This window comes from Musa acuminata, chromosome BXJ2-9 (genome assembly GCF_036884655.1).
Source record: "Musa acuminata AAA Group cultivar baxijiao chromosome BXJ2-9, Cavendish_Baxijiao_AAA, whole genome shotgun sequence".
In the NCBI taxonomy this organism is placed as follows: domain Eukaryota; kingdom Viridiplantae; phylum Streptophyta; class Magnoliopsida; order Zingiberales; family Musaceae; genus Musa; species Musa acuminata.
The window spans coordinates 8,281,424-8,391,451 of record NC_088346.1 but is presented as its reverse complement, the minus strand read 5'-3'; the positions used below and the strand labels follow the sequence as shown (position 1 = coordinate 8,391,451).

At 40.8% G+C, this 110,028-nt stretch overlaps 16 protein-coding genes across 20 annotated transcripts; 7 read left to right on the top strand and 9 right to left on the bottom strand.

The window, feature by feature from the left end:
- Positions 1-4,829: 4,829 nt before the first annotated feature.
- LOC103997719 (polygalacturonase inhibitor) lies at positions 4,830-5,974 on the bottom strand. Its single transcript, XM_009419024.3, has one exon. It carries the CDS (start codon positions 5,945-5,947, stop codon positions 4,961-4,963), a length of 987 nt encoding a protein of 328 aa, XP_009417299.2. The 5' UTR covers positions 5,948-5,974; the 3' UTR covers positions 4,830-4,960.
- A 1,388-nt stretch (positions 5,975-7,362) lies between these two features.
- On the top strand, positions 7,363-10,057 carry LOC135622972 (transcription termination factor MTEF18, mitochondrial-like). The gene has a single exon (XM_065125368.1). It carries the CDS (start codon positions 7,682-7,684, stop codon positions 9,632-9,634), a length of 1,953 nt encoding a protein of 650 aa, XP_064981440.1. The 5' UTR covers positions 7,363-7,681; the 3' UTR covers positions 9,635-10,057.
- An 830-nt stretch (positions 10,058-10,887) lies between these two features.
- On the bottom strand, positions 10,888-16,320 carry LOC135622971 (UBP1-associated protein 2C-like). The gene is made up of 6 exons (XM_065125367.1): positions 16,114-16,320; positions 13,756-13,876; positions 13,430-13,573; positions 11,697-11,893; positions 11,543-11,618; positions 10,888-11,407 (listed from the first exon to the last, which is right to left on the bottom strand). Exons 1-6 carry the CDS (start codon positions 16,248-16,250, stop codon positions 11,075-11,077), a joined length of 1,008 nt encoding a protein of 335 aa, XP_064981439.1. The 5' UTR covers positions 16,251-16,320; the 3' UTR covers positions 10,888-11,074.
- A 713-nt stretch (positions 16,321-17,033) lies between these two features.
- Positions 17,034-20,213, bottom strand: LOC135621892 (uncharacterized). Its single transcript, XM_065123517.1, has 4 exons — positions 20,088-20,213; positions 19,501-19,870; positions 17,652-17,881; positions 17,034-17,344 (listed from the first exon to the last, which is right to left on the bottom strand). Exons 2-4 carry the CDS (start codon positions 19,853-19,855, stop codon positions 17,066-17,068), a joined length of 864 nt encoding a protein of 287 aa, XP_064979589.1. The 5' UTR covers positions 19,856-19,870; positions 20,088-20,213; the 3' UTR covers positions 17,034-17,065.
- Positions 20,214-20,609: 396 nt separating this feature from the next.
- Positions 20,610-23,872, bottom strand: LOC135622969 (uncharacterized). Its single transcript, XM_065125365.1, has 3 exons — positions 23,393-23,872; positions 22,633-23,245; positions 20,610-21,858 (listed from the first exon to the last, which is right to left on the bottom strand). Exons 1-3 carry the CDS (start codon positions 23,734-23,736, stop codon positions 20,806-20,808), a joined length of 2,010 nt encoding a protein of 669 aa, XP_064981437.1. The 5' UTR covers positions 23,737-23,872; the 3' UTR covers positions 20,610-20,805.
- Positions 23,873-25,364: 1,492 nt separating this feature from the next.
- LOC135622970 (uncharacterized) lies at positions 25,365-26,745 on the bottom strand. Its single transcript, XM_065125366.1, has one exon. It carries the CDS (start codon positions 26,605-26,607, stop codon positions 25,540-25,542), a length of 1,068 nt encoding a protein of 355 aa, XP_064981438.1. The 5' UTR covers positions 26,608-26,745; the 3' UTR covers positions 25,365-25,539.
- Positions 26,746-31,357: 4,612 nt separating this feature from the next.
- On the top strand, positions 31,358-33,371 carry LOC135583191 (delta(12)-fatty-acid desaturase FAD2-like). 2 transcript variants are annotated; one of them, XM_065126050.1, is made up of 2 exons: positions 31,358-31,505; positions 31,993-33,371. In XM_065126050.1, exons 1-2 carry the CDS (start codon positions 31,415-31,417, stop codon positions 33,180-33,182), a joined length of 1,281 nt encoding a protein of 426 aa, XP_064982122.1. In that variant the 5' UTR covers positions 31,358-31,414; the 3' UTR covers positions 33,183-33,371. The 2 variants fall into 2 exon arrangements, with proteins under 2 accessions (XP_064982122.1, XP_064982123.1); XM_065126051.1 differs by having other exon boundaries at positions 31,384-31,525.
- Positions 33,372-34,087: 716 nt separating this feature from the next.
- Positions 34,088-46,889, bottom strand: LOC103997711 (damage-control phosphatase At2g17340). Its single transcript, XM_009419017.3, has 12 exons — positions 46,488-46,889; positions 39,283-39,348; positions 38,496-38,562; positions 38,319-38,387; positions 38,091-38,231; positions 37,097-37,225; positions 36,264-36,350; positions 35,061-35,135; positions 34,906-34,983; positions 34,724-34,801; positions 34,583-34,645; positions 34,088-34,457 (listed from the first exon to the last, which is right to left on the bottom strand). The coding sequence occupies exons 1-12, from the start codon at positions 46,655-46,657 to the stop codon at positions 34,374-34,376; spliced, it is 1,107 nt and encodes a 368-aa protein (XP_009417292.2). The 5' UTR covers positions 46,658-46,889; the 3' UTR covers positions 34,088-34,373.
- Positions 46,890-47,421: 532 nt separating this feature from the next.
- Positions 47,422-53,616, bottom strand: LOC135622967 (AT-hook motif nuclear-localized protein 10-like). Of its 2 annotated transcripts, none has more exons than XM_065125362.1 (7): positions 53,460-53,616; positions 52,962-53,110; positions 52,275-52,850; positions 51,463-51,515; positions 50,101-50,232; positions 49,116-49,277; positions 47,422-47,926 (listed from the first exon to the last, which is right to left on the bottom strand). In XM_065125362.1, exons 3-7 carry the CDS (start codon positions 52,777-52,779, stop codon positions 47,690-47,692), a joined length of 1,089 nt encoding a protein of 362 aa, XP_064981434.1. In that variant the 5' UTR covers positions 52,780-52,850; positions 52,962-53,110; positions 53,460-53,616; the 3' UTR covers positions 47,422-47,689. The 2 variants fall into 2 exon arrangements, with proteins under 2 accessions (XP_064981434.1, XP_064981435.1); XM_065125363.1 differs by having other exon boundaries at positions 52,275-52,827.
- A 2,892-nt stretch (positions 53,617-56,508) lies between these two features.
- Positions 56,509-61,998, top strand: LOC135623315 (cyclin-dependent kinase B2-1-like). The gene is made up of 8 exons (XM_065126133.1): positions 56,509-57,000; positions 57,424-57,565; positions 60,622-60,683; positions 60,764-60,875; positions 60,953-61,046; positions 61,151-61,220; positions 61,301-61,439; positions 61,710-61,998. Exons 1-8 carry the CDS (start codon positions 56,744-56,746, stop codon positions 61,800-61,802), a joined length of 969 nt encoding a protein of 322 aa, XP_064982205.1. The 5' UTR covers positions 56,509-56,743; the 3' UTR covers positions 61,803-61,998.
- An 861-nt stretch (positions 61,999-62,859) lies between these two features.
- Positions 62,860-64,723, top strand: LOC103997708 (splicing factor U2af small subunit B). Of its 3 annotated transcripts, none has more exons than XM_018818503.2 (3): positions 62,860-63,015; positions 63,274-63,363; positions 63,624-64,723. In XM_018818503.2, the coding sequence occupies exon 3, from the start codon at positions 63,665-63,667 to the stop codon at positions 64,502-64,504; it is 840 nt and encodes a 279-aa protein (XP_018674048.1). In that variant the 5' UTR covers positions 62,860-63,015; positions 63,274-63,363; positions 63,624-63,664; the 3' UTR covers positions 64,505-64,723. The 3 variants fall into 3 exon arrangements, with proteins under 3 accessions (XP_018674048.1, XP_018674049.1, XP_009417288.2); XM_018818504.2 differs by having other exon boundaries at positions 63,274-63,370; XM_009419013.3 differs by lacking the exon at positions 63,274-63,363.
- Positions 64,724-68,860: 4,137 nt separating this feature from the next.
- LOC135621916 (pyrophosphate--fructose 6-phosphate 1-phosphotransferase subunit alpha-like) lies at positions 68,861-75,966 on the top strand. Its single transcript, XM_065123542.1, has 19 exons — positions 68,861-69,124; positions 69,957-70,129; positions 70,795-70,907; positions 72,061-72,135; positions 72,480-72,593; positions 72,669-72,736; positions 72,903-72,986; positions 73,144-73,197; positions 73,566-73,646; positions 73,768-73,861; positions 73,946-74,019; positions 74,165-74,275; positions 74,402-74,446; positions 74,537-74,593; positions 74,694-74,798; positions 74,885-75,001; positions 75,106-75,206; positions 75,366-75,531; positions 75,671-75,966. The coding sequence occupies exons 1-19, from the start codon at positions 69,035-69,037 to the stop codon at positions 75,797-75,799; spliced, it is 1,851 nt and encodes a 616-aa protein (XP_064979614.1). The 5' UTR covers positions 68,861-69,034; the 3' UTR covers positions 75,800-75,966.
- Positions 75,967-76,206: 240 nt separating this feature from the next.
- LOC135624029 (uncharacterized) lies at positions 76,207-77,193 on the bottom strand. The gene has a single exon (XM_065127503.1). The coding sequence runs from the start codon at positions 77,191-77,193 to the stop codon at positions 76,207-76,209; it is 987 nt and encodes a 328-aa protein (XP_064983575.1).
- A 5,506-nt stretch (positions 77,194-82,699) lies between these two features.
- Positions 82,700-83,907, top strand: LOC103997816 (AT-hook motif nuclear-localized protein 25-like). Its single transcript, XM_009419141.3, has one exon. It carries the CDS (start codon positions 82,870-82,872, stop codon positions 83,713-83,715), a length of 846 nt encoding a protein of 281 aa, XP_009417416.2. The 5' UTR covers positions 82,700-82,869; the 3' UTR covers positions 83,716-83,907.
- A 4,153-nt stretch (positions 83,908-88,060) lies between these two features.
- LOC103997706 (uncharacterized) lies at positions 88,061-88,990 on the bottom strand. Its single transcript, XM_009419011.3, has one exon. It carries the CDS (start codon positions 88,841-88,843, stop codon positions 88,466-88,468), a length of 378 nt encoding a protein of 125 aa, XP_009417286.1. The 5' UTR covers positions 88,844-88,990; the 3' UTR covers positions 88,061-88,465.
- A 3,193-nt stretch (positions 88,991-92,183) lies between these two features.
- Positions 92,184-95,161, top strand: LOC103997704 (probable L-type lectin-domain containing receptor kinase S.5). Its single transcript, XM_009419010.3, has 2 exons — positions 92,184-93,514; positions 93,894-95,161. Exons 1-2 carry the CDS (start codon positions 92,230-92,232, stop codon positions 94,748-94,750), a joined length of 2,142 nt encoding a protein of 713 aa, XP_009417285.2. The 5' UTR covers positions 92,184-92,229; the 3' UTR covers positions 94,751-95,161.
- The last annotated feature ends 14,867 nt before the right edge of the window (positions 95,162-110,028 follow it).

The window sequence follows — 110,028 nt, the reverse complement described above, 5'->3', positions numbered from 1 at the left end:
GTTTTCACAAATTCTCCTCTTGCTTGAGAAAAAAAATGATATTGGTTGGGTTCTCTTCTCCCAAAAATGCCTCATTCATAGGGCATTAAATTAAAGCTTAATATAAATCGATCAAATTCAAGTCGTGCTTGAATTTAGCTAAAGGAAGCGACTTCATCACGATGTCAGTCCAGTTATGAGTTATATCAATTTTGTGAAGTTGAACTTTCTTTTTAATGATAACTTGATAATATATTTGGTTCACATAATACATTTGGTTATTCGGAAAAAAGAAGAAGATATCATTATGCATAATGACATCTTTTTTTAATTTATAATTTATAAAAAAAAATATAATCGAATTACTTCCTTGCTTTAGTTATTGTTGTGTCTTTTGCGTGGTTGAAAGGACAATAGTAGATGTGGAAGGTAATGAATCTCCGTTTGTGAAGATCCCTATCATAATTATATAAAACCAACCATCCTTTAAGGCTAAATAGTAAGTAGAAGATGTGACTGTCTCCCATTCGTCTCTCATAAATGAAGACTTTACAAAGTTGTGCCACGTGAGGCTACATAATAGAGAAATGCATGATGATAAATAAGCAAGGTTTATTGGATGATAAAAAAATCTCAAAATTGGAAAAGTGTAAGCATTGTATTTTTCCTACTCGAAGGAAATCCTTGATTGCATCCATTCAGATTATTTATCTCGCTGGTAATATCTAAAGAAAGAGCTCTGCTCATCTTTATTATTGACAACTTCTCGAACGAAGGTATAAGTATATTTTGTTAAACACAAGAGAGATATGATGGAGAAATAAATTGGGAGGCATGTTTAGATGAAATTTTACAATAATAAATTCAATAGTTCTTGTGTAAAGGAAGGAATCATTCACCACTATATAATTAATCTCACACAGAAAATGAATTATACCATCTTGAAAATGGTATCATGCATAATCTTAAAAGCCTAACTTCGGTCGAGACGACATCGATCGTTTGCTATCTGATAAACAAATCATCATCATTTGTATTTGAGTTCAAGATATTAGAAGAAAAGTGGAGTGGGTCCGTTGTTTCTTGTTTATGTTTAATATTTTGTTGATTAGAACCTAGGTTAAAATATTATATTTTCTTTGGTTGTCTGATTAGGAGTAAAAGGCTTTAAAGTTTGGTTCCTAAAGATTTATAAATTCAAAATACATAGAGATATTATTTTTGATGAGCATGTGCTATCGAGGAAGGACAAGGAGGCTACAAAAGATGTAAAACTAGTTACATAACGAGTTTTGATTTTAAAATTATCGAGCGTATCATCACGTATACATCTCTGGAAGATAAATATGAGGAGGAAAATAATTGATCGAGGAGGAGCACCCTTGTCACGTCGCGAACCATATCCAAACCTAAAGTATACGAATGTCATCACCTATACACTAAGAACTTGTAGAGTACACAATAGTCAACTTCATACAATGAGGTTCTTGATAGTCTATGCTCAAAGAAGTGACATTAGACAATATGATAATAGAGGAGTTACAATCATTATTGAAGAACCATACTTGGGAATTGGTAAAACCTACACCCAACAAGAAATTGGTTGGGTGCAAGTGGATTTTAAGGTAAGGAAGAGAGCAGATATAAGAATCGTTTGATGGCTAAGAAATATAGTCGTATATTAAATATCAATTGCAAAGATATTTTTTCTTTAATTGTTAAACATATTTTTATTCAAGTCTTACTTAGTCTTAGTAGCAACATTCAGTATAAAATTAAAGTAACTAAATGTGATGATGATATTTTTTTTATGAAAACTTAGAAGAAGAGATCCCTATTGAGTAGTTAGAAGGGTTTGAGAAAAAAAAAATGAATGAGAACCATGTTTATTTACTAAGAAGTCCAATTACCATCTCAAACAATCCTCCAAGATATAGATGACTCGGTATTTATGCCTAATTTTAGATATAATAGATTTTTTTATGATAATTATATATATATATATATATATATAATAAATAAATAATTTTATAATATATTTATATTATATGTTGATGATATATTTATTACTAAAAAAATAAATCTAAAAATAAATAGACTTAAAAATATGCTTTACAATCACTTTGACGCATTTGACTGCATCCAACACATGTCGATAATAATAAGTTCTATTATTATCGTAGTTACATCCATCTTATAACTCTCCACGTGGCACTTTGGGGGTCGTTACTTCTTATCCAATATCACCTTCTTCTGCCTCTTTGTCATCGGTAACGGTGGCATCAACACAGGAGCAGGAGCTTGAGATAGCCAACGGAGACAAGAAAAGCCCCGGAGAATCCAAGAGAGTCGAGGGAACCCATCTTCATCACTGAGATGTTGTTGTGAGGGATTTACTAGAAGATGAGGGCTTAGGAGTCATAATAGTAGTTTGGTAGTGTTGTTGTGGGGTTTCAGAGTCCAGTACTATAATTTATGAACAAAAGTTCCACTTTATGTTTTTTAACATGAAAATGTTATATTTTTCAAAATTTACTAAGATTATCTATCTTAAGTTTGAAATATTTTAACTATTGAAATATTTGTGGATAAACTATTAGTATTATTCATCTTTATATCCTTATTATATGAAATAATCTTCATTCATCTAATAATTTCCTGTTCGAATAAGATATAAGCTAATCTAGTTGATAGTTATCATAATATCATGAGCTCGAATCTCACCATTTATATTTTATATAAAATAATAATAACAATAACTATAATAATAATTATTATTATTATAATCAAATATGGTTCTTAGGACTAGACTCACTCAAATCTGATTCAATTTTAAGATAGTTCCCATAAATTCTAGTCATAAAAAAATTGATGTGGGTTCAACTCTAAAAACTTCCATCTTCTCTTCTTTCAAAAATACCCCATAGGGCATTAAACTAAAGCTTGACGTAGATTGACCAAATTCAAATAGTCCGTCGAGTTGCGAGCTATATCGATCATGTGAAGTTCAAATTTCCTTTTAGTGATAACTTCATAAATAAAATGATATTTGACGTCGATATATTTGGTCCTTCGAAAATATGCACGATGACATCTTCTTTTTAATTTGTAAAATTAACTAATTTTTTTTTTTTATTACTTTAGTTATCACCTTGGTGGTTGAAAGCACAATAGTAGATTGGAACCCACGTTCCAACTCATTCACCTATAGTGAAGATATAGACGGTAATGGATCTCCATTTGCCAAGATCCTTAGTATAATTATAATAGAATGGAATAGCAAAGAGAATGACTTGTACTATCTTGGAAAGGGTATTGTACATAATCTTAAAAGCTGAGCTTCCAAATCATTCTGGGTCAAGACAAATCGATCGTATGCAACTTTGATAAACAAATTGCTATCATCAGCAATTGAGTTCAAGATATTAGAAGAAAAGTGGAGCAGATCCCCTGCTTCTTATTTACTTTTAAGAATTTATGGTTATAAAGTATATATAAGGGTGAATAATGGTAAACTAGAAGAACCTAAGTCAAAATATTATATTTGTTTTAGTTATCTCTTAGGGGTAAAAAGCTTTGAAGTCGGGTTCAACAAAGAGTTTTGATTCCAAAATCATCCTTCGCACATGGAATACCTATTGTCACTCATACATCTTCAGAAGATTAAAAAAAATTAGACGAACTATAATTAACCAAGGATGAGCAACCCTATAGCATTGCCCTCTATCGATCATCTAAAGGACACGAATGACATCACGTAAGCAATTGTTGTTGTTGAGAAGTTACGGAGTGCAAAATAATCAACTTCATACAACGAGGCTTTTGGTAGTTCATACTCAAAGAAATCACATCAAGCAAGATGATAATAGAGGAGTTACAATTGTACATAGAAATAGGTGAAACCTCAACCCAACAAGAAGCTAGTTAGGTGAAAATGGATCTTTAAGATGAAAAAAGGAGGCAACTATAAAACTTGTTTGGTCGCTAAGAAATATAGCTAGATATTAGGTATCAATTATAAAAAATACATATAATTTTAGTTGTTAAACATACTTCTATTTGAGTTTTGCTGGCCTTAGCAACAACATTCCATCTGAAATTAGAGTAGCTGAAAGTGAAAATGATAATTCTTCGAAAAACCTGGAAAAAGAGAACTATATTAAATAATAATAAGAAGGGTTTAAGGAAAAAGAGAAAGAGAACTATATTTAGTAAGAACTCCCCCTACAACATCAAACTGTTTTCGTAATGGTATAAATTATTTAATCAATTTATGCTTAATTCTAGATATAATAGATTATTTTATGATAATTATGTATATCTAAAAAGTGTAAATAATTTTATAATATATTTATGTTGAATGTTGATGGTATACTTATTGCTATGGAAAAATAAGTTTAAAATAGATAGACTTAAAAATATGTTTTCTAATAACTCTCGGAGGCCTTTGAGTGCATCCCACACGTCGATAATAATGTGTCATCACAGTTACATCCGTCCTATAACCCTCCATCTGATATCAGGATTTGGGGGTCGTTACTTCTCATCCTGTAGTACCTGCTTCTACCTCTTTGTCGGTGGTAATACTGGCACCGACCGACACAGGAACTCCTACTATCACCATCATCCTCGGGATGTTGTGAGGTTTTGGAGTCTAGTGTTACAATTTATGAACAAAAGTTTCATTTTTATGTTTTTTTTTCATGGAAATGTTCTATTTTTTTAATTTGACTAAAGTTATCTATCTTAAGTTTGAAATATTTTAACTATTGAAATATTTATGGATGAATTATTAGTATTATTCATATTTATATCCTTATTATATGAAATAATCTTCATTCATCTAATAATTTCCTGTTCGAATAAGATATTCGTTGATATTATAATTATAATTATAATCAAATACGGTTGTTGCCGAATATTCATTTCGCCTTCCGCTTTGCATCGTCATGCTATAGCCACAACCCTCATCGGCAATTCATCACTTGCAAGCCGGGAGCGGCGGCCCGCAGAGGCACTTGTTGTGGAAGAAGGCGTATCGATCGAACCTTTGGATCCCCTCCCCGCTGGGTATCGGACCGCAGAGCCGGTTGTAGCTCACGTTCAACAGCTGCCACTCCACCTTCCCCATCTCCGGCGGCAGCCTCCCGTAGACCCGGTTGTGGTTTAAGTCCAACGCCGTCATTTCCTCCGGGATCTCCAACTGGGTTATGTTGAACTCGATTGCGTGGTTCCTCGACAGGTCCAGAACCTGCAATGGCTTGGACTTTCCGAACAGGTGCGCCGCGTCGCCGCTAAGTTGGTTGCGAGACAGGTCGATCCTCTCGAAGGTGTTGGACGCGAAGGACGGGGGAATTGAGCCCGTGAGGTTGTTGTTGCTGAGATAAAGGTAGGTGGCGGGCGACTGGGCCAGCGACTCGGGGATGGGACCAGTGAGCCGGTTGTGGTCGATGGCGAGGTAGCTGAGGGGGAGCGTCGCGAGGGACGCGGGAATGGCGCCGGAGAACTGGTTGAAGGCGAGGTTGAGGTAATCAAGGCGGGTGAGACTTGCGAGGAAGTCCGGGACGGGGCCGGAGAGGCTGTTCCAGTCGAGGCGCAGGAAGGTGAGGTCGGTAATGGTGCCGATGGCAGGGGGAATGGGGCCGGTGAGGCCGGGGTTCTTGTGGAAAGTGAGGGAGGTGAGGAAGGGGAGGTGGGCGACGGCGGACGGGATGGCGAAGGAGGTGTTGGTGCCGTCGATGTCGAGGGAGGTGACCCGGCTGGTGGTCTCGTTGCAACGGACGCCGGCCCAGTCGCAGCAGGCATACTGGGAGGTCCATGCGATGAGGACGTAGGGGTCGCCGAGAGCCTTCTTGATGGCGAGCAGGGCCTTCTTGTCATCCTTGTTGCATTTGCCCGAGGAGACCGGCGAGGAGGAAAGGAGAAGCACTAAGAAGAGAAGACAAAGGAAGTCCAGAACAGAAGCCATTATCGAAGGAGATGGAGACGAAAGGTAAGGTTGGCAATGGTTTGTATAGAGGCTTCGCCACTACCGGGGGACAGCGCGAGTGCAGTTGGGACTCGAATCATTAGTGTCACCGTCGGTCACGGAGATGACACGACCACGTGGCCTCCTGTGTCGATTAGCCACACACAAGACATGTGTCCGGTGACACGCATGATCTTTGCAGGATCCAAATCGGTGTGGCTTTTTTGTCACGCATGACGTGTCCGTATCCTGTCCGGGTGTAGCAACAATTGCCACCGGTACGAAATTAAAATCCTATTAAATGGACGTCTTGTAGCACTTCAGCCATTATTGTGAGATCCTGTCAACAATAATTGCACTTAGGATGCGGAAAGCAATACCACGTGTTTCACATGCTCATAATTCTCCCAGGGACCATAATATGTATCTTGGGGTCCGGTCCTTCCACACACAAAATTCTCACGTACAATGCCAAGGCTTGTCGGTATGAGCTATATGTGGTCACTACGGGTCGACAAAAGCCAGTGGAGATGGCTGTACTGTTGACTGTCATTTAGAATGAGTTGAATCGGATTGGGGATTACAACTTCTATCTATTGCTCCTTCCTCATGAGGTTTCTACTATTGCCTCAGTCGATAGAAGAGAGTTGGCATGAACAGAAGGTATTTAAAGCTAACCTAGCTCAAATCGACCTATCAGTCGATCAATTGACTATAATATAGAAATGAATACTGTTATCAACTTTCTTGATCACTATATAATATTATAATATAAAAATGAGTATTGTTATCACTTTCTTAATAATAATAATATATATTCATCTTACGTATTAAAGTTAATAATAATATATTCATCAGATTTAATTTTAGTTTTATTTATTTTAATATGGGACTAATATGAAGTGTTATAAAGAATAAGAAAAATAATAAATAGGACTATGAAAAGGTAGCTGTAGAGGGCGTGTAAGATTAGGGAGTCGTACAGATATGGCTAATTACACTTCGTAAATCGAAATACGTAAAAATGACTACCACATAGAGCTTTCATAATACTGCACACTCAGTTACTTCATAAAATATGTTAAAAGAATAAAAATCATTATGTAACTCCGAGTTCTAAACTTGTAATAAGTAACTCTATAAATCATTCAGCCTGCCAGAATGGCAATTAACCACTGCGTCGAGTTAATCTAACCATATAGTTTCACGTGAAAATTTTGACTCGTTCAGAATTGACTGTTTAGGTTCAGATTTATGATATGATGAGATCAAAGTAGTATGATGTAATACGTTCTCACTAAAAAGAGAAAGCGGCATGATCTCATCCCAGAAGGTTATGATTCCTTCACACAAAAGGGCCTCTCTTATAGACCCCATCACTGGAACCGTCCGATACGCGGATCATCGTAAAATTAACGGCGATGATGCAATCCCCTGTTCTTTAATGGATCATCGCTTATCCCCCTGACGACCTCCGGAAAGTTAGGGTTTTAACCCAAAATCCGCCGGTCTCGATTCCTCTCTAATGGCGGTGCTCGACCGTGCCACTCCCAACAAGAGCAAAGTCCTTTTCTCCCAGGCGAAGCCATTGTGATACGGAACCCTACGATTCGAGGTGAGGATCCAATTCCTGGGACTCTGCAAGAGAGAGCAATTTGAGCGCTTGTTCGCCGCGGGGAGGTGTGTCCTTGAGCATCCCGACATTTCGCGTTCTGGAGCTTGGCGAAACTAGTCATGATAAGGCGCCGATTGAGTCGAAGCATTGGTTCCTCCAAGATGCCTTGCCAGTTGAGTTCCCTCTCGATTCTGCCGGCTGTTTCTCCGGGCATTCTTGCTTCTTTCAAAAAGACGCCTTTTAGATTTGGGAAAGGTAGACATAGTCTTTGTCGTATTTTTCTTCTTCCAACCTCGTCCGCTGTTCAGAAATACCAACCGACAGATCGAAGGGATGTTAAGTTGAGTAGCACTCTGTCATATGATCTTGGAAGAACTCGGCTTGGTATTGGTGTGTCACTGTATGCTTCGGTTCCCAAGAATTGGCAAAACCAGCTGCCGCATCGTTCCTTCTCTGCCAACCCGGCCCTGGTGGATGCATATGATGGTTCTGCTGGATCACGAATCTCTCGTGTTACCCGGGCCAATGCGCAAAAAGCTCTCTTTGAGTACCTTCATGAGACTAGAAGCCTGCAGTTCGCTGATGCCGATCATATCAGCAAGAACTCTCCTGTGTTCCTACAGAATCTCCTTGCGAAGGTTGATAATGAGCATAATGTTGGCAGATCCATCACCAGGTTCCTTCGCTACCATCCCATAAATGAGTTTGAGCCATTCTTTGAGAGTTTGGGTCTGAAGCCATCAGAGTTGAATCCCCTTCTTCCCCGTGATATCATGTTTCTTAGTGATGATGAGGTCTTGTTTGAGAATTACCATGTTCTTTGCAATTATGGAGTTCCTCGAAGTAAGATTGGGAGGATGTACAAAGAAGGAACTGACATGTTTAGATATGGTCATGGTGTCTTATACACGAAGCTCCAAGCTTATGAAAAGCTTGGACTTGGCATACCTACTGTTATTAAGTTGGTTCAATGCTGTCCTACAATTTTGGTTGGTGATGTAGATGATGAATTTCTTCAGCTTCTTGAGAAGTTGAGAAGCATAGGGGTTGAGCTGGATGGTATCAGAGGATGTTTATCGGACAAACGTTCATATAGTTGGAGCCGGATACTTAAAATGCTGAGCTTTCTTGATGGAATGCATTGTAGCAAGGACGAATTGGCTGCTTTTATTAAAAGTAATCCAAGGTTTATTTTTGATGATTCTGGAAAGAAATTATACATTTTAGTTGCAATCCTATTGAAGCTGGGTATTAAAATGAACAACATTTTAGTTTTGTTCGTGCAGTACCCTCAACTCCTTGTTGGGAATTTCCCAAAGAACTTGTCGGAATCTGTGCAATTCTTAGCAGAAATTGGGATGGCACCGGATGATATTGCGAGAATTTTGTCTTCCCATGTCAAAGTTTTGGGTTCTTGTTCTTATAAGAAACCCGATGTTGTTTTGTCACGCTTGAACTTATCTGCCAAAAGATTGTGTGAAATTATAAAGGAGGCTCCTGAACAGTTTACTAACTTGGCTTCAAGGACAAAGGCTAGTGCTTTAGCTAAAGAAGTTGGAATTTTTCTTAAAGAAAAGACCAACTTCTTGTTGAAGCTAGGATTTGTTGAGAACTCGGACGATATGGTGAAAGCACTTTCCAAGTTCCGGGGCAGAGGTGACCAACTGCAGGAGAGATTTGATTGCCTATTAAATGCTGGATTAGAATGGGGCACTGCCTCGGAGATGATAAAGTTGGTTCCTGCTATACTTAATCAATCAACAGAAGTAATCGAGAAGAAGATCGACTATCTTTTGAATAATTTGGGCTACCCTCTGGAATCGCTTGTGGCTTATCCAGCATTTTTGTGCTACAGTATAGATAAGATAAAGCTCAGGTTTTCAATGTATTTTTGGTTTAAGGAGCAAGGATTACCAACAGATGCTAAAAGAAGGAAAACATACCACTCCACCATACCCTTGGGCACAATTCTTTCATCCTCGGAGGAAAGATTCACAAAATATTTTGTCAACTGCCATCCTGGAGGGCCAGATGAATGGAAGAAGTTGAAAAGATCAGTATCGTTGAGATAAAATGTTATATCCCAATCAAAGGAGCATTTTCCACTATTTACTGTTTTTCTTACCAACAAGTATTCATTGAAACTTTGGCACGAGGAGACATCGCAATGTGCTGCAGTGTTGGACAAGTGACCGAGATGCATCAGTTAGTCTTTCTTCGACTCTTCTTTGATGACATTATGATCAGGGCTTTATGCATCAGGTTCCTAATGGTCCTCCAAATTTGTCTATATTTTTTTTCGGATCATAAACCGTCGCACTGCTGATAGAGCTTGTTCAGACTAGAACTGTCTCTAAGTTGATTTCAGTTTGGAGGCACGCCAACAAATACTAGTTTTTTATGCTGTTAGTGCCATACTGAATTTCCTGATAGCTAAGTTCATTAATGATATGCCCTTTTTTTATAGCAATAAGATTATTCCGTGTCACTTGTTACTTTGTTTTTTTCGATTTGCTTATTGAGCGATTGCATTATCAAATGTAATAAACACCAGATAGTTTCCTCATGGTATGCCTTAAGCTTTCTGATCCAAAGCCACAATAGTGAAACTTGACCTATAAGCAATGCTATAGAATGCAACTTGAACAATTTAAACATTGAAAATCTGCAAATAGAGAGCGGTGAAACCCCCGGGTTCTATAAAACCCGTGCACCGAGGGTTGAGGTCATTCAAATCTTTGTTATGGTAAAGGGGAATAGTTACATGATGATGGCGTTTGGAGGACAGCACAATTGTTGGTTTACTCGTAGAGTTTTTTTCTTCTTTTTCGCCGGTTGCTATTATCCTACTTGCGATATTCTTACTATTTCTCTTGCAACATCAGACTTGGCGGCGTAGATAGTGTTACACCTTCAGGACCTTTTTTCGCGTATCGAACCGACGGTGTCTACATATACAGGCTTTTTAATGGCCGAAAAAATGGTAGACACTGTATTATAGTCTCAGATAGCTCCTGGAAAGAAAATTTTGTTATACTGGACTCTCTCATCATAAAGCTATCGTTAAAAGGAGGCGCAAGAAATAAACTGATAAGATGCAAATGGCATATTCGTCTGGGAAGTGATCGAAGTATTCTCTCGATCGTACTCTGCAGTCTTGAGAGATCAGTGAAGACACGAATAAATTGGTAGTAGGAAATACCATCAAAGATATACCATCTACGCTAATAAATTGGTAGCAGGAAATACCATCAAAGATATACCATATTGCATGGTGTGCATTAAACACACACCAGGCATCATGGAAATTATAAATAACCAGCAATCAAACAACCCACATAACATTCAATTTCCGATAAAAATGGTTATGAATTCCAGACTATTTCATTTAGACACGGCACAACGACTAGAAACTACCTGATGTGTAATGCTTCCGACCTAGACACTGGGGAGTGTTTGTGGCAGATGATATAGGAGTTACCATGGACCCTAAAATAGTTTATAGGTGACCATCATGGTTTAGTAACATAATATGGGAACCCAGTAATTCCAGTAGATGCTACTGCAGGCAATCCAACCGATTCTCTTTTTGCAGTCTGTGGGTATGAAACTTGCGGTGCGGTTGGGTACTGAATTTGAGCATTTGGATAAGCAGTGGGATATGCTGCCAGTGCTGGTGGGTAAGAAGCATAGCCAACAGTCGCTGAGCTACCGATCTGCACCTTTCCAGTCTGTGCATATCCCACTGGAACTGGTATAGTTATTGGGACCATTGCAGCTGGAACTTGTGATTGCATGATTTTGCTCTTGGGTGAGTCTGCGAGCTTCACAGTAATGTTCCTTCCCTGTAGATATAAACAGTTCTTTCTGTCAAAAACAAGGACTGGAAGAAGGGTTGAGGTATTGAGAACCAAAGAAATATTACGGCTCTTTGCCTGCTACCATAAAGAAAAAAATGAAAATGAAGTTGTCCTGCTCACCCCAAGTGTCTTGTTTGGGTCATCTATGGCCTTCTTTGCTGCCTCAACTGTCCTGAATGTGACAAAACCAAACCCTCTGTCCAGAAAAAGCAAAAAACATTTATCTCTAGTTGATCCAACCCAAAATGCGATGAGTTATACTGAAATACCACACCTTGATTTGTTAGTCTCTTTATCATAGGCAACTGAACCTTCTTCGATCTCTCCATGCCTGCTAAAGAAACTAAGCAAGTTCTCACTGGATATATCCGGAGAAAGGCCTCCTATATATATCTTCCTAAGTGCTAAATCACTGGTTACAGAAGTGCTGCTTAGGCCTTCACACGCAAGGTTGCAGACAGCCAAACGGCCCTGAGATTTTTGTTAAATGAAAAGGAATGTTAAAGCCAAATCAGAGATAAATAGCACAGGAGAAAAATTACTGGTTTTAGATGCACGAATTCCCATCTTTAATGATAGCACCATAGATATGCAGCATGATGGTGAATGCAACAGAACACCAGATAAATCCAACAAAAAAGGCCTTTCACTATCAAGTAACATTTAATTCTACCTGTTGGATTAGCAGATTCCTTTAATTTCTAGTATGCAACTTAGTTCTAGAAAGGAGGTTTACACTGCTTGCAGGCAGACGGTAAATAGTACATAGGGAATCATAGTTAAGTCTAGTTGTTGCCTTTTTTTTTCCATGTATTAGCATAGGCACAACAAAACCATAAGTCAAATAATGCCCAAGGAAAATAAGGAAATAACAAAATAGAGACAAGTGTAGAGGGCATTATAATGACTAAAAAAATGATTTGATTCTCTACTGTTCGTGTAATGATTTCTACATCATTAGCTGTTATCACCATATTGAAAAAAATATGTCAAGAAATCGACTTTTGGCAAACAAAGATGCTGGCACATTAATTGGTTTTTGCATATAGTAAGTATAAGGAATAAATAGAGACTCAATCTGACTGTTCACCAAATTCAACAGAGACTTTCAGTAGTCGATGCAATGTTTTTCAGTACTTAAACGAACTCACATGCACCAAATTTTGATTCACTTTGAAGTCTCATTTAACTTCAATATCAGCTCATGCTCAAGAATGGTTGCACTTCAAGTCATCAAGGTAGTCACAACAAACCCATGTTCGACTTCATACCATAAAATAATGAACAAGCTTGAATCAGTTGCAAAATGCCAAGGTTGATATTAGATTTTTAAGTTTGAATTTCATTTTACTTACAAGTTTATCATATCCAACTAATGATCAGATTTGACAAATTCCACATGTGACCAAGAAGTACTTGTGAATATATTGCCTATAAAATTTATACTTGCAATGACTATGTTTACTACTGCATATGAATATGGATAGATGTGTATAAATACACTGTTAGTCTTGGACTCTTTTAAGTAGGTTTAGAGTAACTTGGTTCAGAATCCTAGCAAAGACAATTCCTTTGACCATTTAACTTGGTTCAGAATTCGTAGCTAGAGTAACTATCGTCAAGAGTGTGATTACCATGGCACCTAAATGATTAGTCTGTAGATAAGAAGATCTATCATCTCATTAGTAAGTTCATGAAACTGAAGAAACATTCGATGAAATTCAACTAAACATGATAACAAATTTGAAAATAAGGGGATTGTTACAAATCTTATCCAATTGTAAGCGCACATGAGTCCTTGATGTTCTTGGATTTCAAAAGGTGCATCTTCACAAGGTTTATAATGTTCTACTTGGATTACATGGAACTTTTGAGGGCTACAAAATGAGTCCAGTAGCAATAATCAGCTCTTTGCCAATGTCAAAGTGGTGATCAAACTATCTATGGCAAAAACAACTGAAAACAAGCAGAAAAAAATGCCGTAGATGTTTGAAACAAATTTCTTACATCAATCAACTTGCTGGGTTCTTGCAATGCCTTTTGAGTGGATTCCATATGCTTGTAGGTAATGAAGCCATAACCACGGGATTTCCCAGTTGCCTTGTCAACAATAACGGCTCCCTCCTCAATTTCTCCGTGAACACTGAAAACCTAAATTAACAGATAACTTCTAGTTTATAACATGAATACTGCAAATAAAAATATTTTCAGGCTTTAAAATTAGTCCATGGTTAGCTGTATTATAACAACAAAGACATTGTTGGTTAGGGTCATGTCATCCAAGATGCATCAGGCATTCACAACAAGCAACAAGCAGGCAGCAAAGCACTCACAGCACACAGAGTTTCTGAAGTAGTCTCCCAAGACAAGCCACGAACAAAAAGCTTGCGATGAACAGGATCTTCACTGGCAAGACCTTTAATTTCTTCTGCAACTGAAGGATACTGGTTACCTCTGCAACATCATGCAGTGCACACAGGCAAACATTTGCACCCGCAATTCATACAAAAACAAACAATAGCAGCAGTCATACACCCACTTATATTGAAGAATGACAATAAACTCGAATAAAAATGGATTCAAGGAAAGACGATAAACCTACAATGATTCTCGTGAAAACAAACAAGCTGGCCATTCTGGAGATTACAGCATGAACCATGAGGTACATAGAATTTAAATAATGAAAAGACACAGTCGAACCAATTTTTTTGACTCATCCAAACATTCTGTAACATTGGCAAGCACATAGTAAGCACTGATAACTAATTTAGAGATCAAAGGGGTGTGCTTCTAAGCAGATGTGAAAGGGGCAGGTTACACACATGTGCAAGTGCATAGGGGAAAAAGAGAAAAGAGTGTGTGCATGTGTATGTGTGAGACAGAGGGAGAGGGGAAAAGAGGAAGAGGAAGAGGAAGAGGAGGAGGATATTACAAGTGATACTAATAAAAACCATCAGTTAAATGAACTTTGATAACAAACCGAAATCATAATAAAGCATAACGAGTAACTTAGCTTGGTTCTGACTTTGCCATAACACAAGACCAATGTGCAATTTCTTATGAACAAAGCAGTCTGAGAAAAGGTGAAACACATCAGACATGCATGCTGTTTTTCAGAAGCAACTGTAAGCTAAAAATTACTGCAACCATGGCCTAGCTAACATCTTAACAGCATAAGAATAGTGTATCCATAACCCAAACAACTAGTTGCTGCAGCAAATAGCATAGTAAAATGTGGGTGAAGTGAGGACTTTGTGCTATATCAAGTTCATACCTAAAGAGAAATTCAATCAACTTAAAGGAAAACTTAAATACACTAAGCTCAGAAGTCATTTTTTTATATGACAAAAAGAAAATTAATCTGAACCAGAAGCCCATAGTACACGTTGCATTCCATCATAACCATTATGATCGAATACAATTTTTAAAGGGTGCCATTTTATCGTCCTCACTTTCATGCCTTGAGAAAACATCCATTTTGTTAATTTAGGACAATAATCAAGACATACAAGTTAACATTCTTCTATTTTACTTTGCATTGTATTCTAACTTTTATGCCCAAATGGAAAATACTATCACGGGCTTCTACTTTGTGAGACATCATTTTGGATGCCAAGAAAAATCATGATACTTCTTTTTTCATCTTCTATCCTGGTGCTTCACTTGTATGGAATCCTAATGAAATTCATGGTATCATTTCTACTTTGCTGGTGTGGTGCACCTGATCGACAAATCATAATCATGATTTAAACAATTTTCATAAAAAACACAATTATAAGGTTCACAGGTCCAATGGTTGACTATTAATGCTAATGTCAAAAGAGTTTAGTGATAATTAAAATGATCAGACTTTTCACCTGCAATTTCTTAATTAACCATGCAGCAAAATCTGAGAATCCTGTAGTAACTGTGTTGTTGGATATATCTGATGCCAGTCTTTCCTATCAAAAGGCAAAGCCTTGAGACATAATTTTTGTTCCAACCATTTTTAAAGTATCTAATAACAAATGATGTCAAACATAAACATATGTTGGTCATTCTTATCTCAGACAATCTAAGCCCCCCTGTGTCTTCTAGCAATTCACCTCTTACTTTGGGTGTTGATAACATGCTGATCTAGTCAAATTCAGGACACACATCCCTCTGGTTATCTCATGTAAATTGGTCTCTCCCTTCTACGCCAACTTTTTCATTCAGATAATATACCCTCCACGATATCAGACAAGTACCTTTCATGGCCAAGGATCATGAACGCCAAAGAAATACCTCGGTAATAGACAATACACATTATGAACAAAAGAAATTTTACATGATAAACGAATGCTGTAGCCAACAGACAAAAAATGAAGATGAAAAACAGTACGCAGAATTCATGCCACAGCATTGACAACTAGAAAAGAGATCCTCAAGAATAGCATAAAGACATGGGAAAAAAAGAGGGTGAAGAGAATTCAGAACTACGAAATAAAAAAGCAAGATTGTTCACAGACAGAGCAGCACTAATGGGACCCAAAAAATTTGCCCCAAATCATCAATGGGAAGACCTAATAGGCATCAAAGGACTCGCCACTCTCTTCCTTTCCCGGTAAATCAAGGACGAGCGGGCATGTGAAGCGTGCTAAAGTAATTAAGAAATCGAACCACCTCCGATGCTCATCGAATCGGGGGGTTTTAGGAGGAGGAGCGCTTACAATTTGACGAGGAGATCGACGAGCTGATCCTTTCTGAGAGGGTCGAGAAGGAAGCGCAGCTGCTTGGAGAATTCCATAGCGAAGGCGCCTCCACTGCCGCCTTCCTCCTCCAGCTTTCGCTTCTTCGAGTCTTCCATCGTCGCTCGTCTCTTCTCTTCTCTCCGCTATCTGTTGTAGGAGCAGGGGGCGGTGTGATGGGTGGTGCCTTTCGGGGTTATCATCATTTTATTATTCGTTTGGGTGAACCCTTTAGGGGCCGCACGGAGATTTCCTACGCGGACAACTCACGTGACTACGAGATAAGTTAAAAGAAAGTCCACGTGGGCCGGGCCCACCGCGTCCAGATTCGTCCCCGAAACCGCACCAGCAATAGTTTACAGCTCTAAAAATACTTATTTTAACATTACTTGTTTTCATGCATTACGTTAAGGCTAAGGGCAGATTAATCCACCTATAAACGGATAAAAAAAAAAAGGGAAAATAGGAATCTCATCACAGCCGACTTTAATTTAATTCTCTTTTTACTCAAATTAATTATTAGCGTTTAGCTTCCTTCTACTTTGGATTTCTGTTTTTGTTTTAATAAATAAACCTTCAGAATTACATGACACACGTTCGACAAATATTATATATATATATATATATATATATATATATATATATATATATATAAGAGGGAAAAAGAGACTTAGAAATTTTGTAATTTTTTAGAAGAAAAAGGTTTGTAATTATTAAATCTTTATTAACATGATGCAGCAATTATATTTCATATGATCATTATGCCGCATAGGCGATTAATGGGTCACACCAAAGATGAACTACAAACTTTTTCTCAGTGACAAGATTAACCATATGAACCTTTTTAAAGCAGAAAACGATCTTTGAACTCATGGAGTTCCAAGAAAAGGAAAAAAAAATCCTGGAATCAAGAAAGCATCAACAAGAATTAGTATCAGAGGGAAGAGAAAAGGGGGATCCCCGGCAGAGTGACACCTGCGTCGACAACGAAAATGTTGCCGGAAACATATGCCGAGGAGTCATGCATCAGGAAACGAACAATTGATGTCAATGCTGGATCTAATGTGCCATATGTTCTTAGTGGAACTGTTCTTTCAGCCACCTTGTTCAGCCATTCTCTCTTCATCAGGCCATCAGTTATCTCGGACTTGAACAGTCCAGGCGCTATGGAGTTCACACGAATGTTAAAAGCACCCAGCTCCAATGCCATCACCTGTTTGCCAAAGACAACTTTGTCAGCTACCATTAAGACACCAACAGCAGCACAAAAGAAGGCTTTTTCAACAACACAGAAGTGTCATAATTGAAACAAAGGATTACATGAGTCAATGAAAACCACACAAATTAGATCTGAAGAAGAAAATATGTGTAATATAATGTTTGGATCTCGAAATGACAAGTGACACTAACACATGGAGTCCATATCCATATTAATAGTCTGCTTTTTTAGCTGCCATGGTACAGAGCATATGCAATGCAAGACAAACATGGGAAATTTAGGGTTGTAGCAGTCGAATTACCTTAGTAACTGCGTTAACACCTGTCTTTGATGCAACATAAGCAAGCCCTCCAGGTAACTGGCCACGTTCAATGCCACCAATAGATGATATATTGATCACGGATCCTTTCTGTTTTGCATCACGCATGTGTTTGCAGACATGTTTGGAAACCAGCCACAATCCAGTCAAATTTGTTCTGATATTGCTACTCCACTCCTCCTCGGACCAATCTAATGGTGAGTGCACATCACCTGAGAAAGAGACAGCATTTCAGCGATGTAGAATCGAGCAGGCAAACAACCAATCAAATTAAGGTATAAGATTAAATTCAGATATGTATCATCATGTAAAAGAAGAAGATTAAATTCGCAAACTCTTGTACTTGGTGAAATTATTGAAGAAACTTACTAACAAGTATCTAGAAATCTGAACCATCAAGGAAATCTATAAATCCCCCCTTCCTCAGATGCAAAACAATTTGCAATCCCAAACAATTTAATGTGATACCGATACCGTAAGATTACGATATGCAAATTGGAAATATGGCTAGTTAGAAACTTGTATACTTTTTCCAACATCTTGTTTATTGCTCTGAGAATATCATACCCAATTTTAACATCATTTTCCGCAAGTAGGTACCAAAAGGAGAATAGAAGGAATGATTAACTGAATGTTTTGCAGCATCTAATCTTAACAAAATAATCCTTGAAAGGGAAACATATCATGCAGGAAAAAGTCATCGGATACTAGTAGTTGAAAGTCAGTTGTAATTCTTTTTGCAAAGGAAGAATATCTTCTCACTCGCAGATACATTCCAGTTATCACAATGTTTGACTCATATGTTGAAATAAGTACAGGAAGTCTGCTATGCAAAAGTATTTACGGTTTAATTCATGTTAAATATGGGGATCCTGACACCAGCATCTCAAAAACTATCTTAGAGAAGAATTACAACATTCCGTAGTGATCTTGGGACATACCAAGATTTAAAAAAGGAGATAGATAAAGAAATCAAGCCTTCAACATTCTGAGCAAATTTCCCAATCTGATGCCCCAAATTAATATAAGATTCATTCAGTAATTCTATTAGTTGCATAGCACAACAACAAAAAGAAGAAACAATGTCCATGAGTCTTCATAGAAAATCTCATGATTAAGGGATTCTAAATCCCATAACTAAAGGATTTTATAATCCCATAATTAAGATAATAAATCATTATCATAATTAAGGGATTCTTAATTAGTATCAAATCAATTCATATTATAGGAAATAAATTAGAAAAAAAATATTATATAAAATTATTAGAATCAATTTTCTTAGTTGTATAGATTATAATCAGTCCATATACATCTCCCTTTTATATACATAGAAGACCAATGAATAAAAAAAATTATATTCTGGTTTTCCATCTCCTCTTTCTTTCTCTAGTCTTTCACACTATTCGCATTGGCACAAGTCCAATTCCAATGTAATTATCTATGATACTGTATAGTACTGTTCTATGGCCATCACTCCTCTAACATTATGGACATAAATGCAATGTTTCCGGAGATGAAAGCCATAATGTTCCTTTGTTTATTCGAAAGAGAAGAAACAGAAGACTTATTTTGACTTTGGAAGAGAGAGAGAAAGAGAGAGAGAGAAGTGTTTTTTAGTTTGTCGTTTCACAATTGCCAAGACAGAGACTCTCCGAGATGTTTCGTTAGCACTAATTTTTTGGCCATGCCTACAACAACTCAGGAAAAAGTATTGGACACGATCAACTACTCCGAAATACTATCAGACGTGCCGTAGGTTTGAGCACCAAATTGTGGACCAAAGATGACCGGTAAACAGGTTTCTTACCGAAGAGAAGAAGAGAAATGGTACCTCGAACTCCGGCATTATTCACCAACCCATCGATCCGGCCAAACGCATCCCACGCCCTCTGCACGGAGGCGGCGATGGCCGGTTCATCCGCGCTCACATCGAGTTCGACCGCCACCGATCGGACGGCGGATGGCTCCGACGCTCCGGATCCGTTGATCTCCTCGCAGAGGGACCTCAATCGGTCGGTCCGCCGCGCTGCCGCGATGACCCGGCAACCGGCCTTCGCGAGGTCGAGGCACAGATCTCGGCCGATGCCGGAGGACGCGCCGGTCACCATGACGACCTTGCCCTCTAAGTTCCTCCATGGCATGAGCCCCGGCGTCCGTTTCGCCGCCTCGTTTACCGCCTCCGCCATGGTTGGATTTCGAGTCTGCGAAGGACACATATATATAGCAGTGGAGCCCAGAAATGGAAGAGTCAGAAGGAACAGCGTGGCAATTTCCTAGCAAATTACGATGATTGCCGTTTTTCGGAACACATGGTTGACCTGTGGTCCAAATTGACCGAAGTCTTAATCTAATAATACAGAAGACAGTGGGAACTAAAGGGAATGTCAAGTGAAAGTTTTCCTTGGTATGAACGCTTACCGATTCAACATTCAACCAGGATTGATTCTTGTGTTCTTTTTCCTGCTAATTATGTTGGCGAACGCTTCTGAAAACACGTTGGCTCCCAACCAGCCCCACACTTCACTCATCGTTTCCTGAGGGGATGCACGATATAATTAAAATTACGAAGAGTCATTCCAAAATAATTAAAATTATATTAAAGTTTATAAGTCAAGTAAAAAATAATTAAAAATGTCGAAAACTTCCTTTAAGATTAAACCGGAAAGTTATACACGTGCGGTCAACCTCCTAAATAATCATTCTCTCTCTCTGAAGTGTTTGATTGATATTGAAATCCACCGAGTCACAATCAATAACACGTGAGTCACACACACATCGCCCAGGCCGAAGGCCATGAAGAAGCGCATTCACGAGAGTACCTGGCTTGCAGTCCAATATATGTGGGGCCCTACGCTTTAGCGGACTTGGCGAGAACATACCAAGGCACCAATTTCTTGACTTGGAAGTCCGTATTCACAAAGCTTAGCTTAGGGCCACAACTAATTGTAATTACCCGGCATTTGGGAGTTAATTATCGACCGGTTAAATGAATGCGGAGCACAAACCAAATCCCATCCTCGGGTTAAGTTCGCACCCCAAGAACACGAAAAACAAATATAAAGAGAAAACAAGAATAGGTGTGTCACGTCACAGCTATTCGAGTCTTAATTTAGGTGATGCTCCGCACTAACGCACCTCACTTCCGCCCTCGCTTCCTGGAACCCGGCGTCGCCCGGGCCTCCGTATGCCCCTTCGCCCTCTTCCCCGGACGGAGTGTAGATGGAGACGCTGCCCGTTTCGGTGGCCGCCCCACGCTCCTCTTCGCCGGACCGCTTGTATCCGCCACCTTCTTCGTGGCGGATTCAACGCGAATGGCACCAGTCCCTTGACGGGTTCTCTGATCCTTCCCTCCGATACTCCTTCCACGCTTCCTCTGTATTTCCGCAGCTTTTCCGCCGACGCCGCCTCCTCTGGAGGACGGACTTTTGAGCGTCTCCTTCACGGTCCCCTTGGAGCTCCGCTTGACCTGGTTCGGCGAGTTGTCCTGCCGTTTCTGCTTTTCCAAAGCAGCCGTTGAAGCGACAGAACCATCACTCTTCCTATGTGATGTTGCTGCTGCGTCCACAACCGCCGCGTTCTGGACGGGTCTGGTCTTAACATTTGGAACTACAGCAACACTAGGCCTCTTAGCGGCGGGACCTTCTCCTGCATGGCCGCTGCGGAGCTTGTTGGTCCTCAATCCCCTTGTCTTCCTCGAAAGCACGTTTGTTTCTTTATTCACCTTCTTCTCGAGGGCGGCCTTCTCCTCGTTGACGGACTCCTCCGGTTCTGTTTTTGGCGTCTCCTCTTTCTCCTCCTCGACCTCCTCAGACACGTTCGACGTAGAGCTTCGCGTCCGGCAAGCGATCAGAGGTGCCGCTGTCGTCGGCTTATCAGGAAGAGAAGCAGTGAGGTCCAAATCTAGCGTTGGAGACGGAGTGGGTTCTATCGGCGGCCGTGATGACGGTGTGGGAGGCCCAACGCAGACGGAGATCTCTTTAGTGACTTTGTCACGGAGACGAGCAGCGGCGATGGATTCGGGAGTGTCTTTGGGGTGAAAGACAATGACGTTGGTGCAGAGCAGCAGCAGATCGCGCAAGAACTCCGCGGTCGTGTACGAACCACCTCCCTGACCTAAGCCGTCCACCTTGGCACGCACCATCTCTAGATCCACGTGTCGCCGTATCAGACTGTGATATCTGACGGTTTCCTGTGGATATCCAAAATAAAACATTATTTTTTTTTTCGAACCACAGAAAAAAAATAAAGGACGATATATTTCTATATACAGTCAAATCGTTACACGCAAGCACGCGAACCCAAAAAGTCAATGTTGGTGAGGAGTTACGACCCACCACCTTCAGGTTCGGAACTGCTCGGCCCACACGTTAAGCAAACAAACAAACACTAATATGGCATTTTGTGAATTCTGCAGCAGCGGAAACCCAGACATATACTACAAGAAAGATCCCCGGAACCAAAAACAAAAATCAAGATCCCCGTAACCATTAAATTTCCATCCAAATCAGAGAGGCAGAAGTAAGTCTTTGTAGGCCATTTCCTTTAACATGCTTTAGCTTGTTGTAATATATTAGCCAAGTCAATTCAAGGCAGCATTGTATTTAAACAAGAAGTAAACTTGGAGCATCTTTGTCTGGTTCGTTCATTCTTAGATCTCAATCATACTCGTGATGTTCAAAGGTCTGTATATCTCAATCAACCAAATGATCGATTAGATCAGAACGTCATAAACCAAAATCAAGTTAGTTTCCATAAAAGCTTAAGCATTTCGAGTTCAGCAACGCAGTAAAGTATATCTTTGGGCAAAAAGGCGCACATCGCATATCGAATGATAATGACAATTCTCGCTTAGAGGACGAGAATGAATATGCGTTTGCCTCGCCTTCATGCCAAAGCGATACGTTACCCGACGTCCATTCAAATCAAGACCAAGAGGGGGAGGCGAGAAATCGGGGATAATTACCTGGCACCCGAGCCGACGCTCCAGAATTGACACCTGTTGATCTGATCGAATCGTGTCAAGGAACATCATCAACGGCTCAGATTCAGCAGCGACCCGCTTGCCCATGATGATCGACTCCTCTGCGGCACCCGCGTCCGCATCCGCATCCGCATCCGCCTCCTCTCTGCTGTTGCTGCCGCCGGGGATTAACCTCCTCCGCCGTCCCCTACGCCGCCTTGAGGGGCTCCTCGAACACTGCACGTCGCTGCCCTCCTTCTCACCCTCCTCCTCCTCCTCGCCCTTGGATTCGGCCACCATCGACTCGCCCGACTCACCCGCCGGAAGCCGCTCCACCGGATCGGCCGACTCGCCGCCGGTTCCAACGGCTTCCTCCGCTTTTCCATCATCTCCATCGAGTTTCTTCTCGCCTTCCTTTGGAAGAGTCGAGTTGGACTCCCCGCAGGAGCGGCCGGAATCCTTACCGGAGATCGCATCACCGACGGCAGCCTCCGGCGTGTGACTCGCCGAGTTGCCCGCCTCCTTCTCCTGATCCGGTTTTTCCTCGACGGATTCCGTCTCCCTCAAGCTCCGTTCGCGCTCTTCTTCCAACCTTTTTACCTTTAGTTGCAAATATCTAAAATATACAAATAATTAAAAAAATATTTAAATATATCCAAGATCAAGCGCTCAGATGCGCCTGATCCTGATCTGACGGCAGATAAAAAATAATCCTATAAATTGAGAAAAAATGAAAAAACACCGTAAATTGTTATTTAATTACCCGATCGACGCATCGTAGCGTTCGACATCGCGGCGGAGCTCGGCGACTCGAAGCTTCCGGAGCTCCTCGACCCAGGGCACCTCGATAGATGAGCCAGCCTCCTCGCCTTCGTCGTCCTCGTGTCTGCCTTCTTCGCCGCCGGAACCGGCGAACCGTAGCTTCAGGTCGCGGTACCGCCGGCGGCAGCTCTGGGGGGTTAACAGGTGCGAGAAGGGGCTCCGGGACTGGATCTCCATGGCGACAGAGTCCCAACTCCGGGTACCGTGGCGGTTAACAGCGAAAGCTAGGAGGAGCTCTTCCCACGTTCCCCACACCTCTCCCTCGGGATGACCGGGGCTCTCCATCGTCGCCGCTCGCAAAACCCGACCGCCACCGTCGTCTTCACTCCGCCGCTTCGAAGTCTAGGGTTTGATCTCTTCCCCTTCCCTCTTTCTCTTTCTGTTCTCTGGTTTTGGCTTGGTATTGTTCAATTTCTTTTCATTTGGGGTCCCATTTAAATTAGACTTGAAATTTAATCTTCCGTCTTTCATTCAAGTTACCAAGTCATGGGATTCATTGGCCCTAATCATGTTAATCCCCAGCGAGCGGAGGGGAGGGACTTGATTCGGGTCTTCTAATTTCTCGTTGACGAAAATACCCCCCACTCTGTGGTCCGGTTCATTTTGTCTTTCGTGTCGTGAGGATGGGTTAGGTAAAGGGTCTCGGGTAGGCTTTTGGTTTAGGTGGAAGGGGCGATCATCACCGTCTGATTGGGTCTAATCTTGGATCCCGGATGGATGCCGGTTTCTGCGGAGATGATCGGCTGGATGGCCGCTTTCATGCGACATCTTTTGAGATGATCTGCTGCTATCTACATCGGACTCTGATGTCATGTCTGACGCACACATCTACGGGCAAATAGACTCACGCGTTGGACCCTTGCAGGAGAAAGTAATGGCCACCAATGCAGCAACTTATTCGGAGCACATTAGTGCGCGATTTCCCCAGCTATACTTGGTTAAATGATTCGACGTGGAAAATGAGCAATACCGACCAAAATGCGGGTCATCTTGATGATAGATACACTGGGCGCACGATCTTGTGTGACAACCATGTATTTTAGATCCGACGGCTCTGCAGCCGTGGACCGATAGAATCAGTTCTAGTTGTTATCAGGCTTGACCAGGGAAAACCAAAGAACTTGATGACTAAAATCCGGCACCATTCAACGACTTAAGTGCATGCAACTCATGCTGTTCAACACGTGCATTCAACTTCCTCATAGATGGTGAGTTTTGGGGCGCCTTCCAGGAAACAGAGAAGCCGAATCGCATATATTCTTGACAGTGCTGGAGTTGTAAGTTCAGTAATAATTATCATACATGCATGTTTCTCAGATTTTCCTGGATGGTGCTTCCGTTTCTTTATATATCAAAATCGCTGATCCACTTTTACTCATCGAGAGCTGCTGTGTTTGCCCAATGCCAGGTGCGTATGCAGAACCTTATTAGTTCCTTGCTGATATGCTTTTATTCGATGCCTTTTATTTCACTTGTCCAACGCTTCAAAGGACAGCTTTACACCTCTGGATCGCATCAGGCAAAAATCCAGAGGGTTCTACGGCACGGAACACCGCTCTCCGGCCTCCTATTAGTTAAAGGAGGTGGAGTGTCGATTGAATGCACTCTGAACTTTTAGATATGGAATATTGTAGAAAGAAAAGATATCACTCATCTTCTATAAGCTAATTAATAAATTAGCTTCATCATTGTTTAATATTTTTCCTTTTCTGTTCTCTTGGGATCCTGGATTTGCTGAATTACTACCTTCATCTCGAAGTAAAATGATGGTAGAGAGGTGGGTGGGTGATGTATCTTTCTACCGTATTGTAGCCGGGGAACCAATAAATGATCGAATCACTTTCTTCTAACACAGACAACAGATAAGTAGGTTTACTCGCGCGACATATAATTCACCATTTAATATGATTAGATTGATCTAAAATACTTATCCTATCAAAAATAGTATTTACATAAAACACGACTTCATTACAAACACGGTCATCATGTACACAAAACAAGAAACGAAAGAGGAGGAAATACCAAGGGGCTATTATAAACAAAATACACCCCAAAATCCAAGTCTCCTTCCAACGCCAGGGGGCGGGCTTAGATACCGCCACCGGTCGATCCCATCACCAAAGCTTTCTTCAGCTCCTTCTTGACGTCCTCAGGCGCCGCTTTCGCGGGGTGCTCTGGCGCCTTCTCATCGCCACGTCGAGCTCTTTTACCGGACGGCGCCGCAAAATTAGACCTGCCCTTGCTGTCGTCTTCCCCGCTTACAGCGGGCGAAGCCGCCTTCCACCCGCCGACCTCCGCACGGAGCTCTTCTACGGCCCTCCTCAGTGTCCCATTCTCCGCCTGCAGCGCCTCCAATTGCCGCCTCATGGACGAACGCTCCTCCAGCAACTCGCCGTCGCCGCCCTTCTTCTCGGTCGCAGGAGCGTCCCTGCCGTTGGCCCCGTGCTCGATCGAGATCTTGCTCATCACGAGGAGGGGAAGCTTGGCGAACGAGATCCCGACCGCTGGATCATGGAATGCGGTGCGGAGCTCTGGCGTTGCTCTCAATCCCCACTTGAACTTGACGGCGGTGTGGCTTCGTAAGGGGAGGACGCTAGTCGTGCTGACCTCGAAACCTGAGACGAGCCCGTGAATCCCGTCTCCGAAGCCGTTCGCAAGGAACCGGTTCTCTCCTCCGAACCCCACGATCGGGGTCTCGGCGCCGTTGACCAAGCCGTCGCCTTCCGTGCCTCCGAGGGGGTCGAACTTAGCCGCAGCGGCTGCCGAGGCGGCGGTGGAAGAGACAGTCTTCTTTACAGCGAAGTCCCCGAAGCGGGGCTTGAAGAGGATGGAGAAGGAGGGGCCGGCAGAGCCGGGGCGGGCGAGAAGGCCGAACTCGGCGGCCATGGAGAAGGGGGCTCCCATGTCAGGCGAGCCAAGGGGGCCGAGGCCGGTCTTGAGAACGAGAGAGAAGGGGGCGGCGGGGTCGTTCGGACGGTAGGAGAGGCGGAGGGAGGGGCCGGAGGCAAAAGCGGTGGAGAGGTCAAGGCGGAGGTGGCGGACATCGTCGAGGGCGGCGGCGAGGCCAGAGAGGAATGGGAGGCCCAGGATGCTGACGGGGACCTTGGCCCGCAGTAAGGGCTGGCGATCCTCCCGGAACTTGAGGGACGCCTTCATCGATGACGGCGACTCGACTCTATGATTCACCGCTTCTTCTATTATTACGAAGCTTCGATTTAGTCGCCGATTGCAGGAACAGCACGCAGCTCGTGATCGAGGTTAGGGTTTTCGCAAATGAGGGCAGGGAGCATAATGACGAGGGGGGCACGGTTGGAATTACATTTCTTTTTGTTTCACCCGACGACGTTTGTTGGAGGGTTTGCGTTTTTTCTTCGGTTAGCAGTTCAATTGGATGTTTCACGCCAGAGGGAGCAGTTGTGAAATAGAAAAGCGAAATTTTGGTGTGTGTGTCACGGTTTCCGTATGAATCGCTTAACAACGAAACTCCCCGTCAGCATCTACGTTTTGGGCCGAATAGAAGGTGGACCCATGGTGACATAAAGTGGAGGCCGCCATGATCCATAAAACCCAACCGTACTCATGTAATCAAATCATTAAATTTAAATATAATGATTTTTTTAGCTAATAAAATTAAAAAAAATAAATAAATATTTAACATTTCAAATTGAGTTATATTATTTTTATCAATAAATTAAATTTCAATAAATATAATAATTAAAAAAATAACCTTAGGTGGAGGACTCACCTTCCTCCTATTTAGGGGAGAGATTTATTTATTTATTTATTTACGTCAAAACCTAACAGTAAGAGAAACAAAAAATTGTCCTCCTTAGAGATAGATTTCTTTGTCTTTCATGAAAAATAATTTTTTTTTTAATTTTTAGATTAAAATATTTTCATAATTATTTATGATATACTTATTTTTAAAATAATTCTTTTAAGGATTTAAAATTTTATTTTTGAATTAAAATATATTATAAGTATCCATGCTATATATAGTTTTTATAATCTTCTTATATTCCTTCATTTGTTTAAAATTATTTTAATTATAATTATTCATGTTATATGTAATTTCTAAAAAAAATTTCTTGCATTCTAGTTGTAATATTTGATTTATATTAGATTCATATAATAGTTAGTTAAAAATATTATTTTTTATGTAATTTTATTTTTAATATACTATTATCTATTATATTGTAATGACTCTATGTTAATGATCAGATATTTTGATTATAATTCTATGGTACTATAATTCAAAAATAAGAGAATTGATTAGTATTTTGGGCTGAAATTAATTCGTAGGCCAAGCATAACTTTTAGACTAGGCTTAGCATAGGTCAAGCCCTAGTCCACAAGATAACTCAACTTAGCCCAATATAAACAATCATGTTCAATACATATGGCCAATCCATAAGCTATGGGTTCACTTAACTTGGTACGGTGAATACATAGTTATATATAGTGCACATAACTTATTGCTATGTAATTTAGCTCATTGTATTTACTTTATTTAATTTAGGTCCAAAGTATTAATTGAATCAAATCACATTTGATAAGTTTAGATTAATTCATGATGATTCCGAATTTGATTTATTTAAGTTTATTTAACCTAAATTAAATCTAATATTATCTAAAATATACCAATTTATAGTAGTTTAAAATTATTTAAATGAGAATTAAAAATTGATTCAATTATGTTATAGTGAAATCTAGTTTAATTAGATTGAATGAACTATTGTTCAAATCAATTGAGACCTAGTTGATATTATTTGACATTAATGATGTTTAAAAGATATATTTAGATGTTTTAATATATTATTTCATTCCAATGTGGATATAACTGGTATGAGATGATTTTGTTTCCCTGATTAAGACATGTAGGATGATTTCTTTTGAGGATTAGTGGAGCATCAAATGTGATGATTGATCAGTTACTCTATTCGTTATTGGGATGAATGTGTCACTACTTTAATATGTGAGAGACATTACTCCATTCATTGTTGAGAGTGTGATATGGGTTTATCTGTATCCATTGTTAAGAATATATAAACTCATACGGTATGATAAAAGCTCTCCGTCCACTATTATTGGAAGAGTAATCCTTTAAACATTTGAATATATTAGTGGGAATGTTTGACACTAGTATTTATTTTACAAATGCTTTACATGGGTTTCTACTTAACGGTATTAAAATATTTTTTGTTTTATATTTTATTTTTAAAGTATCCTATCGATAGTAGTAGATTAAATTACAATGCAAAGTAGATCTTTTTCTACCGTCGGGTAAAGTGAATAAAACCTATAGCTACTTTTAACTTATATTTTGATGAATAAATTAATTATAATAAATCTTTATAATTTATAAATATTAATAAAATGATGTTTATTTATTCGACTCTTGATGTACCTATGGAACGATATTGTGATCTTATAAAGAAAAATAAATTCCAGAATATGACATCCATCGACCTATCAAAGGTTGAGGATTTAAAATCTCATTCCAGATATGTGTTGGCTCTTCCATTGCGTCGTTTCGCTCGAATATTTCTTTTATACGTTGATTTATTTTATTATTTTTCCTTCGGATAGTAAGTTTGTCAGACCGGTAAAACAAGTTTTGAGTTTAAGTCTACGTACTAGGATGCACACACCTATTAAACCTCTTTTATAGTAGATTGATGTAACCATTATAATCAGATGTGGGGATGCCGATCTCGAATGTAATTGTCGCCATTTCGCATGCTATGATATATAGTGCCGGTGCATGATGAAAGATAATTGATCGACAGAGTGGATGAAAGATAATTGATTAGTAGGGTGGAGCGAAGAGGAATCATCCAATATTAACATATTGACCACATGGACATGAGATGTCAACCATATAGTATCAAGATATCGGGCATATGAGGTCAAGTGTCAACCACATAGTGTCATGATGTTAGGCACATGACACAAGGTGTCGGAGATGTCAACTAATATCATGATGTTGGCTACGTCAACTTTCCCCTAACACTATTGTGTGACTCACACATATGAGTTGTAGGTGTTGGTGTTAAGGGATGTGAAACGGACATCCCTTCTTTCTTAAGAGTCTTGCCCACAACAAGCTTGTCACGCATATCTAGGGCAGCTTTTAGCTGCCAGCCCGACGCGTGTTTTGGAGTTGCTCGCTCGCTCGTCAATATTACTGTTGAATTCCCGGAACAGGAAACCCCCGGCGAAGCTGAAGGAATACAACTTCGCAACGCGAGTGCTACTGGTCAGGTAATCGGAGGAAGGTTTCATTCAGAAGCAACGTTAACGGTTGAGAACACCCTAAACAGTTACGTGGGGCAACCATGCATCCACAAATCTGTTCTGAAGCTTCATCTGTGAGGGAGACGTTTGCACTTATGGCTGCAAGTCGGAGACGTACAACAGAGAGGAACGATCTTCTATCGTAGCATGAACTCCCAAGAGGGGTAAAGCTTCGTGGATCGAGATCTATCCCCAAAGTTTCACTTTTGATCACGACGCCTACCCATTATGGAAGAATTTGGGCTCCTCCTAAATACTCTCCGACGAGCGAGAGCGCATTCAGCTGTTTTGAGAATTACGATTGCATGAAGACCGTGCTCAACCACTGTTCACCACCCAAACTTCGTCAGGCTTCCGAAGAATTTAGCAAACATGGCAGTCTTTGATGAAGAATGGTAAGCTTCTAGTATGCATTTATGCACCAGGTTGACAACCACAAAACGTAGGGTTAAGAGAGAGAGAGAAGAGGGGAATTGCACTGCGAGGAAAGCTTGCTACTGTGAGAAACAACAAGCGACAAGAAATAGGCCAATAACCAAGTCATTGTCGATAAGGATGGATATAAAAGGTCAAAACAGGCGTAGGCGAATCGCACGGGATTGGAGAACAACCCATTTTGTGCCATCAAATTTTGCTGTCTTTTTCATGACGGAATAGAACTGAGAATGGCATACCAACTACGAGAAGAGTAGTCCAAGTCGTAAAGGTCCGGAAAAGCCGCAGCACATTCACTCATTGCCATGCAAACTCTCGCAGCAACCCTACAGCTACGAACAGGTTTCTATAACCTCTTGTTTCTCCATGCCATTTCTGCTGTTGACCATACCCTCCGATTCATTGTTCCAGGGGTAATCCTCGCTCAACAACATGCTGATCTTTGGTGAAGCAGAACGTAAATAGCTTGGTCGATTTGGCAATACGGCCTGCCTGCCCGGAAGCGTAGCCCGCAGAATCTATGCCTCAGAATCTAAATATGACGACAAAGATTAGATACATAACATTGCGAATTGAGTTGGCGATCTATTAGAATTAGAGCGATCGTGTAAACTATATCTCACGTGATCCACTACAGTCCATGCTCTTAGTACTTAAAAGTAGCTTAAATCTTCTGCAGCAGCCCCTCGGTAACACGTTCTGGACCAAAAGGACTACTGCGCCTGGTGGAGCTTTTCTGCCTTGTTCCCCAGCTGACATTGGTTTGCCCCGTGACTAAGAACAAAACTGTGGGCTGTGCAGACTATCTTCAGTCGGCTCGTCCTCCAGCGTCTCACAGAAGGAGAGGGAGATGCGACACGAGACGGTAAAGATCATAAATAGTAAATGAATCAGCATCGTTTATAGCGTGAAACAGATCCTCATGCACAGGCGGGCCTGGAAGAGATCACCGCGAGGAAATGATCATTCTATCCTTAGTAGGGCTAGCCTAGCAGTGGGTGAGATGGGGGTGTTCCTGGTACTTCGTCGAATCACGGTATGTTTTTTGATCTTCAGATCTTGGTCGAATCCCCAGGGAAACTGACGGTCATGATCTGGAGGATCGAGAGTCCGGGGAAGCGTGCCGGAGTATCCAATGAATTGACGCCACACGGGACGTGAAGCGATAAAGGAGGTAGCGGCTGCCATAAGACGCCAGCGTGGTTAGGACTGGGAGGAAGAGGCGGAGGAGATGCCTATAAAGGCGCCGGGGAGAGAGCGTAGTATTCTCCTCCTCGGGCGGCAGAGAACGCTGAAGCACAGAGGAATTGCCCTCATCAGTAGTAAGTAGTTCCCGTCTCAGGTACATGAAAACATATGTTTTCTCTGGTAGATTTCGTGTCCTCTGGTGGATCTTTAGATGAATGAAATGTTGATTCTGTGTCTCGCTCATATGGTCTCTATCTCGATGACGCTGTTTGAGATTGTCTTTTGCCGTCGTAAGACGTACACTGTTTACCCCTTCCGTTCCATGCACGGTGTCTTCTAGCTTTTAGTTTGGAGACGGAGGAAACGATATTTATCCTCTTATTGAAATTAATGTACCCAACCGGGAGTAAGATTGCGTGATCCGCTTCAATTGTGCTCGGTGATGTTTTGATTAGATGTGCACGTCCTTTGTTTCTTTTGTTTTCACTAGATTTAAGTAGAAGAGGAGGAAGCCTTTTGTTTTGCGAGGCAATTTCCAGCTTCATGGCATCTATTTCGAGCTGGCAGCATTTATTGGATTCTCCCTTTAACAAAGGAGGTATACGTGTGACTGCGTCGCAGGTGAGCCCATAGCAGCAGCAGCAGCAGCAGCAGGAGGCGGACGCATGACGGTGAAGGAGGAGCCCTTCCACTTCCACTATGGCTGCGGCGACAACGGTCTCCAACGATCGCCAACTGAGAAGCCCGCCTTCACCCTTGGGCAGATAAAAAAGGCGATTCCCCCTCACTGCTTCGAGCGCTCCATCCTTCGCTCCTTCTCTTACCTCGTCCACGACCTGCTGTTCGCGGCCCTCTTCCTTTACTTCGCCGTCGCCGTCATGCCGAAGCTCCCGTCCGGCCTCGCCCTCGCCGCCTGGCCCATCTACTGGGTCCTCCAAGGCTGCATCCTCAGCGGGGTTTGGGTCATCGCTCACGAGTGCGGCCACCACGCCTTCTCCGACTACTCCATCCTCGACGACGTAGTCGGTCTCGTCCTCCACTCATCCCTCCTCGTCCCCTACTTCTCCTGGAAGTACAGCCACCGGCGCCACCACTCCAACACCGGCTCCATTGAGCGCGACGAGGTCTTCGTCCCGAAGCCCAAGTCCGCCCTCTCGTGGTTCACCAAGTACCTCAACAACCCCCCCGGCCGCGTCCTCACCCTGGCTATCACCCTTTCCCTCGGCTGGCCGCTGTACCTTGCCTTCAACGTCTCCGGTCGTGCCTACCCTCGCTTCGCCTGCCACTTCGACCCCTACGGGCCCATCTACTCGGACCGCGAGCGGGGCCAGATCTTCATCTCCGATGCCGGCATCGTGGCGGCCTCCTTCGTCCTCTACCGCGTCGCCGCCAGCTACGGTTTCTGGTGGCTGGTCCGGGTGTACGGCGTGCCGCTCCTGTTCGTGAACGCCTGGCTGGTCATCATCACCTACCTGCAGCACACGCACCCGTCGCTGCCCCACTACGACTCGAGCGAGTGGGACTGGCTCCGGGGTGCGCTGGCGACGGTGGACAGGGACTACGGGGTACTCAACAAGGTGTTCCACAACATCACGGACACCCACGTCGCCCACCATCTCTTCTCCACCATGCCACACTACCACGCCATGGAGGCGACCAAGGTCATCAAGCCGCTTCTGGGCGAGTACTACCAGTCCGACGACACGCCGCTTTTGAAGGCCATGTGGAGGGAGGTGCGGGAGTGCATATACGTGGAGCCGGACGAGGATAGTAAGCAGAAGGGCGTGCTGTGGTATCGGAACGAGTTCTAAGTCGACGGCTCTGCTCGGGAGAAGATGGCTACGTTGTCGTGTTTACCTTTGCTTCCTCCTTAGTCGCTAATTTAGCGATTGATATGGAATTTCCATGTATCTTTCCAAGTGATACGCCTAATTTATGAGCGTATCACTGCAGCCGGCATTGCCTATGTTCGAAGCGTGTACGAAAATGGTTTGCATTCATGACGTGCGCAGTGAACAGCAGAAATCATTGATAGGTAGATGATGGGGTTTGTGAAGTAGTCGTAATTTGGAGTACTTAACCTATTAGCTTAGTTGGGCAAGCAAGTACAACCTACAAGGAAAAGTCCAGTTAAACACCCACCACATGGTTGACGTGCACTAAGCCTACCTATCTTCATCGTCGTCATATTTACTGCACTTGTGGTCCTCCCTATAGGTTGGCATCGAGCTCTGGCGACGTTGGCCCAGAATTTGTTCGTGTTCTGGTTGCGGTGCTACATGAAGAGAGAGAGAGACAGAGAGAGGGGGCAGTGGTGGCAGGTCACCGCTGAGGGGGCTATTGATGACAGTGTGAGAGACCGTACTACAATTCTTGGAATAGTTGGTCACCTATCACAAACAAAAGAATTAAGTAGTCGATGGTCCCCTATGCTGTTTTATTGCTGATACGATCAATAATTTGAACGGATGACAAATAATTATAAGAGTTAAAGTACCAAGATACACACATACATATATATATATACATACACATACACATATACACATACACATACACATACACATACACATATTGCATCCGGATGAAAAAATTAGTTCGATAGCAAAAGGAAATTGTTCCATCTTCATTATCATGAAACTGGTGGTTCACATGCCTCGAGGGGCAAGCAATCAAGACAAAAAGAAACAACAAAAGGCAAAATGCACATCGCACGAATAAAATGACAAACTACTAGTCATTATATCATATCACCTTTGATATATATCGTCAATTTTACGAAATACATGAACACATGAATGATTTCTATGAAATTTCTGCATCCTCGAAATATTTTAAGCGGGGGCAATAACAGAGGAAACTGTTTCATACTTTTTTTATTCCATTAACTGCAAAGTACTTCATTTTCTTAGCTGCTACTCCATGGGTATGGTGGTCTTACTGTGTCATGGATGACAAATAGTGTAGGTTACGAGAAAATTGAACCAAAGAATTCAGATGCCTCAATAATTTAAAACTTCATGATACTTGAACACGCAATCATAAAGCCTTCCTCCCAAGAACTGAGCAACCTCTGGGTGCTTCACCTGCCAAAGTTAAAAAGGCCCAGTCACTGCCATCAACTGTATTCAAGCTAATAACCTTAATAGAGAAAAGCATGAGATCTCAGAATATGAATGAGAATAAATACAAAAGGGTTAATTAATAATACCATTCCAATCTTGATGGAATCACACTTCAGTTGAGCATAAAGGTTTGTCTCTATCGCCCTTCCCTGAAAATTGAAAAGAAAAGGAAAATAGAGTAGAGATGCTACATTTCACATATGTTGTACATACTAAAGACAGCTTACCATTCCCTCCAATATGACTAGGTCCGCATCACTTGCAAGGTATGCCAGATCTGGTGATACATTGCTAAGGTCAATAACCTGAAGAACAATACAACTCCATATCAAACAATATGATTACCTCCTAGACAATGGCTATTTTCCTTAGAAATAAACCAAGAGGTGCAATATTTTCACCATCTTACCGGTAAATCATTACCAGAATTGGCAATGAGAAGGCCAGAAGCATCCACTCCCATGAGTTGCCCATTTTCATCCTTCAGCTGTTAAACAGTGAATATAAATATCAGAATCAATCCACTCATAGAAACAAGATGAGTCAAGCAATCCTCTCTATCACCTTTGAAATAATCTCAACCAATTCAGGGTATGTAACATCATTGATTGAAGGCAAGTCATTAGCTGCTAGAACTACCTGAGCAAACAAAAGAAACTGGCATCAGGAAGATGACCACATAAAGGATTCTTTGTGAAAATCTGAGAAGGAAAATTCAAATTGTATATTTGATAAATAAAACCTTGAAAAGAAGCAGTAACACAAAATTCATTGAAGTTCATTTTAATTAGACAGCAGAAAAATTGACAGACAGGCAATCTCTTAATCTCTAATTATGTTGGACATCTAAAAGCCAAAGTATAAAATCTAACAGCAAGAACCAGGTTGTTCCTCAGATCTAACCGCAAACAGTACAATCTTTACCCATGGCCTTGTTTCCAGTTACTCTTATCTCTATAGACAATGCTGAAATGGTCTCAAAGACCAGCTATTTTTTCTTTCCTAGGCACAATCTCACAACATCATGCTTGTGATATTTTTTGCTGACAATGATTTAAACTCATTCAGATTCATAATAAAGCAAATCACCCTCATAATTAACATATAACTGATTGTCACTTTTTTTCTGGTACCCCGTAGTCCATACTTTTGTTGCTTTGACAAGGTTTATAAAATATGTTGAATACAAGGATATAGCTCGATTCAAACATGCAAGGAATAACTTGCATGATTCATTCTACTACATAAATATAATGAAAATAGTGAAATATTTATATGTGAAATACGCTAATATTTTTTCAAAGTAATGCCAATCAAAAATAAATGTCCAAACATGACTAATCAATAGCCAGGAAGAGGACTTCCCTCCAGCTGAACCAATCCATGCGTGGATTTGCTAACGCATATTGCCATGCAACATTTGTTGCTTATATATATTCAACATATTTTATAGATCATATTTTTCCATGCATCATTTTCCAGTATACATGTACAGGAAAATCATGGAAGAAGATAGTGATGCCTGCATATAGTGCAAAAACTGTTACCTAGCGAATATGGAACAGCTGGAAAAAAATGGCAAACAAATTCCTCTCAAATGGCTCAACTACCACTACAGCAGAACCGCACAGACAGGTGTGAACTACATGCAGACATCATAATCTAAACAGTGGGATGACAAAAAGAGATTTGCTGAATTCAGCTTACAAAAAATAGCAGGATTTAACTACAGATCGTAAATACATTGCCGAACAAAACAAGATATACCGTTGTACCACGTCGAAGTAACTCTCTTGCAAATGGCAATACACCCAAAATGATATCAGCACCAGAGTTATCAACAAAGATAACAGCCTGTGAAAAATATGTTTCTCTGGCTGGTAAGTCCAGAATTATGACAAAAAATAACAGCCAGTAACAAGGATAGTTTCTCTGACTGGTAAGTCAAGTAATTAACAAGTAGGATACCATTTGACAAAGGACCACAAAAGCACAAACAAGCATGAAGTGAGAACTCCATACACAGGCTGCTCTTTCATGGTATCGTAAGAAGAGCAAAATATCAAGATAATGCTGCAAATATGCACCATGGATATACTGAAGACTGAAGAGGAGAGAAAGCATAAAATGTTGAGTTCCCATGTAGGAGTCAAAAGTCTCCACATTTGTAACAGAAACACTAATTATTGCACCAAGAATTGTGGTGCATAGTGAGATTTTGAAGTCAAAAGAATATAGGAGATCATATGAACTCAGATGTAAAGAATTCACCAAGTTAATTTAGAAGACAATGAGGACAGGATGCTCAGTTCTGCTTACTCCTAGAAATTTCTTGAACAGCTTGCGGTCATATAAAATAGAAGTAAAAGATAAGTAGGCATAGGCTAATTACAATCTTCTTACTTGGAAATAATCAACACTGAACTAAAAAATAATATAAGTTTTGACCTTTTGAATTTTTTTGTCATTACCATACTACATGTTATATTCACCAAGGGAATGTAAAGGGAGACTTTAGGTAAAAGGGGGAAATCTTACCTTCTTATGTTCACCAAAGGAATGCAAAGGGAAACATTAGCCAAAAAAAGGGAAAATATTACCTTCTTCCAAGTCTTCGTAGTCCATTTCATTTTAAAATTGTCCAAGTCATCAATAACCCAAGGTCGAGAAACAAGATTTTGACAACTAGCCAAGAAGGACATGCCATCCTTTGCAAACACCTCTGCTAGCTTCAAGAATGAAAAAATATATATATAAAAAAAGAAAACTAATTATACTTGGAAAGAAAAAATGCAACCACTCTCTTTTCATAATTAATTGATGAGAACATACCATAATATCTTCTGCTTGAGAAGATAAAATTTGTTAATTTTACACACTTCAGTACTAGATAGGAAAAGATCACTGATCCACACACACAAGATGCCAGCTTAGTGCATAGCTAATAGTTATCGAGATCAGAGAGTCACAACATGTAAGACGTTATTTCTCTATAGCACAGAGATCAAGATCATAAGACGAGAAACACCACTCATGTAGAGTTTAATTTATCTTCAGCTGTAGAATCACTGTTAGTGTCGGAGAAATCATGCCTCTAGAGTTGGTAGGCTATAATAATTCAGTTGCACAAAGGCTCAGCAAACTAAAACTTGGATTACCTACCACAGACAAAGTTGGTAATTTTATATAATTAATGTCTGAATGATTCTTGCTGAAGGCATACCAGATGTGTGATTAGTCATTGTGAACAAGAACGAGAGAGAGACCTTTTGTCCAAAAAAGTGGAATTGATGTAGCCTAGTGAACATGTTCAAGTGTTGAAAAATTCAAATTTTAAACTTTAGATATGATGAATAGGATTATGTGTAGGTTGCCAGGTTACACATTATCAACCTGAACTGTTCCTTCAGAAACTTAAATCTCAACCTAATAGATGCAGAGGGAACCAAAGGATTATAAGCAAACCAGACCAATATAATATATTCTCACTTTCCCTTGCTAATTATGTAAATCAAATATAAATAAATTTACAAAGATATGTGACTATGAAAGTGATGCACAACCTTGTTAACTGCCATCCAATGTATAATGTACCTGAGCAGATCCCAGATCAAAAATGTTACCCGCCAAAATTCCCCTAATCAAGTTTTCCACTCGTTTACTATCATCTTCAATAGCGTCATTAAGTCGGACAACACCCTCAAAAAGTGAGATAGCTTTAGCATTCTCTTCATCCTGTTTAAAACAGATTGCTTGAATTTAATATCATAATTCTAAATAAACAAACAATCAAATTCAAGAAGTTTAAGAATTTGCATTTACCTTAACCTTCTTGAAAATATCTCTAAATCCCAATTCTCTAAGTACCTGTTCACGGAGCCTGCAAAGAAGCTAAAATCGTCCTCAAAAGCATGAGACCTGAACTGATTCTTTACTAAACCACATTCTAATTGTAAATTGAAAAAATCATGAGAGTAAATATAGCAAAAGCAAGCTTACAACACAATCTGGTGGCCCACCATTGCTTTCAGGATTTTTCTTCATGTCCTCAAGCATAGCTGTATATCTAGTGCAGAAGAAAAAGAGGCAAAGTAGATTAGGTATGCTTATATTTGAATTGCATCCTCAGATAGAACACCTGAAACCAAGATCTAGACAAACAGGACATACAGTCATCAGAGAATATTTCAGCATTCCAACTATTCAGTTTGAATTATTTGTCATCAAAATATTATGTGCATAGTATAGCAAGCTAATCCATGATCAAACAGCTAAATCAAACATAAAAACATGTTAGCTCTCAAACCCACAGCCATGTCAAACAGATCAGTCTTTAGCCATCATTCTTTTTGTTTTTGTTTTTGGAATGAATTCAAAGCAGGAATACACACACAAGAGGCAGCACAACTGAGATCACATTTGTGAAGTTTCTGTGCTACATTTGAGATATGATTACAGATTTGTGCATTGCTGTGCCTCATGACTAAACAAAGCTATATACATCTTTAAGGCTAGCATTATTTCCAGAACTAACATGAGTGCCACATGTTAAAGCTGTTTTACATAGAACAGTTTAAGAAGAAAATGAAACAGTCTAAACATGCCGTAGATGGTTTATAATTTCTTTTAAACGAACAATAATAACAGAAGCTTTTAGGCAGCTTCAATGATATGTAATTAATTAGCAAAATATCGAAAACATTCCAAAAGCAAATTTAGCGCATCACAAAAGAATATAACTTGATAACATACAAGGACAATGATGATTCAAATGACAAAGACTTACCTCTGAGCAAACTTTTCAGCTTTAATAGGGGCATCAACAACCGTAGGGTCATTCTCTGCTCGTTGCCTGCATAAAAACCAATATGGCCATTATAATCAGCAAAAGGGTTTAACAAGATGAACTAGTAATAAAACTACATGATAAACAAACTAAAACCAGGACAGAAGCAAGTCAAACTAGTTCATTCTAGGACTATTAGAGAATATGAGCAATTATAAGCTTCAAATACACTGATCTTAAACTTTATAAGCAAATCAGTTATGTAGATGAATGTTACAATTTGGACCATCAAACAAAATCCAAACCATACTGAAAGGAAAAGAGGCACCAAGTGCTGTTACATATCAAACTGCCTTCATTATGAAGTGAATATTATCCCAACACATGATCATCCTGCTAGATTTTTCTACATAAATGATTATCTGAAGACATTCCAAGAATCAAAAAAAGAAAAGAGATAACTTATTCAGCAGATGAACTACATGTCTAAGGCAATCGATTTTAAAGTCAATGACAAATTACCCAAAATGAATTCAACAAATTACCCAAAGGCAATCAATTTTCTCTCGGTTAGTTAGTCATGGTGTCAAAAACAAGCCATTTGTCCAACTATTTGAGGTAGGCTAGTCTGATCCTTTCCTGGCACTAAACTGCACCATTGACTGTAGATAATTAATTACTTGGCAAGTATTACTTTTAAGTCTTCTTTGGTATTCCTCTATCCCTTGCCTCGCTTGACCAGTGCATTCATAGGATTTTTCACGCATGCTGGCAGTAGTGCACCATTATTGTTTGTTTTATCTGCATACAGAATTTGTTATACCCGTCTCTCTACATTAATCGTCACTTCAATCAGATAAAAAATATTTCTTTCCAGTGTCCTGATCTTTTTGAATAATAGATCCATAACATCATAGTTTTTTTCTACATTTGATAATTTCATTATCTATTTCAATGTTCAACTATAACTCCCTTCTTCTATTCAAGTTGTTAAAGTTGCGATTTATAAAACAATCCTACATCATCTAGAGTACTTTATTTTTTTATACTTACTTTTTCTTCTTTTGGACGCATAGCCTTTTGTTTTTTTTATTTATCTCCTATTTCTACCCATACCTCTATCTCCACCTCTTTCTAATAAATTAGCATCTCTGCTGAAAGAATATATTCAGCAGCCATCAAGTATCACTGTCCACCTCAATCCTCGCTGATCAGGTTGAGCTCATAAATAATGGTGTGTTTTCTGAACTGCATGATCACAACAACACATGTGAAGTGATCCATTATTAAAATGACCAAATTGGTCAATCTACATGGGAAATAAGACACCAACATGAAATGTGTTTTTGGTTGCAAAAGAAGTGTCATCAAAATATCTTAAATTCAAAGGGTCGAATAAAAGAGTCTCTTCAGTCAATGCTGAATCCGTGCATGCTGGACAGTAGATCAGAAATAAGAACCTCAGGGAGAACACAATAAGAGGAATAGGAGGAGAGAGAATGCACTCCAAGCATAAAATCTCTAGTTGGACCATCGCTGGCGGACTTGAACATGCCAATTGTCAAAGTTAAGTGGAGGCATGGTACACTAATGGAAGCATAAAATCTTGCAATAGTGATACAAAACGACTTGATATGAATAGGAAGAAATGTAGAGAGATGAAATGAGGAACGAAATGTTTGAAGGCAGCAATGGTAATAGATAATCAGTTGGCTAATTTAAAGTTTTGTGCCACGTATGTTTATCTTTACATAAGTACAAACTGGATCAAGCTGGGTTGGGTAGCACAACCCCTCAAACCAAACATACCTGAGTCAAAAATTTGAGCTTTCTTGAGCTGGACAAATTTCAAGACCCACAAACCCCAAATTTTCATGTTTGGCTTGGGTTCTCCTGGTTACAATATTATACGTCGAGTATCCACCAACTTAGCGAACTTATGGATATTGACTGGATGATCATGGTGAGATATGTGCACACAGAAGAGACTTGATGCACCCAAAGGTCAACTTTAAATTTAAAATATCTCAAGATTTCAGCCAAACTAAGTCCAGGTTGTTTTTTTCATTTTTCTAAGATTCCTTGGAAGCTATCTTTATTATCTTTAGATCTGTAATAAGAATTTTCTCAGGCTTCCAAATAGAGGAAGATTAGTAGCTATTTAAGTGTTACATTCTTATCTCTATGCAGCAGCCCTTTTTCTAAGGGAAATAATCCAATAAGGGAAGAAATTCATCCAAAAGAAAGGGGCTCATATGAAGGGTTAAATGAAATTGTGAATGATTTTATTCTCCTTCAGGAGTCATACTATAGTTAAAACAGTGTGTTGTAACGGACAAACTTCTAAACAAGATGTTGGATGTAATGCTTATGTCTGTCCGTTGTCTTTTGGCATGTTCATGCCCTGTACAGCAGGTAGAGGGGCGGCCGAAGGCTAAATAGTCTCATGTTAGTTGGGTTGGTGGCCTCTTTAGGCTTGTAAATAAAGGTTGTGTCATGTGGACACGTGCAAGAGTTTTTCGGTCTGTAATGGATCATTTTACCCTTTGTTGTGCCACTATTCAGAGCTTGTAAAGTCTGTTTGTAATTTGCATTGTCTATGAAGTGTTTTTCGGACATGTTTGCTTGTGGATCCCGATTGAGGCGTTCTCTTTAACCCGTTCTCTCTTTTGTTGGTCCTAAGGGACAATGGGAGGCTTCGGGGAGGCTGACCTTTGCGGACGGACGCGCGAGGGTGCCGCACGCCTTAGGCAAAACCAGCTAAGGTCGTGACATTATGGTATCAGAGCGGGACAAGCACTCATAGAAACACTTGACATGCAAACGTGGGGGACCTAGCGGGGCTGCGTTGAGGGCAGTCAGCACACGCGCGACCGTTTGAGGGAAAACGGGCATGGAGATGTAGGGAAAAGAGTCGCTCAGAGGAGCGAGCATCTGAGATTGGCATTCAAAGGAATGACCAACCCTTCGCGCAAGAGGCACCACGAGAACAGGCAAGCTTGGTTGAATTTGGAGCGCACAAAGGTTGGGATGGCTGAGTTTGAGCTACGGCTCAACGTTGACAACTATACTTGATGGTGCTCTAGGCAAGCGAGGCGCTTGGCAAGAATGAGACCATCCAAGGTGGAATGAGTTGTTCAACGACCAAAAGAGTTATGCAAAGCTCACAGAGGTGAGGGGAATTGCTAACTCGAAGAATTTGGTATTCATGCATGAGCTTGTATGCGGACGATGGAATGTTCGTGGCCATCCCAAGGCGGTCGAGACTCGGCGCCATGGAGCATTGAAACTTTCTCTTCGACATGCAAAGGATACGTCCGGAGGAGGCTGAAGTGTGCAACGAGTTTAGCATGTTGCTAGGCCTTGAGGGGTGCGGCGGTGGCTGTATTGACGTGGAGGCGCAATCTAGCAAGTGCGTTTGCAAGAGGCAGAACAATGCACAGTTTGTTCAGCAGATCGGAATAGTCCAAGGAGATGGTGGTCTCCGAAACGAAGAGAGATGTTGCTCCAACGAGACAGTTATCCAGGAGGGATAAGTCTTGGCTCTCCAGAGGGAGAATCATGTAAGACGGTCTTCACATGTTGAGGAGGAGTACCTCACAAACAACAACTCCACGAAGCTCAATGGACCGAGCAAGCAGCGAGGAGTTGCCGCATGATCTCGCTCGAGAGAATGCATTGGTGGATGCATTGCGAGATCAAGTGGGGGAGCGACCTGAAGCAACTTAAATGAAGGCACACTTAGAGTCGATATGGAGATCGGACTCAAGGGAGGGCTGACCCGTGGAATGGTGGGCGTGAGGGCCACCATCGACTAAATGCAAAAAACGAGGAGCGGAGCAACTTGGGTGTAACTTGGTGAAGTACCCAAGCCGCATGAAGGGAGCCAGCATAGAAGTTGGAACATGGAGCAGAGGCACAGTGCTTTTCTTAGACAGAGGTCAAGGACATGAACTCTTGCAGAGGCAAGAGTAGGATCATGTTGTTCCATGGGTCCTTCATTCTGACGGAGCGGACTCATCTTGCATGGTGCCAAAGACGAAGGGAGCTTCGGGGCACATGCACCTTATCTCGGAGAAGCATTTGATGGAGAAACTAAGGCGACTCAATTTACGGAGGCAAAGTTGGGTTCAGAAGGACTTAGCACGGGGCGAGAGGACGCAGAGGCGGATACTCTTGAAGAATATGCCACAGTGTTGCCATTTGAGTTGCTATGAAGGAAGCAGTGCGCAGCGGAGATTGTGCTGGTAGGGGCAGAGGCCCAGGATCCAGACAATGGTGCACAGATTACAGTGAAGTCAGTGGACTTCGAGAGCTACTAGGCGACGGACTGTCCTAGAGCGGTGCTTCATCTAAGTGTGACCCGGGAGTGGGTGGATGAAGGTCGATTGCCAGAGGAGAGAACAAAATCGAAGGTGGAAGGGACCCTGCGATGTATTGGCAGAGGCCACACATGGAGGGTTCACAATTCGAGTTTATTCCACAAGGATCAGAATGCAATGGAGATGTCACCAGGAGGCGACATGGTGCAGCGGATCGTGGTGGAACAGTTCGTGGCAATGCGATACACACAATGAGTCCCGTGAGGGATGAGATCATATGGAGGTATGATCGGGAGCTACTGGGAGCTCCGCTTTGGTGAACAACACGACGGCAGGAAGGGCTATGGATTCAAGGAGTGAAGGCCATGGTACCGCAGAGGCGGGTCTTCCGGGCGTGCACCGAATTTTGCATCGGATGAAAACCTTGGTCATCAGCATATGGGGGCTGGGTTCCACCAAGGGAAAAGTTCGAATGCAAGTACCAGTGAGTTCCATGGGAGGGACTTGATCATTCAGAGGTATGATCGAAGCAGCTGGAGAGTTGGACTTCTCCAGAGCTCATATTTGCTTAAGGGAGCCCGACAAGTCAGAGGACAAGGTCGAGTAAGCGAACGTTGCTACCAGGGAAGCTAAGGAGAACAGAATCGGTGCAAACTCTACAACGTGATGGCAGAGGCCATGCATGGGAGTTGCAGTATGTCTTTCCATCGACCAAACGGACTGCTTGGAGAACACAGATGTGTTGAAGCAGGTGGTCGTGAAAGAGGCCGAGGAGGTGGAGCATGCAGAGGCAATCTCCAAGTACCGAGACAAGGCTGAAGGGCAGAGGCCAAGAAACTTCGTAAGACCGGTGTCAACAAGTTTCTCATCAAGATAGTCGTAAGTGAAGGACTTCGGGTCATGCAAGAGTGCACGACCAAGGAACGAAGCAGGCAGTACGCGGTGCTGTACCTTTGCTACTCAGTGGAGTAGGCGGCAGGGTTGATGGAGAAGACGGTACAATCCCAGAGGCGACCTCATCTATCAGAGAATTACTCCAAGTTGGGGTGAAAACTTCCCGCATTCCAGAAGTTCGATGGCATTGAGAAGGTGAATCACAGTAGCTAACTCAACGCAAGGAGTGCAAACACTTCAAGTGCTTCAGAAGTGTGAGCAAAGAGCAGGCGAAGACCAGTAACCGGCTCGATGCATGAAGTACAACCTCGAGGAGGTAGGCGAAGTCAAAGTAACCTTTGTCTTCTCAACTCTTAAGAGAATGGGCGAAACCGAGTACCCCAGTTCTCTTATCTATCCAGCAGAGGAGCTCTGCACAAGTTCAAAGACCCTTCGAAGATAATGGAAGACAATAGTTGTCAAATCCTCACCAACGGTGATCAGTGCTACTGAGAGTAGATTGTCCGCTTCATTTCCCAACGAAATGCCAATCGAAAGCGGAAGTGATGCGAACCTACTTGGATGTGACAACTAACTGAAAGAAGAGTCAATGAGCAAATTTTGTGGAGGAAGGACCCAAAACTTCAGAAGTTTGCGAGACGATGCTCCACCCAGTTCAAGCAGCATGTGGAATTTTTAAGAGACTGGCGCAGTAAGAATGGTCTTTTCCTTCATTTGGCGGATCCGCAGGAATCAACAAGGATCAACACAACTCAGCCAACCCCACACCAGAGTTAGAGTCATTGGTGAGTTGAAGCAGCATGGCGGATCAAAGGTTCGACTACTCAAAAACAGCAGCGGAGAGCAGCTGGGAGCCAGGAGGCGCATTGCAGCTGGAGCGGAAGATTGAAGACTCAGCAAAGGCGAAGAATTGCAGTGATCACAAAGGCTTCGACGAGGACGTCGAAGGGATAAGTGGGGGAGAATGTAACGGACAAACTTCTAAACAAGATGTTGGATGTAATGCTTATGTCTGTCCGTTGTCTTTTGGCATGTTCATGCCTTGTACAGCAGGTAGAGGGGCGGTCAAAGGCTAAATAGTCCCATGTTAGTTGGGTTGATGGCCTCTTTAGGCTTGTAAATAAAGGTTGTGTCATGTGGACACGTGCGAGAGCTTTTCGGTCTGTAATGGACCATTTTACCCTTTGTTGTGCCACTATTCAGAGCTTGTAAAGTCTGTTTGTAATTTGCATTGTCTATGAAGTGTTTTTCGGACATGTTTGCTTGTGGATCCCGATTGAGGCGTTCTCTTTAACCCGTTCTCTCTTTTGTTGGTCCTAAGGGATAATGGGAGGCTTCGGGGAGGCTGACCTTTGCGGACGGACGCGCGAGGGTGCCGCACGCCTTAGGCAAAACCTGCTAAGGTCGTGACAGTGTGGCATCTCAAGCTACAATAGATACCGAATCAAAAGAAAGTAACTATTCTGATAGAGAAATAGAGAGAATTCTAGGTTAGTGGGCCTATACATATTAATTATGTTCTATTTGTGTTCTCTCTCTTCCTTCAAAAATTGTAATTAGCTAACAACTAAATAGGTTATGTACGTATGAGAAGAGGATTAACCAAGACCTCCATCACAGGAAAAGCAAATAGAGGTTTCCCAGTTACTAGCTTTGGTTGTTCTGTTTATTTTTTAATGCCCTCAGATGTCACTACTATACAAACAACACAGTTCCTGATCATATTATTTAGTTTCGTTTCTCATCTAGCAGTAGACTTCTAATTCCCCGAGCTTTAGTAGCCAAGTAGGTCCAGCATAATCCACAACAAACAACTCCCACACTAGCATGAGAAATAAGCATCACATAACTATCATCAACCCTAAAACATCATCAAGAAAAGCACAACAATCGACGCCTTGATGGAGAATATAACCCCGTCCACATTCATTCCCAAGATTGTAAAGATCAAGAGACCACGGATCAAAAGGAAAAGCAAGAAATGCGGACCTAAAGGAGGGGACGGAGTTCAAGAAGAGATCGATCCACTGGATCTCCACGGGCGTGGCCTTGCGGGGATTGTCAGAGGGAAAGCGGTAAGGGATCGTACAGACTCTGTATTTGGATTCGATCGGGGTTTGGAGGAGCGGAAACGGCACCGTCGGTGAGGAGCTCTCCATGCCTTCCCTGTTTCTCCGCTAACGCGACGAGGGTTTGGTCTCGCGCTGCTTCCCCCCTCGATGGAGCTCCGGCGGCTCCAAGAGGAAGCGAACAACTTAAATGGAAATCTGAGAGAACGGAATGGAAGTCGCAACACGAAGTAGGGGGATTTCCTTTTCCTCCGTCGGCTCTTATGACGCTGGCGGCGAAAGCACGGAGGGGGGCAAAGAGACGGCCCTCGGTTAACGTATTTACAATTATTTATCTATTATCGGATTTCACCATATAATAAGATTTGCGATCCATATATGTTATAGTTTATTTTAATTTCTTGAAATATATATATATATATATATATATATATATATATATATATATATATAATCATTACCAGCACACAGTATCGTCAATAATTTATGAGATTTAAAACCTTTTCTAACGCGAATTAACAGTAAATAAAAAAGTGAGTGAAAGTAACTGGAGAAAAACAATCTAATTAACGTTGATTGTAAACCTCTAATTAAATCTCCTTGTAAGTACGGACAGATTTGAATTGACTTACGATGATGATATAGATCAACTATCATTAATTGAATCTAAAGTAAAACTATACAATCTCATTAAAGATGATTACTGTTCCATTGGGGTACGTAAAACCCCCACCAACCTTCCTATTATTTGTTTTCCCCAACAAAGCGGCCAGCTATACATGAGCCAAGCAAAAACATAAGCTCCGGAGATGGCATCAGTATGATCATGGAAAAACACAGATTTCAAAGGAGGATATGCAACCAGATTGGCTCGTAAGCAAAATAATAATCTACAACATTTTGGGACGCCAGTAATAATGGTACAAGCATTACAGGAAGGTCCAAACAGGTGCTGAAGAATCCTTGAAACATATAAACTCTTGTCTCTAAGCTAAACAGCACAACTAAAATAACCTACCGCAGGGAGAAGAAACACACAACAGTTTGTTTCCACAGTCGCTAGGAACTACCCCTAAACAAGATTCAAATACAATTACAAACACACAGTAATGATAGCATAAGTTATTTCCATGGCATGTTAGACAACCCTTGCTGGTTGTTGTTATTGCATGTTCCCATACTCTGGTTGAGCGGACTCCCAGGCCCACCGGAGGATTCGCTCAAGGTGCCCCGTGAGGTTGGGCTGCTGGGGACTGGTGCCGGAACAGGTGCAAGCTTTCCAGGGGCCGACATCGGTTCCAAGGGATTATTGACCTGTTTCGGTTCTTTTTTACCGGCAATGAAGCTCCCCACAACCACCTGCAGAGACAAACCAACTGTTACCAGTTATTTATAAAAGCCTTCTTTACTGTAAAATACAGGCACTGATTTATAAAAGCCCTCTTCTGGCTTCTGACTCTATATCGGCTTTAAACCATATAAACATACTGCTACATCACTTGTATAGTTTGGAACTAAGATGTTTCTCATTCAAACAGCATAGCACAACTATCTGATAAGATACAGGAGCATAAAAATCTTGTGGAGAAGATGAATCACATAGCAGGTCAATTTAGTAAAGCTAGGTGGCATCTTCACCTGCTGTCAGGTGAACATGAACAGATGCTTCACTCAACCTTCCACTAAGGCTTGGATACTTATATCATGTCACAATTAATAAGTAACAACAAATGGAACCCAGGGTTGACAATTCGCACTCAGCTGCGGGTCTAACAAAGGGCAGAGGGCCCATCACACTTATCACCTCATGACTGACATCAACAGGGATGCCAGATGGCTTGTTCCACAAGATGCTAATGAACACAGCTTAAAATAGTTCAGGGATGAGGCTAGGAAAAATCTATTTAGTGTACAACAAGAAGGCAATCGATATTATATCTTTTCACTATAAGAAAGATTACTGCATAATTTTATTATGCAAGTCCACATTAGGTCTACAGTCACAATAAGATCCGAGTAGTAACATGAATGTAGCAATTTCGTAACCAAGAACCAAACTTTACATAGAACCCTTCCCAATAAACCTAAGAACTCAAGGGTAAAGTAAATATGTTTTGAGGTTTGATACTCGAAAAGGAAAAGGGAGAGGGAAAAAGGGAGAGGAAAAAGAAAAAGAACAAACCATACTTGGGGCATTCCATGCAAATTGAAATGAGAAGAAGAAACTATTGGATAAAAAAGACTAGAAACAATGCTGATTCCATGTAGATCTGTAGGAACAAAGCAGTCATGAAGATAACTCTATACCATGACCAAAATCATCTAAATAGGGACAAAATGGTAGAGTGTGGGATCCATAGGCACCAAGCATATTTCACCAGTATATGGCTCGGGTGAGAATGATATTCACCTTAGATGAAGATACAAGCATGTACTAACAAAACTTACACAAAACCTGTAAACATATTTGCATATTGTTGCAAAGAAATTAGGCTGAAGCACAGTATAATATTAGCCTAAGGATGTCTCATGTCACAAAAAGAGAGACCTGGACAGGTGATGCTGCAGTCAACAGTCCTGCCACTCCCCCGCCCAACACACGCCCATCGGGACCAGCAAGTGAAACACTCAATCCACCTGTTCGGCTACGCTGACCACCACTCTCTGAAAGCAGAAATGAGCCTGACAATGACAATATCTCAAACCGTCCCTGCACATGGAAATTATAAAACTATGATGGCATTACAGATTAATATAATCGGAAAAAAATGTTAGGCAAAGGGAGATGATTGAGAAAGACCAATCATAAATTGTCTAGTTTATGTAATCAGACATTCATACCAGACAGCCCATGCTATATAGGAATGTGTTTCAATATATGGTAATCATATCTTTCTTGATATAAAATGATAATCATGCCTTTCAAACTGGATAAGTCCATAAAGTCAAAGCTCACCAAATAATTATTTTAAAAGGTCTATCTGCACACCATCTACCCTGGTTAACAATATGGCAAATAGGTTTAGCCAATGCCAAGTTTTAAGACTATCAAGAGCAAGTCTTAGCTGTTTGTGCAAACCAAAGCTGTAAACAATGACAAGAATTACCCATGATATATGCCAAGAATCATGCAATTGTACAAACTGACCAAGCAGCAAAATTAACACTATAATCAAATGAAACAAGATTTAATAACTTGCAGTCCATACAAACAGTTCCTGCAAGAAGCTGAATCTGTCAATATGTCAGTTTCAAGCACAGACCTCATAAGTTAACAATATGGCAAATAGGTTTAGCCAATGCCAAGTTTTAAGACTATCAAGAGCAAGTCTTAGCTGTTTGTGCAAACCAAAGCTGTAAACAATGACAAGAATTACCCATGATATATGCCAAGAATCATGCAATTGTACAAACTGATCAGGCAGCAAAATTAACCCTATAATCAAATGAAACAAGATTTAATAACTTGCAGTCCATACAAACAGTTCCTGCAAGAAGCTGAATCTGTCAATATGTCAGTTTCAAGCACAGACCTCATAAGTTACAGTTCCACCAGAAGTTGCTGCTTGACGAAGTGTTACATTAGATATTGCACCATTTGCAGAAAGAATGCAAACAGCACGTGGACCATGCTGAGAAAATGACATAATTTTTGAAGATACATCCTGAAAACATAGAACAAATTTTTATCATCAAATTTGTCTTGTGAAACTTAACATATCAAAATAGTTTTATATTGTAAAAGGACCTATTGGTCCACCAGAAGTTTGTATTAAGTCATTCATCAAGTGATTGAAGAGAAGGCAAATTAGATCTGATAGAAAGAGATGCACCAAAAGTACTGACCAAATGTATTTTCTAATCAAGTGCATCCAGGACCCACTCGCTCAAAGGACATAGATAATTTACAACATAATTAACAACCAAGAGCTGCCAGATGATTCTAAGTGACTGTCAGATCATCAGCACTGGTCATTGCCAAAAAACTGTATTGGCAGATGATGTGAAGCAGAAATCTCCAAGCACCTATGTTGATTTTCGGTTTATTAAAATATTAACTGTTTCAAAATTTTCAATGTACTAAAGGCTAAAAGCACCTGCGGCTATTCAGTGGAAGAAATCAACAATTAACAAATAGCAATTCAGCCAGAAATTAGATCAACATGCTATCTCAAACATGGAAATATTTAACTAAAAAATTGTAACATTAAGAAGACGTAAGTGATTGAGTAAACAGACTTACTGTAATGTACATATGCACTATATATATATATATATATATATATATATATATATATATATATATATATATATATATTAGAAAAAAGAGAAATCATAGGAAATCCAGACAACCTCATAAAAACAATAAAAATCATATGTGAACAGACGCAATAGCGAACAAATAAGACAGTTACATTGGCAACTAGTGAAGTAGACTATGGTAAGGTAAACCTAATTGGATCAGGCAAACTTGAAACCTTATATAGTTTATTAGCTTGTACCAAAAAACTTCCAACAGTAAAATAGCACCATAAGGGGATATTAAATTTGAAATATCTACAAAACAGTTGCAGTTTCGCTATTCTATTCGGCATCACACTGCAGATATGAACCAGAGACCAGAACAGAGAATCAATGCATTTCGTGTTTTCTGCTCATAACTCATAAAGCATAAAAAAGTGGACTTCAGAAACAAGTTGGATACAATATAAGCTCTCCTTGATTCTGAGTATTACTAGAAGGACCAAAAAGGAAATCTAAACAAACATTGCGGAGACACCCAAGAAACACTAACTATAGCAGAAGAACACATTCTAACTCAAATTAAACAAATTTAGCAGCATCACCCACATCACCGATGTAGGTCTCATTATGCAACAAATATAAATGAATACCTCTCCAGTCTTCACTGTGATAACATGAGGAGTAAATCCAATCCCTGCTGATCCTGAAAGTTTATTCTCTACATCAGGCTAATTTATAGAAATGTAGAGTTACAAATATCAATAATAAATTAAATTAAAATGGTTATTAAAATGGCCAATCAAGCATATAAAATTAACCTCATAATCCATGGACTTTAAGATAAAGTCTCATTTTAAGAATCCACAAAGGTGCCTGTGATGATGAATATCCAATACTTGGTAAATACAGTAAGTATAAAATGAACACAGCAATTTTTTTTAAAAAAGAAAACACATAAGAAACACGAAGTTTTTTGTCAAGAAAATTAAATTAAAAAATCAAATTGAATTCCATCAGTGTAGCATGCACTAACTTAGCAATTTAATTCACAAATTATCATAAAAGTTTAAACTTTGAAACTGTAGAAAAGCAGATGATACACTTAACATCAAACAAATAACAAATGATTCTTGAATTCCTCAAATCTCAACAGACATTTTAAAAAAACAAATAAGGGTGCAAAAGTAATTTCAAGCAGATCATTCTCCAGGCTGTCAGATCTACCAGAACTCAGAAGTCCCCAGCAGAGTCAAAGAACATTATATTTATGCCTCTGACAAAATAATCTCTCATTCCCACCATACCATCAAGCCTTTGTTTTACAGCCAGATCCCAAACAAGTAAAACCTATATGAACCACCAGATGATTAAAAGGCCAAGCAAACCATGTTGCAACAGTGGAACCCTCCTCCATTGGAAAAGATCATCAGATCTACGGATACATAGACAGAACTGGGATTACCTAGAGCAGCCATCTGCTGCTTCTTGCCAGAACCAGGAGGTCGGCCCCTCGCTTTCTTCGAAGGATCTGCCGAGGATGCTCTGTTAGTTGTTCCAGTAGGGGAAAGGGAGAATCCGCCGCCCCCCGGTGCGCCTGAAGCAGCAGCCGATGTAGGGATCAGAGCAAGAGCCATGGTTCCATCGGGCCCGTACTTTCTCGGCCGTCCTCGCTTCCGCTTCACAGGCTCACCCATGGTGATATTTAGGCCATGTGGAGCCATCATTGGAGAGGGACCTTCGACGCCACTGCCAGTGGTCCCTCCCCCTCCGCCTCCTCCTTGGTAAGGGGCAGGAGCAGGAGGAGGAGGAGAGGTGCTGGTTATTGGCTTGTAGATCGCTGTACCGTCCGGTGTAAAGGCCAATCTCATGCTCTGGATGGCTGGCGGAGCCTGCGCGGGACTTTTCTGCATTCCGGAGCTAAAGGATTCCCTAGCAGGCATAATTCCTGGTTCTGATCGCACTTCCATGGCCACGGTGAGGAAGCTCAAAACACCATTACCGGGAAAACCCAAACCCTACCGTGGAACAACCCCGAGAACTCCGCAGGAAGCACAGAACAAAGTAAGATCACAACTCTAGATTCTCCTTGGAACTTAAAATAGCGAAAATTTGCAAGACAACTTGAACAAAAACAGTCTGGAAAGTTTACTCTACTAAGCGAGCATCGACGAGATCAGGAGATAAATCAGTAGAAAGTTTGAATTTTTACTGCAGAAACCCACTCGAACAAGCTCGAAAGCAGTACCGACGGGCAACAATTATTCAAAAACCCTAAGCATCGACGTCCCATCTTTATCCCTGCGTATTACAGCAGAAACAAACAAGAAGAAAGAGCGACGGCATCAGGATCAGGCCACAAGCCACTGTACAAAGTAAAGAGGAAACAAGACTGGGCTAAAAAAAGAAGCACAAGCAGTAAAAAAGAGAAGAAAACACCCTAATACTACCCTCGATCCAGCTAATAAACCATGAATTTTCAAACCCAACTCTCCTAAAAAATTCCTTCCTTTTTTTCCCCAATTTATCCATATAAACCACGATTTCACCACCAATTTCGTAGAAAAAGGCCCACCGAAAAATCGAGGAAACTAGGAAGAAAGCCGGTTGCTTTACCAAAGAGAAAGAAGAAAATACGGAAACTAAAAACCTTAATCCCATGTCGGACCGCTCCCCAGAGCCTCACCAACAGGCTGAGATGAGAGAAAAAGAGGGGGCCAAATCGTGCCCTAATATTTCCGGCACCCCTCCGTGCCCAAATTTAACCCCTTTTTCTATAAATTTCCAGAAGCCTCCCTCTCTCTCTTCTGTGGAATTGGTAAGGACTTTTTATTTTTTAGGAGAAAATAATGGTGGAAACGAAAAAGCAGGAAAAAGACAAGTAAAGCCACCCCAAACTGCTTTCACACGATAACATCATTTTAGAAAAAGGGCCGATTAATTTAAAGCGCCAATTAAGCCGAGTGCGCCCCCAGGATCGGTGGACCCCCCACCCCTCTCTCCATCCTCTTTCATTTGAAGCCTAATCGACGGACGCCGTTGACCGTTGACTTTTCGGGCTTCGACACTGTTGACTCGGAGATCAAATAATGGCGAGCGGTCACGGCAGTGCAACCTGCGCCGTCAGTGACCGGTCGAAAGCCGCTGCCGCCGAGACCGCAAATGAAACGATGAGAACGTTTTGGAGTCGGCTCGCACGCTGGTCGTACTGGTCAACGCAATTATTGATTTTAGACTTGGTCGGCAGGACGAAAGCAGTTTGATTTCTCTGGCCTAACCACTACTGAGATGTTCGATTTGACTCTCCAATCTGTAAGCTTTCAGTTGTCATCACTCGTATGTTTGCACTGTGGAAACCTCAAATCAAAAATATGATTACGATAAATATCAGGAATATAGTTCCACACGTATGCACTGTGGAAACCTCAAATCAATCTGACATGTTTTAGAATGTGATGAGCAAGTACAATCCACACTCCTCTGATGTTGACATGTAATCATGTTGATATCTTCTACCTCAACTATAAACTATAGACAATTATCTTTTTAACACAATATAAAGATGGCAAGAATATTCATTGCTCTATGGTTCTTCCATCACGATCCCTACGCTTGCCTCCGTGTAACAAGTTAATCTCCACTCATATGCATGAGTGTTCATACAAGGACCTTTTCCTCCTTTTTTTTACCGGGAAAAAGACAAGAAAACTTGTTCTTATCTCCATCTCAAACTCATCCTAACCCACTGTAAAATGATAGGGTATGCTTTGGGTCTAAGACACATCATAATCAATGTCACACCGTGCTACAGCAAGAGGAGCACCCCCACACGCTAAGCCAGAATCCATACCAATGCCAGGGTCAGCAAGGGGAGCATCCATATGCGCTAAGTCAGAACCTATATCAAGGCATTGTTTGGTACGTCATGTCCCGGAAGCTCGGGACGACACCGTTTGACGTCAACCCGCGCGTCCCGGGACAACGGCCACACAATACCGTCTTGTCCCCCGAGGATAAGTCGTCATATCGAACCTACGTGCGACCGACCCTCGTACAATAATATAAAAGTCCATGGCCGACATCCGGCAAGAGAGAGAGAAGATACAAAAGATAAGAGAAAAACAATTATCGACTTGCTCATCAGAGGGGCCAAAGTCGGGGATCACCCGACAAAAGTCATTTTTGCAGGCAAGCGACCATCCCGAGCCACGAGCGTCTTGACCTGGGAATCACCATCCAGTGATCCAAGGCGAGCTACCTACCAACTCAGGAATGGAGAGACGTTGCTTAATGCAGATGGCGCTCGGATCGAGAAATGTTGATCAACACCCCGTCACAAGGGCCCGACCTATCTTGGCATCCAACTCAACCAACATAAGACTTCCGATATCGACCCGTGGACCGAACCGTGTTGACTCACCAACCGCAATACATTTGTCCACCAACATAATTACCTTTTGACCTAGGCATTAGAGGGAGGTTGACAATCAATTACTCTTGGACATAAATGTCACCACCTCCGGTGGAACACATCACCTGGCTTATGACCAAGGCAGTAAAATCGTAGAGTGGAAAAACTGACCTGATCAATTATATCCATTGCCACGTGGACAAATGGTCTGAATATGACGAGATAACACCGTTAAAATGCATAACATTAATATCTACTACCCATACCCACGTAAGCTTCCATTTGATATGTTCTACGGAGTCTTTAGTTCTTCGACTTTTTCTCAAGACTTTTAGGCGGAATTCCCACCAAACTTTCCAAGAACATCACCAAAAGAAGACGCACGGAAGATTAAATGCCTCTAGTGCTATTACACCTTAGCAACCCCAGAAAGAATTTTAATTGTCGAGACCGGGGAGAAATATGCATCCTATGGGCGAGTGCTTATTATATATAATCCCGGATATATAAATAAATAAATAACAAAAGCAAATACAAGAAAAGAAATGGCCTAATTATATTTCCGTAGGGGAATCTAACTCTCGTAGGAGGCCAACAAAAAGACGAGGGCTAATGGACAGCCTTTTCAACTACTAGTCCTTGGATTTGAGTAGTTGAACGAGCAGCGGAAGGCCGGGGGATACGGAAGCCTTATCTTCACGTCGGGATACTCTAATTTAATTCCATGCACAGAAATTAGATGGGAAGCATACCAAAAAGATGTGCACCTGTGACCCGGTTAGGTATCCATCCGCACGGGAAGGATAGTGAATGAGAGATGGGTTTACGAAGGAGTAGTAACAAAAAACAAAAGGACGAGTCACCCACGTGACCACCACCCCGCCTTCATCGCTTCGCTCGACGCATAATCTTTTTCTTCTTGTGGGCAGTGATTCCTAAAGCGCAGCCTCCCAACACCAACGAAAGAATAGGATATCGTCTCGTGGGATGTGTACCATTAGCCCAAGCATGGAAAGGCGAAGGGTGACGTGCAAGTCATCTCCTTGTTAATGCTTTGACTTGCTGACTTGACCTCTCCCATGCAATTGGATCAATGGACTCGCTAGATGAGATCCGACCCATCTTCACGTCCCATTGCAATTCTTGGTCTAAGCTTGAGCTGCCTGCGTCATCCGAACCAATTCCACGGGCCGTGCCTGCACACCTAGGCTGGCCCATTGCAGTTCTGTGCAATCCTTCCTGTGGAGACATATGAGAGCAAAGAACACGAATGGCGATTGGTGATGCCATCTCATCCGTTCCAAACCCCCTTGCGTATGAAACGATGATCCCATCAACCGTTGCAGGGATAGGATGAGGATGGCGTTTGAAATCCGAATCATTAGCCGTTACAAATTGACTCGAACTGGGAAACCTAATTACAATCGCAATCCTCGCCACTGCCGCCTATTTATTGCGTGATTCGATTCTTCCCTTTATTCTGTCTGTTGATTCCTCGTTGGATGATCGAGAAATAGACAAGGATGGAGACGGCGACGACGGTGCAGCTGCCGGCGCAGCCTAAACCGCGGACGGAGCAGGCGATGGATGCGTACGAGAAGCTGGAGAAGTTGGGGGAAGGGACGTACGGGAAGGTGTTCAAGGCGAGGGAGAAGGCTACCGGCAAGATCGTCGCCCTCAAGAAGACCCGCCTCCCCGAGGACGACGAGGGCGTTCCGCCCACCACCCTCCGCGAGGTCTCCCTCCTCCGCATGCTCTCCGTCGATCCCCATGTCGTCAGGTGGTGTTCCCTGAACGCCAATAACTACTTCCTCCCTCCTTGTTTTAGGGAATTCCCCATCCTTTTCGTCTCGTAATTGAAGTTTGACGCCATCGTCTCTGTCTCGTCCTCGATTCCTTCTTTGCATACGTTTTCTTCACTGATTTTATGGTGCGATATCTACCTTTTCATGCGGATAGGCATTAGATTCCTTCCTCCCCTCTGTAATTGATGGATCGGAGGAACTCCCCGTGCTTTATTTGCCTTGTGTTTCAAAATTTTGTGTTATCTACCAAGTCAGTCGTTTCTGGAAATTGCTCTCTTGTCTGCTATTTGTTCCCACTTTCTGGCAATTCTTCCTGTCGTAGTTTCAGCATCGCCTGGCTTTTCTTGTTAATTTTCCCATGTAATGATCGATTTGTTTCCTCGTACTACTCACCACAGACTGCTGGATCTCAAGCAAGGCCAGAACAAACAAGGGCAGACCATTCTGTATCTCGTCTTCGAGTACATGGACACTGATCTTAAGAAGTACATTAGAAGCTTCCGCCAGAATCGTGACATGATCCCGCCCAAAACTATCAAGGTAACGAGCTACGTCAGTAAACTAACTGTTTCATTGTTCTACTAAATGTTGCAACCTATTGATAGTCTTCTGGCATTGTAATTTACAATTTAGTTGTTGTGCTCTAAATATCGTTGGGTTTCACTTTTTTTGTTCTTATTCTCTTTATCCCTCAAGAATTGACACTCCTTGATGAACACCCTTCGGATTACTAGAGAGAGAAGCAGAGTAGCCCCTGTAGTTCTGAATTCGTCACACCAAATCATAGAACCTTTCATTAATAAACTATTGATGTATGAATTCTAGAGCAAACAGTTCACTTAAGTTGCTTTGTTGTTGAGATGGCTGATGATTGGCATCATATCGTAGTCTATAGAAAATAGGTCATGACATGTAAAAACTAAGTCATTCTGAGACAATTTTGTCTATTTTGAGTACATAGACACTGATCTCGTCTTCGAGTACATGGACACTGATCTTAAGAAGTACATTAGAAGCTTCCGCCAGAATTGTGACATGATCTCGCCCAAAACTATCAAGGTAACGAGCTACGTGACTAAACGAACTGTTTCATTATTCTACTACATCTTGCAAACTATTGATAGTCTTTTGGCACTGTAATTTACAATTTAGTTGTTGTGCTCTAAATATCGTGGGTTTCACTTTCTTTGTTCTTATTCTCTTTATCCCTCAAGAATTGACACTCCTTGATGAACACCCTTCGGATTACTAGAGAGAGAAGCAGAGTAGCCCCTGTGGTTATGAAATCATCACACCAACTCATAGAACCTTTCATTAATAAACTATTGATGTATGAATTCTAGAGCAAATAATTCCCTTAAGTTGCTTTGTTGTTGAGATGGCTGATGATCATAGCCTACAGAAAATAGGTCATAACATGCAAAAACTAGGTCATTCTGAAGCAGTTTTGTCCATTTTGGTGAGCGGTCTTTTTGTAGCATTGTAAATTATTCTTGCTCATAGTTTTCAAGTAAAAACATACAAAAATAGAGCAAAACATGTAAGCAAACAAAAGTGATGAACAGTCTATTGATGAAAGTGTTGCGGGTGCGTGACGATTGTTCGTGACATTCTATCTCATTTAAACTGTCAACGCTCTCATCGACTCTTGTTAGTAGGCTTTTCGTGTTGCAGGGCGTTTTCAGGCTCTCAATTGGCTTTTGTCTGAGAAAGCTTTTATTACTTCATTAAATACTTGATTTGCTTTGTTCTGTTAACTAGTTTTATCATATGATCTATTAAAATGGCTTTAACTCACTTTTCGTAGAAGGCTCTAGTGGAGAGTAGTCGAGTTGGAATACTTCGAGAAGCATCTTGCGTTGAATGGTAGGTTTTTAAATTGTTCGTGTGGAAGACATTATGAATTTTGAGCCATGTTGACAGTTTTAATTTGTAGGAGACATTGCCTATCTTATTGATAATTAGAAAGGGTCTTTCATAGTTGCGTACCAGTCCCTTGGACACTTTATGCCTAAAAAAATAGATTGATGTTGGTTTGAGCTTTACTAGCACCAAGTTGTCGACTTAAAACTCTTATGGTTGCCTTCCTAAATCTGCCTACTTTTTTTTATCTTTTTGGCTACCTTCTTCAAGTAAGCTTAGGCAATATCTGCAATTCGATGTCATTCCTCTGCAAAATGATACATTGATGGGCTACTCCTAGCAATTTGAATAACTCGATTCAAAATCGTCCCAAGAGTCATGTATCTCAATCGCTAATGATATTACGTAGAACTCCCCAATACTTCACCATATTCTTTATCACCCCCTCTGCTAAACAGTGTAGGGGTATAGCAATGAATATTGTATACTTTGAAAATCGATCGACCATAATAAGTATCGACCCAAGTCTCCCTACCGTTGACAAGTTTGATATAAAGCCTAAGGAAATGCACTCCCACGACCTTTTAGGTATGAGCAATGACTCCAAAAGTCCCACCAACTTTTGTTGCTTTACCTTGTCTTGTTGGCAACTAAGAACCATTCGAATATATTCTTTTACATTAGTCCCCATCTTCGGCAAATAGAAGGCTTTCTCCATGAGAGCTGTCACACTCTCAAGAGTTCACTTCTCAAATTGTTCACTCGGGAAATATACTTTATTTTCTTTGGTGTAGATGTCCTTTTTGTACCTAAAATCATTGTCTTGCCTTCTTTGATTAGTTACATCAGGGTTATTGCCTGGGGATCTGTTCAGTCCATCCTTCATCTTGGAAAGGAAGTCAGAGTGTAACTTACTTACTTGGCCTTCGTCTTTCAATCGCATGACATTCACTAGCTCCACTTTCATACTCGATGCATCGGTCACGACATTTGCTCTTTCGGGCTTTGCACTTATCATATCAAATTTAACCAAGAAGTCCTACCACCATGCTTGTTTTAGGGAGAGCTTTTTTTGAGTTTGGAAGTAACTCAATATGATATTGTCTGCTTTTAGCATAAATCTTGTTCCGAGAAAATAGAGTCGCCACACTCGTAGACAGTGGATCACTGGGTGACCCCTCTGTTTGTGCTATCTGATTTGGATACAAATTTAGAGTCGATCGAGGTTTATTCCACATCCATCATAGGTCGATCTCGGCTAACGCTACATTTCTCCAACCTTGAAACGTCAAACACATCTGACTCCGAGGAGGTTGAACCATACAGAATTGCATCGGGGCGTTCCCAATAAATGCCCTTCTGAGACTTAAGTCAATTTTGGACTTAAATAATTCAACCAATAATTTGAATAGCATTGGGAAAGGTAAGCAACAGCTAAGGACCCCCTTTTATAGTGGGTTTCTTGGACGATTACTCTTGTGATCAACAACAATTAAGGAGGGCGATTGTTAAGGTGTCAATCATGTGTTGAGCCACATGTTGGGCATGTGCTAACCACAGGTGGCGTCGAGGGGATAGCTGTGTGGTGTTGAGGTGACAATCACATTTGACGTTGAGGTGACGTCCATGTCAATTTTTCTCGTAACAATATTTTTGTATTGCTTCTGTTACTCATCCAATGGCCATATGATAGTTCCCCCAACATTCATACAAGGTTATTATTCTTTCTACAGATTTTGATGTATCAACTCTGCAAGGGAATTGCATTTTGTCATGGCCGTGGCGTGCTGCACAGGTAAAAATAACGTTGATGCTGCCTTTCCTAATTCCAGTATCTTATACAGAGGGAATTAGTGTAACACCTCATTGGTGCAGGGACCTGAAGCCTCATAATCTTTTAATGGATCAGAAGACCATGATGCTAAAAATTGCAGATCTTGGGCTCAGCAGAGCTTTCACTATTCCCTTAAAAAAGTATACTCATGAGGTATAATAGTTTTGAACTTTGGTAGGAAGGGCTTATGGCATCCAGCAGATCTCTTAATCTTGGTTTGATTGTTTCAGATCCTGACTCTCTGGTATCGAGCTCCAGAAGTGCTTCTTGGTGCCACACATTATTCAACACCAGTAGATATGTGGTCAGTTGGCTGTATATTTGGTAAGAAGTTATCTCCCATCAATTGAAATGCAAAGAATTTCTACAGTATAGTCATACATAGAGGCCCTTCTAATTGGTGGTTCCTGGTTTCTTGTGAACTTCAGCTGAACTAGTCACAACCCATCCACTCTTTCCTGGTGACTCCGAACTGCAGCAGCTTCTTTACATCTTCCAGTAAATTGTTTCTCAATCCGCACATCTTTTCACCTATATATGTTTCTTTGTTATTTACGTCGATTACACTGCTGATGCAGGTTTCTCGGTACTCCAAGCGAAGAAGTTTGGCCTGGGGTAGACAGATTAAGTAACTGGCACGAATATCCTAAGTGGAGCCCCAAGAATCTTTCATCAGCTGTGCCTAACCTGGATGCCGATGGGTTAGACCTGCTTTCGGTGAGTGTAGGTTCGGGTAGATTGTCTTGATATTGTACCGATTCTTTTATATGCGTAAAGCAAAAGAAAATGTATTTGGTATCATAAAATGTTTACTTTGTATTTCACTGTAATATTTTAAGCATAAGAAGATCTTAGATGCTAGCATACTTTTTATTGAAAAAGGATTTTTCTTTGCCCTCTGAAATATTATCGCATGTCTTTGGTAATCAGCTTTTTTGGGCTATACTGATCAGCTTTCCTCGATTCATTTTTACCTGACACTTGCAGAAGATGCTGCAGTACCAGCCATCAAAACGGATTTCAGCAAAGCGAGCCATGGAGCACCCATATTTTGATGATATAAACAAGGCTAATTACTGAGCTCTTAACCGTCCGCCGCTGGGAAGTCTTGATCCTGAAACTAACAACTGTACCACCACGGTTGTGGTCATTTTGGATGATGTATAGCTTTTCTCGAGCATTAAGCATTGTTCGTGTACTACACCTGCTGAAGCATTTAGCGCTTGTTAGAATGCCATCAGCTTGTTTTTTACCTAAAGATGATGATTCAGTAGCAGTGCGGTGTTTCTTCTTTAAAAGACAACCAAGAAGCAACTTTTACAACATATGCGGATGAAGGCCATGTTTAAAAGAACTGCAAAGATTAGGCAGACGAGTCGGTGCAGTGCATACTGAGGGTCTATTTGTTGTCAGTTTGCTGATAATTCTTGAGTTCAGTTGCAAGTCTCACTGAAACTGATGGCAGGGAAAACATGTATGCCCAGAGAACAATAACAGGACATTCGCTTTCAACTGATGGCATTATGATCCAACATGGTTTATGTGGTGGCCAAATAGTATTGTTACAGGATTAGGTACCTTCATGCTGGGTGCTTTGCCCTCCTCTATCATGATGATGCTCCACCAATGAGATTTAAGAGTCTTCTACCACAATGCTGCTGGCTTTGGGGGCAAGTCTGTGTTGTCGCTGCTGCAGGTCTCAATCATCCATACAAAACATGTAACTCACATGACTAACACTGCTGAAAGTTACTAATGGATCATGATCTCCTAACTTCTTTTTGTACTCAAATTCACGTTGTCCACCAATGTCTCAGTAGCTGAACCTCCAAAATTGCTGACTACATGATCAGAATTGCTCTTACAGTTGACGGTGCAATGGGCCACTTCGACGCTCCATTCCGCCGTCCCGAATGCCTCGTATTGGCCTCTCACAATTGGGCTAATTGTGAGATCTCTCCTGCCCGAGTTCCAGTACGTTTAATTCATTGACTCATGCGGTTGAATCACGAAGAGGACGTCGACGAAACCAAACAATTTCGCCTTCTCGACCGACTTTCGTGGTGAGCGAACCCAACCTCAGCCCGTTTGGTCGAGCACGGTCTGAGGAGTCCGTTTGGTTCGGTTCGTAGTTTTTGTCCATAAGTAATCGTCGGGTCGACCCTCCCCACTCTGCTGCACCTGCCGCCTTGTCGAAACCTCGACGACGCACACCAGCGAAACCCTGCTGTCGCACGCTTCGTTCCGGGATCGCCGCTCTACCCTCGGCTCTACTCCCTCCTTTGCTCTTGAGGTCCGTCGCCTTGTTGTAAAACATAAATTGCTCTCTGATCCCTTGATTGTGCTCGAAATCGTTCTTGTCGTTGTTTCTCTTGAATAAACGGCTCGGCTTTTGATTTCATTTCCGGCTCGAGCTAGGGTTTTTCCTTTTCTGTAATTTTTTTGGTGGAGTTTCGACTTATTTGATCGAGACTGCTAATTTGGGGGCAAAACTATTTATATATTTCTTTTTAAAGAAGACATACTTATGTCTCTCCGATTTTAATTTTAGGCACTCGGGGAAGCAGGTCTTTGAGGGGATCATACAAGTTAGGGCTTTTAGCTGCCCGTGCATTTTACTTTCTTGCCGAACTGGATAGAGGTGTTTGGTTGGTCTTCAGGCAGTTTTCTTAGTCGAAATATCAAGTCTAATTTTTCTTTTTTGAGATCGTTCATATTTACAACGTGTTGTTGGTCCATGTTACAAAATATTGATAGGTGCTTCCAATAGGAAACTGCATCTAATTCCCACCTTACATTTTTCTATTGCGTTCCAAGTTTCAATTGCTACACACATGAAGAAAAAAAAAGGTGAGATTTTTGAAAGATGGTATCTTTGATATCGGTGTTGCAACCATCTAGGGTTTCCGGAGGTTTTGCGAGCTCTTTGACAGCTTGGATTGATGGCGGAGCACTTGGCTTCAATCTTTGGCACTGAGAAGGACAGGGTCAACTGCCCCTTCTACTTCAAGATTGGGGCTTGCCGTCATGGGGACAGGTGCTCCCGCCTCCATAACCGACCTACGATATCACCGACCCTCCTCCTCTCCAATATGTATCAGCGACCAGACATGATCACTCCAGGTGTTGATGCTCAAGGCCAGCCAATTGAACCTCAGAAGATCCAAGAACACTTCGAGGACTTCTACGAGGACATCTTTGAGGAGCTGGGCAAGTTTGGTGAGATCGAGAGCCTCAATGTGTGTGACAACCTTGCTGATCACATGATCGGAAATGTCTATGTTCAGTTTAGGGAAGAGGAACAAGCAGCTGCAGCTATGAGAGCCCTGCAGGGCCGGTTCTACTCGGGACGCCCTATAATTGTGGACTTCTCTCCTGTCACAGACTTCCGGGAAGCCACATGCCGGCAGTATGAGGAGAATAGTTGCAACCGTGGTGGATACTGCAATTTTATGCATGTAAAACAGATAGGTAGGGAGCTGAGGAGGAAGCTTTTTGGACGATATCGGCGATCCAGTATCCGAAGAAGTCGGAGCCGCAGCCCAAGCCCATATCTCAGAAGAGGATCCCGTGACCGTGATCATGGCGATTATCGTGACCGTGGAGACTATCGGGACGGTGGGCGGAGGAGTGGTGATAGACATGGAAACTATGAAAGGGATGGGGGAAGGCGGTGGCATGGAAACCCGAGGCGTACAAAGAGTCCGATAAGGGAAGGAAGTGAGGAGCGAAGGGCTAAGATTGAACAATGGAATCGGGAGAGAGAAGAGAAGCATGGATAAATTGGGTCACATGGTCTTTTTCTTATTGCTACTCTAATCCTGAGATGACTGGGTGAGGGTTTAGTCTGTTTGTTTCTTTTAATCTTGTTGAACCAAAATGTCTCCAGCCATTTTAATTGCATATCTTGAACATAAACCCTTTTCTCTTTGCTTCTACCACTAGAATGAACTTTGTACCCTGTTACATTTCTATTTGGATTTTCATGTGTTTGAGCTCAATTGTCTGCTATCTCTGAACCTACTATAATACCATATCTTTGTTATGCTTGTTATAAGATGCCTCTGTTATGTTTGGGTTTAATGCACCATGGCCATTTTGATCTTACAATTAGCTTGGAACCAAAGAATTATTGCCATTTTCATCATTCTGTTTTCTAAATATTACTAGCACAGCTTCAAGAGGCAGATTCCTTGCTAGTTTCCTGTTTTCATGCTATCTATAGAGATCCATACTGCTGTGGTTTTGAAAGCAAGAGAAAACATGGTCATACATGCCCTCTGTTATTAGTGTCATCTGGTTGCTTATCTAGTTATAAGGACTTTCTTTGGATGACATAGTAAAGCTTTATGCCAATTTTTGTTTGAACGTCCTTGCCCAGCAGCTGTTCATTGGTACAATTTTATAATGGTGTTATAGATGCAAATTTCTTTATTCATTTTAAAAGTTCATTTAGTTGTTGCAATGATAGCATAGTGCATCTGTATGTTTAGATGTTCTTAAAGTTGGACATGCAATTTCGTTTACCTGATTAAAATCTTCATATGGCATCTCTTACTTATGTGGCCTTGCCTTTTATGATCGACTTTTGTACTTTATTTACTCAGTGAAACAATTTTAAGTCTTTGAAGTTATCTGACTAGGATCATTTGATGCAGTTATGAGTTGAAATCTATAAGTTTTTGTATTTACTTTCAACTCCTGCTATCTAAGAATTTTTATTATGTATTTGAGTTACAACCTTAGTTAGTCGCTCATAAATTCACATTCAAATCCATGCCCATCATATAACCAAGTTTTACCTGTATATCTAGGACATATATGATTACACTAACTAAAAATGTCTTGGCATCTTGGTAAGGTTGTTCTTTTGCTCTGGATGTGAAGGATTTGACTTGTAGAAGCACAAACAACTTTATGCATGCAGTGTTAGGTTGCATGGATTTGATCCTGCATTAGTCGGATTCTTGTGCCTTGGGTTGGGTTGTCTTTTCTGCTAGTAAGAATTTCTTCAACTCTTTTTCGGCGGCATGATTGAGTTTGTAGAGAAGAAAATAAGGACAGTTGTGTTACATGACTTCCAAGGATATAGATATCATATAATTGGTAGTCTTAAGAAACTTTTAATTAATCTCGTCCTGGATACTAAAGTTCTGTCCAAAGTCGTCACACTCAGGTATCTTTCTTGGACAGAAAGATCATGGCCATGTGCTAAGATGTCTGGTTATAGGGTAGACGTTGGATCTGCAAATCTTACATGAAGGAGTACAAGATAGGAAATGAAATTATAGGTGAAGCAGTTTGCATTTGTTATCATCTCTATGGATTTGGGATTAGCTAAAGGTCATTTAGCTGTTCTCACACGAATACATCCACTCTGCATGGACTAAATTTTGTTTGAAGTTGCAATTTACTAGGTAAACCAGTAGGGGAAGTGTAAACTTGTTAGCCATTGCTGCTTTTTAGGAAACAACTATGGTACTGTTAGATTTATCCTGTTTTTAAGCTTGTCTGGCCTCATCATGCATTATTGAGTCTTGACCATCATGCTTCAAAGGAGAAAGTAATTAAATGCTTATAAACCTAAAACAGCAGAATTCTCCTTAAGCTCAGATTTGGTAGAAGATGAACATAAGAGTTACTATAGCAGGTTCGAAATATTCAGAGTAAAGGTGAGAAACTGTTGATATGAGATGCAATCAAAAAGTTCTCATTAACTTTTTGTAGGTTGTTGTTGCTTGGGATTTACGAAACCCTGCTAAGGCTTCCAAGTTGATGTGTTTGTATGCATGGAACAGGTTATTAGCATGGTAGTATCTGAATGGCAATTGGGTTGTGGTTTATAAGTGATTGTTATTCTCCCAGGGTTCCACAAAAAGGCCAGTTATGCCTTTTGCAGCCTTTTCTCAGTGACTGACCTGTATGAGATCAGTGGACAAGAAAATGACTAAAGGTTGGTCTTGAACGTTAGGAGAAATTGGAGAGGAGAGTAAATTTGATAACTTAAGAGTGAATGTTGTTAGATGGCCGTATGCTGGATTTCATATAGATAAAAATCATGAAACATTTCTTTGGAAGGTTCTTGCTCTAAGAATTTATAGGATATTTGCTTATTATTGTTGTAGACAGATCTTGTGTTTACTTTTAAATACTTAAGTAGATCATGACTCATTTACCCATCCAAGGTGCAGGGAACATATCTCAAAATCATCCATTCGAACCCAAAAGAACTCCTAATTAGTATAGATTGGGATAGCAGCTCAGAAATGAATGGTTCAAAAATATTGATGCCTTTTTTGGGTGTTTGTCTATGACTATTCTTCCTTATAATCTACATTCTGATTAGAACGGCGGAGGAAGTGAATGGTCCAAGACTTGATAAAAAATTAGTATGGATTCTTATCCAGTATACATTCTGATAATGCAACAAATGTAATTTGTCTCAATGTTGTTCTTTCGAGGCTACTTGATGGAGCTTTAACTAAAAGAATCGGATAGACTTCTGTTTTGCTGTGCTGTCAACTAATGAATCAAAGTGGTGTAAAAGTATAGTTTCTCTGCAAGGTCCTTTAGTGATTTTAGAAAATGATATGATTTTGCTCTGCTATTAACTTATGAATTCAAATAGTTCAAATTATAGTTCTCTGCAAGGCACCTTAGTGGTCTTTTATCAAGTAGTACATTTTTGGTTAGGCGTTTCCTGTTATCTGTGCATTAGAACTGTATCCAATTAAATATCCAGATACATACAGGTCTTTTATTTTGCATGTGTGTGTGTGTTGTGATTGCAAGGTGGATGTACAACTAAAGATACAAATAGTGACATGTTTTTAGGAGAATGAAAATTTTCTTGTCGATATTAGTTCTTCTGGTAAAAAAGCACCAAATATTTCGGACACCTCTTTCTCTTTTTACTATCAAAAGGTTTCTAGTAAAACCCAAAAGGATAATGTAATTTGGGAGCAAATGGAACGTTAATCTTGGTTTTGCTCTCACTATGTTACTGTCTGTCTCATGTCCGGGTGTGCATCCTTTCATTTGTGGGGACTGCCTGCCAGGAATGTAGGTTTTATCATTGAAATGAACAACAATCTTGTGTCTTTTGTATCAGGATTCGTCAGCTACCAAGTTAGAGGACGATGCTCATCAAAAGAGCTCTCTCTCTTTCTCTCTAGAGAAGATGTATATTCATGTATATTCTCTCCTCCCCCATATTTTATATGGTGTGATATGCTTGTCTAGTGTGGCAGAGGGGAAATATTGTGGCACTTGAGCTAAAAGAATCATCCCATATAAGAGTGTTGACTGGCGGATGCACGCATCGAGTGGATCTCCTGAACTGCTGTGGGCGCAGACGAAGGCATCGGCATCACAACGAATATAATCTTTTCTTTTGTTTTCTGTGTAAATGCAATTTGGTGCTGAGCCAACTACTAATGGGTGCGTCCCTCCGTCCGTCTGTTGCACAGCAGCGTGAAGCCGAAAAGTCCCAAGTTTTTGGGATGTTAAACTACATTTCCAAAATCATCAATTGCGTCTTCAAGATGAATATTTACCCATAAATTATTCATTAAAAATTCTGAAATATTTATATTTTAAATTGTTAAACCTACTCAAAATAATTATAAATGATCAAAATGAACTCCTAACCTTTACCAAACCAACAATAAAACCATAAAAATATGCTATTATGATAGTTGACGAACAATAACAACCAAAGAGATAATGTTACTTATAATATTTTTTAATAGCATCTATAATATTTTAAATATCTTAATAAAAATACTATAAATATTATAAGTAAATCAAATAAGAGTACTATAACAATATAAAACTTGTAAAAAATTAAAAAAAATGATAGAAATTTTTTGAATATTTTTAAATTTGAAATATTATTTGAAAAAAATAAATAAAGTGAGATATCGATTTAAAAATATTTAAAATATGAATATATATTTTTTAAAGGAAATCGTCCTTAACTCTTTTTTTTTTTTAAATTCTACCAATAACTAAATATTGTTCAATAAATAAATTTGGAAAGAAAGCAGTGGGTACATTCCCCGGTTAACGGGTTACATGCACCTCCTCGATGGGATCGGCCACTCGATACCATCGACGTGCTCAGGGACAGACCGAAACCCGTTTCATCGGCACCGCACCGCCGCCGTGTCTCTTTCGTAAATACCGGCCAACTCTTTGGGGTTTCTCCGGGGAGCGGATGCGAAGGGTTGGTGGGGGGTATATATAACGCTTCTTCCAACCGGTAACGCTATAGGAGACGAGACGACAGAGGAAGAAGCAGAGCGACGACGATGGAATCCGACTACGGCGTCCCGCGAGACCTGTCGGGTCTACAGAAGCAGCGGGCTCTTTACCAGCCGGAACTCCCTCTATGCCTTCAGGTAGACTCTTTGTCTCCTTCGCTATGGTTCGCTTCCGTCGAGATCTCCTCCGCCCTCCTCTTATTCTGTAATCTTTTTGCTACCTTGTCTTCTATAATATAATTTTTTTGATCGAAGTGGTCGGTTCCGAGTAATTGGATCGTGGGGTTTCAGATCGGAATAAAAACTTCGATCCTTTCAAGTTCGGAACATTGTGATGTTTTTCTTATTCTTGTGGCTGCATTCTCATTCCGATGGTTTTTAGTTTCGATACGACATAAGCGAGTGAACTTGAAGTCACAGTTCAACATAAGAGCGTACTCCTTTCTACTATTCTAGTGTTTGGTCACCGATCATATTCCTCGCAGCAACTTCGCTGGGTCGGTGGACTGCCTCGTCCACTTTAGGAGAGCAAAGATATCTCTAAACCCTTTCAGGACAAATTTGTGTCTCATATGTGCCTTTCCTTCCATTATGTTTGGCGACTAGTTGTGACAAACCATAGGATATGATTTTTCCCCACAATCTGATTAGATTTGTGATGATACCCTGAGAAAGAAGCATTCTTGTTTAATATCACCGTTTAATTTTGCTGTGTCAATGTGGTATAGTATAGGGAAAAAAAACATGTATTATGGCATTTATCATATGTAAAATTGTTATCTAGGATCGAATAATTAGATGGCACAACTTCAGATCAAGATATTCGTTTATGGCGATCTTATACATGAATTCAGTACCCATACTGAATATTTGTTTCAACTTTTTCCTTTCTTTCTCATATGTAGTGCACCATATTTTTCGTTCTGAATCTTTTTTCCTGTTTCCTTTTTCCCTGTTGCATCTTTAACAGGGGACAACAGTTAGGGTTGAGTTTGGTGACACAACAATTGCTGCAGACCCTGCAGATGACCATGCTATCAGACAGGCCTTTCCTCACACATCTGGGCAACCTTTGGCTCATTTTTTGAGGGCTACCGCTAGTGTTCCAGATGCACAGATAATAGAAGAGCATCCAGCTATCAGGTCCATACTGGTTTGCTAGATTTATTTGATTTTTCTGCCTAATTTGGATTGTATTTGATGAGAGAATGTTCTTCTGTCATTTGAATTTTATATGGTTATGGTCTCGAAGATCTAATTAGTCTTTTATTTACTCTTCAATACGGCTTTCTTGTCTCTTCCATGGCCTTAAACTTCTAGACAGGGACCAACAGTTTTATGATTCATTGTAATACTGACACTCGATTGCTAGAATAATTACACTTGGCTAGTCATTTAACAGATTTTATACATCACAGGGAAGTCATTTCTATAATATAATCTTTTCAGAAAAAGTTTTGAAGGACTTGTCATTCACTAGACTTCTTGTTTATATCGCTCTTTCTCACCATGAAACTTCATCATTGGCAAGCATTTGTACATTTCTTGTCAAAAGTTCTATTTTTATCTGTAATATAAGCTTTTTTTATTAAGATTGTCACTGCGATGCAAAATAGAGATATTTTTTCATTACATATTTGTATCATTTTTGTGTAGCAGGTCAATTTTGAATTTGAGAATTATTTGCTTTATTAAGCCTTTTCTTAACCTTCTGGATTTGCTTATTTTGTCTAGTCCCTAACAGGTTTTGCTTAGTTCGACAACTTATCTTATCGAACATCATTTTATCTCTAAATCTTCTGATGCAGGGTGGGAATTGTATTTTGTGGGAGACAATCCCCAGGAGGACATAATGTAATTTGGGGTCTTTATAATGCCATTAAATCTCATAACCCAGAGAGCACATTATTTGGATTTGTTGGTAAGCATTTGTGTTATTCCCTCCCATCTTGATTGATCACTCTATTAAAAGTTTGCTCCTCGTTATATATATTTTAATTCGTTTGATATCATATATATTTGTGCCATCTCACTTGAACGTTTTTTCCCAATTATTTTCCCTTGGTTATTTAATATTTTAAACAGTTTTATGCACTTTTATGGTAAAGCAATTTATGTAGTTTTGTAAAACCTCCTGAATTTTATAGGGACTATATAATCAGTGGAGTCAAGTTCATCAATGAAAGAGTCATTTTCAGGGCACTATTTATGACTGTTCACACCAATCCCAATAATAACAATGTTTTTACTAGTTTGTATTCTCGGAGCTCGACTCAAAGTTGAGCTAATTCTAGGTCCTCCCAGACAAAGTTGAGCTAAAACTTTAAGTCTTCCAAGACACTTTATTTCAACGATTCAAGCAGGAGAAGTGCCCAACCTTTGGATGAACTTACCTTAGGAACGACTACTTGAATCAAACATCTCCCATGGACTTCAAAAAAAATCCCCATGTACTTGTATATTTGGTGAAGTTCTTGCTGTATTATGTGGCTTTATCTTCCAAACTAACACTTAACTTACAGATGCTCTCTCTCTCTCTCTCTCTCTCTCTGAGGTGTGTTTAGGTAGTTACCATTCCTTAGCTGACACTGAGATCAATTTTGTGGGTTTGGCTATGAGATTTATGTATTCTTGTGATTAATTGACTTATGAATAAAATTTTTAAGAAAAGTGTAGTAGGAACAAGGATGATGAGATAAAAAACAGGGGCTATAAAGAAGAGAAATCACAATACTTATGGTGAGCTTGAGGATAAGATGAGCTAAAATCATCCAAGGCTTTACTAAAATATCTAAATTTAAGAGAAGATCTTTGAATATATATCAACAATGCAACTTAAAGAATTTTTGGAGAGAGAGCTAGATCAAGGAAGAATCGGGCAGGAATAGTGGGAAAGGATGTAGCCCTTGAATGGTAATTGAATTTTTCTTCGAGCTAAGTGGCAGGAAAGTATCCACATAGCAAATCCCAAAAGATGTAATAGTTGCCTGTTTGTTCTTCATTTTAATTCTATCGTGTCAGTGCTATGATTCTCATTTGCATCCGGGATAAAACAATTTATATTTTGTTTGCAGGTGGTACGGAGGGCTTATTTGCTATGAGAATTCTGAAAATTACAGACGATATACTTTCCACATATAAAAATCAGGGTAAGTTACATTGTTGCTTCATAGTTATATTCGTGCTGTATCTGTAGATTTAGGTGTTATAAATTACTTATGAAATGCTTGACAGTGGCACAATGAAGTTGAAATAGTACTGCCCTTGGCCAACTTGCACTGGAGCATGTTTTAAGTCATTTCTTTTAGGACAGATCCATTTCGCCATGTGCTGTGTTGCCTGTGTCACATCAACATGTAGGTGCAGATGTGGCCTCTGAATCATGCTGACACTGTTGCGACATGATTCACACCTTACTATATGCAACCGCGAAATGGTTTGCTCTTTGTGCATATTCTCTTTTAAATTATGCATTTCTGTTTGACTTCTAAAGGTGGTTATGATTTGCTCGGACGGACGAAAGATCAAATAAGAACAAGTGAGCAAGTCAATGCTACAATGTCTGCGTGCCAAGAACTGAATTTAACCGGTCTTGTCATTATTGGTGGTGAGTCCAATGGCATAGCTAGGCAAGCTCAAAACAAATTATGTTGCTTACGTTCTGTTTCTTGTCCACTTTTAGGAGTTACATCCCACACAGATGCTGCTCAGCTAGCAGAGACCTTTGTGGAGTCCAAATGTCAAACAAAGGTTTCAGTTCTGCTACAGCTGTCTCGCTCTCTATCTCTCATTCTCTCTTTCTAGCAAAACAAACTTACCGTAACCCTATAAGTTCCTGAAACAGTCTCCTATATGTTGGGAGATGTTGTATCTCTTTTTTAGCTGTATACCTGAACACAATAGCGTATGTCGACAGGTAGTTGGAGTTCCTGTAACCTTGAACGGAGATCTCAAGAACCAATTTGTTGAGACAGACGTAGGGTTTGACACAATATGCAAGGTATTAATGCATTTTTGTGAACTATACTTTAATCGCGTAAACAAATTAACCATGTATAAAGACTCTTCGTCATTAATTTGACATCTTTTAGTACTTCTTCTTGTGACTTGTCTTGAAGTATTAGTTTGAAGATTGCTTTTGGAAATTCTTTTCCCAGGTTAATTCGCAACTCATCAGCAATGTTTGTACAGATGCCCTTTCTGCAGAGAAGGTAACACCTTAATTTATGTGTTTTTTGGGTGAAGTAGTTCCTGCAGTTGCTTCACATTGTACTCGGCCTGCGCAGAGTTATCTTTATGCAAGTTCTAAATACTTAATTGACGTATAGTTTTGTCATGGTGGGCAAGAAAGATGGGCTTTCTTTTTAATGTTAATCAAGCTGACACTGATGTGCTTTCTTGCTTGCTAAGAAATGAAATTTTGCTTTGGCTCTCCCTTTTTTTGTTTGCGTTCTCTGGATGTTCGTTTTTTATTCCAACGAGTAACTCGTTATTTACTTTCTTATTCAATATGGCTATCATCAGTCTTATGTCATCTTCAGCTGGTTTCATGTTCTGTCACTTACGTTTGACCTTGCAGTATTACTATTTTATTCGCTTGATGGGACGTAAGGCATCTCATGTGGCCTTAGAGTGTACTCTCCAGTCGCATCCAAACATGGTCAGTCTTTCATGCTATTCTTTTATTATTTTTTTCCTCTACTTCATCCCATCTTTCCAACGCAGTCTGTTTTATATCATCTTGTCGATTTCATCTCAAATTACCTTTAATCTATTCCCAGGTTATCCTAGGTGAGGATGTTGCCGTATCGAAACTTACAATTTTTGACATAACAAAACAGATCTGCGATGCAGTCCAAGCCAGGGCAGAGAAAGGTAACATATAGAAGTGAGTACTGTTTCTTTTACTGATTAGCATGAAATACAGCGCAGTGACTTACCAATATGTTCTTGATGCAGACAAGTATCATGGTGTCATTCTTATCCCCGAGGGGCTAGTAGAAAGTATTCCAGAATTGTACGCCCTGCTCCAGGTACATGATCTGCTTCAGACTAATTAATTTTATGGTATTTTGCCTAGTTTCGTATTGGAATGACTTCTATTTTTTTTACTTTTCTTCGTCTAGTTGCGGATCATGGTTTCTGATGGACTGAGTATATTATTTGTAATTGCTTAAGGAAATCCACGGTCTTCATCGCCAAGGAGTTTCTGTTGAGACAATACCTTCTCAGCTTTCACCATGGGCATCCGCATTGTTTGAATTTTTGCCACCATTTATGAGGAAACAGGTTACTTTTTTTTATTACTCGCAATCGCATATATATATATATATATATATATATATATATATATATATATATATATATATCTGATCCACTGAGGACTTTTCCCTGACGAAATCCTCGACTCCGCAGGTGGTTCTCCACCCGGAGTCTGATGACTCTGCACAACTTTCCCAGGTAAATCTCCTCTAGTTGGACTAATAATGTAGAAGATATATTAAGCTCTACCATGCATCTACTCGTTTTGCTTAATTCATTTCTTTTCAGATCGAGACTGAAAGGCTGCTAGCCCATCTGGTGGAGACAGAAATGAACAGACGGTTGGTACGATAGGTTCATACTCGCTCTTTAAACATTATTCAAGATTTGTTTCTGATCAACCTTGTAAGGTAGAGAAATTTCATTTTACTAAATTGGTGTACAGAAAGAAGGCACATATATAGGAAAGAAGTTCAATTCAATCTGCCACTTTTTTGGATACCAAGCTCGGGGATCTTTGCCATCAAAATTCGATTGCGATTATGCCTATGTATGTTCTGTTAAGTAGTATTTTTTTTTTCTTGTGTTTTCTTTCCTTGTGAATGAGCCACTCATAGATAGATCTGTACTGCATAGGCGCTTGGCCATGTTTGCTATCACATATTAGCTGCTGGTTTGAATGGTTACATGGCGACCATAACAAATCTGAAGAACCCTGTGAATAAGTGGAGGTGTGGTGCTGCTCCGATACCGGTAAAATTGTTTGATCTTTTTTACTTGTTTGCAAATAAATGGACACTGCTCTCTTATTTTACATTACACTCACTCGATAACACACAGTTTTGGCTGAACGCCAGGCAATGATGACTGTCAAGAGGTTATATGGCGCAGGAGCAACAGCTATCGGAAAGCCTGCCATCCATCCTGCCACGGTTGACTTGGAAGGAAAAGCCTATGAGTATGTCTTTACGACGTTGTATTAATACCTATTTTTGCAGCTAAGCCCTGTGAGAAGGTCTTCCTTTTAGGATATTATTGTTTTGTAATTATCGCTTTATTTCTGCACAATTCTGATGTTCGTTTTTCCTGCGAGAGTTAATTTTGAACTTGGTTCCAGGTTGGTGAGGCTCAGAGCTTCCAGTTTTCTGATGGACGACATATATAGAAACCCAGGGCCAATCCAATTTGAAGGGCCGGGTGCTGATGCAAATTCTATTTCGTTGTGCGTCGAAGACCAAGACTACATGGGCCGAATTAAATTGCTTCAGGAGTATATGGATAAGGTCTATAACTTTCTCATTACATGATATATAATTTTTCCTTCATTTTTTAACCTTTATATATTGGAGCCATGGAATGGACAATATCCATGAATTACCCATAGAAACGTTATCATGGAGGATTATTCTTACGTTTATACAGGTGAAAAGCATCGTTAAGCCTGGGTGTTCGCAGGATGTGCTGAAAGCAGCTTTGAGTGCTATGGCTTCGGTGACAGACGTGTTAGCGCTGATGTCTTCCTCCTCCATGAATGGGCAGACACCTCTCTAAGATGTTAGATTTGCTTGCTCCGTCTCTTCTCGTCTACTCTTCTTTTCCAGTTCCAACGAGTTAAAGCATTATAGTTTTTATTGAGATTCTGTGCCCCCCATTTGTACTTGGGAGTTGAATAATGGTTAAAGCACACTATAGTTTATTGAGAAACATTAGAGAACGTCAATACATAATGGAATTTCCTTGAGATAAATAATAGATTATGTATGTATGTACACAAAAAAAAAACTTGAAAAAGACCGATATATTAACTTCTTTGACTGAACAAATTTGTCGCCGAAAAAAAAAAGAAGAATTTCTATGTCCACAATTCCAGGTGCAAAAAAAAAAATTAAGGGAAGTAAATACGATCACCCAACCCGATTATAGTAGTCAAAGGCCATGGAAACTGCCACCGTTAGCGGTCAGACCACCCCGCCGTCCACCTCCCCCTCCTCCTGTGCCACGTCCCGCACACCCACCACGCACGTGCTTTGCATGTGCTTCGGTGTTGCCTCCTCCGTCTTGCCGACGGAGAGCGCATCGATGATGGGCCAGACGACCAGGATCGCCTCGCCGACTGCTGCTAACGTCGCGAACGCGACGGCGGCGGCGAGGGAGAGCCACTGGAACGCGGTGTCTCCAGGGTTGCAGAGCGTTGAGAAGGTGAGAGCAGCCACCTGGACGGAGAGTGCCCCAACCACCGTGGCGGAGAGCGCGTAAAGCCTCGCTCTCAGCCGCCGGTTTATGACCACCGACACCGCTCCCCACGAGGCGGAGATGAAGACCGGTACGTACACCGCGCCCAGTACCGCGAGGAGAACGGCGCCGATGAGCGGGTACGTGCACTGGTAGGCCGCGGCGGCGGAGGAAGAGATCGAAGTTACACCGCTGTCGCTGGGGCCGAAGAGGACGGGGGGGAGGCTAAGTCGGCGGAGGTCCCAGGTAGAGACGGTGAGGTAGAGAGAGTAAAGGGTGAGAAATGGGAGGGCGGAGACGAGCGCGGCGGCGATGGCGGCAGCGAATGCGGAGGCTGAGGAGGCTGGTTTGGGGCGGATGGAGGCGCGGAGGAGGAAGAGGACGACGGTGAGGAAGGCGGGCTCGGCTAGAGCCTGCGTGGCGACGAGGTGGGCGTGGCAGAGGATGTCCAGGCGGCGGCGGAAGGGGAGCGGGAGGCGACGTCGGAAGATTGGGGAGCGGAGGATGTCGGAGAGGGACCAGATGGAGGCGAAGAGGAGGAGGACGAGGCGGACGGACCAGAGCGGGTTGACGATGTCGTGGAGGCGCCTGCGGCAGAGGCGGCGTACACGAAGAACGGCTGCGGCGGAGGCAGCGGAGAGGACGAGGAGGGCGGAGCATACGACGGCGGCGGCCACGTCCTGGGGGGAGTCGGAGCGGTCGATCAGCCGCATGTCGTCACCTCCTCCGGCGAGGTCGTATCAGGTCTGGTCAACGCCAGTTTTCCCTCCCACGCTCCATTACGTGACTTCAGCAGCCGTCGTCGCCCTCGTCCTCCTCCTCCTACTCCTCCCCGTCTTTCCCTATCTGTTTTGTTTGGTTGTTTCTTTTCGTTTTTAGCGCGCCACGAAACGAGAGGGAGGGAGGGAAGGGAGGAGGCGAGGACGAGCTGGTCCTGCACTCACCGTCCGTCTGGTCATCCCACGGTCCTCAACACTTATGATTGGGTACGTGCCAACGTGCATACACCGTGCGAGTCTCGAGCGTACACAACCTGGACGACGATGGGGTACGTCATCCCGATTCCTCCGGACTACAGCTCTATCCGACCAGCACTTTGGTCTCCATCGGATGCAATCCATTCTGTTGGATCGTAGATCTTTCGGCCGACGATGTCCAACTCAGCCTTCCAAATCCCAAATCCATGGTTTTTGACTCGGGAAGAATGTGTACGCCCGTTGGCATCATCATCACTCCGACGAACAACTCGGTTTGTGCTGTGGTATTTCAGCTCCCATCTTCACAACCCAAACCCGTATCGTCTCATCACGAAGACGGACAATGAGAAAACTGTACCAGCCTAACCTAACAGCCATTCTTCTTCTATTGCAGGCAGGATGTATGTTAGAAGGAGACGACATCTAATTGACACCATAGGAGCTGTCAGGAACATTTTGGCCCGTGGCACTATTCTTTTGTAGCACCAATTGCACCCACATCCGTATATGAGGAGAAAAACTCGTCTCATGAAAGGATGAAAAGAGGTCGTCGACTCAAAGGACTTGCGGCTCGACTTGCCTCCGGCGGATCAGCTTGGGGAGAAACAAACAGGCACTTCAAGGACTTACAAGGAAAAAGGAAGAGGAAGACTCCCCCCAATTAAAAGGATATAGGAAAAGCGACTTTTAGTTTTATATTACTAGAATATAAATTAAAATTTATGATTAGATATGATTTTATGATTAAATAAAATTTTAGTTTAACAGTTTTAGTCAAGTGCGGGACTCCACCTTAGTTTACATGCGGTGTCACTTCAATCAAAATAATGTATATATCTTAAAGTAATATGAAATGCCACAAATCAATTTAAAAACGTTTACACTTTGAAGTGACTTAGCCCGGCTCAGAAATGATTGTAGCTCAACTAAAAAATGATTGTAGCTCAGCTCTAAAGCGGCGCATAACAAATCTATGTCATTCGGAATCACATGAAGTGACATTTGCCAACGATGATATAACCTCGCAAGGCATGGGATTGGGAAGATAGCCTTCGAACAAACAAATCGTTAGCCCAAAATATCGATGAGAATATTAGTAAATACAAGGGGAGTCGACTTCGTACGAAAGATATAAAAACTATCCCTAGGTAGATACCGAGGGATGAGAAACACTATCCATAAAAATTGACTTAAGCTTCGGAGGGGACAAGCCGGAACTACCCTCTCGGACATTGACCTATTGTGCAGTCACTCATGACCAAAAATCCCTTGTGAATATGCCAGAAAAGACCCTAGGAGACAACGACCACGATCCCTCATCCATTCTTCGTGAAACCTTCATTCTAAGTAACAACTCAAATGACTTTATACTATTGAGGCTGAACCAAATCGAATCCCTTTCCAAGCCATGACATAAGGAGATATAATATTTTATATATAATTTGAGAGAAAGAGATGAATTAGAATGACGGCTCAAATATCTTAGTTGCTGAGTTGCCTCCTGGTCGCGTCTCCGAATAGCGTCGAGGGGTCATGCATAATAGGTCGATGCCGAGGGTATCCCAGTGTAACCCCTCCAATGATTAAGTTAGCGAAAGATATTGAGGATGAAAGACAATAATATGAATAATGTAAATAAAAGAATAGAGGGATTTTGCTTATCCCTCTTTTGTCTTGGAATCAAACTATAATCATAATCATTTTGATGATCATAGTTTCAATTCAATTCGATTCTAACAGAGCCAAGATTAATATTACGTTTAATATTCAGTAATAGAATTTATAATGTCAAGGATGATCTCCAAATGGAAACTCATGCTATCATTTTCTCTCCTCAAATATCTTTCTAGTGTGGAACTCGTTGATATATATCATTTAATATTGAAACTCCAAATTTATGGAATCTAAATTCAATTAATAAGTCAAAGAATTTGATTCTTAAGAACAAGATGCTTGGATCAATGGTGGATCTAATTTTAATAGGGATTCGAATATTTTCATAAGTAACTTAGTTGCCAACTCTGTCAACTTATTTCGCAACCATAATTCCACGTTGCTATCAACTTAGTGTTATGTTCTTATTACATCCAATGATTACATGATTCAATACAAGTCTAGCGAGATACGTAGACTCTTATCTTATATTACTAAATAACAATTCCCCATCATAATTATTATATTGAATGAAATAGGTCCTTTAATGTTCCCTCCAAGTTAGTCGGTATAGATTATACCATTTGAATCACTACTAGATCTATTGTTGTTGTTACATACAACTTTGTCGGGGCTTCCTACCCCATTATTATTAAATGTCTAGCTATTTTTTATTGCCTCTCAAGACTTAAAAGACATTTAGATTAAATGAGCCATTGGTTTATTATACTTTGGCTTAATAGAATAACATTTTTGACATGAGTAGTTTGAAATTATAATAGCTTTACTCAAAAGTATCAATGTAATTTTTGAGCTTAGAACACTCGTAACACCAACAAGAAAGCCCGTCCAAATCTCTCATATGTGTGATTATGATCTTCTATTAACTTTTGTTTAAATATATTTAAAAATAAATAAATAAATTTATATTTTTAAAATTATTAAAATTTCATAGATCAAATGATATATATATATATATATATATATGTATATATGTATATATATATATATATATATGTATATATATATATGTATATATATATATATATGTATATATATATATATGTATGTATATATATGTATATATATACATATATATACATACATATATATATATATACATATATATATATATATACATATATATACATACATATACATATATATATATATATATATACATATATACATATATATATATATACATATATATATATATGTGTATATATATATATATATATATATATATATATATATATATATATATATATATATATATATATATATATATATATATATATATATATATATATATATATATATATATATATAGACAAACATCAATTTGACTCTCCTAAAAAATCTCATCAAACCCAAAAGACTTAATTTAATAGGATTAAGGTCTATTTTAGTGCTTGTGATTTTGGTCATGAATATTTTAAGTTTTTATAGTTCACTCGTATCTAAAATAACCCATATATTTTTAAAAACATAACATATAAGTTACTTCCATCAAATCTGAGTTAACAAACATTAGAGTCTACTTACGTGATATGTTAACTTATAATAAATCATTAATATAATGACATGTGTAAACGAAGTTAAAAAAAATACATACTACTACCAATAGCGGGAGGAGGTGTTATCGTGGAAGCGACTACCAACAATAGCATCGAACCGCTGATGCCTAGCAGGGTGTCATATGCATGCGACCTCTCTCGCACTAACGACGAGCTTAGGAGCTTCCGATCCTACCTAAGGTCGATGTATCTTAATCAATTTGATGTTAGGCATGTAATGGTCTTTTGGTCCCTCTTTCTCTTTTTGGGCGTCTTCATCCCCACTGCCTCCCACTTCATCCTCTTTTGTGCACCTACTCGTTGCGCCTATAATATGGTGATCAAGTTCTCTCTCACCTCCATCTCTGATCTCTCATACCTCTGCCTCACTACCTTCGTCCACTGTTACAACCTTAACATCTTCCTCGACAAGCTAGTCAAGGAGAGTGAGCGAGTGCGGGAGGGCTACATGGACCAGCTCAACAGCTCCTTTCACTTGCTCTTCGTCTTCGTGATGTCGTGCTTCATAATGGAGGTGGTTTACAAGGTAAGGTGAGGTGGTACTCATCAGAATCGAAGCGAGTATCATTCGCAGTGACGAGCAACGCCATGGTGGGTGATATGGTGGCATGTGCATTTGAGCTGGCGAGCTAGATCTACCAGATGTCACTTGACAGTTCTAGGGCACATGCCACCACAATGTTATCCGTCACTATAAACAACACCCACTCTAATCCCGACGAGTACCGTCATACCTTGTAAGTTACCTCCTATATGAAAAGACAAAGGTAGGAGAGGGCGGAAACAGATGTGAGGGAGAGCTGAACCATCACGTTATAGGCGCTATGGATGAGGGCATAGGAGAGGACAAAGTGAGAGGCTATGAGGACAAAGACGCTCAAGAGGAGGAAGAGGAACTAAGAAACTATTTCGTGCCTAACGTCGAACTAGTCCTCCTGAGATATAACCAAAAGCTCATGAGCTCATCGTTAGCGCAGGAGAGGTTGCGTACATATGACATCCTGTTAAGCGGTAGCGGCTCAGTGTTACTACTAGTGGTCGCTTCCATGATGACGCCTCTTCCAGTTATTGATGGAAGTCTTAATTTATTTAATTTAAATTATATATGTCATTATATTATGAGTGAACATGTCATGTAAATAAACTCTAACCTTTATTAACTCAGATTTAACATGAAAAATTTATATATTATATTTTTAAAAATATAAAAAAATATTTTAGATATAAATAAATTATAAAAAATTAAAAAAATTATAATCAAAATTATATGGATTAAAATGAATCTAAACCCAATTTAATACCAACTTGACCAAATGAAGTGGCAGCTCAAAGTCCATAAAGCGAGCTTAGGACACTACCGACGAAGACGACAACACACCACAAAAGATACTTCCTCCGAGTCTGCGTCCAGTACAAGTAGAATGGTCATTCTCTTCTTCTTCATTTCATTGTGTGTGTGAGTGTGTGTCTCTTTCTCTCTCTCTACTCGCCCCATTCGGTCACTTTTGCATCCATCTCCTTCGATGCACAATTTCCACCATCCGTGGCTTGCACCTGTCAGAGGCAGACCTTTCCACTCAAAGCTCATCGTGTACTCAACCTCCATCCCTCAGGAGAAATATAAAACAGGAAGATAAAGAACGGAGTGCATCCTGCCGCTCTCTGTTGATAAGGTTTTCTGGCCTGTATCAGTGATCCATGTCGGAAAAGAAGCAGTCTTGCGTCGCTCTCTCTCTCTCTCTCTCTCTCTCTTCTTTTCAATTGCTTCCTTCTGCAGAAGACTGATGACGTGAAAAGAGTGGCTCCATTGATGCATTGTCTTGGAGCTATTAACAGGAAAAGGTGGTAGATCGACTCGATTGAGTCAGTCAACCACAAGGAGGTTCTCTTTCGAATGGGCTCCAACCCTACACGTGAATTGGGATAGGAGAAAGAGAACCACAAAACACATACAAAGATATTCTGTACTTTGTACTTTTTGATAGTAATACGTATATAGAGGGAAGGAGAGAAAGAGAGGCCGACGAAGACACGAAAGTTCGTGTGTTTTCTACGTTTGGTGAGAGAAGTCCGTAGAGGAAGCAGACAACAGAAGCTTCACAAGAGATAGACAAGAGAGTGGTGAGAAGGCGAAGAAAAGCTGGCAAACAACTGGTGGGAGAGATTGGATGTGTTGGCGATGGCCGGAACGGAATCCGGGGGCAGAAGCGCCGGCACCGGAGGTTTCTCTCGCTACCTCCGCCCACCGCCACCTTCCGCGCACTTGCAACCGGAAAAATCGAAGCCCTCCCCGGAGAAAAGCACCAAGCTTTCCCCCAACCACGGCGGCGACCAACAGGCCGCTACGTCGGCCGCGGCAGGTTCCTCTGTAGGCCCCGTTCGTCGCCCACGCGGGCGTCCCCCTGGCTCCAAGAACAAGCCGAAACCCCCCATCGTCGTCACGCGCGACAGCCCCAACGCGCTCCGCTCCCACGTGATCGAGGTCGCCAACGGAGCCGACGTGGTTGAGTGCGTCACCGAGTACGCGCGGCGGCGCGTTCGTGGAGTGAGCGTCCTGAGTGGCGGCGGGGCCATCGCCAACGTCGCACTCCGCCAGCCTGGGGCGTCGCCTCCTGGCAGCGTGGTGGCGACGCTGAGAGGGCGGTTCGAGATCCTGTCACTCACGGGAACTGTTCTGCCGCCGCCAGCACCGCCCGGCGCCGGCAGTCTGACCGTATTTTTAGCCGGTGGTAATCAGGGGCAAGTCGTGGGGGGTAGCGTCGTGGGGCCGCTGGTGGCAGCCGGGCCGGTGGTGCTGACGGCGGCGTGCTTCTCGAACGCGGTGTACGAGCGGCTGCCTTTGGAGGAGTGCGAGAAAGCTGCTGCTGCGGCCGAGCAGGGTCAGCAACCGGTGGTGTTGCAGTCCTCCGGCGCTACCGGTGCCGGCGGCGAGCGTGGCGGAAGTGACGGTGTGCCGTTCTACAACTTGGGAGGAAGTTATCCGTTTGCAGGCGATGCTATTGGAGGGTTCAGGCCACCATTCTGATTACTGCTGACTGATCACATCCAATGCCACTAAAGAAGAAGAAGCCGATGACGATGAGAATTAAGGAGAAAGAAATCATTTAGATGTCATGATGAAATAAGAAGTCATTGAGTTGCTTTTTCTTGTTTTGTTATGCTGGTTTTGATCTCGGCTGCTAGTAGACATCAAATTAATGTGCCATTGTTCTTATGATCACTGAGTGATGATGGGAATGCAAAACGAGATGTAGGTTCGAGATGAAGGAAGCTTCTCTCGGTGATGTTGCTCCCAAGAAGACCAACGATTGCTGGCGGTAGGTAATGCGAGATGGTGAAACAGAGAAGAGAAGGCCGTGAAGAGACAACTCATGCAGACTCTGCTGAAGAATGGGATTCGCCGATTCCCGTGGTGAGTACGGTATTTATGTTTGCAAGTCGATCTTACAAATTCTCCTCTCTCTCTCACATCTATGAGCGTCGTGCAGAAGACTCTGCCAAGTCTCCATCTCGGAGGCTTCTCTCACTTTGTCTATGCTGGCACTACTATGTTCTGTGCTATCTGCTCATCCTGAAATGACCATTCACAGGGGTTACGGTGTTTTTATCTTCTGCGATTTGATCTTCTCTACATGAGGACCTGCCTTTTTGTTCGTTGGCTTGACAGAAGAACCGCTCTCCTTTTGTTCCCCTATCTTTGTTGGGAAAATGGGAGTAAAAATGTGCAAGTAAATGCTGTCAACTCTCCTTTCTGCTAGGCAGCGGTAGACGACGAGTTAGAATGAGTTCGAAGGCGCGGTTGTGCTGCCATTTATTGGCCACGGAAGGGAAACTGACAATATTATATTGACTGCAGACCGGAAGATTCACACGGCTTCTTTGGTCTTTTGTCTTCCCAAGTTGGAGGGTTTCTACTTAGATCGGTTCTAAACGAATCGCAACTTTAGAACTCTGTTGATAACGTTGAATTAGATAGGGAAAAAAAAAAGGGTAAAGCTATGATTCAAATGAAGAGAAAGAATAAGATAAAATATTTTATGTTTTACTTAAAAAAATTATATTTTTTATGATCCAATATATGAAATTTATATAATTTCTATAGATATATTATATTTATTATTCTTAATATGAATCTTTTGTTCTGAAAGATTCTTTCACGAAATAGTTAAATTAGTTTATTCTTTTAGAAGTCTTTATTGTCTTTCATCTCGTAATAAATGTCTTCATGATGTTTTGATAAATTTAATCTCTCCTTAAATTTGTTTCATCTCAAGTTTCTTTCTAAGTTATTTAAATATTTTATAATTTGAGAGATTTTACGAGTATACTGATCACTTATTCACTTGTCTTCACATGAATTAGATCCATTTCTTTGTTTTTAATATGATCTCTTATAAAACAAAATCTTATGTCGATATATTTCGATCTTTTTATGATATATTATATTATTGGCAAAGGCAACAATTGATTTGTTATCAACATGAATCTTAATTGACTTCTAGTTATATTCCATGACAAACACAAGAAGATGCCACTATATATTCTGCTTCACAACTTGAATTTTTTTTTTTTAAGCAACGATATGTTTTTTTTTTAAGACCATGTGAATATAACTTCACCAAAATAAAATATAAATTTGATTGTACTTTTTCGATCATCGTAATTTCCAACTCAATCACTATCATTATATCAAATGAGCTCTAATCTTTTAGATGATGAATAGAAATATTTCATACTCAATTATTCTTTAATATATCATAAAAAAAAATTAGCGACCTTTAAATGAGATGTCTTAGAAGTTTCCATATATCTACTTATTAAACTAACTCTAAATAGTATATCAGGTTAAGTGCATATTTATATAAATATTTTTAAAAAATATTTTAAATGAAATAAATGTTTATCCAGGAATTTTATGCTCGTGAAGCTTGTTTAAGCTCATAAAAAGTTCACGATCGTTAGTATCAATCATTCGAATCACATCAATTTAGGGATTTAGAGTTGAATAATATTTAAGGAAAAGACCATAGCTTAACATATGCTTTAATACTAAATATTGAACTAGATATAGATAAAAGATAGAGCTATCACATAAAGGAAGGATAAGAATAAGATAAAATATTCTATATTTTACTCCAAAACTCCCCCCAACACATAGGATTTATATAGTTCTCGTACATATATAACATTCATTATCTTTAATATGAATTTCTCCTTTTTAATAGAATTTTTAAAGAATCAATAGTTAATATTTATTTTCTAATATGTTTCACCTCTTAATACAATGAATTTTTTTTATGATGGTTTAATTCCAACGGATAAAACATATATGTTTAAGCTGTCAGATGATCACATCGCCATGCGTCGTTGTGTGTGTGTGAGAGAGAGATGCAGAAATTGTGAACGCGTCCTACAAATTATGGGATATGACTTTGGCAGATGTACTACCGGTAAAACTTACTAAACAAGATGCCGAGAGGTCGAAAATGGTCGAACATCCCTCCTTAGCGCTGAAACTAATAGAGGCAAGGCAAGATTGTTGCTACAGCTCTTTGATCGCAACAGTAGATCGGTGTCTTCCTATTCTGCTAACCAATTCAATTATGCAATCGTATATAATCAATCACATTGCTTCTCGACATTTGTATTTTGTTGTCGTCAGTTTTTTTTATATTATCATCCACGTTTTCTTTTTTTACTATTTACAAAGCTCTTGCTTTTGATCATCTCTTTAAAAATAATAAATTATTATTATTATTATTTATAGTCTCAATATTATTAATTTTTTATTTTCACAATCCCCTGTTTCATCCTTGTTGTTATTGACATCATCATCGCTGACTTTACTCGTTGTGAACATTGCTTGTCGTCCCTTTGACGTCACTTTACTCATTGTTGATGCTTATCGCAAGTGTAGTAAAAAACAACGTTGCTTGTCGTCTCTCCACACATTGTCAATACCAATGTTGCCTGCCATTATCGTTGAAGATGCTCACTGTTGATGTTTATTTACAAAGTGACAGTTTAAAAATATCAGAAAAATATTTATGTTTATTTACAAAGTGATAGTTTAAAAATACTAAAAAATAAAATTATAAATAGTAAAAATGGGGTTGTAAATGTTCATTTTAATTTTGTTTAGTGATTTCCTTGAGAAAGTCTTTCTTTTTGAGTTTTTTCGAAAAGTATCCTTAGTTTTTTTTAATATCATAAATGATCCGTTGTCATCAATGTCTCTTTCTTATTTTGTCGAGGTAGTCGCGCACGCAATAAAAGCAATAAGAAAGGAGGCGATGGGGTCAAACTAATAGATTCTCGTGGCAGAACAAACGCGATCATTACACAGTGAAAGACTCGGACGATCGATGATGTCCGCCCAACGAAGAAGATGGGGGTAAAAAAATCATACTGAGGGATCACCAAATAAAGAACAATGACCATCCAAACTACTAACCATAGCAGTGTGACTAATACAACTTTAAACTTGCCCAGATATCTAAAGTAGGTTCCTCAACGATCAGAGAATAAAAGTGATCACCTTTTCTCCGATTTGATGGAGAAAAGGTCGGTGTCAGCAGCTTCAATTCCCTCTAATAAAGCTGGAGTTTCAATCATACATGGTTAATTGCCGCTCAAGTTTCCGGGAAGGATGTCACAGCGAGGTGCGTCTGCGCTGGTTCAGCAGATAGCTAGGCAAGGCGGCTGGGGAAGGAGAAAACGATAGGCTGCTCCATTTCTGCGTTCTTGCCTCCCCCAGTTGTCCGGTCAACCATGGTCGGTATTCTATACATTATAATGGCCGGGCACTCCAAAGTCGTCCCTTATCACATCAGATCCACAGTTCCCTTTGTCTTTTGGTGTAGGAAGTCAATTTCTCTAGAGGAGAGTTAAGAAGGGTGTAAGAAGAAGAAGCCGTAGGATTCTTTGGAGCCTGTTGGATGTTTTAGTCAAAATAAAACATCACAAATGTCCCAAATGACATGTAAAATAAAAAATAATAAATAAATTAACAAGTTCTTGGTAAGTCACCATTCACAAAAGTGTAACACTCAAACAATTCAACAAAGAGAATAGAGAGACTTTGAATAATAAATATAAAATCGCAAGTCTAACAACGATAGTTATGAGATTAGTTGATAAACCTATGCATATGATTTGTATATATACTCTTTGTTTTTAAATGGATCGCTGATACCACTCTAATGTCTCATTTAGTTTTGTGCCACTTGAGGTTCTCAGGCTTGAAGAATTCAACCCGCGACACACAAAAGCGAGATTTGAGCGAAGCAACGTAGCCTACAAAAGCTGGGGGAAAATACATATAAATCAAATAATACACAAAGCCAAGCAGCTGCCAAAGCGACGAGTAGTTCTCCACAATATGCTCCTCTGATATCGAAAGAAGAGAGCAGTGATATGGAAGATGTCCCAAGAACAAACAAGTTGACCGGGTGATATAAATCCAATGACATGAAAGCTACAGAGTGGAGCAGGAACCTCACGCTGTTCTATCTCTGAAATCAAGTTCAGTTAACTATAAACGAGAGAATATCCCAAAACTTACTTGTATCTGTTGATCTGACTCTCACATATATACAACACGATATTGGAAACAATAAGACCAAACGTAGGACCTTTTCTTCTCTGACGCGGTTGAGTGGAGGCAAGATAAGAGGAGGAATGAAGGAAGAGAGGAAGAGAGGAATAGAGGAATAGAACTTGTGAGGAACCAATCGATCGGCGTCCACTTACCGCAAGCTATACAACTTGCACTTTTAGCTCGCTTGACGACCGGGAACGGTGGAGACCTCGTTCGCTGACATGGAGGACCTCTTTATGAACTCCAAGCAATCAGCTATCGCCTCGGTGTAGAAGGAGTTCGATCCACCGCATGATCTTAGACGACACTCGATTTGACCGCCATGCCGTCCCTCCGACACGAAGCCTCTTCGGCTGCCGCTGTTGCTGGACGGCCACCGCGAACCATTTCGCCGGAATCCTCTCTTTGCGACATGGACGCATCTGCTGAAGAGACTCCAGAGAGTACAGAGCCTGTCTCGTAGAAGGGGAACCGCGAAGCGGTTTGCGCCGAGTCGGAAACCTCTCCTTGTCCGCCACCGTCGGCCTAGCCTACTGTAGCTTTGCTCACCCATTTCCCCCGCTCCCAAGGTGCTCCGGCACTGTCTCCCGGTTGATATAAGTCAATGCTTGTGTGTGGTCATTGGAAGCGGGGCGATGAAGGAACACAGAAGATGGGGGTGGGTGGGTTTGAATAACATTTTGAAAGCCGCTTTTGATTTGCAAATCAATGGTACAAGCGATTACATATATGTCAATTAAGATGACAGTGGCGCTGGTTGCACTCTTTTCTATGGGTTTATAAATGCCACGTTTTCTGCATGATGCGACGTGGAGGGCTATATCTAATGATGATGATGATGATCCATGGCGATGGATTTGGGGGTGTAGGGACAACTTGATCGTTTCCTTTACCTTGTACTCTATTACAACCAGAGCTGGTTGTGTGTTGGTATAGGTGCCGAACGCGCGTGTGCACCTTCCGCACCACTCGTGTGGGACGGACCAGTTGGTGGATGGTCGGAGACTTGTGTGACATACGGAAACCGCACGCTTGCTCATCGCAATGCCTCCGCGGCTGAAACGAGCACGGCCATTACCTTCTCTTTTCTTAACGATCTGACTTGATGAACACGGCCGCGGAAGCTTGGCTTCGACTCAATCTTTGATTCCTGAGGTTGCTCACCTGTCCTCTCTGCCTCCCTTTCTTCCAGGCGTTTCCGAAGATGACACGAACCTCTGGGTAATTTAACCTGCGCCAATGGAGGTGGAATATAGGCATGCAGATGGATCTTCTTTGGATCATAATAGTTGGGACGCACCGGAACGAGTTGCAGATATGCGTCGTCTTGTTGACCATTATATCTACCATCGATAGGCAAAATCTGATCTGATGCGGAAAGTGAAAGACCCACCACGTTCATCACATTCATTTCGTAAGATCTGAAGTGAGACGAAGACGAAGACGAAGACTCCGCTTGCAATCGCCAGCCACAAATTAGTTCGCAGTTGGATAGTTTATATATCAGAAACAAATTAAGAAGTACATATCTTTTATTATCAAATGGATTCGAAGAATCTCTTCCTGCAACATATGTCTTTTATCATCAAATGGATTCAAAGAATCTCTTCCTGCAACATATGTCGTTCTCATAACACTAGGACAAATCACATCCGTATAATAACATGAAAAGAAAAGCACAAAGCAGATTCAGAGCTTTATTTCTTTCAGTTGCTCATTCCTCCGTTCCAGAGCCTACGGAGCTGTCGCTTATAAGAAGGTGGTATGTCTTCTAACTTCGACGTCAGAGGAGAGGAGGATCATCCAAGAACCTCTGATGCCTTTTGCTTTCACTGGTCTTTTCCGACGCTTTATGATGGACGTGTTTTTCGAGTTTAATTAGCAATCCCCCGAGTGATCTTTTTCTAAATGCTGCTTAAAGAAAAAAAACAAGTATAATAGCTTAGATTTTGTTGGGTCCAACCCATACGTGGGCTTCGACAAATTTGGGCCATGTGAGAGTGCACAGTGAGCGTGCAGCGGCGTGCAGAGAAAAAAAGAGAGAAAAAGATTAGGTTTCTGAGTTTTCTGCTCGACGATCGGTGGCCAAACGTTATCAGTTTCGGCCCAAATTTTATGTGGAGAATCCTTGCAGCAAACTCTACAATCCTAACGGTGTTGATCTGCAGTTTACCCTCTCTAAGGTACTTTCCTACGATATCCATTCCGTGAGATCTAGAATTCTCTTTTGAGGAGATTCATTGTATGTGATGAAGATATGCTATTGTTGAGCCAAGATCTATGATCTCGATGTTATTCTGATCCTCTAGTTATTCTAGAGAAGACCTACTGTAAACCTGTTATTATTATTATTGATAGTGGAAGTTTGAGGTGGACTACGGTCCCGTGGTTTTTCTCACATTGGGTTTTTCACGTTAAAAAGATTTGGTCTGACTGTGTGATTGATTTATTGCTCTATTGTTTATGCTGTGGTTTTTAATATCAAGTTGGTATTTTGATGAGGAACCTATTTTGATACACAAAGAGGGAAAAGAATTATTCCGCATTAACAGGTTTCTTCCCAACAGATTTCTCCTCTTCTATTACAAGTCACAACATGATTCATTACAAGTCAAAGTAATCCATCGAGAATCATATAGATTTTTGGCAACAATTCTCCATCAAAGCTCTCTTTCTCCCTAACAAAAAGAATCCATCGTGAAGCTAGAATTGCTGCTTTCTCTTTTCCTTTCTTTTTTTGAAGATCACATCAGTAAGACAATGATCCCAGGTCATTAAATAAAGAGATAGAGAAAGTCATATCATTATATGTATATATTATCTGGTGGATGTCAATGACATCTCAAGAAGTTTGGTTCAATTCCATGCTGCGTAGGCAATTGACATGAGATGATCAAGAGAATGACTCAAGTGTACATAAAAAAAATCTATCAAATAATAATAATTCGTGAGCTAAAATATTCTCCCTTAGATCTATTACTTTAACAATAAGATGACTATCATACTAGTTGGTCTCACATCCTTTGTGCTGATCAGATAGCCATTTGATGAGATGTGATTGAAAGAGAACTTCTCCCTTTTAACATATATTTCTTTTCATGACGTTGCAATAGATGAAGTCTGAATCTAGAGTCGGAGCTTCTCTGTGATGCATATTTCGTAATATTCCTCTTACTTTTGCATTGGTATGAAGCCCGGCCTGACCAAGAAGAGGACAAGTTGAGACCACAAAAAGAAGGAAGCATTCAAAAGATGACTCACGAGAGAATAGTTTCACGAGTTAGATTGCACACCACAAGAAGCCCGGCCTTCAAATTTACTTGGTTTATAGGCCTTCCGAAATGAATTCTCTTTCATGCCTCGGCACAGTCTCTTTTTCACAGTCTTCATCAGCATATATCAATCGATTCACATAATTTGCAATTCCTAATTCCCAATTTTGCAAGCCATTTCTGTGGTGCTTTCTTTCTTATGGCTTCATCTCCTCTCGAATTGACAAACAAAGTTATTACATGCATATTAATTAAAGCACGACAGACGCAGACGGCGGCCTTTATCTCATGGCGGAGATTCCAACCTCTTTCCTTTCCTTATTTGCATTGGGCGAAACGTTTGCCGCTGCCTCTCTATTCCATCACCACTATTTGATTTTGATTATTATTATTAACGATCTGATCTCTCTCTAAGTTTATCTCGCGGAGTCATTTGCAGCGGGGAAGAAAGAAAAACGTGAGCTAACTCGAACCAAGTCAGAACGTTGAATGCGGAAAATGATGTGCGAACGAACGGAATGAGGCCACAACAAACGGAAATAGTAAAAGAAAGGAAAAAATAAATAGTTGTGAAGGAACCTTCTTGTGCCAGCCGGTATAAAAGAAACAATCCACCCTTTTCTCCTCCGCATTGTTTTGTGTTTCATTGGCTGTGCTCCTCAAGAGTATGAGCTATTCCCCTCGTCCGGCCGTGCTCCGCCTCCCTTCGGCCACCGTCTTCGCCCTCTTCTTCCTACCCCTTCTCCTTCCTTCCGCCCGATCTCAGCTTATCAACACCACAATCATCTCCAACAAGACCTACTCCACCTACACCTTCCGCTCCTTCTATAGCGTCAACAACAACACCAATCTCCTCCTCCTCAAGGACGCCGACCACAGCCAGGGTGCCCTCCAGCTCACCCCGGACAGCAGAAATCAGATAAGCTTCCTTCTCAACAAATCCGGCCGCGTCTTCTTCACCACCCCTTTCCGACTTTGGGAATATCGGCTTTCCCCTTCCGACAACACCACCAAGTATGTTGCCTCCTTCAACGCCTCCTTCAACATCAACGTCTTCCGGTCCGAAGGCACCATCCCCGGTGAAGGCCTCGCTTTCCTCATAGCCTCGATCCCGGAGGCGCCGCCGCCCGGGAGCGAGCACGGCTACCTCGGCCTCACCAACGCCACCCTGGATGCCAACCCCGACAACCGCTTCGTGGCCGTCGAGTTTGACACCGTGAAGCAGGAGTACGACCCAAATGATAATCACGTCGGCCTCGACATCAACTCTGTCAACTCCACCGTCACGGCCAATCTAAGCTTTCTAATAGCCCCGGTAAATGCCACCATCTACACCGTATGGGTGGACTACGACGGAGTCAGCCGCCACATGTGGGTGCACATGGCGATCGTGGGCGACCCGAAGCCATCCGCCGCGGTCCTCAGCTCCCCACTTGACCTCAGCGATTACCTAACCCAGTACTCCTACTTCGGCTTCTCAGCGTCGACGGGAACGAACTACGAGCTCAACTGCGTGCTATCCTGGAATCTCACGGTGGAGATGATCCCCGATGATAAGAGTCGCATGCCGACATGGAAGCTGGCCGTGATCGTCAGCAGCGGCGTGCTGGCCGTCATGATACTGCTTGCAGCGCTCTTGGTGGGGCTGTACGTGAGGAGGAGAAAGGTGGGGGACGGTCCGAGCGCGGTGGTACTAGGAATGCTGAAAAGTCTTCCAGGGACGCCGAGGGAGTTCGAGTTCAAGGTGCTAAACAAGGCGACCAACAACTTCGACGAGAAGATGAAGCTGGGGAAAGGGGGGTTCGGGGAGGTGTACAAAGGCATGCTGCCGGGTGAAAACAAGGCGGTGGCGGTGAAGAAGTTCTCCAGGGCTAACAGCCGGCAGGACGACTTCCTCAAGGAGCTCACCATCATCAACCGCCTTCGCCACAAGCATCTCGTCCCTCTTGTTGGTGAGCTGTCTGCTTGTCCTCATCTTCCCTTCCTCTGCTTCACAATTTGCTCTGATTCGTTTGTTTACTGTTACCATATTTTTTATTGTTTTTTTGGGTGGAGGGTGATAAAAGGAATAGGTAGTCCCATTGATTCCGATGCCAATTTGCTCTCTTTCCGGGGAGTCGGTGGAAATGCTCTGCATATGTCAGAGTCCACAAAGAAACATTTTTCTTGTTTTTGTTTTTGTTTGAATAGAGTTGCTACTAAGCTTGCGTGCTTGAGCAAACCTCCTTCATGATTAAGTAAATTTGACCATTATAAAACTAGTAAATCCACGTAGCATTGATTGAGCTGAGCCGGACAGATCTTTTCAACTGAACCGTGAGATGAATGCAGGATGGTGCCACACAAGCGGGATGCTGCTCCTCGTGTACGACTATATGCCGAACGGTAGCCTGGACCAGCACCTCTTCGAGGGACCAGACATGCCAATCTTGAACTGGGAGCGGCGGTACAACGTGATCACCGGCGTCGCCTCCGCCCTCCATTACCTCCACGACGAGTACGAGCAGAGGGTGGTGCACCGGGACCTCAAGGCCTCCAACATCATGCTCGACGCCAACTTCAACGCCCGCCTAGGTGACTTCGGCCTCGCTCGCGCCCTCGAAACCGACAGGACATCCTACGCCGAGATGGAGCTGGGCGGCGTCCCAGGCACGATGGGGTACATAGCCCCGGAGTGCTTCCACACCGGCAAGGCGACCTGTGAGTCCGACGTCTTCGGCTTCGGCGCCGTCGTGCTCGAGGTCGTGTGCGGCCGCCGCCCCCGTAGCGACATCGCAGGCTTCAAGTTCCTCTCCGACTGGGTGTGGAAGCTCCACCGCGAGGGGCGCGTTCTCGAGTCCGTCGACCCCAGGCTGGAGGGGGACTACGTCCCGGCGGACGCCGAGCGGCTCCTCCTCCTGGGTCTGGCATGCAGCCATCCCAGTCCCGGGGAGCGGCCCAAGATGCAGACAGTCGTCCAGATCGTCTCCCGGGCAGTGGCGCCCCCGGCGGTTCCGCACTTCAAGCCGGCGTTCGTGTGGCCGTCGGGCCCCGTCGAGGAGGGCGACGCGGGGCCATCAAGCCGGTTGACCAGCACCAGCTCCGCCGTGATGTCCTCCTACTATGCGTCGTCAGCCGAGGCGACGTCACAGTACCTCAGCCAGGAAGGACAAGTGGGGTCCAGAGACGCGTCCATTTCCACGGTGTAACGCGATATCGAACGGTCAAAAAGTCAAGATATTAGATGACTGGGGAAATGGTGTAAATGGCGAGAGTTGGTGAGGAGCAAAATGACACGATCACCTCTTATCATGCGTAGCTGGTATTATAATCCTTCCCCCTCGTCGAGATCGCGAATGTGAAAGGGGGAACAGGGTGGGCCACGTGGATTAGAGCGACGACTGTCGGGTCTTTTCTTTTCCTTCTTTTCTCCTTTTTTTTATCTCACGTGGATCCCATCTTGGTCTGTCGTTTCCTTTTCGTTTCTTTGCACATGGGAGCATCGGAGCGGGCATTATTTGTCAGAGTGTGGTTGTTTACAGCTGGTTTGTAAGGATCGTTGCTGTCATTTGTGTTTGCAGCTCATAAAGCAATAAATTATATCGTGATTCTGCTTCTAAGTTGTTCGATTTAATGAATTCTGATTAAATTATTCATGGCCTCCAAAATTTAGACGACTCGACGCTCAAGAGTTGATATTTGTCCACTTCGTTACGATTAGGAAGATAATTTAAATTTGATTAGGAATTAGAGTCAGGTGCTAATTTATTGATTATTTCTTTTTTAATGAATAGTTAAAAGGTTTGTTTCTAACAGCTGTTATACCCATTTTCATTAATCATGCTTTACAAATTAATAGAATCCTGTGGACGAATCATTCGGAACTCGTCACGGGAACAAAGGGTCAACGGCAGACACCTTAGAAGCAGACTCACGTCGTGGGGTTCCGTCAATAGTACTCGACAATCTTCCACTCGACAACTCAACCAGGGAGAAGGTAGGTGATTGATGTGGGATGACACGGTGTGAAAACGTGGCTTTTTAGACCACTTCTTTGGCTTATTATTTATTCTCTTTGAGAAAGTCCAATGCTGGAGATGAGCATGCGAGGGATTGAGTTTTGACCCTCGAGGCCAAGAGGAGGAACGGTCAGCGCAGCCACGTTCGAGACGTTCCGTGACCTCCTTCTCATCGTAGCCATCGACGAATGAGGAGCTCTGCAAGTTGATTGTGACGTCGACTGATCCGTACAAGAAATCCCCACTGGTGGTCGTCAGTCCATTAAGAAGATTACTCTCCGATGCCACTTACGTCGATTGCCTCGGTCAATCTTTTTGTGGCCTCCCGTCGACGACGCAGCTTCGCTCCGTTTTCCTCTATGTTCTTTCGCTTGATGCTATATTGCCCTCTTCCTCGTGCACCGATCGATCGATCGGTGATTCTGCAGCTAGCTTTTATTTTTTCTTATTTAATATGAGATCGTCGATTAAAATCAAAATTAAAATCATTAATTCTGTTTCATAAAAGTTAAAGAATCGAAGTCGAATCATCAAGGACTGATTAGTAGATGATTGGCTAAGCCGGTCAAAGTTCATACCGCGGAATACATGGACTCGGCTTCCATGGTGGGGGGCCACTTAAGTTCGAAGTGCTTGGTTCAATTTTCCACGTCCATTGCTCCGATAACGATTGAAATGGGATCCATTCTGGTCACCTGTCGAGACCACTTGTGTCGCTCGAGCATCTATCCAATTGTGTTTTGACATGATGATAGCAGGGTCGGAAGGAGAGCTCGCAAACCCTTGAATAAATAATAGAGTAATTTATGGCCTTCTAAAGACTTGACTGTTTGCCCCTTTGATAGAGGTCGGGAGCACTTAGAAAACCTGGAATACTTGTTGTCTTGCCTCGCAGGATCAATTTCTTCGGAGAATTCATGAAGTTCGAGTGAAGCTTCCTATCAGAGAGTTGTAAATTTGTCGGACCTCCAAAGCATGTCTGCCCAAACTATTCTTCAAGATGAAGCTATTATTCCACAATGGTCTAACTTGATTTCCGAGATAATCGATTGCGACGACGGCCGACCACGCAAAAGAAACTGGTGCTGGCGGCTCCTTCCTTTAAATTTCCTTTACATTGCTCGCTTTCTTCCCTTCTTCTTCTTCTGATGCACGTAGGTCACACTTCTTTGATCGAGGACGGAGCAACATCCACTAATACAATAATTCCAGATGTCAATTCACTGCCATGATTGATGATACTTTGCGTCTCTCTCTCTCTCTCTCTCTCTCTCTGTGGGGTTTAGATCATCGAGTTAGCACTTGCTCATGTATTCGAAAGATAAAAGCCCATCAAACTGTCGGTGCAGACGGCAGATCAGGCGTCCAATTATGAAGTGATCTTTGCATACATGTAAATATTATTTGCCTTTATTGGGCCACCGAGTACTGGTGAAGGCCGAGGAAACCAAAGAGACTCGCCCTGGCGTTGGTTCTCAGCAACGACGTCCTTTCCAATGTCGATCACGCCTCGGTGCAAGGCCCGTGGTTGACAACCAACAAGAGGTGGCCCTCAGGCATGTCGTGTACATAAAAGTTTGCTGGATTTGCTGCTATCATGATCTATCATACTTGGTTGTTGCGTATAGCGTTGCTATAGAATCCACGTTGATGTTTTCTTTGGCCAAGACATGAATTGATCTTGTGTGCAGGCACTCATGCTCATTAGAACATTAGACATGGGGTTACGATAGGGTTATACTCTAAACAAGAGAACAGAGCACATGTAAATGTAATCTTTTTTAAAATAGTAGTAATAAGATACTATTAGTTTAAGATAAATCAAATAAAGAAGAAAAATATCAAGATAAAAAAAATAAAATTTTATTAAACTTCCCAAGAAAAAAAATATCTAGATTTTGAACGACTCTTAGGCTTGAGTCTTATAAACATGTAGAATAACAATTTAAACTAAGAGACCTTTGTCTTTGTAACTCTATTGAATCAACTTATTTAAAAATAAAAGATAAAAATTTAATTCAAAATATAATACTTTATATCTTAGCACTCTATTTAAAGAATATTTTTAGACATGTCCCCGTTTGTTTTGAAAATTTCAAACAGTCCCTTGAAGAGAGAATAAAGATGTCTATGACTTCTATTGAATCTCGGATTTTGATGATGAAGTCAATTGTCATTTATTGTCTAAATGTATGTATTGAGATAAGTGTGCAGGATTAACTACGATGAAAGTAAGACATGCAGCAGGAGTTGCGCCGGAGTCATGATAATGATCACGTTGGGAGTTCGAGAGCTTGACGGAAGTTCGGATAGTCGTCGGAGGTTCTACGGGAACAAATCCGAGAAGTCCAGAAGCTTGCCAAAGGAGCTCGTCGGAACTTGCCATGTGGATCGTCGCAAGTCTAGGAGTTTGCCGAAAGTCCGCAGGAGGATCACCGAGGGTTTGTCGGATGATCGACGGAAGTTCGCCAGAAACTCGTCGGAAGAAGCGATTGACGCACCGGAGCAAGCTGCAGAATATGTCTTAGGAAATAATCGTAGTTAGCACATTGATTAAGTTAGAAATGGGAAGTGATCTCATTAGCTTAATCTGGGGGCAATTGGGCCCCTGAAGAACTCAAATTGGGTCGAATGTATCAACCCATTCGGACCCAAGTTGCTGTGGGAGGTGCAATCGCCTAGGCAGGGAGGTAGCACCGCCCAGGCTATGTCTCCCAACGAGACTAGGTGGTGCAACTGCCCCAGCCAAGAGGTTCAACTGCCCAGGGCTCAGTCTCCGAGTGAGACTGGGCGGTGCAACCTCCTATGTCAGGAGGTAGCACCGGTAGAGCTCAAGTTTCGAGCTCTGCCAAGCAGTGCAACCTCTCCGGTCAGGCGGTGCAACTGCTTGAGCTCGGTCTTCGAGCTCTGGCAGAGAGGTGCAACCGCCCCTGATAGAGGTGGCACCGCCTAGAGGCTCAGTCTCTGAGCTTTGCCAGGCGGTGCAACCTCTCCAGTCAGGAGGTGCAACCGCCTGATCCCGGAATTTCGGGATTTGATGGTTTTGAGCTCCAAATTTGAACTGGGTTGGGGCCTATAAATACCCCACCCATTCAGCACAGAAAACATAAGAACACACACCGAAATCTTGATCTTTTCTATGATTCTTAGAGCTCAAAATTGTTGTTAAGGCCTAAAGTTCCCATCCCTCTGTTCTTCAAGCTTTGAGTTGTAAAGAGAGGAGAGAAAGGTTCTGTAAGGGTTGTCTCCTGAGCCCGTCAAAAGGAGTGAAACTGTAAAAGGGCAGTTGGCCTTCGCCTATTGAAGGAAGGCCTCTAGTTGACGTCGGTGACCTCGTCGGTGGAGGAAGCCAAAAGTGGAGTAGGTCAAGACTGACCGAACCACTCTAAATATCTGGTTTGCTTTTACTTTGAGCACTTTATCATTACTGCAAACCTCCTACATAGCTACTGCCCTCTGCGCTTTTACAAACAAAGCTCTAAGTTCTGATCTTTCCGAATCTGCATTTAGACGTAAATCGGTGTTTTCATACGATCATTACACTGCAGTTTACGTTTACGTTTTGATTCCATTTATAACTGCAAACTGCCTTCTGCGCATTCATAAAACGCTTCTCAAAGTTTAGAATCTACTTTTAGACGTAAAACTACGTTTAGACGTAAAACTATGTTTAGACGTAAAACTGCGTTTAGACGTAAAACTACGTTTAGACGTAAACTACGTTTAAACGTAAAACTATGTTTAGACGTAAACTACGTTCAGACGTAAAACTGTGTTTAGACGCAAACTACGTTTAGACGTAAAACTACGTTTAGACGCAAACTGCGTTTAGACGTAAACTGAGTTTACACGTAAACTGAGTTTAGACGCAAACTACGTTTAGACGCAAACTGCGTTTAGACGTAAACTGTGCTTAATCTTAAGTTATCTTAGAATCAGCTTTTACATCGAAATCGTTTTTATTGAACGAACGCAGCTTTCGTTTTTAATCGCAGAAAGATTTCCATTGCACTAATTCACCCACCCCCCCTCCATTGCCCTCTTAGTGCTCTCGATCCTAACAATTGGTATCAGAGCCCGGTTAACTCTCAAACGGATTAAAACCCAAGAGAGATGACTTACGCCGGAAACCAAGAGGGTCATTCTATTACACGTCCACCCATGTTTAATGGGACGGACTACACCTATTGGAAGACCCGAATGAGGATTTTTCTTATTTCTATGGACGTTGAACTTTGGAATCTTGTCGAGAATGGTTTTTCAAAGTCTTCTCTTCCAATGATCGATTGGAATGATTTGGAGAAGAAGGCTTTCGCTCTTAATGCAAAGGCTATGGATGCCTTATTTTGCGCACTTGATATGAACGAGTTTAATCGTGTTTCGATTTGTGAAACTGCATTTGATATTTGGCACACACTCGAAGTGACTCATGAAGGCACAGGTAGAGTGAAAGAGTCAAAAATCAATCTTTTATTACACTCTTTTGAACTTTTCCGGATGAAACCGAGTGAGACTATTGGCGACATGTTTACCCGTTTCACGGATGTCGTCAATGGTCTAAAAGGACTCAGAAAAAGTTTTTCGGATTTTGAGCTCGTAAATAAGATTCTAAGATCCCTTCCTAAGAGTTGGGATCCTAAAGTCACTGCTATTCAAGAGGCAAAAGATCTAAACAACTTCCCTCTTGAAGAACTAATTGGGTCATTAATAACCTACGAGATGACTTACAAAGCTCATGAAGAGCAAGAATACATCCTTCCAAAGAACAAGAAGGATATGACACTTAGAACTTTGGAAGGCCACTTGAAAGAAAACACAAGTGATGAGGACTGTAACGATGACTTGGCACTTCTAACAAGAAAATTTAAAAAATTCATTAAAAGAAATAAATTTAAGAATGATACTAAAAATAAACTTGAACCCAAGAAGGACCAAGTTATTTGCTATGAGTGTAAAAAATCGGGACACTACAAGAGTGATTGTCCCCGAGCCAAAAAGAGAACTACAAAGAAGAAGGCGCTCAAAGCAACATAGGATGATTCGAGCGTGTCCGAAGAAGAGGAGTCCAACACCGAGCAAGTTGCTCATTATTACGCCTTAATGGCCATCGGAGAGGAGGTAACAAATTTATTAAATGTAGATTTATCTTTCGATGAATTATTAAATGCTTTTCATGACTTATTTGATGAATACAAGATTATCAATAGAAAATATAAATTGCTAAAAAAGGAGCATGATAGTCTTACTTGTGATTTTGATAAGTTAAAAACTGAATATCATGATAGTTTAAATTCATGTATCAAATGCCATGATCTAGAAACTCTACAAAAAGAAAACCTGCTACTTAAGGACACCTTGAAGAAATTCGAGGTTGGTAGCAAGTCATTGAACATGATCCTTGCAAACAAGGATCACATTCCAAAAAGGAGTGGAATTGGATTTGTGAGAAGTCCTCACCTAAATCCAACCACCTTTATAAAAGGTCCCATCTTACATGCTCAACATAAGCCAAATGCAACTTTTGTTGCAAATTTGGACACAAGACGCATTATTGTCCATTCAAGAAAATTAGTCCAAATAAATTGATTTGGGTTCCTAAAGGAACCATGATAAACTCTATGCAACATGATAAACGATGTTGATCTATCTTTGAGGCACCCAAAAGGAAATGGATACCTAAAAATCATCCTTTCTTGTAGAAACCCACACCATCGCAAGCTAGGAGCAGGAGATGGTACCTTAATAGTGGATGCTCAAGGCATATGACCGGAGATCCATCTCAATTCTCTAAGCTCACTAGCATAGGCGAAGGCTATGTCACCTTCGGAAACAACAACAAGGGTAAAATCACAAATGCGACCTAGATACAATCCTGTTTAACTTTTCAGAATTAGAAACGTATGACTCCCAAATTCACATATCCCTGGATTTTCGAACCCATCAATTTCATCCGTTCATGACCTTCGAATTTAACTCTACATCATGAAATGACTAACACTGTCATGAACTTGCAAGACTTATCAACTTGAAGAAACTATCACAAACATGTGTACGACATTAAGAATGTGCACGTTAAAAATCTACCCTGATCGTGCCAAAGTTCCTGTCTTGAAATAAAAATTCTTACGTAATTACGTAAGTAAAGTTGATTGCTATGAATGAAAATTCTCCTCAAGACAGAAAAATTCTCAGATCAGAACGAGTGCTCACTAGCCGGTGACACCGCCCCAACTGGAGGTAGCACCTCCAGCTATCACGTGTTGCAAGCGGTTGCACCACTCCAGCCAGAGGTGCAACCGCCTGCAACTCTGACCCTTTATAACTCAAGCTAGAGCCGGCGGTGAAACCGACCCCAACTCATTTCCTTCCCTCTTCTACTCTCTCAAGCCTCCTCCATTCCCATTTTCACCATCTTAGCATCCCAAATACCCTTCATTTCAAAGCAAAGCATCAACATTCCTTCCCTCTCTTGAAGATCTCATTAAGGTACTCTCTAAGAAGCCCTTAAACTCTATTTCTTGATTCATTTACTTTTGTTCATCACTATTATTCTATAACAGCAGTAGTTATGGGATCTAGAAGATCCTTAAGGGACAAAGGAAAGAGGAGATTAGTAGAAGACTTTGATTCCACCCTTTTCAATTCAAAATATCATGCTGAAAAATTTTCCCCTTTTGAACTTAGGAGTGTCAACAAAGGAAAATATGTAGATTTAAGTGAGCTAAGAAACTTAGAGACAATCCAGTGGTTTGCAAACTTAGATCTACTCCCTATCTTACAAATTAATGAACCCATCTATCCAAGACTAGTAAGATTGTTTTACAACAACATACTAGTAGATGAAGAAGAAAGGATGTCCACCTATCTCTTAGGACAACATATTTCAATTACGGATAGATTCGTTTGCGACATGATAGGCATTCCCATGAAAAGTATAGGACTTTACTTTAGAGGATCATGGGACGATGAAAATGTTGGAACAACATACGTTGAAGCCCTACAAACAATTTTTGCCAATCCGAACTTAGCATTTGTTCCTAAAAGTTGTGAACACTTACTGCCTCTAAACACTAAGGTACTTCATCACATCCTAACTAGCATCATTCTTCCTAAACAATATCATCATGATGAAGTAAGCCAATTAGAATTAGGAACTATGTATATGATCATGAAAGGACATGACATTTGTCTTGGTTATCTTATCCAACAAAACATGTTAGAACTATTAAAAAAGGACATGATGCTCCCATATGGTGGTATAATAACTAGAATAATGAAAGCTTACGATATCCTAATACCACCGGAAGAAGAAGTGATAAAAGTAGATAGATTCAGCATAATTAATAAAAATCTACTTCACCGATTAAGATGTTTTTATAGAAACGATAACTGGGTTAGAATGCCAAGAAGAACTGATCCCCCTCAACATGAACCAGAACCGGAAACATCAGTCTTTAGGGGTACCCAATCTCCTCCGATCTGTCCCTTTGAGGAAACACATCCATTTGAGCAAACTCACACATCATCTATCGAAGATATTGGGATTCGGATGGACCGATTCGAACAAAGACAAGAACGACTTGAACATCGACAAGATTAAATCCTAATTGAGCTGCAGCAAATTCATTGACAATTTGACTCTTTATTTAGGCACTTTAACTTTCCACCTCATGAATGAGCTTGTATGAATACAATCATCCGTTGTTGTTATAGACTCTCCTCATGATGGACTTTGTCTTTAATATGGTATGTTGTAAAATCCTTATGTTACTCACCATGAAGGACTTTGTCTTTGATATGGTTACCTAATATGTTGTAAACTCCGTATGTTACTCTTTATTTACCTTGATCCGCGAGCATATGCAAAGTTACAAACATATCTTGTTTTGAAACTAAATGTTTATATCGGATATTATATTGAAACTAAATGTTTTGAAAACCTTGTGCCTTCATGAATATAAAGTGACATACTAATGTAGTTGATAAGTCAGTAATATGACATTGATACGAAACATCAACTAGCTGATATCTTTACAAAACCTCTAAGTGAAGAACAATTTGATTTCATAAGAAGTGAATTAGGAATGTTGATGTGTCCGAACACTTAAACTAGTTAAAATTATTTTTCGGACTTTATTGTACGATCAAATCACTTGATTACTGTTACATGTCGTGGTATCACTTGATCAAATAACATGTTGGAAATTATGTGTCAAATATAAAAATGTTTTTGAAAATCAGCAGCTTACTCATATCCGAATGAATTGAAAAGTTTATCTTCGGATTTGCTTAACAATTTGAATGCTAAAAATCGAATTTTCCTGTACACTCTTACGAAAATTTTTGTCATGCACAACGAATTATAACATAAAGAAGAGGTATTCAAGGTATTATATGTGTTATGCCTTCCTTTATGTGCTTGATAACCTGCTTATATTGTTCTCCTAGAATCACATCTACCATGCTTTTTGTTGATGACAAAGGGGGAGAAATATATGAATTGATATGTTTGCTATCACTAATGATGATATGGTTGCTATCACCGATGTTGATATATTTGCTATCACTAATGTTGATATGGTTGCAATCACTGATGCTATGATTAGGCCATACTTGCATCACCAAGAAATATATGATTGCTATCATTGCTATGATTAGGCCATACTTGCATCACCAAAAAATATATGATTGCTATATGCCCTGTATCAAGATATCAAACAAAAATTTGCATTGTACGAATTGATATCTTACCATGTGATGCAATGCTATACTTGCAAAAATTCGAAATGTGTACATCATGTAATGATATCAAAATCTTGCTTCACAGCTTTACACGTCGATATCTTACAATATGATGAATTGCTTCAATTACCATCATTCAAACTTGTTATATTTGAAAATGTATGTCAAGCCTTGACATCATCTTCAAAGAGATACATCATGATAGGAATCATGATGGGAATATGTCTCTTGAATTTATAAAGTTTTTTAAATTCAAGAAGAATGGCATATAGACAGGGGGAGTTAAGGTTAACTCCATTATCAATTTATTGTCATCATAAAAAATGGGGAGATTGTTGAATCTCGGATTTTGATGATGAAGTCAATTGTCGTTTGTTGTCTAAATGTATGTGTTGAGATAAGTGTGCAGGATTAACTACGATGAAAGTAAGACATGCAGCAGGAGTTGCGCCGGAGTCATGACAATGATCACGTTGGGAGTTCGAGAGCTTGACGGAAGTTCAGACAGTCGTCGGAGGTTCTGCGGGAACAAATCCGAGAGGTCCAGAAGCTTGCCAAAGGAGCTAGTCGGAACTTGCCATGTAGATCGTCGCAAGTCCAGGAGTTTGCCGGAAGTCCGTAGAAGGATCACCGAGGGTTCGTCGGATGATCGACGGAAGAAGCGATTGACGCACCGGAGCAAGTTGCAGAATATGTCTTATGAAATAATCGTAGTTAGCACATTGATTAAGTTAGAAATGGGAGGTGATCACATTAGCTTAATCTTGGGGCAATTGGGCCCCTGAAGAACTCAAATTGGGCCGAATGGATCAACCCATTCAGACCCAGGTTGCTGTGGGAGGTAGCACCGCCCAGGCTATGTCTCCTAGCGAGATTGGGCGGTGCAACCGCCCCAGCCAAGAGGTTCAACCACCCAGGGCTCAGTCTTCGAGTGAGACTAGGCGGTGCAACCTCCTTTGTCAGGAGGTAGCACCGCCAGAGCTCAAGTTTCGAGCTCTGCCAGGCGGTGCAACCTCTCCAGTCAGGCGGTGCAACCGTTTGAGCTCGGTCTTCGAGCTCTGGCAGAGAGGTGCAACCGCCCCTGACAGAGGTGACACCGCCCAAAGGCTCAGTCTCCGAGCTCTGCCAGGCGGTGCAACCTCTCCAGTCAGGAGGTGCAACCGCTTGATCCCAGAATTCCGGGATTTGATGGTTTTGAGCTCCAAATTTGAACTGGGTTGGGGCCTATAAATACCCCACCCATTCAGCACAGAAAACATAAGAACACACACCGAAATCTTGATCTTTTCTGTGATTCTTAGAGCTCAAAATTATTGTTAAGGCCTAAAGTTCTCCTCCATCTATTCTTCAAGTTTTGAGTTGTAAAGAGAGGAGAGAAAGGTTTTGTAAGGGTTGTCTCCTGAGCCCGTCAAAAGGAGTGAAACTGTAAAAGAGCAGTTGGCTTTCGCCTATTGAAGGAAGGCCTCTAGTTGACGTCGGTGACCTCGTCGGTGGAGGAAGCCAAAAGTGGAGTAGGTCAAGACTGACCAAACCACTCTAAATCTCTGGTTTGCTTTTACTTTGAGCACTTTATCATTACTGCAAACCTCCTACATAGCTACTGCCCTCTGCGCTTTTACGAACAAAGCTCTAAGTTCTGATCTTTCCGAATATGCATTTAGATGTAAATCGGTGTTTTCATACGATCATTACACTGTAGTTTACGTTTACGTTTTGATTCCATTTATAACTGCAAACTGCCTTCTACGCATTCATAAAACGCTTCTCAAAGTTCAGAATCTGCTTTTAGATGTAAAACTACGTTTAGACGTAAAACTACGTTTAGACGTAAAACTGCGTTTAGACGTAAAACTGCGTTTAGACGTAAACTACGTTTAAACGTAAAACTGTGTTTAGACGTAAACTACGTTCAGACGTAAAACTGCGTTTAGACGTAAACTACGTTTAGACGTAAAACTTCATTAGACGTAAACTGCATTTAGACGTAAACTGAGTTTAGACGTAAACTAAGTTTAGACGCAAACTGCGTTTAGACGTAAACTGCGCTTAATCTTAAGTTATCTTAGAATCGGCTTTTACATCGAAATCGTTTTTATTGAACGAACGCAGCTTTCGTTTGGTTCATAAATTGGATTTATAACTAATTTTAAGATACTTGGATTGTTAAATTGTAAAATAGTTTATTTATTAATTTGATATCAAATGTTCTCGATTAAATGCTTTAACCATATATATTTTTGAGTAGCAAGTGAGAAAACCTTATATTATGCTTTAGTTGTAGAAAGATCATCGTTATTATTTTTTTATTATAGCATGAGATACAAACATTACCATATAAAAAAACATTATCAGAAGTGGATATATGATTATTCAAATCATGTTTTAAACTAGCATCTATATAATTATACAATTCTAGATGTATGTCATTTTTAGAAAATAATCTCAAACCAAGGATAAAATTCATATATTTTAAAAAAAATTACTACATCAAGATGTGAGTTCCTTAAGAATTAGATAAAATGACTTACAAAACTAATTAAAAATATAATATCTAGTCTTATAATTATTAAGTAGATGAGACTATCAATAAAAATACTAAAAGAATGAGGGTCAAAAAAACCTTAATGTCATTATAACTTAGTTTTATATTTACATTAAGTGAAGTAGATACCTTCTTACTTTTGTTATTTCCAAATATTTCAATAATTTTTTTTCATAGCTTGTTAATTCCTCTAAGACTTTCATTTTAAATTGGAGAGAAAGATCATCATGAAGCTTTGAAATCTCTATTTTGTTATTATTGGTGGTAATCATATCATCCACGAATAGCAATAACATGTATACTTCCTTACTTTTTAATAAATAAGCTAGGATCTAAATAAGAAGAAAATTAATAATAAAAATATAAGTATTGAGTAATTTTTTCAAACATGTGAGCTTCCTTTAACCATTAGGGCCTTTTTTTAGTTTATAAACATAATTTGATTTAAAAATAAAAGTATATCCCAGTGACTATTCCATATAAATGTTCTTATTAATTTTATCATATGGGAAGACATTCTTCACATTAAGTTGTCAAAACTTTCGTCTAAGATTAGTTGTTAGAGTAATCACCACCCTAATAGATGTCATCTTGGTCACAGGACTAAATATTTTCTCATAATCTTTTTTTATATTTTTGAGAAAATCTCTTTACAATAAATATTATTTTATAGTGATCTATACTTCTATCTAACTTACATTTCATATTGTAAACCCATTTGCAAGTAATTAGATCAATATTTATATGCTTTAGCATAAGATATAGATATTTTTATAAAAAGTTTTTATATGCTTTGGCTCTATCAAAACAAGCACCTTTGGCTCCCTAGCACCTTTGGCTCTATCAAAACAAGCAAGCTCAAGATCATCAATTGGTTAAAAAAAATAGTGATATATGCTTACATTGTCTTTATCTTTGTAACATGCTGGTTTAACAATTATTCTTCTTAATCTTCTCAATATTATAATTTTTTTAAAAAATATCATTATTTTTTTTATCACTTTGGTCCACCATTGGTGATAAAAAAAATAAAAGTAGATATAAATAAGGAAGAAAATGAACCAAAATTCATATGAGTGCTAGATGATAATAAAAATTCAACCACAGGTTTCGAACATATATCACTATTAATATTTTTTCCTTTCATTATAATCAATAAAGATGTATTTCTTGACATTAGCATCAAGCTTACTTCTCTTTTAGTTTGGTATGTGAACATAATATGTAGAACCAAATATTCGATAATATTTAACATTTAGTTTCTCATTAGATATAAACTCATGTGAAAACTTCAGATTGATTGGACTAAGAGAATTTCGATTAATAATAAAAGTTAAACATGTCATACCTTCAACCTACAAGATTTTGGGTAAATTCTTTGTATGAAATCAACACTTAAAATCTCCATTAGATGTGGAGTCTTCCATTCTATCATATTATTTTGTTGTGATATACTTGCACATATAAGTTTTTTTTTTAATATCATGTTCTTTGCAAAGAATATATTAGAAGTCAACTCTTCACTACAATCAATGTATAATCTTTTAATATTCAAAAACACTTTCAATTGTTAACTTGAACTCGTGAAGTTTTAAAAAAACTTCTGATTTTTTTCTTCATGAAATAAACTGAAGTGAATATTATAAAATCATCAACAATAAGAAATATATAACGAGAACATAAATAAGATAAGGTTTGAATAGGGCTAGTAGATCACTGTGAATAAGCTCTAAGGAAAATTTATATTTTGAAAGTGATCTATCAAAAAGTGACTTATATGTTTTATCATATTCACAATCTTCATGAACTTCATTATTACTAAAAGTAGTAAGATTGAGAAAATAATTAACTAAACTTTTTTTATATCATAATATTTAATTTAAAAAAATTATATGCCAGATTGATGTATCATCATTTACACTTATCTTATCAACGAGGTCGATTCCGAAAAAAATCAAAATGAAAGAAAAAAAGTATACTGATTTTTAAAAATAATTATAGAGTCTTGAATTACTCTTGAATTTTATTCTTGTAGATCTAAACACTTAGACTTGGATAGATCTACAAATATAGATATCATTGATTTATAAATATAAAATAATAATTTAAATCAAGAAATCTTTGTCTCTATAATTTTATCTAATTAATTTATTTTAAAATAAAATTTATTTTTTTAAAATAATACTTTAAGTGTTAACTCATACCGCTCTTCCTCCTCCTCGATGCAATAAAACAGAAAGGAGACGAGAGGATGTGCACTACACGACCCACAGAATCGAACTTTGGAGTTGTGCTTATAAGCACACGCGTGCCCGCGCAGAGTATCGACGCACCGGGCGGCACACACATTAGGTGGGTTCCTATTTCTCTCCAAAGCTGCTTTTGAGCCTCACGCAAAAGAGAAGACAGGCAGAGGTGGAAGTGTCACCGACAGCAGCTATTTCTGAATTATATTTCCCATTTAACTCATGTCCAATCGTTGGGTTAGGATCCCAAACAGTGTAATCATACTCCAAAAGCCACCCAAATAACCAATCTATGTTAAGAAGGAATAGATACAGAATTTAAACTTATAACTGTGATCTGATCATCAATGATCTCAAAAGTTTAAATTGTTAAGGAATTATTCAATGTATGTATTAGGTTCTAACAATAATCGATGCCAAATGTTGTACTATTTTATCCCATAATGAATAAAATCAAACATTATGAATTTATATATATTATCAAATATTAAGATTTGTTGGTGAACTCATGCGTCGTGGTCGAGGAGTTAGCACGGCTTGGTCCACGAGTCGTTGTCCGTAGTTTTTAGTGTTCGGGGGGTACATCTCTCGGTCGATTGGAAGAAGCGCTAAGACCAAGCTTGTCCAAGGGTTAGGATGGTCGCGTCTCCGATGAGGGATCGAGTTAGTTCGGGGGTGATTGCGTCTCTAATAAGGGATCGAGCTTGTTCAGGGGTGGTTGCGTTCCTGGAAACTGGCCCTGGTCGGGGGATTCCCGACTTGGGCCCCTCGTAGATTAAGTTAGTGATTTTTCTTCTTTTCTTTTGTCCCCCGGTCAGATATCGACCAGGGTCTTTTATACTATTGCCCGAGGATTGATAGTACGCATATTTGATGTGGGAGTCGATCCCCCTGAGTGGCGAGTTCGTACCTTCGTGCGACTGTCACTTGGTATGTGT

Bases quoted from the DNA above. Each gene is read 5' to 3' on its own strand.
- LOC103997708 (XM_009419013.3), top strand. From the start codon at position 63,665: ATGGCGGAGCACTTGGCTTCAATCTTTGGCACTGAGAAGGACAGGGTC.
- LOC135622969 (XM_065125365.1), bottom strand. From the start codon at position 23,736: ATGGAGAGCCCCGGTCATCCCGAGGGAGAGGTGTGGGGAACGTGGGAA. The intron at 23,246-23,392 runs GTAATTAAATAA...TGTATATTTTAG, and splicing joins CGCTACGATGCGTCGATCGG to ATATTTGCAACTAAAGGTAA. The intron at 21,859-22,632 runs GTAATTATCCCC...GGATATCCACAG, and splicing joins AGCGTCGGCTCGGGTGCCAG to GAAACCGTCAGATATCACAG.
- LOC135583191 (XM_065126050.1), top strand. From the start codon at position 31,415: ATGCCTATAAAGGCGCCGGGGAGAGAGCGTAGTATTCTCCTCCTCGGG. The intron at 31,506-31,992 runs GTAAGTAGTTCC...ACTGCGTCGCAG, and splicing joins AGGAATTGCCCTCATCAGTA to GTGAGCCCATAGCAGCAGCA.
- LOC103997704 (XM_009419010.3), top strand. From the start codon at position 92,230: ATGAGCTATTCCCCTCGTCCGGCCGTGCTCCGCCTCCCTTCGGCCACC. The intron at 93,515-93,893 runs GTGAGCTGTCTG...AGATGAATGCAG, and splicing joins GCATCTCGTCCCTCTTGTTG to GATGGTGCCACACAAGCGGG.
- LOC135622967 (XM_065125362.1), bottom strand. From the start codon at position 52,779: ATGGAAGTGCGATCAGAACCAGGAATTATGCCTGCTAGGGAATCCTTT. The intron at 51,516-52,274 runs GTAATCCCAGTT...ATAAACTTTCAG, and splicing joins GCAGCAGATGGCTGCTCTAG to GATCAGCAGGGATTGGATTT. The intron at 49,278-50,100 runs GTCTGTGCTTGA...TTCCATGTGCAG, and splicing joins GTGGAACTGTAACTTATGAG to GGACGGTTTGAGATATTGTC.
- LOC135621892 (XM_065123517.1), bottom strand. From the start codon at position 19,855: ATGGCGGAGGCGGTAAACGAGGCGGCGAAACGGACGCCGGGGCTCATG. The intron at 17,882-19,500 runs GTACCATTTCTC...TCTCTTTCTCAG, and splicing joins GAATAATGCCGGAGTTCGAG to GTGATGTGCACTCACCATTA. The intron at 17,345-17,651 runs GTAATTCGACTG...TTTGGCAAACAG, and splicing joins GTGTTAACGCAGTTACTAAG to GTGATGGCATTGGAGCTGGG.
- LOC135621916 (XM_065123542.1), top strand. From the start codon at position 69,035: ATGGAATCCGACTACGGCGTCCCGCGAGACCTGTCGGGTCTACAGAAG. The intron at 72,987-73,143 runs GTATTAATGCAT...TTCTTTTCCCAG, and splicing joins GGTTTGACACAATATGCAAG to GTTAATTCGCAACTCATCAG. The intron at 73,198-73,565 runs GTAACACCTTAA...TTGACCTTGCAG, and splicing joins ATGCCCTTTCTGCAGAGAAG to TATTACTATTTTATTCGCTT.
- LOC135624029 (XM_065127503.1), bottom strand. From the start codon at position 77,193: ATGCGGCTGATCGACCGCTCCGACTCCCCCCAGGACGTGGCCGCCGCC.
- LOC135623315 (XM_065126133.1), top strand. From the start codon at position 56,744: ATGGAGACGGCGACGACGGTGCAGCTGCCGGCGCAGCCTAAACCGCGG. The intron at 60,876-60,952 runs GTATAATAGTTT...TGATTGTTTCAG, and splicing joins TAAAAAAGTATACTCATGAG to ATCCTGACTCTCTGGTATCG. The intron at 61,047-61,150 runs GTAAGAAGTTAT...TGTGAACTTCAG, and splicing joins GTCAGTTGGCTGTATATTTG to CTGAACTAGTCACAACCCAT.
- LOC103997719 (XM_009419024.3), bottom strand. From the start codon at position 5,947: ATGGCTTCTGTTCTGGACTTCCTTTGTCTTCTCTTCTTAGTGCTTCTC.
- LOC135622972 (XM_065125368.1), top strand. From the start codon at position 7,682: ATGATAAGGCGCCGATTGAGTCGAAGCATTGGTTCCTCCAAGATGCCT.
- LOC103997816 (XM_009419141.3), top strand. From the start codon at position 82,870: ATGGCCGGAACGGAATCCGGGGGCAGAAGCGCCGGCACCGGAGGTTTC.
- LOC135622970 (XM_065125366.1), bottom strand. From the start codon at position 26,607: ATGAAGGCGTCCCTCAAGTTCCGGGAGGATCGCCAGCCCTTACTGCGG.
- LOC103997706 (XM_009419011.3), bottom strand. From the start codon at position 88,843: ATGGGTGAGCAAAGCTACAGTAGGCTAGGCCGACGGTGGCGGACAAGG.
- LOC135622971 (XM_065125367.1), bottom strand. From the start codon at position 16,250: ATGGAAGACTCGAAGAAGCGAAAGCTGGAGGAGGAAGGCGGCAGTGGA. The intron at 13,574-13,755 runs GTGAGTGCTTTG...CTGTTAATTTAG, and splicing joins CTTCAGAAACTCTGTGTGCT to GTTTTCAGTGTTCACGGAGA. The intron at 11,619-11,696 runs GTGTGGTATTTC...TTTTCTGGACAG, and splicing joins AAAGAGACTAACAAATCAAG to AGGGTTTGGTTTTGTCACAT.
- LOC103997711 (XM_009419017.3), bottom strand. From the start codon at position 46,657: ATGGAGAGCTCCTCACCGACGGTGCCGTTTCCGCTCCTCCAAACCCCG. The intron at 36,351-37,096 runs GTAATATTTTCC...TATTTTTCACAG, and splicing joins CTACGAAGACTTGGAAGAAG to GCTGTTATCTTTGTTGATAA. The intron at 34,802-34,905 runs GTAAGATGGTGA...ATTGTTCTTCAG, and splicing joins ATTCTGGTAATGATTTACCG to GTTATTGACCTTAGCAATGT.